The 108114-nt window shown below is 67.5% G+C and overlaps 9 protein-coding genes and 1 long non-coding RNA gene across 23 annotated transcripts in view; 5 read left to right on the forward strand and 5 right to left on the reverse strand.

The window, feature by feature from the left end:
• The first annotated feature begins 2300 nt into the window (after nucleotides 1-2300).
• On the forward strand, nucleotides 2301-5260 carry LOC106029819 (gap junction gamma-1 protein-like). 4 transcript variants are annotated; one of them, XM_066999064.1, is made up of 4 exons: nucleotides 2585-2601; nucleotides 3461-3501; nucleotides 3718-4922; nucleotides 5037-5260. In XM_066999064.1, exons 3-4 carry the CDS (start codon nucleotides 3743-3745, stop codon nucleotides 5042-5044), a joined length of 1188 nt encoding a protein of 395 aa, XP_066855165.1. In that variant the 5' UTR covers nucleotides 2585-2601; nucleotides 3461-3501; nucleotides 3718-3742; the 3' UTR covers nucleotides 5045-5260. The 4 variants fall into 4 exon arrangements, with proteins under 4 accessions (XP_066855166.1, XP_066855164.1, XP_066855165.1 ...); XM_066999065.1 differs by lacking the exons at nucleotides 2585-2601; nucleotides 3461-3501 and adding an exon at nucleotides 2301-2439; XM_066999063.1 differs by lacking the exon at nucleotides 3461-3501 and having other exon boundaries at nucleotides 2479-2601.
• Nucleotides 5261-6896: 1636 nt separating this feature from the next.
• Nucleotides 6897-9101, reverse strand: INHA (inhibin subunit alpha). The gene is made up of 2 exons (XM_048072183.2): nucleotides 8696-9101; nucleotides 6897-8070 (listed from the first exon to the last, which is right to left on the reverse strand). The coding sequence occupies exons 1-2, from the start codon at nucleotides 9042-9044 to the stop codon at nucleotides 7337-7339; spliced, it is 1083 nt and encodes a 360-aa protein (XP_047928140.2). The 5' UTR covers nucleotides 9045-9101; the 3' UTR covers nucleotides 6897-7336.
• A 211-nt stretch (nucleotides 9102-9312) lies between these two features.
• OBSL1 (obscurin like cytoskeletal adaptor 1) lies at nucleotides 9313-24885 on the forward strand. 5 transcript variants are annotated; one of them, XM_066999269.1, is made up of 27 exons: nucleotides 9313-9940; nucleotides 10814-11929; nucleotides 12521-12790; nucleotides 12892-13152; nucleotides 13427-13732; nucleotides 13856-14128; nucleotides 14221-14496; nucleotides 14621-14893; nucleotides 17153-17425; nucleotides 17658-17933; nucleotides 18014-18286; nucleotides 18496-18771; nucleotides 18850-19125; nucleotides 19344-19619; nucleotides 19818-20099; nucleotides 20855-21130; nucleotides 21216-21491; nucleotides 21571-21837; nucleotides 21927-22196; nucleotides 22284-22550; nucleotides 22785-23051; nucleotides 23282-23394; nucleotides 23512-23665; nucleotides 23743-23904; nucleotides 24046-24150; nucleotides 24247-24513; nucleotides 24723-24885. In XM_066999269.1, exons 2-27 carry the CDS (start codon nucleotides 10900-10902, stop codon nucleotides 24728-24730), a joined length of 7053 nt encoding a protein of 2350 aa, XP_066855370.1. In that variant the 5' UTR covers nucleotides 9313-9940; nucleotides 10814-10899; the 3' UTR covers nucleotides 24731-24885. The 5 variants fall into 5 exon arrangements, with proteins under 5 accessions (XP_066855370.1, XP_066855372.1, XP_047928118.2 ...); XM_048072161.2 differs by having other exon boundaries at nucleotides 9314-9940; nucleotides 10862-11929; XM_066999271.1 differs by lacking the exon at nucleotides 17658-17933 and having other exon boundaries at nucleotides 10862-11929.
• Nucleotides 24886-25021: 136 nt separating this feature from the next.
• TMEM198 (transmembrane protein 198) lies at nucleotides 25022-30732 on the reverse strand. 3 transcript variants are annotated; one of them, XM_066999273.1, is made up of 5 exons: nucleotides 30596-30732; nucleotides 27695-27948; nucleotides 26990-27565; nucleotides 26679-26869; nucleotides 25022-26413 (listed from the first exon to the last, which is right to left on the reverse strand). In XM_066999273.1, the coding sequence occupies exons 2-5, from the start codon at nucleotides 27858-27860 to the stop codon at nucleotides 26267-26269; spliced, it is 1080 nt and encodes a 359-aa protein (XP_066855374.1). In that variant the 5' UTR covers nucleotides 27861-27948; nucleotides 30596-30732; the 3' UTR covers nucleotides 25022-26266. The 3 variants fall into 3 exon arrangements, with proteins under 3 accessions (XP_066855374.1, XP_066855373.1, XP_047928137.1); XM_066999272.1 differs by having other exon boundaries at nucleotides 26661-26869; XM_048072180.2 differs by lacking the exon at nucleotides 30596-30732 and adding an exon at nucleotides 28750-30117 and having other exon boundaries at nucleotides 26661-26869.
• Nucleotides 30733-31490: 758 nt separating this feature from the next.
• Nucleotides 31491-39864, forward strand: CHPF (chondroitin polymerizing factor). 2 transcript variants are annotated; one of them, XM_048072174.2, is made up of 4 exons: nucleotides 31491-33123; nucleotides 36273-36837; nucleotides 37102-37284; nucleotides 37624-39864. In XM_048072174.2, exons 1-4 carry the CDS (start codon nucleotides 33065-33067, stop codon nucleotides 38884-38886), a joined length of 2070 nt encoding a protein of 689 aa, XP_047928131.2. In that variant the 5' UTR covers nucleotides 31491-33064; the 3' UTR covers nucleotides 38887-39864. The 2 variants fall into 2 exon arrangements, with proteins under 2 accessions (XP_047928131.2, XP_066855307.1); XM_066999206.1 differs by lacking the exon at nucleotides 31491-33123 and adding an exon at nucleotides 34589-35049.
• A 1060-nt stretch (nucleotides 39865-40924) lies between these two features.
• On the reverse strand, nucleotides 40925-43981 carry LOC106029858 (uncharacterized). 2 transcript variants are annotated; one of them, XM_066999205.1, is made up of 3 exons: nucleotides 43498-43981; nucleotides 42461-43201; nucleotides 40925-42229 (listed from the first exon to the last, which is right to left on the reverse strand). In XM_066999205.1, exons 2-3 carry the CDS (start codon nucleotides 43198-43200, stop codon nucleotides 41458-41460), a joined length of 1512 nt encoding a protein of 503 aa, XP_066855306.1. In that variant the 5' UTR covers nucleotide 43201; nucleotides 43498-43981; the 3' UTR covers nucleotides 40925-41457. The 2 variants fall into 2 exon arrangements, with proteins under 2 accessions (XP_066855306.1, XP_066855305.1); XM_066999204.1 differs by having other exon boundaries at nucleotides 40926-42229; nucleotides 43503-43976.
• Nucleotides 43982-45554: 1573 nt separating this feature from the next.
• ASIC4 (acid sensing ion channel subunit family member 4) lies at nucleotides 45555-66813 on the reverse strand. Of its 2 annotated transcripts, none has more exons than XM_048072175.2 (10): nucleotides 65471-66813; nucleotides 48105-48249; nucleotides 47872-47999; nucleotides 47514-47673; nucleotides 47280-47336; nucleotides 47035-47188; nucleotides 46542-46633; nucleotides 46258-46337; nucleotides 46002-46106; nucleotides 45555-45818 (listed from the first exon to the last, which is right to left on the reverse strand). In XM_048072175.2, exons 1-10 carry the CDS (start codon nucleotides 66044-66046, stop codon nucleotides 45699-45701), a joined length of 1617 nt encoding a protein of 538 aa, XP_047928132.1. In that variant the 5' UTR covers nucleotides 66047-66813; the 3' UTR covers nucleotides 45555-45698. The 2 variants fall into 2 exon arrangements, with proteins under 2 accessions (XP_047928132.1, XP_066855308.1); XM_066999207.1 differs by lacking the exon at nucleotides 65471-66813 and adding an exon at nucleotides 48396-48983.
• A 33139-nt stretch (nucleotides 66814-99952) lies between these two features.
• On the forward strand, nucleotides 99953-104341 carry LOC106029814 (rac GTPase-activating protein 1-like). 2 transcript variants are annotated; one of them, XM_048072334.2, is made up of 16 exons: nucleotides 99953-100201; nucleotides 100295-100497; nucleotides 100575-100699; nucleotides 100852-100930; nucleotides 101048-101101; nucleotides 101562-101639; nucleotides 101890-102013; nucleotides 102265-102425; nucleotides 102571-102732; nucleotides 102836-102931; nucleotides 103009-103210; nucleotides 103288-103393; nucleotides 103491-103623; nucleotides 103703-103817; nucleotides 103905-104022; nucleotides 104104-104341. In XM_048072334.2, the coding sequence occupies exons 1-16, from the start codon at nucleotides 100117-100119 to the stop codon at nucleotides 104153-104155; spliced, it is 1893 nt and encodes a 630-aa protein (XP_047928291.2). In that variant the 5' UTR covers nucleotides 99953-100116; the 3' UTR covers nucleotides 104156-104341. The 2 variants fall into 2 exon arrangements, with proteins under 2 accessions (XP_047928291.2, XP_047928292.2); XM_048072335.2 differs by having other exon boundaries at nucleotides 99954-100201; nucleotides 101893-102013.
• Nucleotides 104342-104916: 575 nt separating this feature from the next.
• The window catches only part of GMPPA (GDP-mannose pyrophosphorylase A), a 5097-nt gene continuing 1899 nt past the window's right edge, over nucleotides 104917-108114 (reverse strand). The window contains exons 6-12 of the mRNA XM_066999427.1: nucleotides 108033-108114; nucleotides 107247-107381; nucleotides 107000-107097; nucleotides 106808-106854; nucleotides 106643-106735; nucleotides 106386-106554; nucleotides 104917-106301 (exon numbers count right to left, since the gene is read on the reverse strand). The exon at nucleotides 108033-108114 is cut by the window's right edge and continues 49 nt beyond it. Of these exons, the coding sequence (XP_066855528.1) occupies nucleotides 106201-106301; nucleotides 106386-106554; nucleotides 106643-106735; nucleotides 106808-106854; nucleotides 107000-107097; nucleotides 107247-107381; nucleotides 108033-108114 (725 nt within the window). The 3' untranslated portion in view covers nucleotides 104917-106200. The remainder of the gene's footprint in view (nucleotides 106302-106385; nucleotides 106555-106642; nucleotides 106736-106807; nucleotides 106855-106999; nucleotides 107098-107246; nucleotides 107382-108032) is intronic.
• On the forward strand, nucleotides 106645-108036 carry LOC136791097 (uncharacterized). The gene is made up of 3 exons (XR_010832359.1): nucleotides 106645-106766; nucleotides 107509-107586; nucleotides 107796-108036. It is a non-coding gene; the product is annotated as an uncharacterized lncRNA (long non-coding RNA).

The raw sequence follows: 108114 nt of genomic DNA on the forward strand, positions 1-108114 counted from the left end.
GTAGCCTTGTTTCTTATCAAGCTGCGTGACTGGAGGGACCTGTTGTTTGCTTCCAGCGGGCCCTCCCTGCCTCAGCTCCAGCCCCTGCGGGACGTGGAGATGTAACAGCAAAAGGCACACGCGCCCCGCTGCTGGCAGGCCCCTTCCCGTGGGGCTGCCCTACAGCTTGTAGGGGAGGGGGACAGCGGCAAGCGTAAGTCCAGGAGCTGGACTTGATTATCCTTGTGGGTCCCTTCCAGCTCGGGATATTCTGTGATTCCGAGCTTGGCGTGAGTGCCGCGGGCTGCTGGCAGTGCCCAGGAACCAGGGAGGAGAGCCTGGCAGGTGAGCACGGTGCCGTCTACCCGCTGCCATGCTTCATAATCAAGCCAGAAGAAAGGGAAGGGGACTTTATTTTGAATGGTCTCAGCCTTCCCTCGGCACCAGCTTGTGGCGTGGAAGCTGTTCATTGCCCTTTGTGCTCCTCTGATGGAGCGTGCCTCCGCCCGTTATCAAAAGGATACTAAAGGGGTTGTGGGGCTGTCCCGTATCAGGACAAACAGTCCGTAATGGAGCCGTCTGCTCCCTGTCCCAGTGCCAGGGCTGTTTAATCTGGGAAGAGCGTGTTTGCCGCTGGGACAGGATGCGTGCTGCAGCCCCGTGCCAAGCAGGCGGAGCTGGCTCACCCTGCGCCAACGCCAGACAGGCGGGCTCCTCTCCCACCTGGAGCAAACACCACGGGCAGCTGCCCCACCAGCGGAAAAAAAGGCTGTCACAGCAGAGCCAAGATGGAGAAACGAGGCTGCTGGCGATGCTGGGCACCCCGAGGCACGGTCTGGTGGTGGCAGAGTCCCAGAGGATGCCTCCGTCTGGCTGAACACCCAGCATGGACTGCCTGCAGGAGCTATTTCCATGAGCTGTGGGGCTTCCCGCAGAAGCAGGCGCTCTCCCCGTGGCCGGAGCTCTCCTTATCCCTGTGCTCACAGCCTCCTCCCCACTCCCCCTCAGCCACTATCGCCCCAATGACCGGCAGTGCTCTGCGCGCCGCGCGCTTGCTCCAACGGCAGGCTTTGCCCCGCGGATGTGGTGGCTCGGGGCTGATCCTGGTTTTGCGGTCGGTGACTGTGCTCCTGCTTCCTCGTGAGCGGGACCCTGCAAGGCTGCTGCTCTCGTACACCCTTCCTGCCCGAGGGGGGCCCGGCCCTGTCAGCCTCAGCTGATGTGGGGAGGGATGCGGGTGGGCAGCACCCTTCACCCACCGCCTTCCTGGTCTGCGTGCTTGTGGCTTTTCCCTCTGCCCTGGGGAGAATGGGCGATGCCGCTGGCTCCGATGCTGTAAGCACACGCTGAGGCTAAAGCCTGGTGACACCACCACAGGGGGAAACGAGAGGGCTCCGAAGCCGATGGCTCTGTGGGGGCAAGCACCGTGATGCCTGCCATGAGGCAGGGGTGGCTGGCGCTGGCCTTGGGGCCCGGCCTCCCCAGCCTGCCTCAGGAGAGCGCTGCCCTGGCCCAGCCAGCGGCTCCCTTCGGCGCGGTGACCTCGCCTCGGGGAGCCTCGTCAGCACGTGCCTGTGGCACCAGCGAGGCCACCCGCCATGGGGGCAGGCCCTGCATGCGGGTCCCTTCTCAACCCGCGGTGTTTCCCCGCGTCCCCAGCTTCTGTTCTCCTCGCTTCTCCCCGTGCCTGGGGCTGCGCTGCCGTGGCTCTTGCTGACTTAGGGCACGGAAGTGACAAGGCCACCGTTACTCAGCGGGCCCAAAATAACCAAAAAGCGTGCTTCGGCAGGGCGAAGCGGCCTTTCACAACCTCACGCGGGCACCGGCTTTTCCCCGGCTCTCCGGGTTGCACAAGGAGCGGGCTGCTCTGCCCTGGATGAGGTGGGCCTGGCTGAGCCGGCGTGGGGATCCCCAGCCTGACAAACACCTCCGGGGACAATTTTAGCAGCGGAGACAAAGCACGTGGCCGGGGTGCCGTGTGTGTGGGGTGCAGCTGGGGGTGCCTCAAAGCCAGGGAGCTGGCTGGGAGGGGGTGGGGGGAGAAAGCACCCCTCGCTCTGAAGAGATGGGGGCCGCCAGGAGCCCCCAGGCACGTTGTGCTCCACAGGAGAGCTCCTGCCTGCTCCCCGTCCCCCCGCTCCTCACGGGGAGGTCCGGCGGGGGAGACCTGGCACCAGACGCGGCAGCACCGTTACTCCGGGGGGCTCGCACGCCCGGAGCGCCGCCTCCCTCCCCTCTCGGACCAGGCTCCTGGGGACCCCCCCCCCCACGTCCCCAGACCCCACGACCCCCCGGGGTGCCCCAGCGGGAGCGGCCCCGACCGCCGTGCGCCCAGGGGGCTGAACCGGCCCCCCGGGGGGGGGTGCTTCGGCGGCTCCCGGGGGCCCCCCCGGCCCTGAGTCACGGCCGGGCGGAGCGCCCCGCCCGCCGGGAAGTTGCGCGGCCGCGGCGGGCCGGGAGGTGAGAACGGGGCGGCGGCGGGGCCGGGGTGGAGGCGGGGGGGGGGGGGGGCCGCGTACCGGCGGCGGGCGGGCGCGGGGCGGGGCGGCCCCGGGCCCCTTTGTTCGGCGGGAGGCGGCAGCGCCGTGCCGCCGCTTTGTGCGCCGCTCGTCCCGGAGCGCCGTGAGTGGGGCGGCGGGGGGCTGATGCGGGGCGGGGGGCTCGGGGGGGTCGGGGGGCTCCGCGCTGCCCCGGGGGGCTCCGCGCTGCCCCGGCCGCGGCTGGGCTCCCCTCGGCCACCGGGGGCCCCCCGCTCCGGCCCTGGGGTCGGGGCGTTGCGGTGCGGGCGCAAAGCATCGTCCTGCCCGTTGGGGGGCTCCGGGGGGCTCCCGGGGGCCTGGTGCTGCGGGGACGTCGAGGGTGGGTGGCCCCAGGGAGCGTGGTGGCCCTGGTGGGCCGGGCCGGGGCGCCCGGTGCCACGCGCGGTGTCCCGCCTGGTGCTCGCGCCGGGCTCTTTGTGCGGAGGGCGCTGAGCCCGGCCACGCAGCCCCCCGGCTCTGGCGGAGGGCTGGGAGCACAACAATAGAGGCACCGGTGGTCTCCTGGGGACACCTGCCCGGAGGGAGAGGGGCTCGCCCGAGGCTGGGGACGCGTCCCTTCTGCTGCTGCCCCCGAGCCCCCCGGCAGCCCCGCCACCTGCCTCCCTTGCACCAGCCCAGCGCGTGCTGCTGGGTGGCGGTGGCGTGGCTCCTCTTGCGCCTTTGGCCAGAAGCTGGGTTGCTTTCCTCCAAATTTCCTCCCCGACCTCCGGTGCCAGTGGCTTCTCTGGGACTTTTTGCAATTCCCCCGCCGCCCCATGCTGCCCTTTGCCGTCGCCCTCCTTCCCCGTGCTCTGCTCCCCCCGCCGTGCCCGCGCCACAGGGTGCAGCGTGGCTCGGGGACCTGCCCGGGAGCAGGTGGCAGGCGGGTGCCGGCGCTGGGGTGGAGGGAGCTGTCCCCTCGCCCGCCCTCCTGGCGCTGCCATGCTCCCTTGTTTACCCAGGCCTTGCTGACTCTTCCCCCAGATGTGTCCTGTAAGGGACGGTAAGTGTCCTGGCTTTTCCCCTACTCCCCTGGCTGGCAGCAGCACGGGGAGGAGGTGCTGGGAGCTGCCGGGTGCTCCCCGCTCAGTGCTGCCCGGATGCTGCTGGTGGGTAGGGGAAGGGATGTCAGCGCTGGGGTGAAGGACGCTGCTTTGGGGGGGCCAGGCGAGGTGCACCGTAGTTTGTTCTGTGCCTTATTGCCTGCCCTTCCCCGCAGGGTTTGAGCCAACTGCCTGGTCAGGATGAGCTGGAGCTTCCTGACGCGGCTCCTGGAGGAGATCAACAACCACTCGACCTTCGTGGGTAAGATCTGGCTCAGCGTCCTCATCGTCTTCCGGATCGTGCTGACGGCCGTGGGGGGCGAGTCCATCTACTACGACGAGCAGAGCAAGTTTGTCTGCAACACGCAGCAGCCCGGCTGCGAGAACGTGTGCTACGACGCCTTCGCCCCGCTCTCCCATGTTCGCTTCTGGATCTTCCAGATCATCATGGTGGCCACCCCCTCGGTGCTCTACCTGGGCTTCGCCATGCACCGCATCGCCCGCATGCCTGAGTCCTCGCGGCGCCGGGCGCCGGTGGCCCCGCGGGGACGCATGCCGGTGGTGCGGCGGGGGGCCGGGCGGGACTACGAGGAGGCGGAGGACGATAACGAAGAGGACCCCATGATCTTCGAGGAGATCGAGGTGGAGAAGGAGAAGAGCACGGAGGGCGGGGAGAAGCACGATGGCCGGCGTCGCATCAAGCAGGACGGGCTGATGCGCGCCTACGTGCTGCACCTGCTGTGCCGCTCGCTGCTGGAGATGGCTTTCCTCTTCGGGCAGTACCTGCTGTACCGCTTCGAGGTGAGCCCGTCCTACGTCTGCAGCCGCAGCCCCTGCCCGCACACCGTCGACTGCTTCGTCTCCCGCCCCACCGAGAAGACCATCTTCCTGCTCATCATGTACGCCGTCAGCGGGCTCTGCCTCTTCCTCAACCTCTGCGAGCTCCTGCACCTCGGCGTGGGGCGCATCCGCGACGCGCTCAGCCAGACCGCCAGCCCCCCGCACCCGCCCGGCGGCAGCCCCACGCCACAGTACGCCAAGAAAGCCCCCAGCGCGCCCCCCACCTACCACTCGCTGAAGAAGGAGACGCTGAAAGCCCCCCTGCCCAACGGCAAGCTGGACTACAGGGAGAACCTGGCCAACTCGGCGGCGGAGCGCTTCGCCCTGGCCGGCGCTCCCCCCGAGCACGAGCTGGAGCGGCTGCGCAAGCACCTGCGCATGGCGCAGGAGCACCTGGAGATGGCTTTCCACCTCCAGCCGCCCCCGCAGCCCCCCAGCCCCTCTCGCAGCAGCAGCCCCGAGGCCAACGGCATCGCCGCCGAGCAGAACCGCCTCAACCTGGCCCATGAGAAGGGCGGCAGCATCTGCGAGAGGACCACGGGTGAGCTGGAGGGGACGGGACGGGACGGGACGGGACGGGACGGATCCAGCTGGGCAGTGCAGGGTGACGGGGCACCCCCAGGCACGGCTGCTAACCCTCCTCTTGTTCCTGCAGGGCTGTGAGCGCGGAGGACGGCGGGATCGGCCGGTCGGATGCGGCTGCCAGCTCGGGACGGTGACGTGCGTCTGTCCCGTGGGGCTGGCCGGGGCATCCCTGTCCCAGTGGGCAGCTATGGGGACTGGGGCTTGGGGAACCTTCCTTCACTGTTCTTAATTTTTTTTAACAAAGGGAATATCTTATTTTTGTACATTTTTATAAACTCAGCAGCGTGCACCCTGGCATTTTTATACTCCCTTAGTGGAACCCACTCTAGGCCTGCACCTCCCCTCCCTGTCTCCCATTTCACCCCCTTTTCCCTCTCCCACGCCCCATTCCCGCAGCATCTCCCACTTGTGCCTCTCCCCTGTGCCCCCCGTGCTCGCCGTCATCTGCTGCTGAGCGCGTGCAGGTCACGGCAGCAGTACTGATACCTGCGGCGTGGGGGCTGCACCCGGGCTCCGGCTGGCCGGGCCATCCCACGGGGCAGGGCACGGAGCTAGAAGCAGAGGTGGCAGCAGGGACCTTTCCTGGTGGGAGGGACACGTCCTGGTGGCACTGCTGCTGGAAGGTGTGGTGGGGACACACAGGTCCCTCTTTGCCTCCTCTTTGCCTTTCCCCTTCCCGGCTGCTCTTTCCAGGGGACGAAGAGGTTTCTGGGTGCAGGGGGTTCCCTCTGTGGGATCCCACGCTGTCCCCGAGGGGCTGTGGCAGCGGGGGCAGAGCCGTGGGACACCCTCACACATGGGTACGTAGAAGTGGCTGGGGCTGTCCTGCCGGGAATGTGTGCGCAGAGGGCAGGGGCCGGCCTTCCCGTCTCCTCCGCTTCCCTGCCAGCGGCTCCGCTCACCGCGGGGCCGGCCGGGCTTTGGACCAAAGCCGATCCCCTCCTGCTATGGGGCTGGGGGCCCTCTGTGGGGCTGGATCCCCGTCCCACGGCGGGGCTGTGCAGCGCCCGAGCCGGGGTCGGCAGGGAGCCGGTTGGGCATTTCTGATCATCTCAGCACGGGTCGCGCAGTGATTTTGTAGCGTTGTTTTGTACTTGGATGATTGTGACTTTTTTTTTTTTTTTTAATATCTATATTCAGTAAAGGCTGGAGACGTTTTGTACTGAACTTCTGCATCCGGTCCTCTGGGAGGAAGGGGTGGGAAAGGGATCCTACGCAGATGGGCTGGGGCGGGCCGGCTGCCGCTGCCGAGGGGAGGGAAGGGGCGCTGGGGCCGTGGTGGGACCCGGCCGTCCCCACTCGGCCTGGGCTGACTCAGTTGCTCCAGCTGTGCGGGGGCGGCTTCGGCTGGGGCAGCCTCTGCTGGCGTGGCGTGCGGGATTGCTCCAGCAGCCCGTTCCTGCACAGCTGGAGCAGGGGTTTCCTCGCACACCCCAGTCTGCCGCAGCTGGGTGGGATCCTGCCCTCTGGCTCCGGCTCTCCCCTGCCCCACGGCTGGATCAGCCGCGGGTTTCCACCAGCCACCCCGTGCCCCATTTTCGGCCAGCACACCCCATTCCCTCCCCGGGACAGGGGGTTGGAGCCCGACCCCTCTCAGCAGACCGTTCCCCGCTGCCGCATGCTGGGTGCGTGCAGCTCGCCTGTCCCCTCCCTCCTCCAGCCTAAAGCCTCCAGGGAGTTTGCGTCCCACTGCATAACCACACGCTGCCTCTGCGGCCGTTTCTTGTGGAAGCTGGCACTTTGAGGCTGCTTTTGTAAAAACAGCTTTATTTCACTCCTCCCGCTAATCTCACAAACAGGTTGTGCCGCTGGCAGCGGGCTGGCTCGCAGCACCACGTGCCGCCAGCCTTGCCACCTGTGTGAGCCCCTGGCACACCCATCCCACCCCAGCCCTGTCCCCGTCCCTGCCCAGCAGGTGGCTGCGCTCTGCTGCAGGAGCGGGGACCTGCTTCTGCAGCCCCGGTCTTTTATTTTGGGGTGGGGGGAGAAATTTGGGGTGAGCCGGCTGCTGGCACAAGGCTGCCTCTGTGGGGCACGTATCGTGCCGGCAGCTCTGCAGGAGGCACTGCTGGCCCTGAGCCCCGTGCCCTGGCTTGCTGCGGGCTGGGCACAGCCCCGGGGCAGGGCTGGCAGCACCAACACACCCAGGACAGCCTGGGGCCACGAAACCCGGCTGGCACAGAGGAGGGTGGCACCGCCGAAACCTCCCCTCCGCGTCCTTCTCATCCCTGCCCCGGGCCGCGCAGCTCCCAAGCAAGCGACTCCTCCACCCCCTGGGATGGGATCATCATCTGGGGCTGGGGCAGGGCTGCGGGGGCCCTGGGGGCCAGGGGGGAGCCCCGCGTGGGTCCGGCCGTGCCGTGCCAGGCGCTAGACGCAGGTGCAGTCCTGGGCCAGGATGTTGGGCACCGTCTCGTACTTGAAGGAGTAGCCGCCGTCGGAGGTGGTGCGGACGCGCAGCGAGCGCATGGTGCCGGGCAGCGCGGCGCAGCAGAGCTGCACGCCCAGCCGGTGGCTCAGCCCGTGGCCCTCGGCGCAGCTCCCGTGGCAGTAGTGGAAAACGAAGCTGCTGGGGTGCACGATCCACTTGTCCCAGCCCAGCTCCTCGAAGGAGATGTTGAGGGACGCCCGGCGGCAGTTGGTGTGGGCGGCCACGTCCTCGGACGGGCGCTGCAGCAGGCTGAGGGCGGCCGGGGACCAGGGCACGGCGGAGCGGCGAGCCCTCTCGCCGCCCTTGGCACGCGTGGTGGCCACCAGGAAGGGCATCTTGTCCCCGTCGGCCAGGCAGGGGCAGCCGGGGCAGCGCACCAGGAGCACGAAGAGCGGCTGCACCAGGTGGGGCAGCGCGGCGGGGGCGAAGTCAAACACCGTCCAGTGCTCGGGCGTCCGGGACACCGTGGCTGCCACCGGCACCCGGCCCTGCGGGGAGAGGGTCAGCACGTCGGGGGCAGAGTGGTTGGGGGCGGCCGAGGGGCCGGTGTAAAACCAGAGCTGGGCGGACGTCACCGTGCGGCTCAGGGCGTGTGCCGAGGGCTGGAAGAGGTAGGTGAAGATCCCTTCTTCCTCCAGCAGCTTGTCCGGCTGTGTGGGCTCGCACGGCACATCTGCGGGGAGAGAAAACGGCTCAGGGTGCTGTGCCTGAAGCGGGGGACGGGGCATGGAGGGACCTGTGGGTGTTGCGGGGGGGCGCCCTGCTGCTGGCACCGTGCAGCTGACACCTAGTGCCACCCAGCAGCCGCTGCGCTGCGCCCGAGCCCTGCGGCATGGCTCTGCCTGGCTCTGCTCAGCCCTGCCTGAGGCCAGCCTGGCACGGCTGTGGCACCCCGCACCGAGCTCCCCATGGCCTAGGGACGGGGGATTCAGTCCCCCGGAGCAGCTGGGGCTGTGCACCAGGCAGTGCTCCACGGGAACGGGGTTGGCTGAGCTGCGCAGGGAGGTCACCGAGCCCCCCTGTGCCATCGGATGCTGTTAATGTGTCCCCTTCCCATAGCATCCTGTCCTACACCCCAGCACCCTGCCCCAACCCCGAGCATCCTGCCCGCTCTGCCAGCGTCCTGCCCCATCCCTGGGCACCTCGCTCCATCCTTCAGCATCTTGCTCCATCCTTCAGCATCATGCCCCATCCCTTAGCATCCTATCCCCCTACATCCTGCCCCATTCCCAAGCACCCCGTGCCCCAGCCCAGCACGCCTCCACCCTCTCCATCCCAGCAGGGGATGCATCTCTCACCTGTGGAAGGGAAGAGGATCACCTGCGACGTGTCCTCCGGCTCCTCGGGCTGCACGTCGGCGCTTTCCAGGACGTCTCTGCGGTGCACCCTCCTCGCCTCCTTCTGGGGCTCCTCCTGCAGGACGGGGGGGCTCAGGTGCTCCAGCACCCGCGCCCGCACCTTGGCCAGGACGAGCTGCCGCTCGGCACCGGCCCCGCTGCAGCTGGCCAGGGCAGCGGGGGGCAGCACGGCGGGCAGCAGGTGCAGGAGGAGCAGCATGGCCGGGGGGCTCGGGGGGCTCTGCCGTGGGGCGCTGCCTGCCAGCCCAGCCCGTCTGCCCGCGGCGCTCCGCCCGGGGCAGGGTGGCATTGAGACGTATCTGACACTGACGCAAACGTCTGCTCGCCCTGAATATTATCTCTGGGCAGCGAGAGCGCTGAGACGTCTGGAATGTGAGGACTGCAAGGACAGTGTGGTCTGGGGGGGGGGGGGGCACGGCGCCCGGGCAGGGGGGCGCAGGGGGGATGCTGCGGTGGGTGCGTGGGGCTGGGGGGCAGGCTGCGGGTGGGAAGGCGCCGCTGGGATGGACGGGGTGCTCTGGGACAGCTCTGCAGCTCGTGGTGCTGGGTGTCCCCGGGCTGGTGGAAATGCAGATTTTATTTTTTTTTGGGGGGCGGGAGGACACAGCAGGAGGCTGAGAGCGCGGTTTGGGCAGGGTGATGGTGTGCAGAGCCCTGTGAGGTCCCAGCATGGGGAGGCGCATGGGGGAGGCAGGCTGGGCACCCTGGTGCTGCAGATGGCTGAGACACCCCGAGGTCGCAGGGTGGGGGGCTGCCATCGCCAGGGCGCGGGGACAGCAGGGACAGCCCCGGCTCTGCACCCACCCGGCTGCAGCCCGCCAGCCGTGCGTCCCGCATCCTGTGTGGCTCTTCCCGTCCCCGCGCCGTGCACCCCACCCAACGTGCTGCCTGCTGCGCCTGGCCGAGCCCGCACCCAGACCGGGGCTGCTGCACCCCAGAGCCTCCGGGCTGCGGCGCCCTGCCGCCGGGTGCTATACATAGGCCAGCCCTGCCCCGCCGAGGCGCTGAATGGAGCAGGCTCGGCCTTATCAACCCGGCGTGTCATCAGAGGGTATTTTTGGGGACAGCAGCTGCAGGCGTTTGTAACGCTCGGTGCCCGCGTGTTGACGCTGGGGAGCGGAGCTGGGGAAGCAGCAGGAGCAGGGTGCCGGTGCGGGAGCCGCGGGGAAGAGGCGTCGGAGCGAGGTGTGTGTGGGGCAGGGCACAGCGGGGTGACTGGCGAAGGGGGTGGCTGGGGGGGGGAGAGGAGCAGCCGAGCCATCGGGGCTGCCTGTGTCTTTCTGGGGGGGCTGCCAGGGGGTGGCCCGTGGGTCTGGGGAAGGTGGCAGGGATGTGTCTGTGTGGGTGCACCGACTGGGGTAGGGTTTGGGGCAGAAGCTGGCCCTCGGGGACGGTCTCTGTCCTACCTTCACCTTTGGCCCAGCCAGGGAATATTTGGGTTTCTCTTTGCTCCTGCTCTCCCCAGGGGAGGCACAAAGGCTTCTGCCCGGCTTGGCCGTGGTGTAGACAGAGGCCAAAGTGCATGCTCACCCCGGGGGGGTACCGAGCACGCTGCCCTGTGCTGGTGGACACGGTTACCTGCAGTGCTGCGGACAGAGGCAGTGCCCTCCGAAAGCAGGACCCGTCCCTCCGGCCATCCCCCTGTCCCGCGGGGGCTTGAGCGATGGATTATGTCCAGTCCTGGCCTTGGCCACCCCCGGTGGGGATCCTGCCCATGGGACCACCTCTTCCCGGGGACCCCCAGCTCCCCTGCCCCGCTGAGCCCAGCGGGAAGCGCCCGGATGCGGCCGGATGCCTCTAGCCCCATGACAGCCCCTTATCAGCACCTGTGCGCTGAGCCAGCCCAGATGCTGCAGGAATGCAGCCCTGCCACCACCCGATACTGCAGGAATGCCCCAGCGGGTGGGGACGGGCCCGGGCCAGGGCCAGGCCTTCCTTGGCCGCCCCCATCCCCAACACCCTGGGGCCCAGCGAGCGGCTGCCTGCGCCCATCTGGGCAGGGCCCCCCCTCTGACCCTGGGCTCGGTGGCTTTGCTCAGGGCACGATGCTCCACACAGGTCCCCCTGCCGCAGCCTGAGCCCCCTCCCTGCTCTCTGTGCCCCCAGGCTGATGCTGCCCGCTGGCCTCCTGCCTTGAGCCAGTGATGGAGGGGCTTGGGGGAGCCCCCAGGTTCCTGGCCTACCCGCGCGCCTTCACGGTGCAAAGTGGCGCCGACGCCGTCCTGAAGTGCCAGATCACGGGCGAGCCCCGTCCGAGCATCCTCTGGGAGAAGGACAAGGCCCCCATCGAGCCCTCGGGCCGCTTCCACGTGGAGGCCGAGGGGAACGTGTACAGCCTGCTGGTGTCCCGGGTCACCCCCCAGGACAGCGGCCTCTACGTCTGCAAGGCCAAGAACAGCGTTGGCGAGACCTACGCCGCGGCCACGCTCAAAGTGGAGGCGGGGGAGTCACGGCAGGAGGAGGAGGAGGAGGAGGAAGGATGCCCGGGCAGCCAGGCACCCATCTTCCTGGTCGGGCCCTCGTCCCTGCGGGTGTGCCGGGGGGAGGACGTGACCTTCTCCTGCCGGGTGTCCGGGCAGCCCTGCCCGCTGCTGGAGTGGGAGAAGGACGGGCACAAGCTCGGTGACCTCTTCGAGAGCAGCCACTTCGCGGTGGGGCAGGCGCCGGAGGACTGGCACTTCCTCAAGCTGTTCGGCGCCCGGCCCCCGGACGCAGGGGTCTATGTGTGCCGGGCACGCAGCGGCTCCCGGGAGGCCCTGGCCGCGGCCGTGCTCCTGGTGGAGCCGCGGGCGATGGATGGGACCCCCGGCAGCTCCCCCTCCAATGGCCCCCAGCTGCTGGCCGAGCGGCAGCCGCGGCGGCACCGGCACGCAGGGGCGGACACCTGGGCACCGGTGCCCAACAGGGTGCCGGGGGCCAAGGCGTTCGCCGTGAGCGCGGGGAAGCACGCCAAGTTTCGCTGCTATGTCACCGGCAAGCCCAAGCCGGAGATCGTCTGGCAGAAGGACGGCAAGCCCCTGGCGCCGAGCCGCCGGCACCTCATCTACGAGGACCGGGAGGGCTACTTCATCCTAAAGGTGCTGTACTGCAAGCCCCAGGACCAGGGGCTGTACGTCTGCACCGCCTCCAACACGGCCGGGCAGACCCTCAGCGCCGTGCAGCTCCAGGTGAAGGGTAGGTGCATGCCCGGGGATGGGCTTGTGGGGTCAGGGTTTTTTTTGCCTGGCAGGCATCTGCGCACACTGGGGCACCCGGGGTGCATGCAGCGCTTTGGGGTCCCTCCCAGATGGGGCTGTGGGATCAAGGCTGTGGGGCCATCCCCACCCCTCACCTCCCTTGTGCCCGGTGCTGCCCTGCTCCCCGCAGCCCCTGCTGCAAGATGCCCCCTCCTGCAGCCCCAACAACTCGCTGCTGAGGTGCTGGTGGTGGCATCCTTTTGTTTCCCCAGTCCATGCTGTGCTTCAGCACAGGGAGGCATTGCTTCCTGAGGCTCTGGGTGCTCCCCATACCAAATTCCTCCTTCCCAGCTGCTGCGACCCAAAATAGCTGGCGGAAGCAGGGGTCTGCCGTCTGCCACCCCCGCGGCCATGCTCCTGACATGGGAGGAATGCGGGGGCCCTGCACACGTGGGTGCTCACGCTCGGCGAGCAGGACCTGGGTGCAGCCTCCCGGGGGTGGGCAGGCTGGCGGTGGCGGTCCCCGGTGCCCAAGGAGGTGGGCAGGAGGGTGCTGTGCACCCTCAGCGCCCGTCTCTCCTGGCGGCAGAGCACCGGGTGAGGTTCCAGGTGCAGCTGGAGGACGTGGAGGTGGCGGAGCGGGAGGACGCGGTGCTGGAGTGCCACGTGCCGCTGGAGACCATCCCCACCGCCTGGTTCCTGGAGGACCGGGAGCTGCAGCCCAGCCACAAGTACGTGATGGAGGACCACGGCGTGGTGCGGCGCCTGACCATCCGCGACGCCCGCACCGACGACGACGGCATCTACCTCTGCCAGATGAAGGACAAGGGGCGCAGCATCGCAGAGGTCTCCGTCCGAGGTGACCTTTTTCAACCACCTCCTCCTCTGTCCCAGCCCTGCTCCTTGCTTTCCGGCCAGCCCAGCCCGCTCCCCAGCGTCCTCACACGTCTCTTCTCCTAGGGGTGATTGTGAAGAGGCTGCCGCGGAAGCTGGACGTGATGGAGGGGGAGAACGCGGCTTTCTGCGTGGAGACGCGGGAGGCCGTGGAGGGGATCTGCTGGAGCCACAACGGGCTGCAGCTGCACGAGTCGCCCCGCATCGTGCTGAAGAGCTTCGGCAGGACGCACCTCCTGGTGCTGGTGCACGTCACCCGCGAGGACGCGGGCGTCATCTCCTTCACCATTGGGGAGTCGCAGACGTCCTCCCAGCTCCGGGTCAAGTGTAAGGGCCAGGCTGCGTGGAGCTGCCCCACACCCTCCGTCCTCCCTGTTCACTGGGGGCTGACACGGGGGAGAGGTGGGCTGGCTGCAATGGCACTTTGGGGACAAGGTGTTGAGCAGGGCTCCCGTCTCGCTGGCAGGCTGCAGAGCTTCATCACAAGCACTGCGCTGCACTGAAGCACATCCCAGTGAAAAAGGCTGCCTGCCCCCCGTTATCCCCCCCCAACCACCCTGCTGGGAGCCTCGCTGCAGCCAACGCAGGCTGTGCGTTGCAGGTGTGAAGCGGGACCCCCCCAGCGCGCCGGTGGCGGCCCAGATGAGCACGGAGCAGAGCAACGCGGCCCTGCTGACGTGGTGCCCCGCGCCCGACGTGCACCACCGCCCGCCCAGCACCTACGTCCTGGAGCGTCGGGAGGCGGCGGGCGGCGAGTGGGTGCAGTGCCTCACCACCGACCTGGCCGGCCGGGTGCAGGTGCTGGGCGACAGCGTGCCCCGCGAGGCCGACTACTGCTTCCGCGTCTGCGCCGTCAACAAGCACGGCCGCAGCGGCCCCGTGGAGTTCCCCGGATCCGTGCATCTCGGTGAGGGTGCAAAGCCCCTTGGGGACCCCTTTGGGGATGCGGGGTGCCCTGCACAGCGCGGGAGCTGCGTGTGGGTGCTGGCTGCTGGCAGGCTGCCGGAACTGAGCTCCCGCTGTGCTGCAGCCCCCGCGGCTCGCCTGGAGAGGGGCTTGCAGGACGCATGGGTGTGGGACGGCGAGGACGCGCGCTTCTCCCTGGAGCTCTCGGCCTCGGTGCAGGGTGCCTGGTTCCTGAACGGTGCGAGGCTGGGGGATGAGGAGGGTGGCCGGTACGGCGTGCAGCACTGCAGGACGGAGCACTCGCTGCTGATCCGGGGAGCGCAGCTGGCCGAGAGCGGTGCCACGGTCACCTTCATGGCTGGCGGTGTGCGAGACTCGGCCACGCTGCATGTGCAAGGTAAGCGGGCGCTCGCCCTGGGGTCCTGCAAGTGAAAGAGCAGCAGGTGGGGAGCTGCCTCTAATGTTTTTATCCTCTGCGCTGGTTCCCAGCCCCGCCGGCCCGCATCGCCCCGGTGCCCGAAGCCCAGCGGCTCCGGGAGCTGCCGGCGGGGCTGCCGGTGCTGCTGGAGTGCGAGGTGTCCCCGGAGGGAGCCCCCGTCCGCTGGCTAAAGGACGGCGAGGCCGTGCCCCTGGACGGTGTTATCGCCATGCAGGCGGAGGGCTGCGTGCGGAGGCTGCTCATCCGCTCGGCCACCCCCGCGGATGCCGGTACCTACACCTGCGACACCGGGGACGACGCCGTGAGCTTCGTGGTGACCGTGACGGGTGAGCTGGGCGCCGCAGGCACGAGCTTGGATGTGACTTCATGTGCCCTTGCCCCTCTCCTTATCCCCGGCGCTGGGAGCTGCCACCACGTGGGTGCCGCACTGAGCCCCCTGTCCCCGGGCAGAGGCGCCGGTGAGGATCGTCAGCTCCAACGAGGGCGCCCCCCACGCCTACACGGCCGGGCAGCGCGTGGAGCTGTGGTGCCAGCTGTCCCGCGCCGAGGCCCCAGTGTGCTGGTACAAGGACGGGGAGGAGGTGGAGGAGGGCGAGAGCCTGGTGCTGGAGCGCGAGGGGCCGCGGTGCCGGCTGGTGCTGCCCTGCGCCCGGCCGCAGGACGCGGGAGAGTTCGTCTGCGACGTGGGCGGCGACTCCATCTTCTACAACATCACCGTGGCAGGTGGGTGTGTGGGGACGCGTCCCGGGGTGGGGCATGGCCAGAACCAAAGGGGAAAGGTGTTGGTGGCACATCAGAGATGCTCTTGGTGCGTGCTCAGCAGCATGCCTGTCAGGCAGGGGTCTCTGTGGCAGTTTTGGTGCGTAAAACTACCGGGGCTGGCTGGCAAACCGGGCAGCTTGCTCGGTCACCCTGCAGCCCTGCGGGCTGGCACCCAGCATCCCTGCACTGGGGTGTTTGCTGCTCGGTAAACAAAACCTCCCTCAAGGGTCTAAAAATAGTGGGTAGGAGCACCGGCACCTGGCGTGGGGTGGCTCGCAGCTGGAGGCTGAGCTGACGGACAGCGTTAATTGCTGACCTAAAAATTAGTGGTTGCTTGGATACTGGTGATCCAGCCGGGTTTGCTGCCTGCACGCGGGGCCGGCACCGCGCAGCGGCTCCCATGGTCACGGGGCGGTTGTTGGCACGGGTGGGTGGCGGCTCAGATGGCAAAAGATAATGAAACCTGAAAAGGAGTGAAAGGCTTCCTGTTGCTGGCCCCAAAACACACAATCCCACAAACACAGGAAGGCCACGGGGGCAGAGGGAAAGCCTGGTGACAGGGCAGTTTGAGCGCAGCGATAAAAGCTCTCCGCAACTGCAGGAGGTGGCCAAGGGGGGGAAGTTAATGGCAGGGGATGCAGGTGCACGGTGTGATGGGTGATAAGAGAGGCTGGGAGAAACAGCGAAACGGTGGCTGCCGGGAGGGGGAAGAAAGAAGGGATTTTAGCGTGATGGAGTCAAAATCACCCACGGAAAGGACAGGCAGTGCCTGGAGTGCTTTGGATGCAGGAGGCATCATCCGTCCTGTGGCAGTTTGGTGCATGGGAAGTTCAGCTCCTGTAACGCCAGGGAGGGGAAGCACCAGCTGCTGGAGCTCGGCCTTTCAGCCCGGCAGCTTGGCATACCACAGGCTCAAGGGTCTTAGGGAGCCCGGCTCGGTCAGCTCAGTGCTGGGTCACTGGGTAACGGGTACCGGTGTCAGCGGGGCGCGAGGGGGTGCCGCAGCCTGGGGCTGTGCCCGCTCTGGCAAGGAGGCAGGTTTAGCTGGGGGCAACGGCGCTGCCGCTGCGGCACGCTTGGATTCCCCCAGGCATCCCAGCTATCCCCCGGGCTGCTGCAGTGCACGAGCCCAGCTGCCCACAGCCCCGACATCCCCAGATGCCTCCGGGTTTTCTGGCGGCTGCCGGGCGCTGGGGGTCCCTGGGGCCATCGGTGGGGCTGGAGCATCGCCCCCTCCTCCTTCGTGTGGTGCTTCCTGCATGCAGAGCCCTCCGGGTGGTGGCTGCGGGTGGATTTGCACCGTGGCTGTGCTTCCTCAGCTTCAGAGGTTTTTGTTTGTGGGGCCCATTTCCACCTCCGCATCTCCGTGCCGGAGCTCTCGGCCCGTCTCACTCTGTCTGACCCTGCCGTGGGCTCGCTGCCCGCTTCCCAAGGGATTAACACCGCCCGCTGCTCTGAAGGGGGTTCTGGGGGCATGGGGAAATAGCGGACCCAAGCAGGAGGTCGGGGGTTTCAGGTTCAGTGTCCCCAGCGACGTGATTGCTTTTAGCAGGCCCCTCTGGGCAGGGAGCCGCGGGGCGTTTGATCGGGGCGCGGGGCGGATGCAGGCTCGGCGTGGTGCAGCTCAGTCCCTGCGAGCTGGCCGGCTGCCACTGCTGCCCTGCGGTGCGCTGCCGAGTGCCGGCACCGAGCCCTGACGGGGCCGAAAACCCCTCGGAGGGTGGCAGAGCAGACACCCAGCATGGGGCCGGGGCAAGGGCAGGTCGCTGCGTCGGGTGCCGGCAGGGTGCTTTAGTGCCAGCCGTACCCCGTGCCACCCGCGGCCGGGCTGAGCACCTGCGGCACAGCCCTGGCCAGCTGCAGCCCGCTGCAATGCGGGACGTGGTGGTGGGAGCACCCGTGGCCACACAGGGGCCGCATCCTGACCTCTTGAGGGCTTCTCAGCAGGGTGTCCCGGGGGGTGAGCAGGAAGGATGGGGACTGGCACCATGCGGGGATTTACAGCCAGGCTTGAAGTTGGGGCACCAGAGGGGCGAGAGCAGAGGGAGCCCCGGGGCAGGGCAGCCCAATCGCTTGTGCCATGCAGGACATGGATCAGATGTTGGCTTCCAGCTTTAAAACCAGTGAGCAGGGGAAGCCGTTGCCCCACGCAGGGCTTTGCATTGCCCCACTGTCAGCTTGGGTCGACCCACCCGCGCTGAGCCCCGTGTCCCCGGGCAGAGGCGCCGGTGAGGATCGTCAGCTCCAACGAGGGGGCCCCCCACGCCTACACGGCCGGGCAGCGCGTGGAGCTGTGGTGCCAGCTGTCCCGCGCCGAGGCCCTGGTGTGCTGGTACAAGGACGGGGAGGAGGTGGAGGCGGGCGAGAGCCTGGTGCTGGAGTGCGAGGGCCCGCGGTGCCGGCTGGTGCTGCCCTGCGTCCGGCTGCAGGACGCGGGAGAGTTCGTCTGCGACGTGGGCGGCGACTCTGTCTTCTACAACATCACCGTGGCAGGTGGGTGTGTGGCACAGCGGCAGCCCCCTGCCCCTTCTCCTGCCCTCGCCTCCCCCTTGCTGCCTGCGCTGGCTCCCTGCTGTCCCACCGCAGGGTGCAGCAGCTGCAGCTCCTCGGCAGGGCCGGCTGCTCCATCTCCTGCCAGGGCAGCCCAGGGGCCCCGCAGCCCACCCTGTGTGTGGGCCAGGCACGGGGGATACAGCCCAATCCCTGGTCCTCTTGGTCCTCCCAGCCCCGCCGGCCCGCATCACCCCGGTGCCCGAAGGCCGGCAGCTCCAGGAGGTGCTGGTGGGGCTGCCGGTGCTGCTGGAGTGCGAGGTGTCCCCGGAGGGAGCCCCCGTCCGCTGGCTGAAGGACGGCGAGGCCGTGGTGCCCTCCGAAACCCTGGCCGTCCAGTCGGAGAGATGCCTGCGGAGGCTGCACGTCCCCGCAGCTGCATTGTCGGACTCAGGGACGTACACCTGCGATGCCGGGGACGATGCCGCCAGCTTCAGGCTGACTGTGATCGGTGAGCTGCCGGGGGTGACATCCTCGCCTGGGGCTCACGCACCGCCTTGTCACCGCGCTGAGCCCCCTGTCCCCGGGCAGAGGCGCCGGTGAGGATCGTCAGCTCCAACGAGGGCGCCCCCCACGCCTACACGGCCGGGCAGCGCGTGGAGCTGTGGTGCCAGCTGTCCCGCGCCGAGGCCCCGGTGTGCTGGTACAAGGACGGGGAGGAGGTGGAGGAGGGCGAGAGCCTGGTGCTGGAGCGCGAGGGGCCGCGGTGCCGGCTGGTGCTGCCCTGCGCCCGGCCGCAGGACGCGGGAGAGTTCGTCTGCGATGCTGGAGACACTTCTGTGTCCTACCACGTCGTGGTGGCAGGTTGGTGGCACAGCTGGGATGCCATAGGGGAAGGGAATCTGGGCTGCGACGTGTGCTCCTGCCCTGCAGCAGCTCTGCCGCCGTGTGCTGGGGGGGAGAGGCTGTGACCCAGCGCCTGCACAGCCCCGGGGACGGGGACACAGGTGAGGGTAAGCAGCGGGAGGAGCGGCGTGGCTCGCAGCTCTCACCCTTCCTCTGTGCCCCGCCAGAGCCGCGAGTCAGGATCCTGCACCCCGCGCAGCGCTCGCTGGAGCTGCCGGTGCTGGCGCCGGGGCGCGTGGAGCTGCGGTGCGAGCTGTCCGTGCCCCACGCCCCCGTGCGCTGGTTCAAGGACGGGCTGGAGGTGGACGAGTCCGACAACCTGCGGCTGCTGGTGGAGGGCGCCCGGCGCTGCCTCCTCATCCCCAGGACCAGCGCGGAGGACACGGGCGAGTACATCTGCGAGAGCAAGGACGAGGCCGTCTCCTTCGACGTCAAGGTGTCAGGTTAGTGGGGAGCCTTTCCCAGCCCGGGTGAGGGTGACTGGCTCCTGCTTGGAGCTGTGGGTGCCGCTGTCCTTGCAGAGCCCCCGGTGATGATCCTGCAGCCACGGAGACCTCCCCCGGTTGTGAAGGTGTCCCCGGGGGACACGGTGACGCTGGCCTGCGAGCTGTCCCGCGCGGACGCGCCCGTGCGCTGGGCCAAGGAGGGCGTCAGGCTGGAGGCTGGGGGCAGCCTGGTGCTGGAGGAGGAGGGCGCCCACCGGCGCCTGCTCATCCCTGCTGCTCGAGCCGAGCACTCTGGAAAATATGCCTGCGATGCTGGCGATGACATGGTGACCTTCACCGTCCAAGTGTCCGGTGAGCGAGGGGCTGGGGCGCTGGGTGCTGGGCGCGTGGACACGGGGCACTGTGCACCCATGGATTTGGGGGGCTGTGGTCAAAGCTGGAGGGGGGGGTCCTCCCCTCAGCACCCGTGCTGTGGGCAGCCCCCCGGCATGGCTCCCCACGGGCCAGACCTCGCACGAGGGGCTCCCGGCCGTGGTTAATGGTAGCTGTGGTGCTGAGCGGTGCCGCAGACCCCCCCGTCAGGATTCTGGAGAGGGACGCGCTGCTGACCCGCCGGCGCTGCCGGGCCATGGAGGACCTGGTGCTGGAGGTGCTCCTCTCACACGCCCACGGGGAGGTGAAGTGGTACAAGGACGGGGAGAAGCTGCAGGACACGGGGCACGTGCGGCTGGAGGAGGACGGGGCGCGCCGCTCGCTCGTCGTCCTGGGTGCCACGGGCGGGGATGCGGGGGAGTACCTCTGCGACACCCGTGACGACAGCATCATCTTCTGCATCACCGTGGAAGGTAAGGGGGAGCTCCCTCGTGGGACGGCACCACCCAAGGGTGCAGTGGATCCTCCCAAGGGTGCACTTGGTGCTGACAGAGGCTGACTGCTCAGGACAGGATGCAGGGAGCCTTCCTCTCCCCCCACCCCACAACGCCACCCTGCAGCCGGAGCCACCGGCTGTGGCTCCCGGTGCCACACCGTGTCTCTCTCTCCAGCTCCAGAACCGCCGGTGACCATCGTGGGGAACACGGGCACCACGCAGCACCGCTGCCTGGTGGCCGGGGAGGACCTGGTGCTGGCCTGCGAGCTGTCCCGGCCCGATGCTGCCGTGCGCTGGCTGCGGGACGGCCGCGAGGTGCAGCCGGGGGAGCGGGTGCAGGCGGTGTCCCGCGGGGCGCTGCGGGAGCTCACCGTGCGGGCGGCACAGCCCGGGGACTCGGGGTGCTACGTCTGCGACGCTGCCAGCGACCGCATGGTGACGAGCGTGGAGGTGGCAGGTGAGAGGGTGGATGTCCCTCGCTCCCCTGGTGCCGCGTCCTCCTCTCCTGCATGTCCTGAGGCTAACCCAGCGTCGGCGAGGGGAGGGGACAGCTCTGTGACCTGCTGGTGGCAGGGGACAGGGTAGCAGCACCAGGGGAGGGGGGGAGTCCTGTCCCCAAGTCCTGCTGCAGTTGTCAGCCAAGAAGGGGCATGTCAGGGCCGTCAGACGCATACCTCCTGCCTCCCCAGGCAGGGGCTGGTTAAATTTATCCTTGGCCGGCTCCCAGGCGCCTCTCCTCCTGCTCTGGCTGCCAAGGGCTGAGCTCAGCCCCAGACTTTATCAGCTGGGGATAGCGGGCCGCGCGGGGTGGGAGAGGGGTGGTGCAGGCAGGTATCCCCGATCCCAGCAAGGCGCTTGGGCTGGGGAGGGGGGTGGAAATTAATGGCCCCAACCCAGCTGCTGGGCTGCTTGTGCGGGGGGGGGGTGCGGGAGCGGGCTCTGTCAGCATTCCTGCCTGGGGCCCCGTCCTCGGGGGGAGCTTAGCTGCCAGATGTGACCAGCCTGCCTCACAGAGACCCCCAGTCAGCCCCGCTGTGACCCACTGCAACCCCCAGTGACTCGGGCATCCCTCAGCTGGTTGCACTGTCACCCCACTGCCCCTGCTCTGCGGCGATGTGCTGTGGCACCGCAGCAGTCCCCCCCATCAGCAGCATCACCCTGTCCCTGCGGTGCTCACCCCTGACCCGTGCCGTGTCCCCCCGCGCACCGCAGCGCAGCCCGTGCGCATCGTGAACAAGGAGGAGGCGCAGAGCCCGCTGGAGGTGCTGGAGGGGGACAGCGTCACGCTGGTGGCCCGGCTGTCCCCGGAGGCGGCGGCGGCGCAGTGGCAGAAGGACGGGCAGACGCTGCGCTCGGGCGGGCGGCTGCTGGTGTGCAGCGAGGGCCCCGCGCGCAGCCTCACCATCAAGCAAGCGGAGCTGGGCGACGCCGGCGTCTTCCTCTGCGATGCCGGCGACGACGAGGTGAACTTCACGCTGCTCGTCAAGGGTAAGCCCGCCGAGACGTCCCCGGGGGGGGCAGGGCTGGTGTCCCTCGTCCCAACACCGGGCTGAGCCCCCGCTCCCCATCACAGAGGCGCCCGTGCTGTTCGTGAACAAGCAGGAGGAGCGGGAGAAGCTGCTGGTGCTGGAGGGTGGCAGCGCCGTGCTCTCTGCCGTCGTGTCCAAGGAGCGAGCCGACGTCACCTGGCTGGGTCCCCAGGGGCACGTGGTGGCCGGCGAGCGCTGCCAGCTGCGGCAGGACGGCCGCGTGCACAGCCTGGTCCTCTGCAACGTGGCCAAGGAGGACGCCGGTGTCTACACCTGCCTGTCCCCCCACGACCAGATGCAGTTCGATGTCAGCATCCGGGGTGAGCGTCGCTGGGGGGGACACGCCGCGGCGCACTGGGAGGGGACCCTCCTGCTGATGCACGGGGCTGGGCTGTGCAGAGCTGCAGGTGAAGTTCCTGCGCGGCCTCTCGGACGTGCGCGCGCGGCAGGGCGAGACGGTGGTGCTGTGGTGTGAGCTGTGCAAGGCCAGGGGCGACGTGGTGTGGCTGAAGGACGGGCGGCCGCTGGCGCCCGGCGCCCGCCGGGAGGTCCGGGTGCAGGGGCGAGAGCGCTCGCTGGTGCTGAGCCGCGTGGGGCCCGAGGACGCCGGCGAGTACTGCTGCGAGTCCAACGACGACCGGACGCTGGCCACGCTGACGGTGCAGGGTGAGCACAAGCCCCCTGCGCTGGGGGCCCCCAAAACTCCAGCCCCCGCCCCGTGCCGGGGGGCACTCGCCCTGACGCCCCCGCTGCAGTGCCCAGGGTGGTGGAGATCATCGCGGAGCTGCACAGCCTGACGGTGCTGGAGGGGGACGACGCCACCTTCAAGTGCATGGTGTCCCCCGAGGACGTGGCCGTGGCGTGGCAGCTGAACGGGCAGCCCGTGGTCCCCGGCGAGCGGCTGCTGGTGGCCAGGAGCGGGCTGTGCCACAGCCTCACCGTCCGGCGGTGCCAGCCGGCCGACGCGGCCACCGTGACGGCCAACGCCGAGGGGCTGCTGAGCACGGCCCGGCTGAGTGTGCAAGGTGAGTGTGAAGGGGACGGGGGGGCGGACCCGCACGGGCAGCCCCGGGGCCGCACGCCGACCCCGTGCCCACGCCTTGGCCCTGCAGAGGCGCAGGTGCTGTTCGTGCAGAAGCTGCGGGACGTGGTGGTGGAGGAGGAGCAGGATGCGTGCCTGGAGGTGGAGGTGAGCCACGAGGCGGCCGAGGTGCAGTGGCTGAAGCAGGGCGTCCTCCTCCAGCCCAGCGGCAAGCACCAGCTGCAGGAGTCGGGGCGCCGGCGCACCCTCACCATCCGCAGCGTCGGCCCCTCCGACCGCGGCACCTACCGCTGCGAGAGCCTGCACGACCGCACGCAGGCCAAGCTCAGCGTGGAGCGTGAGTACCGCCTGGCCCCGCGGGGACGGGGACGGGGACGTGGGCACCGCCTGCTGCAGGGAAGGGCTGTGCTCGGACAGGGAGGTGGGCAGCGGGGCTGGGGATGGGCAGTGGGAAGGCAGCAGTGGGAGCCTGGTAAACTGGGCTGAATTCGGGGCTTGCTCCAGCAAGGACTGGGCAGGTGGAGGCTCTGGGGCATGGGTGAGCACCGCTCATCAACGTGGTCCCTCGCAGCCCGGAAGGTGTCGATCCGGAGGCCGCTGGCAGACGTGGAGACCTTCGAGAAGGAGACGGCCACCTTCCTCCTGGAGCTGTCCCACTCCGGCGTGCCCGGGGTGTGGGCACGGGGCGGCGTGCGGGTGAAGCCCAGCAGCATGTGCCGGATCAGCGCCGCGGGCTGCACGCACAGCCTGACGCTGGAGGGGCTCACGCTGCAGGACTCGGGCACCGTCACCTTCACCACCGACACCCTGCGCTGCAGCGCCCGCCTGCTCGTGCGGGGTACGGCACTGGGGGGACATGGGGACCCAGCACTGCTTGTCCTCCACCCGGGGAGGTGGCAGGGCTGAGCAGGGCCACTCTGGGCACGTGCTGGCACATGGGGAGCTTGCCCATAGCAGTGCATGAAATCCCTGCGATGAGATTCCCCCAGGCACCGCTCCCTGTCCCTGCACCCCCGAGCCGAAGCCTTTCTCCCCTGAAGCTCTCCGCCCCGTGTCCTCTCCCCTCAGAGCCTCCCATCACCATGCTGAAGCTCCCGCGGGATCTGGGGGTCCCGGAGTCGGGGGTCGCCACCTTCGAGTGCGAGCTGTCTCGCCCCACCGCCGAGGTGAAGTGGCTCAAGGTGAGGCCTCACAGCCACCCCACCCGTGCTGACAGCAGCACCCTCATCCCCCGGCCAGGGCTGCGGGCAGGGGACACGCAGCCCCCCCGGCGCCCCCTGACCCCGCTGCCCGCACAGGACGGGAGGGAGCTGCGGCCAGGGCCCCACTGCCGCATCTACTCCGTGGGTCGGCGCCGCCTCCTGCAGCTGGGCCACTGCGAGCTGGCCGACGCCGGGGTTTACACCTGCGATGCAGGCGACTGCCAGGCCTCCGCCACGCTACACGTCCACGGTACGGCCCCTGGACACCCTCCCCCTGCGAAGGTGCTGGCGCCTGCCCGGTCCCAGCACCCTGCCCCTGTCCCGCAGAGCACCAGGTCCGCGTGGTGCAGGAGCTGCAGGACGCCCGCGTGCGAGAAGGTGACAACGCCGTCTTCACGTGCGAGGTGTCCCACGGGGACGTGGCGGGCGAGTGGCTCCGCGACGGGGAGAAGATCAAGGTGTCCAGCACGGTGAAGATACGGCAAGAAGGTGCCGCATGCACCGCGCACCGGGCAGCCTGCGCACCCATTTTGGGGCTGGGAAAGGGAGAGCTCCATTTGGCGTGGATCGTAGGGCCGGGCAGGGTCCCAGCACCCCGCTTACTGGGGTGCCAATCTCCACTTCCCGCAGGGACCCGGCACTTCTTGCTGCTCTGCGCCGTGCGCCCCGAGGACGCGGGACGCATCCGTTTTGCGGCCAGGACAGCCGCCTCCGAGGCCAGCCTGCAGGTGGAAGGTAGCTCGTGCGCGGGGTGGCCGGGCTCTAGCGCCGCGACAGTGACACGGTCGGCCCCTGGGGTCCCGATGCTGATGTCCCTGCCCCACACGCCAGCGCTGCCCATCAGGATCGTGAAGCCGCTGCGGGACAAGACGGTGCTGGCGCGGCACAAGGCGACGCTGGAGTGCACGGTGTCGCACGCCCGGGGCCGCGTGCGCTGGCTGCGCGGGGACACCGAGATCTTCGCCGGGGACAAGTACGAGATCTGCAACCTGGACTGCTACCGCACGCTCATCATCCACCGCGTGGGCCCCGAGGATGAGGACTCGTACACCTGCGACGCCTTCGATGACCGCTCCACCGCGCGGCTCCTCGTGGAGGGTGAGCGGGGAGGGGACCCCACGGGGACGGGGTCACGCTGGGAGCCCCCAGCAGTGACCCCACAGCCTCCCTCGCCCCTGCGCCCATCCCTGGCACCCTGCCCTCACCCACCATCGCTTGGAGGGGCTGATGCCCGGGGTGGTGCCCTGTTGGGACACCCCGAGTGTGCCCACTACCCCCAAGGACGCTGACACGCTCCGTCCCCGCAGGGAGCTAGGCGCCGGGATGCAGCACGGGGGCTGCGTGCAGACGGAAGGACAGACGGCGGTGCTGGGAGACGGGGTCACATTTCCCCCGGGACGCACAGACAGAGGGAGACCATCTCCGTCCTGCCCCTGCCTCATGGCTCTGCATTAAACAGCCTTTTTTTTTTCCCGACGTGGCTTCTTCCTCCCCAGCGCTGGGTCCCAGCCCAGCACGGCAGGGCAGCGGGTCCCCGCGGGGCACAGACCTCGGGGTCCCGCTCCCCCCTGCCCCCCCGGCGCAGCCCCCACCTTGGCACGCCGGCTCCGAAAGGCTCTTTACTGTGCGGCCGTGGCCTCAGCAGCGTTTGGCACATTTACAAAAGAGGCTGGGAAGGGGGACGGCGGCGCGGCGCTGCGGACACGGCGTGGCAGAAACATGCAGTTCCTGGGGCAGCAGCCGGGGATGAGACGGCACCCCGGGGGGGGGGGCACCCCGCTCTGGTCCCAGCGCCGTCCCGCCTGCCCGGCTGCGGGGAAGTCCTGGCTCACTCCGTAATAAATTAATACAAATCACAGCAAGAGAAGTTATGTACAAGGCGGGAGCCTCTGTCTGCAGCAGCGCTCTGGGCGGGGGCTCCTGCCCTGCCCCGCAGAGGTGCTGCCCCCAGGCCCCCCCAGCCGCTATAAAACCCAGTCGCCAGCAACACCGCGGTGGCCTCTGGTGCTGCAGGGGTCCCCGAGGCAGCCCGGCCTCACCCAAAAGCTGGATCCCTCGTCCTGTCTCCCGTCAAAACCTTTGAGGGAGATGTACGCGGTGCCCTGCCAGTGCAGCTCCTGCTGGATGGGTGCCGCCTGCTCCCCGGTGCCTCCACCCCACGGCGGCATCCCCACGGGGAGCGCTGGGCCTGGGCAGCCTCTGCCCCAGCACTGCCCCGGTCCAGCCCAGGAAAAGCGAGGTGGGGCAGGCAGAGCTGCTCTGGGGGCAAGGAGGGTGGCTAGGGCAGGGGGTCCCTCGAGGAGGCAGGATTTTGGGGAGCGCTGCCCGGGGGCTGCTCTTGGGGCTGGGGTGGGATGGGGCACACATGCTCGGGGAGTCACTCGGGGCAAGGGCTCGGAGAGGTGCTCTCTGAGACAGAGACGCGGGGCACAGGCACTTGGGGAGTTGCTGTGGGGGCACGACGGGGAGGGAACAGGCACGGGGAGCTGCTCTGGGGGACGGGGGGCTGGAGTACGGGGAGGGAGGTGTGGGGATGCAGGACGAGCCTGGGCCATGGAGAAAGGCGCAGCAGAGCCGCTCACACCGCGCTCCACGAGTCCGCGGGTGCTCGTGTCCCCAGTCCTTGGGCTCAGTCCCTGCCCAAGGGTGTCCCCAGCACCGCCGGACCCGCGGGCATCCTGGGCTTGCCGAGCCAAGTCCCACGCTGCCCCGAGAAGGGTCTCCATCCGCAGCCTCCACAACGCCGGGGCCGCACACGGCCACCCGAGGCCAAAGGAGCAGCCCCGCGTGTCCCAGGGGGTCTGCGGGAGCAGGCTGGGGTGCTGGTGTCGCTCGAGGTCACCGGGTTGGCTTATACCCGCACAGCGGGGCCGGAGCCCGTGGTGAGGGGCACGGTGGAGCTGCAGTCATAGTCCAGGTCCACCACGGCGTGGGAGCTGGCCATCAGGCTGTTGAGGGACGGGCCCGTCTGCCGCTCCCGGAAACTCTGGATGTAGCTCTGCTTGAGAAAGGGGGGGTCAAAGTCAGGGGGCTCTGCTCCCAGCCCGCTCCATCCCGTGCCACCCCAGCCCACCCTGAGCTCTGCCAGCCCCCAAACCCAGCGCCCCCAGCCAAGCACATGCTCCGGGCCCTCGGGGACGACCGGCGGCTCGGACGCCGCCTGGCACCCGGGCACCTCTCCCCCTGCGCCCCAGCCCGCCCACGCGGAGAAGGAAGGGGCGGCCGAGGCCCGGGGAGATCTCTACCCTGGGCGCAGGACTCACTGGGGAGAGCACGTCCCCATCGAAGCGGCGCACGGGGTTGGGTTTGCGGCGGTAGGCGGGCTCGGGCGGGTGGGCCTTGTGCTGGTGGGGCGGCGGGTGGTGGGGCCGCCGCTTCTTCTTCTTCTCCTTTCGGTCCTCCCGCTGCTTGATGCGCATCAGCTGCACGCGGCGCTGCTGCCGGCTGATGATCACTGCGGGGCGAGGGGGGCGGTCAGCGCTGGGGAGCGCCGCGGCCGCGCCCCAAAACGCCACGTCCACCCCCTCCCCGTCCCCGTTTTTCACCCCCCCCCCCCCCCCCAGCCCCTGCACACCTTCAGTGTGAGAGTAACCCTCGGCCGTGACCTTCCACTGGACCAGGACGCCCAGCGTGGTGAGCAGCGGCCAGACACCCAGGATGACCCAGCTGTACCAGCACACGGGGCGGGCGGGGGCCACCTTGATGCGCTCGTAGATGTACTGCACCAGCAGGAAGAGCTCGATGAAGTAGTCGACGGTGACGGTCATGATGGCGCTGCCGAAGACGGCGGTGGAGAGGGTGGTGAAGAAGCGCTGCCACTGCAGGGTGAGCACGGCGAAGAGCATCCCCACGCCCAGGAGCAGCGCGATGGGGATCCACACCGTGGGCGGGTGGTAGAACTGCTCCATCACCACCAGCGTGGCCACCGCCAGCAGCAGCCCCAGCAGCAGCCCCACCATGAAGAGGCCGACGCTGCGCACCAGCATGGTGACCAGCCCGCACAGCACCCCGATGCCCAGCCCGATGCCCACCGAGGCCTCCACGCTCAGCTGCGTGTCCAGCACCCGCTCCTTGTAGCACAGCATGAAGATGATGATGGAGCCGAACATCAGCCCCGTCAGGAACATGACGGCCTTGAAGCAGCGGTAGCCTGCGGAGAGACCGCTGCCGTCAGTGGGGGCACAGCCAGCCCCGTGCCCCGCCGCCTCCACGGGGGCCACGAGGGCAAATATCGCCTTTCTGCCCCTCGCCCAGCTCTCCGCTCGCCCCACCGGCTCACCGAAGAAGCAGTAGATGATGCCGAAGAGGCAGCACATGGCGCACACCACCGAGGGCACCACCTGGTAGCGACGCTCGATCTCCTGCTGGCAGCTGTGCGCCCACTCCTGGCCCGCCTCGTGCGGCGGCAGCAGCTTGAAGCGCAGCGTCTGCACCGTTGCAGTCATGGCTCTGGGAACTCCTGGGGATGGCGTCAAAACCTCCGCTCCTGCCCCATCGCTTGCGGGCAAAGCTGCGCCCTGGCGCCGGCTCCAGCTGGAGAGAGAGGGTGGGAGAAAGGGGACGTGGGCACCATGGCAAGCGCTCGCCGGCGATGGGCACCCGGCCGCGGAAACCTGCCCCAGCCCATTGCTGCTGGGCTGGGGAGAAAGGGAGCTGGGGAACGGCAGCGGCGACGTGCTGCTGTGCTGGCACCGAGCAGGAGCTGGCCATCGCCCAGGAAGGTGGCTGCAAGGATGCTCCGTCCCCGGGGGGCCGTGCCCGCCCCCGGGGAGCTTCGCGGCTAGGATGCTGCGCCTCGCAATTTGCCTGCAGCTTCAATTTCCTGCCCCTGGCTCCCGCGTGTCCTTCCCCTGCTAGATTAGAGAGACTTTCACTACCTGGTATTTTCTGCCTGTGAAGTAATTATGCTCAGTAATTAAGTCACCCCTCAATCTTCTATTTTTATAGGCCAAACAGATTGAGCTCTTAACGCTTGTACTCTAAGGCATTTTCACCAATCCTCTAATCATATTTCTGGCTATTTTTCATCCCCGCTCCAGCTCCTAGCGTCCTCAGAGAACAGCAGGTCCCCGCACCAGACCCGGCCCTCCCACGCCGACCTGCGGGGGCCGGTGGGGAGCTGCTGCCCCTTCCCCAAGACCCCACGCACCGCTCCCGCGTAGCCCCAGGGCTTCCCCCAGCATGGGCACGACACGGCCACGCTGCCAGGACGCGGAGCAGGGGGACCCTGGGGCCCCTGCGGTGCCTCCACAGACGGAGGGGCCATAATCCCTCGCAAAGACTGATCCAGCTCCAGCCTAAGCCCAATTAAGCCTGCTGTCTGCCCGCTCCCACCTGGAGGCCGCTCCAGCATCTCTTTGTTCCCGTGGCGCGTTTCCAGGCTCGGTTTGTTTGGGATCGGTTTAATGTCACCACTTGTCCCCGCGCCAGCTCCGTCCTTCCGAGTGTCACTTTACAGCAGCCAGCTCGGGACCGGCCACAAAAGCAAACGCCCCACCAAGTTACTGGGGAGGGCCCGGAAAGAGGGCACAGGCTGCAATTATGCCACGTTTTCCCCCCCTGCCCTGGACACGGGCAGCTCATGACAAGGCGAGGACGTCCTCCCACGCAGGGCCTGCAGTGACTTCAGCGCCTCTCTGTCTTTGCGGGGCCAGCACGGGCTCGGGCCCTCCACCAGCAGCCCCAGCTGCCGGTGCTGCCGCCAGCCTCGCGCCCTGCACTGTGCCAGGCTTTAACCCCCCCGATGCTTCACTTTGCACCTCTCCGCGCGCGTTGCCTCCTCCCCAGGGCAGCAGCCGGGTGCATTTTCCTTGCTGCCCTCTCGCCCCATCCTCGCACCGCTGCACCCCACCTGCCGCCAGCCCCTTTATTTGGGGATAAACCACGGGCAGCCCGGGCCGGGCAGGGCAAACCCGCCCGGAGCAGGCCGCGAGGGAGGGCTGAGCACGGCGCCTAATCCCGGGGGGATCAGGGGGGCCGCCTAAGCCCCTCAGTCCGTCCCCGGCGAGGATGCTAAGCAGGATCGGACTTTAACCGCTGAGCCCGGGCGCGACGACCGACGGCAGCGTGCGGGGTGCGAGCAAGCTTCCCCCGCCGGCGGGGCTGAGCAGAAGGAGGGCAGGCGGCCCTGTGCCCCCCGCCCCGCGCGTGGCCGGAGCACGCTGCCCGTGGCGGGGACGGGTGTCCCGGGGGTCCGGGCGCAGGCAGCGTTGCAGGCAGCGTTGCAGCAGCTGCGGGCGCCCATTGGCGCGGGCAGTGTTGCTAGGGGAGCCCAGCGCCTGCTCATTGGCGCCGGCAACGCTCGCCCACCTGCTGCCGCCCTCCCCGCCGCTGCCCCCGGTCCCGGTGCTGCTGCCCCCGCTGCCCCTGGCCCTACGACGCGGTGACCCCGCTGCGCAGCCCCTCGCGCCTCGCTAAGGGCTCGGCGCCCCACGCCTGGCACCGCGCTGCGCCCCTTGCCGTGCCACTCAGGCCACTGCCCCCCGCCCCACTGGGCGCCCACACCGCCACGTCCCGCCCCAAATACCCACGCGCGGGACCCCCACGGGTGGGCACCCCAAAAGCGCCCCCAGCCCATCCCAGCCCGGCACCACCGGCCGGGGGGCTGCCCTCCAGCCCCGGTGCCCCGGGTCCCCACGCGGGGTCACGCGTGGCAGTGCCCACGGGGGGGGGCCCGGCGTGACGGCGGCGCCTCGCACAAAGCCGCTAACGAGCCAAGCCTATTAGCGGCCCGCCACGGGGGGGGGGGGGTTGAGCTCCGCGTCCCCGGCGCTGCCCGCTCCGCGCCCCCGCGGGCCCGTCCCCACGCGGGCCGCCCGCCGCCCCCTCCCCGCTGCCGGCCCCCGGTCCCCGGTCCCCGTCGGGGCCCCCCGGCCCCCCGGCGGGCTGGGCGCGGCGTTGCTCCGCGACGGCCGCAAGGGCTGCCGGGCGGCACGGCCGCTCCGCCCCGCTCTTTGTTCGGCCCGGGGGCCGCCGGCAGCCCCCCGGCCGGGCAGCGCCGCCCCGCTCGGCGGCACCCCGCCGGGGGCAGCCCGGGGACGCCCGGCACGGAGCCCACCCCCCCCCCCCCCCCGGCCCCGCGCCGCCCTCCCGCGGCCCCGCCGCCGCCCGGGGGCCGGCCCCGTGCCGGGGGCTGCCGCCGGGCCCCGCTCCCCGCCGCCGGCCCCGCCCCGCCCCGCACCTGCGCTCCCGGCCCCGCAGCGGCGGCGGCCCCGCGGCGCGCGGCGCTCCCGGCCCCGGGCCCCGGCCCCGCGCATGGTGGCGGCGGTGCTGAGCGGACAGCTCCGCCTGACGTCACGCGGGGCGGGGCTTCGGGGGGGGGGGGGGGGGGCGGGGCTTCGGGGGGGCGGGGCTTCGGAGGAGTGGGCGGGGCTTCAGGGGAGTGGGCGGGGCTTCGGGGGATATGGGCGGGGCTTCGGGGAGGGGGTGGGGCTTCGGGGGTGTGCGGGGCTTCGGGGAGGTGGGCGGGGCTTCTGGGAGGTGGGCGGGGCTTCGGGCTGGTGGGCGGGGCTTCGGGCTGGTGGGCGGTGCTTCGGGGAGGGGAGGGGCTTCGGGGTGGGGAGGGGCTTCGCCCGTGGGGTGTGAGTGGGGACGTGCAGTGGGGTGTGCGGTGGGGATGTGTAATGGGGTGGGCGATGGGGACGTGTAATGGGGTGGGCGATGGGGACGTGTAATGGGGTGGGCGATGGGGATGTGTAATGGGGTGGGCGATGGGGACGTGTAATGGGGTGGGCGATGGGGACGTGCAATGGGGTGTGCGATGGGGACGTGCAGTGGGGTGTGCGGTGGGGACGTGCAATGGGGTGTGCGATGGGGACGTGCAGTGGGGTGTGCAGTGGGGATGTGTAATGGGGTGGGCGATGGGGACGTGCAGTGGGGTGTGCAGTGGGGATGTGTAATGGGGTGGGCAATGGGGACATGCAGTGGGGTGTGCGGTGGGGACGTGCAATGGGGTGTGCGATGGGGACGTGCAATGGGGTGTGCGATGGGGACGTGCAGTGGGGTGTGCGGTGGGGACGTGCAATGGGGTGTGCGATGGGGACGTGCAGTGGGGTGTGTGGTGGGGACGTGCAGTGGGGTGGGCGATGGGGCATGCCGCGGGACACGTGCTGGGGAGTGCGAACCACGCTGTGTGCGCGACGTGCTCTGCGCGATGTGTGCAGGGTGCGCTTGGTGGCTTGGGGTTTTTTAAACTAAACGCGAGGGGATTTAGGTTGGAGGCGATGAGGACATTCTTCACTCAGAGAGGGTGGCGAGGCGCTGAACAGGCTGCCCGGAGAAGCTGTGGGTGCCCCATGCCCGGAGGTGTTCAAGGCCAGGTTACGTGAGTCCCTGGGCAACCTGATCCAGTGGTGGTGTCCCTGCCTATAGCAGGGGGTTGGAACTGGGTGGGCCTTAAGGTCCCTTCCAACCCAACCCAACCCATTCTCTGATTCTATGACTGGTGGGAGGTGGCTGCAAGGGCGGTGGGCCCTAGGCACCGTGCAAAGGGGACAGAGCGGTGCTGAGCACAGGGGGCACAGTGCAGGGGTCAGGTGTGAAAACTGCAGGGGTACAGTACCTCAGGCGTGCAGGGGAAGACACACTGTCGGTGTGCAAGGTAGGTGCGGGGCACACACGGCCCTGCAGCACGAGGCGGCCTGGCCCAGGGCCATGGGGAATTTGGCACACGGGGGGTTTAACAAAGCGGGTTAGTTAGCTGCACATCCGGAGGCTGCTCCCCCCTGCAAGAGCCCGGAGGAGGCAGGCACGGCGGGTAAATGGGAGGGCACGGGGCTCTGCAGGGACGGAACCCCCCTGGGCTTGCATCTCCCGGCTGTGGCTCTGAGACCCCCGGGCACGGCCCCTCCTGGCAGGGAGCAGGCTCTTGGCAGCGACAGCCGTTCCCTGGCAGCCCCCTGCAGCCCCGCGCCAGCCCGAGACAAAGCGCGGAGCTGCAGCTGGCGGGGGCTGCGGAGGGGCTGCCAGAGGAACGGCAAAGCTGCCTGGGGGCTGCTTCCCCCCCGGGAGCTCCTCGGGGCCACGCCTGGGGCCCTCGCCTCGGCCACTGCCCGGTGCGCGGGGAGAGACGGAGCCTGGAGCGGCAGGGAGGGCACGGCCGGAAGGGCTGCGAGGGCAGGGGAGGCTGCCCCAGGACTTGCCAGCAGGCACGAGCCTTGCTTTGCCCGCGGCTTTGTCTCCATTCAGCTTTCCTAACTCAGTCCTGTTTGTAGAAGGCTTCGTGCTCCGGGTCCCTACCTGTGTCTGCCTGCAAGCCCCGATCAGCAGCAGCACTTTCAGAATGAACCCCCCCCGCCCCGTTTTCCCATCACAAGTGTAAAATTATCTGGGTTCGTGTAAGGCAACTGATATTAACTATTTTAATCTGGGAGGGAAATCAAATATATCTATTTCTATTGCGTTCCCTTGTGTATAGAAAACAAAGGCGACTCTGGCTGTTTACGACCACGCTTGCTTTCTGGCCTTTTTCCATGGAAAATCTCTGCTCGTTTCTGCATCTCTTCCCTCTTGGCATCTCCCGGTGCCATCGTGCTGCCGCTGTTTGTATTTTTGATGTGCTCTTTGTTCAGCTGCTCTCCGTGTGACTGCCTCTGCCTCGCGCTAGCTATTCACGAGAGCAAGGCCCGTGAAAAGGAGCTGAACTTGGGCGATGGGGTTGTTCAGCCTGGAGAAGAGGAGGCTCAGGGGCGGCCTTATCGCTCTCTATAGGTAATTTAAAGGAGGCTGTGGCGAGGTGGGGGTTGGTCTGTTCTCCCGTGTGCCTGGTGAGGTGGGACATGAGGTGGTGAGGTGGGACATGAGGTGGTGAGGTGGGACGTTAGGTGGTGAGGCGGGACGTTAGGTGGTGAGGTGGGATGTTAGGTGGTGAGGTGGGACGTGAGGTGGTGAGGTGGGACGTTAGGTGGTGAGGTGGGACATTAGGTGGTGAGGTGGGGCATGAGGTGGTGAGGTGGGACGTTAGGTGGTGAGGTGGGACATGAGGTGGTGAGGTGGGACATTAGGTGGTGAGGTGGGACGTGAGGTGGTGAGGTGGGACATGAGGTGGTGAGGTGGGACGTTAGGTGGTGAGGCGGGACGTTAGGTGGTGAGGTGGGATGTTAGGTGGTGAGGTGGGACGTGAGGTGGTGAGGTGGGACGTTAGGTGGTGAGGTGGGACATTAGGTGGTGAGGTGGGACATTAGGTGGTGAGGTGGGGCATGAGGTGGTGAGGTGGGACGTTAGGTGGTGAGGTGGGACATGAGGTGGTGAGGTGGGACATTAGGTGGTGAGGTGGGACGTGAGGTGGTGAGGTGGGACATGAGGTGGTGAGGTGGGACGTTAGGTGGTGAGGTGGGACATGAGGTGGTGAGGTGGGACGTTAGGTGGTGAGGTGGGATGTGAGGTGGTGAGGTGGGACGTTAGGTGGTGAGGTGGGACGTGAGGTGGTGAGGTGGGGCATGAGGTGGTGAGGTGGGGCATGAGGTGGTGAGGTGGGGCATGAGGTGGTGAGGTGGGACATGAGGTGGTGAGGTGGGACATGAGGTGGTGAGGTGGGACATGAGGTGGTGAGGTGGGACATGAGGTGGTGAGGTGGGACGTTAGGTGGTGAGGTGGGACATGAGGTGGTGAGGTGGGACATGAGGTGGTGAGGTGGGACGTTAGGTGGTGAGGCGGGATGTTAGGTGGTGAGGTGGGACGTTAGGTGGTGAGGTGGGACATGAGGTGGTGAGGTGGGATGTTAGGTGGTGAGGTGGGACATGAGGTGGTGAGGTGGGATGTTAGGTGGTGAGGTGGGACATTAGGAAGAACTTCTTTACCCAAAGGGTTGTTAGGCACTGGGATGGGCTGCCCAGGGAAGTGGTTGAGTCGCCATCCCTGGAGGTCTTTAGGAGGCGTTTCGATGTGGAGCTTAGTGACAGGGCTTAGTGGGGGACCTGTTAGTGTTCGCTCGGAGGCTGGGCTGGGGGATGTTGGAGGTCCCTTCCGGCCGAGGTGACTGTGACCGTGTGACTGTGTCACCGCCACCCTGCCACCCCGCGGCGCGGCCGCGGCCCCCCCCAGGCCCGCCCCCCCCAGGCCGTGCCCCGCGGCAGCGCGGTCTCCTAGCAACCCCCCGTCCCCTCTCCCCCCCCCCTCCGCTCCGTGACGCGCTCCCCGCGGGCGCCTGCCATTGGCGGCGGGCGGCGGTGACGCGCGGGGCGGGGCGCGGGGGTGACACGTCGGACGGCGGCGCCGCCAGCGGGGCCGCGGGAGCCGCCCCCGCCCCTCCGCTCCCGTCCCGGCGCGGCGCGGCCCCGGCCCCGGCCCCGCCATGCGGCTGTCGCTGCTGCTGTCGGTGCTGCGCCCCGCCGGCCCGGTGGCCATCGGCGTGTCGCTGGGCTTCACGCTCAGCCTGCTCAGCGTCACCTGGGTGGAGGAGCCCTGCGGGACGCCGCCGCGCACCGACGCCCGCCCCCGCACCGACGCCGCCGCCGCCGCCGCCGCCGGTTCCCCCGTCGGCCCCGCGGGCGGCCCGCACGACGGCGGGCGGCACAACGGCAACGCGGCCCGCAGGCCCAACGCCGTGCCCGCCGGGCTGGGAGCCGAGAGCTGGGAGCCGCGCGTCGTGCCCTACCGCCCGCCCAGCCCCGGCAGGGCCGCCAAGAAGGCCGTCAGGTGCGGGGCGGCGCCGGGGGGCGGCGGGGGGTGCGCAGCGGGGGAGCTGCCCCCTGCCGGGGCTCTGCTGCCCCTCCGTCACCTCCCCGGGGGCTGCTGGGGGGCTGCCTCATGGGACCTCAGCTCCGGCGGCGCCCCCGTAACCTTTCCCCGTGGCCCCCTTTCCCTGTGTCCCCCTTTCCCCGTGACCCTTCCCTGTGACCCTTCCCCGTGACCCTTCCCCATGACCCTTCCCCGTGACCCTTCTCCATCACCCTTCTCCATGACCCTTCCCCGTAGCTCCTTCCCCATAACCTTTCCTTGTGGCCCCTTCCCCATAACCCGTCCCCTTGGCCTTTTCCCCATAACCTTTCCCCGTGACCCTTCCCCATGACCCGTCCCCTTGGCCCTTTCCCCATAGCCTTTGCCCGTGACCCTTCCCCGTGTGCCCCTCCCCATGACCCTTCCCCGTGTCCCCTTCCCCGTGTCCCCTTCCGTGTGACCCTTCCCCCTAACCCTTCCCCATAACCTTTCTCCATGACCTCTGCCCTGTCTCCCTCCCCATGATGCTTCCCCATGGCCCCTTCCCCATAGCCTTTCCCTGTGTCCCCTTCCCTGTGACCCTTCCCCATGACCTCTCCTCGTGTCCCCTTCCCCGTGACCCTTCCCTGTGTCCTCCTCCCCATAACCCTTCCCCATAACCCTTCCCCATAACCCTTCCCCATAACCCTTCCCCATAACCCTTCCCCATAACCCTTCCCCGTGACCGTCCCCCGCTGCCTCCACCTGCCCGCCACCCCTGGGGAACCTCGTCCCCACGGTGCAAAGGTTGCGGGGCTGGGCGCAGCACGCTCTGCACGACGCCCAGCCCTAGCAGGGCCGCGTCCTTGCGGTGGCGTGTCCCCAGCCCTCACCCCGCCGATGGCACGGAGCGGGCGGTGAAAGGGCCTCCTTGTCCCCGCCAGGGGGTGGGCGGACTGGGGGGGGGGGGGGGAGCCGTGGGGCTGAATGGGGCCAGTGTGTGAGCGGAGGCAGCGTGGGAGCCGGGGGGGGGGGGTTGCTTCCTGCCTCGGGGCCGGCTGGAAGAATTAAACCTGGAAGTCATTGTGAGCGCGGCAGCTGGGGGCGGCTGCGCCCTCCCCGTGCCAGCAGCTGGGCTCCAGCCCCGCTCCCACGTCGCAGCCGCCTGCCCGGCGCTGCAGGGTGCCGGCGCCGTCGGCTCAGGGGTGCTGTCCCTCCCGCAGGACCCGGTACATCAGCACGGAGCTGGGGATGCGGCAGCGGCTCTTCGTGGGCGTGCTGACCTCCAAGAGCACGCTGAGCACGCTGGCGGTGGCCGTGAACCGCACGCTGGCCCACCGCCTGGAGCGCCTGGTGTACTTCACGGGCACGCGGGGCCGCAAGGTGCCCCACGGCATGACGGTGGTGACCCACAGCGACGAGCGGCCCATCTGGAACATGTACCAGACCGTCAGGTACCTGCTGGACCACCACGTCAACGACTTCGACTGGTTCTTCCTGGTGCAGGACGACACCTACACGGAGGCGCACCGCATCAACCGCCTGGTCGCACACCTCAGCATCGACACCCTCCTCTACCTGGGCCGCCCCGAGGAGTTCATCGGCGGGGACACCGACGGGCGCTACTGCTACGGGGGCTTCGGGTACCTGCTGTCCCGCAGCCTCCTCCTGCGCCTGCAGCCCCACCTGGAGTCCTGCCGCAACGACATCCTCAGCTCCCGGCCCGACGAGTGGCTGGGGCGCTGCATCATCGACCACACGGCTGTCAGCTGCACCGAGGAGCACGAGGTAGGTCCTGCAGCGGAGCTGGGCTCCGGGAGCCCGATCCCTGCCTCCTCAGCCTGGCACGGGCTGCTGCTCTCCCTTTCCTTGCTGTCACGGAGCAGAGCCCCCTGGCAGCGTCTCGCCGGTGCTGCCCGCTCCCCATGGGCTCCCGGGGCCGTGGGACCAGCCCTGGTGTGCTGCTTTCCTTGGAGCTTGCCGTGCTTGTATGTGGTGGGGTGGGGCTGTGGGTCTGGATCGGCCGTAACCTCTCCCCCCTCGCTGACGCAGGGCCTGCTTTACCAATACTTTGAGCTGGGGAAGAACGTGGACCCTGAGCAGGAGACCGACCTCCGTTTCCAGAGCGCGTTCACCGTCCACCCTGTGCTGGATCCTGTCCAGATGTACCGGCTGCACAAGTACTTTGCCCAGGTGGAGCTGGAGAGGACGTACCTGGAAATTGAGCAGCTCCAGGTGAGACATGGCTTGGCTGGGAGGATCTGGGCTCCTCTTGGCATCGCTTTCTGGCATCACCCATCTTTCTGGTCTAATGTGAGGGCTTTCTGACCTGCAGGCACTCTGGGGTGCGATCACCTCAGCTTTTGTGACTGCAGCGGTGTCAGGAGAGCAGCTTTGGGTCCGGATGGGTCCTGCGGCTGGGGCGATTCAGGGTGCTAGAGCTGGCAGGGTGCTGAGGTCTGCCAGCAAAGGCAGCGCGGGGTGGGACAAGATGCAGATCCTGCTGCTGAAGGTGGCGTGCTGTGCGCTCACTCTATGCATGCTTTGCTCTAACTCCTCCGCGTCTCCTTGCAGCTGGAAATCCAGAACGCCAGCAGCCTGTCCGCAGACGGGGACCACGGCGCCACGTGGCCCGTTGGCATCCCTCCCCCGTTCCAGCCCAAAACCCGCTTCGAGGTTCTGCGCTGGGACTACTTCACGGAGGATCAGGTCTACGCCTGCGTGGACGGCTCCCCCAAGTGCGAGCTGCAGGGCGCGGACCTGGCCGACGTGGCCGACGTGGTGGCCACGGCCATGGAGGAGCTGAACCGCAAGTACCAGCCGGTGCTGCACGTCCGCAAGCAGCAGCTGGTGAACGGGTACCGGCGCTTCGACCCCACGCGCGGCATGGAGTACACGCTGGACCTGCAGGTGGAGGTGGTCACGCAGAAGGGGCACAGCCGCTCCGTCACCAAGCGCGTGCACCTGGTGCGGCCCCTCAGCGAGGTGGAGATCATCCCCATGCCCTACGTGACGGAGGCCAGCCGCATCAACGTCATCCTGCCGCTCACGGCCCACGACCGCGACCACGCCGCGCGCTTCCTGGAGGTTTACGCCGCCGCCGCTTTTGAGAGCAGCGAGAACGCCGTGCTCACCTTCCTCTTCATCTACGACCCCTTCGAGGCCCAGCAGGTGACCCAGAACGACATCTTTGCCCCCGTGAAGGCGCAGATCACTGAGTACGAGCGCAAGTACGCCGAGGTGAAGATCCCCTGGATCAGCGTGAAGACGGACGCCCCCTCCCAGATCAAGGTCATGGACATCATCTCCAAGAAGCACCCCGTGGACACGCTGTTCTTCGTGGCGGGCGTGGGCACGGAGGTCACCATCGACTTCCTGAACCGCTGCCGGATGAACACCATCAACAACTGGCAGGTCTTCTTCCCCATCCACTTCCAGGGCTACAACCCCGCCATCGCCTACCACAACCAGGTGCCGCCCCCCGCGCTGGACCTGCTGCGGGACGCGGGGCGCTTCGACCGCGACGTCTTCCACGAGGCCTGCTTCTACAACGCCGACTACATGGCGGCGCGCACCCGCATGGCCAGCGACGTGCAGGAGAACGAAGACATCCTGGAAACCCTGGACATCTACGACATGTTCATCAAGTACTCCAACCTGCACGTCTTCCGGGCCGTGGAGCCTGCCCTGCTGCAGCGCTACCGGCACCAGGCCTGCAACCCGCGGCTCAGCGAGGAGATCTACCACCGCTGCGTGCAGAGCAGCCTGGAGGGCGTCGGGTCCCGCTCCCAGCTTGCCATGGTGCTCTTCGAGCAGGAGCAGGGGAACAGCACCTGAGCCCGGGGCGCGGAGGGGCTGGCCCTGCCCAGCCTGCCTGCCCGCCCCGCCTGACCTGCTGCCCAAAATCTGTCTTCCTCCTTCCACTGCGGCTGTGGAGATCGGCCTCGGTGCTGCCCGGGCAGGGCTGGGGTCTGCCAGCATGGGGTGAGCCGAGCTGAGCTCTGGGACCCCCGCGTCCTCACCCCAAGCGGTGCCGGCCGCTGCCTCGCTCGCCGCCGGCCCGGCGGGGAGGAGCGGAGCCGTGCTGCCCCTTGCTTTGTCCTGTGAACTGCTCCACCTCCGGCTGCTGGAGGACACTGAGACCCCACCGCGGGGCTGTGGCTGCTGTGGGGGACCAGCCGGGGCTGGGGCAGATCCCACACACGTCTCCCCTTTCCCCCCCCAACAATGCAGGGCTGTTCCTGGTGCTCATTCGGCTCTCCTGGCACCCTACAGCAGAAGGGACTGGAGCGTCGGCCCTGTGCTGCGGGGAGGGCTGCCTCCCTGTGCCCTTGCAGCCCTGAACAGTGGGACTGACCCCCCCCCAAAAAAAGCAATAACGAGGTTGGTTTTAGCGTATGCCACTTGACAGGGAACGGCTGCCTGAGCGCCCCTGGCTGCTGGGGCGGGGGGGGGAGCTGCGGCCCCCCGGGGGCGCAGGGAGTGCTCCTGCCGTGTTTGTGTACCATGAGCTGCTCCCCATGGGAACCCTGACCCGGGCCGCCTCGGCCTTCGCAGTATCCATAGGACAACGGAGGTCGCAGCCCTCCGACAGGAGCCGTCCCTGCCCTCGGGGACGTGCCCGCAGGCCGTGCTGCCCCCCTGCCGCCCCCCGGGCCCCCACTGTGCTCCCCGGGCCGAGGGGCTCCAGGGGCGGTTCGGCTGCGCATCTCCTAAGGAGAAAGCGACTGAGGAGCTGCTCTGTGCTCCTGGTTTGTATTTAATAGCGGGGAGAGGGGGTGGGGGGTGTTTACACTAATAAAATGGAGAGATGAACACCTGCCTCCGGCTGGTTCTTCCCTGGGGCGCTGCTGCTGCGTGTGAGAGGGGCTCGGGCACACCGTGCGGGGTGAGGGGTTATGTATTTCGTTCCGAGGCTGCGTGCAGCACCTCAGCTGGGATGAGACAGCTCTGGCTTTGCTTTTGCGTGAGGCCAAGCAACCCCTCAGAAACACCCCCGTGAGCAGCAGGAGCCCGGCACCCCCCGCGCTGCCCTGCTGTCACCAGCTGCTGGCAGTGCCTGGGGGGCAGCGCTGGGGGCACGGGGCTGGCGTTGGACCCAGGGGTATGGAGCTCGGGCTGTGCTGTGGCGTCCCTGCTGCCCTAAATTCCCACAGGGCTGGCTTTCAGGCCTTCACTGAGACAGCGTTAAAAAGGATTTTGATGGCTCCCATGTGCTGTGTTCCCACAGGAGGGCTGTGCGAGCAGCGCAGGACCAGGAGCCCACCTTGTGGCAGCGGCCAGGCGTGCGCGGCACGGAGATGTGCAGTGGGTGCACAGCGGGGTCCAGCCCTGCTCTGCCCTCCCAGGACCAGCTCCAAGGGAGCTCCCGGGCCAGAAACCCCATCTGAGAGCCATGGTGAATCAACACTGCTTGGCCTGCCCTCTCCACCCCTTTTTGCTCCCCAGTCTGCTTCCCAACATCGCATGGGGTGGGCAGTGGGGCTGCTCGTGGTCCCCGGCGTGGGCACGCTCGCTGCAGCAAGCACACTTCATGGGGCAGCTGCTTTCAGCACTTGGTCACGAAATTCCCATATCAAAGAGAAATCCCCCAGAAAATTAACTAAAAGTGCTTACTTTTAGTTAACAAGTGCTCAGCAAAACCCCCGGAAATCCCCAGGGCTGTATGGCAGTCCTTGCCCGAAGAAAGATATCTCAGCTATGCACGTGTCCCTGCTCCTTCCTTGTAACCAGGCGTAGGAACGCATGTGTTTAAATGCACGGGTGTTACAGTTCGGATGCTAACCATTAGCTCGCCCCAAATATTTCTATTTCTGATCTTCCCCGAGCACATCCTTAATTCCCTTTAAATGCGAATCTGGGACAGAAGGGAGCGAGGCGGGTGCAGGTGCGTTACAGATACATTTATTCTCCCGAGAGCAGACCCAGGAGCCTCGTTTGATCACGCGTTGGAAGAGTATCCGATGCTAATGTAAAGCAAACTAGCGTCAAACGAAGTTGGCTGCGAAAAGAAATTGTGGACTGTCGTCTCGTCATGGCAAGGCGGTCTAGATAGAGCCGCTCTCGTCTCCTTGCTGCTTACCCAGACTGAGTTAGAGCTGTTTGCGTACTTAAAGCTTTGCGCTACCCAAACCAGCGAACCACCCCCTGCTCGAGCGAAAGCAAGAACAAATTACGCTTCTTGTGGCGCTTCTGGAAGAGTTTATTGGCAGCCTGGCCCGTGGATGGGGGCCCTGGGGCCACGGCACCAGGTTTGGGGCCGGCCCCGGGAGCAGGACAGGGGCAGGTGAAAGCAGCTCGCCCTGGGCTCCGTGCCGTCAGAGGGCCCCCGGGGCGCATCCCATCGCCTCGCTGGCAGCCGTCCAGGGGCGGCCACGCGTGAGGCTCGGCCTTTCCTTCCGCCCGGCCTCACTCCTGCTCCTCCAAGATGAGGTTTATTTTTTGGCAGAACTCGTCGATGACGCCGAACTCCCTCTCCAGCACGCAGGCCGCCGCGCGGATACTCCCCGCCAGCTCTGCCCGCGCGCCGCGGGACAGGTGAGCCGAGTCCTTGGTGACAAAAAAGATGTCCAGGGCCAAGGAGAGGCCGAGGAGGAGCTGCGTGGCCGTCCCGGCGAGGCTCACGGCGCGGCTGGCCCCAGCCAGCGCCGCGCTGGCCTTGGCCACGCTGCTGCCGTTGAGGACGCTGCGCCCCAGCCCTGTCACCACCCTGAACACCCCCAGGATGACGTCCAGGCTCTCGTCCTTCCCCAGCACCTCCAGCAGCCTCCGCGCCCTCTCCACGTGCTCCCGGCTGCCCGTGAACACCTCCGCCTGCGCCCCGAACTCCTCCAGCAGCGCCTCCACCCCCTCCTTCCTCGCCAGGCACCCGAGGCTGTCGCTGACGGTGGCGGTGGCACCGACGAGGCTCCCGACCAGCGAGACGCCGAAGCCCACGGCCGACAGCAGCAGCGCGGTGCCCAGCGCCGCGGGGGCCAGCAGCAGCCCCGCCATGGCCGTGGCCCCCCCCGCCGCCCCCAGCGCCCCGCCGGTGACGTTGGCCACCGCCGCCGCCCGGTGGCACCGCTCCGTGGCCTCCGCCGCTCGCCGCATGTCCTGCAGGCAGCTCCGCATGGCGTCCCGGGCGGGCAGCAGGGACAGCCGCACCGTGTCCCCGATGGTGCTGCGGCTGGGTGCTGGGCTGGGGCGAGACAGCGGGGCCGTCAGCCTGGGGGCAGCTTCAGCCGGGCCCACCCAGCGCGTAAAGGTGCCCGCGCAGCAAAACCCGCGGGATATAGGGACCTGGCCCCTGGCTGGGGTGGGATGTGGGGCTGGGGGAGCCCAGGAAGCGTTTCCCGCCCCGCCGCCCCCCGTGTCCCCCGCCACCACGTCTCCCCGCTGCTGGCAGTGCCCACCCCGGGGCCACGCTCACCTCTCGGGGGTCCCGCAGGAGAGCCCCCCGTGGGGCAGGGCGTTCTCGCAGACGGAGTTCCTGGCCGTCTCCCCGCAGCAGGCGTAGCGTCCGCCCCGGTAGGGCTGCCGGTGCCTCAGCACGATCTCGAACTCGTACTCGATGCTGTTGGCGTTGAGCAGCGCCTTCCGCAGGGACTCGAAGAGGGGCACGCGGCGGTCGGTCCATATCGCCGCGCCGCCGCCTCCGGCCCGAAAGCTGGCTGTGGCGTAGGTGATGTCGTGCAAGCCCAGGAAGTGCGATGCCTCGTGGATGAGCGTCCCGGGCTGCGAGTCCTTCTCCAGCTCGCCGGGGGCCTGCCAGAAGAGGGGGCACAGGTAGATGGTGCGGTCCCAGGCGTTCTTCTTGACGTAGGCGTAGGACCTGGCCCTGCGGGGGTTTTTGCGGAAAGCCGCCTGCTGGAGCTGCGAGACGAGGCTGCGCAGCAGCTTCTTGGTGAGCATGGCGTAGCGCTCCACCCAGCCCTCGCCCCCCTGGCCCTCCCCGGCCAGCACCACCACGTCCTTCAGGTTCTTCATCAGCACCCGGTCCTTCCTCAGCGCGTCCTCCAGCACCTCCAGCGCTGCGCGCTGGGCTCGCCGCGCGATCCCGCTCTCCTCCTCGCTCAGCTCCTCCGACACGTCCTCGCTGCAGGGCAGGGCGCAGCACGAGCTGCCCGTCACCGCCTTGGTGTGGATGAGGGTGGCCTTCTGGGGGGACATCCTGCAGGGGCGGCTGGGTCAGGACATGGCGGCAGGGGACCCAAAGACCCCAAGCGGACCTCTGCCGCTGCTGGCACAGCACCACAGGGCCACCTCCGGCCTCCCCCTGTCCCCTCCCTGTGCCGCAGGATTGCCCAGGGGGACAGAGCAGGGCCAGGAGGAGGCAGGAGAGCCCTGCTCCCCACAGCACCGTGGATTTTCCCCACTTCGCCCCCGCCTCCAGCCCAGACCCCACCCTCCACCTCCCACCTCTGGGCTCCACCAGCACCTCAAGGACCCCACCGTGGTGTCCCCGACCTCACCTGCGCCGTGCCCCCAGCTGGGGGACGGGTGACGGAGGAGCAGACGGCTGGCGGCCCCGTGGGAGCGCAGTGCCGGGGAAAGCAAGCAGCGGCCTCTCATCGATAGGGGCCGTGCCTGGCCCTGATAACACGCCCGGGAGCCCAGGGGCTGCCAGCACCGCTGCTGGGGGCACCCCAATGCCCAGCACCTCCTGGCAGAGCCCTGGCCACGGGCAGGGCTGCGGGCTGCAGCCCCGGCATGGGGAGCACCCACCGCAGCCCCTCTGCCCCCCCTGGCTCCCGGTGAGCTTTTGGCAGCCCCTGGGGTGGGCAGAGCCCGACCTCCCCCCCGGCACCGCCTGCACGGGGCTGATAGAGCCCGGCCGGGTGCTGCCGGGGCGCCCGCCCTGCCGCGGCACACCCGTTGTGCTCCGGCCCACGGAGACGACGTGCGGGCTTCTGGTGCCGGTGCGCAGCCAGCAGGCACAGCTCTTTTGGGGAATGCATGAGGATCCCCACACCTCCGCGCGCCCCCACCCCAGCCACGCAGGCAGCTCTGGACCTACTTGTGCCTCTTTATTAGGGAGCTTTTGTACATCTATAAAACAGTGACGCGCATCACCCACGGTCACCTCCCGCCGCCGTGCCCGTGCCCGCCCTGCCCGGGGCTCGCTCCCGATGGCAGGGAGGGGGCCGCATCCTGCACCCGGCACCCAGGCACCCTCCTGCCCGCGTGGGGCTGGGTGGGGGGCCTGGCACGGCCCTGGCTGACGCCTGGCATCGCTGCAGGGACGCTTCTGCTTGCAGCCGGGTGATGGTGCAGGAGCACGGGGTGGGCGTGGGGCGGCTGTTCCCTGGGGCTGGGGTCCCACGCCACGTGTGTTGCCACCGCCTGGGGACCAGGACGCCCTCCAGGGCACACCGCTGCGGTGGAGGGGCTCCTCCTGCATCTATGGCTTTGGCCACGGCACGGCTGTGCCCTCTCGGGTTTTGGGGCACTAGGGATGGGACCCAGCCTGGCCACGCCCCCATCTCCCCCCGATGTCACCAATTCCTGCCGCGGGTCCCCCTCTTTGCCGTGTGTGCGTGTCAAGGGGGGCTTTGCCAGCTGCCCCCCCCCTCCTGAGATATTTTGGGGCTGTTTGCCCTGCGCTGGTGTCTGCTACAGTGGAGGGGGAGGAGGAGATGTCCTACAGGAAGGGGTCACCGGGGAGGGGTCCTGATGGGGTCCTGCCACCCCCCCGGGCTGTGCTGGGCACGGAGCACCCTCCTGACTGTGTCCGGGCTGGAGGAGGCACAGCGGGTGCTCAGCACCCGGGGGGGAGGAAATGGCAGGGGTGGGTACGTGCACGGTGCAAAAGAGCTGCGACAGCCAGGGGAGCGAGGACGGGTGCCCCCGCGCCGCCCGGGCCGTGCCGGGTGGCTGTGCCTGAGGACAGTCTGCTTTGGGCGATGCACGGGTGCGGAGAGGCTGGAGGGGGCTGGGGGGCACTGGGAGGAGAGGGTTTGGGGCAGGAGAGCGGGGAGAGGGGTCTGCGGGGCTGGGGGGGCTAACACTGGAGTGTGTGGGGGGGGTCACAGTGCAGGGGTCTGGCTGGGGGCGGCTACGGGGTGGGGGGGGCTGCAGCCCTGGGGGAGGCCGCGTGGGGCTGGGGAAGGAGGGGAGATGTTGGTGGGGGTGTCACAGTGGTGGTGGTGCCAGGGGCCGGAGGGGCGGCAGGGTGGTGCCATGCAGGTGTGACTGCAGGTGGGAGCCCCTGACCCTGCGACATTCCCTGGGAGGGGACCGGTGGTCCGGGCACGGCCCTTCCCTGGGGGGACGGGGCAGGGCAGAGACCCCCCCCAGGAGGGGTCAGCAGGGAAGGGCCTGGAGGGGCTCGCGGGAAACCCAGCTCCCCCCTCGCATGCTCTGCATCGCGGGGGCCCCTCTGCTCCCTGGCATGCAGCTGGGGGCCCGGGGCTGCTCTTGCTGCTGGATGGGGGCGGCCCCCCCATACCGTGTGCTTGAGACAGGGCTGACCCCGCACGCCGGGGGCAAGCGGAGGGGCTGGACGGAGGGGCTGGGGGGCCGCGGCGGTGCCGGTGCCCAGGTGGCTCCGGTGGCACGGCCGGGGGCGAGCGGCGCGGCGGTTCCCGGTGCCGCGGTCCCTCTCCGTGAGGACAGCGGGGAGGGGACGGCAGGGGGTGGGGGCTGGCCGCCCCCTGTCCCCAGCTGGCCTAGCAGGCGAAGTCCTCGAAGACGCCCTGGTGCGGGTAGTGGTGGCGGTGGTGGTGGTTGGGCAGGATGCCCGCGTTGTAGGCGCCCTCCACGTGCCGGCCCAGCGTCTCGCAGGGGCTCTGCGGGGACGGCAGCGTCAGGGGGGCGCCCTCCCGCCCCCCGTCCCTTCTCCCCATCCGTCCCAGAGCTCGGCAGCCTGAGGCCACCAAGCCCCCTGGCTCTAGGGAGCAACGTCCCGTCCCCACGGGGCTGGGGTGACCCTGCCCAGGTCCCTGCCCTCGCAGCCCACCCCGGCAGGGTACCTGGTCCTTGAGCTCCTCCAGCCCCAGCGTGGCGATGCTGCCCGAGGGCTTCTTCAGGGGCGGCTTGGAGCGGCGCAGGAGGCGGCTCACCCTGTCACGGATCACCTGGGGGCGGAGGGGGGGTCAGCCCCAGAGCCACGCGCAGCCGGCACCCCGGGGGAGCACCCCGCTCTGCACGGACCCGCGCACGGCTCCCCCTCCCCGGGGAGCCCGGCCCCTGCTCGGCACCTTGCCATGCCCCCGGGGCTCAGCGCACCTCGTAGATGTAGTCCAGGATCTCCAGGATGGTGAGGATGCTGGCGCCGATGAACAGGCCCATCTGTCCCCCGATGTCCCCTGGGGAGGAGGGGGGAGAGAGGGTCACCGGCAGCTGCTGCACAGCCCGCTTGGGCTGGGGAGGGAGGGCAGTGCCAGGGCAGCAGGGCAGAGGGGGACGGCGTGGGGATAGGGTCTGGGGCTGCAGGACGGGGGGGAGCAGGGGTGCGCAGGGGAAGGGACGGGCAGCTGTGCGGGGGTCCCACGGGAAGGCTGGGGAGTCACCGAGAAGCCCGGCAAGGTCGTAGGCTTTCTTCTGCTCAATGGCCTCGTAGTTGAGCGCCTCGAAGAAGATGTCCAGCACCAGGAAGTTCTCCCTGTGGGGACACCGTGGGGCCGGTCACCACCCACGTTGTCCCCAGCCTCCCCCAGCCTCCCACCCACCCCGTCCCAGGGTGCTCCCAGGGCCCTTGTGAGTTACATAGGCTGGGTTCGCAGGGCCCTGGGTGTGGAGGGGACACAGAAGGGACACGTCCTGGGCCGGGTGGGACTGCGGGGTGGGGACATGCAGGCTGGGAAGACACCAAGGAGATGGTGTTCCCCCCCTAACCACAACCCCCCGGGGGAGAGGATGCTGCAGGGACCGTGCGTGCCAGGACCTGCACCACAAACTGCCAGGAGCAGGGTGGGGGTCCCCCGGATTTCCAGTGTCCCCCACCCCCGCACGCCTCCGGGAGCCCCCCCAGCCCCCTGCCCAGCCCCAGCCCCGGCGGCTCACCGAATGTAGGTCTCGTTCTTGTTGTACTTGCGGGCCAGGTAGCGCGCCGAGCCCTTGTTGGGGATGCGCACCATGGAGATCTCCTTGCCGTAGCGGGTCAGGTTGCACGGCGTGGGGCAGCTGCAGCGCTCCTGGCTGTCCTCCACCGCCGCGTCTGGGGGCACGCACCGCTGGGCACGGCTGCGCCCCCCCACCCCAAAAGTCCCCCCCGAGCCACCCAACCTCCCTCCCGGCCCCGCACCTACCCAGCGTGTGGTCAGCACACTCGATGTACACGTTGGGAGAGCAGATGGACTCGTTGCCTGCGGGGAAGCTGCAGGTCAGGGGGTGGGAGTCTGAGCCACCCCATCCCGGGCTCGCTCCCCTATATCCCTATCCCCCGTAGGGCACGGGGGGCAGATTGGGCAGGGGCTGGGCGATGGGGTGGGGGTGAGCCTTGGGTGCAGGCTGCAAGGTGCAGGGGTAGGTAGGACCCTCACCTGGCATGTGGACCATGCGGCAGTGGCAGCTCCGCACCACGGCCTCCTTCTCGCACTGCAGGCGGCAGGCGGCGATGCTGTAGGTGTCGTAGCCGGGCAGCGTCTGCTCCCCCTGCACGCTGGCCCGGCAGTTCCCCCACGGCTGCGGCAGGTAGGTGAGCTGCCGGGGCGAGAGGGCGTCGCTGCAGGGACGCACGGGGCTGGGTGCCCGGCTGCATCCCCAGGGCTGTGGGACATGGTGCGCTGCCCGGCAGAGGTTGGGGCTGCACGGGGCGAAGCGGCATCCCCAGGAATGGCACTGCCCCGCTGCCCCCCCCCCGCTTGGCCCCATACGGCCAGCCCCCCGAGCTGGCCTTACCCGCTGCTCCTGGCAGGACACGAAGGTCTGGAAGCCAGGCGAAACGCCGAAGCCCAGCTGATGGATGTAGGGCGGCTCGTCCTGGCTGTGGATCTGGACTCGGATGCCAGCTTCGAATGATGTCTCGTCTGCGGGGCACGGAAGGGGAGCGTGGGCAGCCGGTCCCAGGGGACAGCCCTCAGCCCCTGCACCCCGGCACCCCCCGCCCTGCCCCTGCCCACAGCCCCACTCACTGGTCTCCCTCCAGATGGGCAGGTATTCCTCCTGCTGGATGTCCAGCATGATCTCCAGCCCGTTGCCCATGCCGCCCTGGCGGGTGACCCGCGGGTTCCTCCGGTCCCCGTTGAAGGTGTAGCATTTGCCGTAGCGTGTATAGACCTGGGGATGGAGAGAGGGAGGGTGAGGGATGGGGAAGAGCTCAGGCAGGGCGCTCTGCAAGCAGGATAAGGTCCAGGCCCCCCTTTAAAGTCCCGCAGGGCCCCTGGGGCGCAGGCCGGTGCCGGGCACCCGAGGCGGGGACTCACGGGGACGAAGTGCTGGGGGCCGCAGCGCTCGCCCTGGAAGCGGCACTCCACCAGCATGTCCTCGATCTGGTGGCCCAGGCGGTGGAAGAAGCTCTGCATGGTGCGCTCGGAGCGGCGGGGCGGCAGGAAGCGTGAGTAGTTGGCCAGGCGCGTGAGCCAGCGGCGCTGCTCGTCCCCCAGCACGGCCAGCAGCTCGGGCACCAGCGAGCGGTCCTCCCGCGAGAGCCCCAGCCACTGCCCCACCGAGTAGAGGTCGGGCTTGGTGAGCTGCAGGAAGCGCGCCCGGTTGGGGTTGCAGAGGGTGACGGCCGGGAAGCGGAGCTGGGGCGCCCGGGCCAGGCGTGCCCGCGTGTGCACGGGGCGCGAGAGCAGGTGGCGCAGGCGGTCGGTGGCCCCGGTGGCCAGCAGCCCGGCGGAGGCCAGGAAGGCCAGGCTCCAGAGGAGGCGGCGCAGGCGGGACTGGGGCCGGGTGCCCATGTAGTGCAGCCCGGGGATGCGGGTGGCGCGCAGGAAGCCGCCCTGCGCCGGTGCCAGGGCTTCTCCGGCGGGGCAGCAGGAGAGGGGCAGCGGCATCGCTGCGCTGGGGGGGGGGGGGGCTCCTGCCCGCTCCCCGCTCCCCGTCTACCCTCCCGGGAGGCTTTTTTTGCTCCGCACCTTCCCGGAGCTGAACGTGGCAGGCGCCTTCCCGAGCTGTGACGGGCGAGGGGAGGGAGAGGAGGGGGCTGGTGCAAACGCACGCCTTCCCCCAACCTCGATTCGGGAGTGGAAAATTCCTCCCCGAGCCGGGCCGGGGGTGGTGGTGGTGGTGGGGGGGGGGGCGTCGTGCTACCCCAGGCAGGGGGTCCCCGCAGCCCCAGCACGGGGATGCCCTGACCCAGCAGTGCCATGTGAGCCCCTCGCCCAGGGGTGCTGCACCCTGGAGCATCCCTGCCCGTTGCTGCGGGGCCACGCAGCCCCCCCCAGAGCCCTGCCTGCCCCCCCAAAACCTCCCACCCAACGCGGTGCAAAGCGGCTGCGGGGCTGGGGGCCAGGCCCGGAGGGGGGGGGGGGGGGTCACCTCCTGCGTACCCCGCTCCCCGGTGCCGTACCCCAAAACCCCGCAGCGTGGGGGCCCCCACCCCGTCCCCGCGGGGCTGCTGCTGCGTGGGAGCCCTGCGGGCGCTTTGAAGTGCCGGCTGCGGCTCTGATCACAGCGGTGGCAGGGGGGGGGACGGCGACGACGGCGACGACGGCGACATCTGCGCACCCCCGGCGGCTCCTCAAAGGCTCGGGGCCGGCGGCGGGGCCCCGGCTGCCCGTCAGGGGGGCTTCAAAGCGCCGGGAGGGGAGCGGGGGGGGGGGCCCGGAGGGCCGGGATCCAGCAGGGGGCAGCAGGGCCCCGCTTTTGGGCAGCTCCGTCCGGCCCCGGCTGCGCCCGAGCCCCCCCGCCGGGCTCCCGGTGCCCGGTCCCCCCCCGGGGTGGGGGTGGGGGGTGCGCAGCCGGAGCTCGCCGGGGTGCGGGAGGGCTGCGGGGGGGCTGCTGGAGCCGCTGGCCGGGGTTTTATTGCGGCTCGGAGAGCCCGAGCCCGCCGGCCCGATAGCATCAGCGCCTGGCGCGCCGGGGCAGCTTCGATATCAGTTTTCTGCGAAGGGAGGAGGAGCCCCCCCGGGCGCAGGACGCGGCAGGTCTCTGCTCGCTGCCAGCTCCTGGCGGCTCGCACACCGCCGGGCAGCGCCGCGGTCACCGTGCGGAGGGGCGAGGGATGGGGACAGGGCGCAGCGGAGAGGGCACCTGGGGACACGGCCCGGGGCTGGCAGAGAGGGAGAGGTGCTGGGGTGGCGGGGGGGGCCCCGTGCCCGTCCCCGTCCCCATCTCCATCCCCACGGCGCAGGGGCGCGCGGGGAGGGCAGGGGTGCCCGCGGCGCCCAGCTGAGCTACTCGCTTGTCGGCTGCCGGGGTGCCGAGGACAGCTGTGAAATCTCGCCGCCGAGAGCACAGCGCAGTCCTGAAGGGCTTCAGCTTTCCGGCACGACAAACCCAATTAGGTAACAGGGAGCGCGGGAGGAAAAGGAGGAGGAGGAGGAGGGAGGGCAGGGGAGAGGCTGCCTGCTCTGGAAGATGTTTTTTTTTCCCCGCAGCTGACCCAGAAAAGTGCCTCGCGGGGTGGAATGGAGCGCACGTGTCCTGCCGGGCACGGCGGCTGGGGGCACGGCCCCCTGGGCACCCTGCTCCTCTCGCGGGGCACCCAAGGGTGCCGTGGGCCTTGGGGCTGGGAGGCAGGGCTCCCGCACCGCCTCCAGGCCTCCCCGCTCAGCTGCCACACACCGGCATCCCCGCGCAGGGGAGACCCCATTAGGGAGGTAATTTCTCGACACGATTCCTCATTTCCCTGCTCTGTGCCGTGGAGACACTTTGACCTTGACAGAAATAGCTGCCGGCGCCGCGGCAGGCAGATCCCAGCTGGGGATCGCTGCTGCCAGGGGGCTGAAGGATCCCCTTCCCTGCCCCATACGGCCCTGGGACCCCGCTGCCCCCACCCCATGGGGCCCCCCCTTCTGCCCCCTGTGTATGGGCACCCCATGGGTGCCAGTTCCCAGCATCCTGACCACAGCCCACCCACCAGCACCGGGGCTTCCCATGGCAGGGGGCACCAGGGCCGGCCCCGCACATGCCCGAGCCCCCCCACGCCCGCCGCTACAAGCCCATTGTGCCTGCCTCCGGCTGATCCCGGCTCACGCAGGTATTTCCGCGGCTTACACGGCTCCCCACGGTATTTAGCCTCTGGAAGACGACGTTAAACGTTGCAAGCAGCGACAAATCCTGATTGCTCTGCAGAGACAAGAGGCCGCGCTAAGCTGCCAGCCGCGTGTTTGCATGCAAAGGAGACGAGCTGCAGCACCACGCGTGGGGCTCCTGCACGCCTGGGACACGCGCTCCTGTCCCACGTCCCCGCTGCGACACGCAGCCGGCAGGGCACGGGCACGCCACGCAGGAGCGGGCGCCCCCCCCGGCGACAAATGTCACTGGGCATGATGGGGACAGGGGTGGGGAGAGCCCTGTACGATGCCCATCCAGGGGGACCCGGGGGTGTCCTTGGGTACAGCAACCCAGCAGCAGCTGGGGCACGGGCTGCAGCCCCCCACATTGCAAACGATGCTCCCTGAGTGAGCACACGGAGCTGGAGGCACGGGGTGCTGCTTGTCCTGGGGTGATACGGGCAGGGCTGGGTGATGCCGTGCCCACAGACACTGCCCCCGCTCTGCTGTCGCCCCCCCGCTGCAACCAGCCCTGGCCAGGCCCTGCTGGAGCCCCCCCCCCCCCAGTCCCCGGCCATGTCCCCGGCGTCCCGCTCCCCCCGTGCGGTGCTGACAGCCCCCGCCTGGGTGCCCACGGAGGGAAGCCGCAGCGCTGACGCCAGCATTGCAACTGCCCGGGATATGAGATCCGCTTGGATTCAGCAATTTCAACTCATTTCAAGCCCGATTCTGCAGCAATTTTCTGAGCCAGTGGGATGTTTTCGCCTCTGCAAACGTCCCTCTCACGCACGGTCGCACCATTTCCCTTCCCCGCTCCCCGGAGGGGTGAGGACTGGAGCCGGTTTGGCTTCATCCCAGCTCCAGCACCGGTGCCACCGCCCCCCCAAACCCGCAGCCCCCCTGCACCGCGTCCTTGCCCCGCGCAGGGCTGCTGCTGGCAGCGGGGACGGCTCCTGCAGGACACAGCCCTGCACCGGGGCTGCCACCCCCACGGGGTCCCCAGGACACCTTTGTCCCCAGGCAGGGCCCTCCAGCACTGAGCTGGGCTCCGCTATGGGATGTTCCGCATGCCCCCCAGCATCCCAACCCACCTCCCATACCCCCGACCCACGGGCACGCCCCGGGGGGGGCTGCACCCCTCCTGCCACCTCCTCGCACAGATGTGCCGGGCCAGCCCGTGCCAGCTGAGCCCCGCGGACGTGTCCCCGGAGCCAGCAGGGAGACGTGGGAGCCCCGGTGGTGCCAAGCGGGCTCGCGGCTGGAATACCAAGTGCTCAGCTGTGCTGCAGGCTGTGCTGCCAGCGGGGCAGAGCTGGGGCACCCGGACCTGCGTGGACCCACGGGGCCAGCACACGGCCGCCCCTGCCAGCTCGGCGAGCTCAGTGCTGCGCTTTCCCCTCCTGGGGGGAGTCCGGCCCAGGACCTCGCTGATCTCCTGCTTTCCAACCTCAGTTTATTCGCGGCCGGTTTGTACCATTTGTTCTCGCGCCAGCATTGTCCCCCAGCTGAAACAGCTCTCTTCCCTCCGTTGTGTTTACTCCCTTGATGTATTTATAAACAGCAATCCCATCCTCTCGCAGCGTTCCTCCTGCCAGCCCGCGCGTGCCAATCGCTCCCATTTCCTCTCCTAATTCAGGCTCTGCTCGCCGGCACAGCCCGCCTGCCCCGCGCAGCAGCTGCTCCAGCGCCGTGCCGCGCTCAGCCCCGGCTGCCCAGGGCACCTTTCCACCGCACAGCAGCCATGGGGCAGCGTCCCACCCGGGGCTGGACGGCTGCTGGCAGCAGCCTGCAAGCCCCCTGGGGTGCTGAGCATGTGGCTGGGTGCTGGCCGCCGGGGGGTTCTGCCCCACGGTGGGGGCAGCTGCGGGGGCAGAGCCGGAGGCACTGAGGGGCTGGGAGGGGTGCACCGACGGCAGGTGAGAGTGAGATTTTGCTGCTCGTACAGCCCCGGCACGGGTTTGGCCTGCGCCCAGCGGCGCTCCGCGCACCCCTCCCGCGCTCCCCAGCCCGTTTTGCATCCTCAGACACCCCCGCACGCAGCCCCCGGGCACACAGCACACATCGAGCCGCGGAAAATCGCCGTGACGGGCTGCAGCCCAGCCTCGCTGCTGCACACCAAACAAAAACACGCGCACACAGAGCAGTAACTGGGGTTTGGGTACTGGGCTCCCAGCGGCGCCCGGAGGGAACATCGAGGATGCCCCGTGGGGCACCGGGGTCCGCGGGGCCAGACCTGGGCAAGCCTCGCTCTCTGGCTGCTGTCACCCCGCACGCCCCACGACGGTGCTCCCCCCCCCCCGCCACTGGATGCTGGTGGCTTTTGGCTGAGAGGCAGCACCAGATCCTAAATACCACCAGCCCCTTTGCGTGCAGCCCCATGGGGACCACGGGGCCACCACGGGGCAGCAGGGACGCTGGGCTGGGGACGCAGGGGGGAGGCACCGCGGCCCCCACTGCTCTGCCTGCCCCGCTGTGCAGGCAGCGCCGTCCCCGGGGAACGCTCCTCTTTGAAAGCAGCCGTGCAGGCAGCCCCGCGCCCGTCCCCAAAGGGTTAACAAGCAATTTCCTTTGCTGACAGCTCCGAGACCGTTCACTATCGACTGCGGGAGAATAAGAGGGGAGAAGCAGCGAGATAAAAAGGCAGCAGAGCTGGCACCGCCTGCTTAATCCCAGCGTTTAATCTGCTGGGGCAGCGCAGGCAGCCTTATCTCGCCGTCCTTCTGCTGCTCCATCTCATTACGGCTCCCACGGCTGCGCGGCCGCACCGCCAGCGAACGCAGGAGCCGAGCTGGGGCGGCCAGCCCGGGGCAGCAGCTCCTGCCAGCACACCTCGCCGCCCCCCCCGGCCGCAGCATCCGCGCCGGCTGGCACCGCCGCGCTGCTGGCACGGCACCCGCGGCTGGCACCGTCCCCCCGCCCGGCCAAAGCGGGGTGAGGGCACGGGGGATGCGCTGCCGGCGTCACGCGTGTCTTTGTCCCTGCACACGCGCTCTGGTGGCAGAGAGGCTCCGAGCAGCGGTGGCCGCGGGGTGCCCCCGGGACCCCGCAGGTGCCGGCACAGGCCCGGTCCCTCCAGCCTTATTGTTATTTATCTGTAAATCCGCAGCGCCGACTCTGTGTGGGTGAGGCCGGGTTGTCACAGGGGTTATCCTGCTGCCTGCGGATGGGTTTACGCTGATAAGATTTATTGTCACCCCGGCTGAGAGGCTGCCAGCGTCTCGCTGCCTGCTCCCCCAGCGGAGCGACGGCAAGGCTGTGCCGCCACCCGGGGATGCTGTCAGAGCCACCGGTGGCACCGAGCCCCAGCCCAAACCTCTCCCTGCGCCGGTCCTCCTGAGCGCCCCGCCGTGCAGAGGGATGCTGCGGGGTGCGTGCTGCTCCCCGAGCCGGACCAGGCACATCGGGGCCTGCGCGGGGCTGGAAGTGCTGTGCTGGCACCCGGGCAGTGGTGCGTGCCTCTCCGCCAGGGTCCCGGGTGAGCCGTGCCCCGGCGCTGGCAGCCCATCTGTGCTGCCCGAGATCTGCTGACGGTGCTGGCAGCTCAGCTCCTGTCACAGCTCGACGGCTTCACGGCTTCCAGCCTGCTGGGGCGGTGATGGGAGCCCCCACCCTGCAGCTGGCCTCGGCACTGCGCGGGAGCCGGGGCCTCGTGCACGGGCAGGAATACCCCAGAAAGGGGAACGCGGCCCCAGGGCACCCTGCCCAAGCCCTGCCGCCTGCCCCCCCGCCACGTCCCCAGCCCTGATTTCCCTGGGGCCGGCAGGGATTGACCTGAGCCACCTGGTGCAGCCACACCGGGGCTAAATCCACGAGCAGAGGGAAGGAAGCCACCTGGCAGCACCCCCCCCGCTCCCAAAGTCTCTGCGCGAGCCCTGCGCAGCCCTCACCACCCCAGCCCCTGCCCCTCTCCCTTCTTGCCCCCTCTGCCCGCTGGCCAGCGGCTCCCCGGGGCTTCGCTCTCTGCGCCGGCACAGATCTGAGAGCAGCGTGTCAGAGCCGCAGGCAGCAAGGCGCAAACAAACAGCCCGGGTCCCCTCCGTGCCCTCGTCCCCAGGGTCAGCGCGGGGGCCAGGGGCACGGCGCAACGCGCCGCGCGTCGGGACAGGAGTGAAGTGGGGTGATCACAGCCCAGCGGGAAAGGGCTCGTTAATAGCTGAGCCCTTTTAGTAGAGATTAGGGAGCAGCACGGCTTTGATCTTTGATTGCCAATTTGCATCTTGAAGGCGCTGGGACCTCATCCAGCCTCAGCGCAACCCTTTGTGGTTATCTCGTGGCTAATGGATTTGTTCTTAATGCTGGAGCGTGCAGGCTAAAGGCTGATTAAACCCTCTCCACGGCACTAAATCAATGGAACAAACATGATAGGGGCTGGCTTTCCCCAGCCCGCGCGCTCCTGGGTGCGGGGGCCGATGGATGGAGCCGCCTGGCTGGGTGCTGGGGGGGACACCCCTCCTGGGGCTGCAGGGTGCCCCCAAGGAGCCCAGGTGGCAATCAGGGCCCACATGGAGAAGCTGCCCGGGGAGGGGACCTGGGTGCAGGCTCCAGCACGGGAAGAGATGCTCCAGGTGGTGCCCACGCCTGGGGAAGCTCAGCCCCGCCGTGCTGGAGGCTGCGTGGGGCTGCGCAGGGTCCCCGGCACGGTGCACACATGTACGCCGGTGCTGCAGGGTGGGATAGGAGCTGCAGGGAAGCTGGGACCAGTGCCTTGCTGGGTACCAGCACAGGGGAAAAGCCCCCAGGATGCTGCCCAGAGCAGCCCCGTCCTGTCCCCGTGCCGTGCCCCCGCGAGGCTCAGCACCACAGAGCAGAGGCTGCTCCGGAGCAGGCGGGCTGCGGCACGGAGCCCGCGGGATCACACGCCGTGATTCCCATCTGCAAACTTTGCTATTGAATAATCTCCCCTCCGCCAATATTTGCCAAGCTTGGGAGATAACGTGGCTAGAGAAGTCGTCGGTGCCAGCATTTCAATCCGCCCGGGCTGGCGGCAGTGTCCCCGCGCTGCCTGCCCTGCGCAGCCCTTTGTGCCCTGCTCGGTGCCGCCTGTGCCGCCTGTGCAGAGGTCCTGCAGCAGGTGAAGCATGGCATGGTGCTGAGATCCAGCTCCTGGAGGAGAAGCCCGGAGTGCTATCAGCCTGGGGAGTAAATTAAGGTCATGTCAGGTGATAAGGAAAGAGGATGTCGGAGCAGCAGCAGCGCCGGGGGGGTCAGAGCAGAAAAACTCCCTCTGCAAGGCAGCTCCACCACGATAAGATCAGGCAGGCACTTGGGGATGGAGCGGCTGTCACTGCTGCACATTCCGGGGCTCCAGGGATGGCACCACGCACACTGCCGGGATGGGATGGGATGGGATGGGATGGGATGGGATGGGGATGGGATGGGATGGGATGGGATGGGATGGGATGGGATGGGGATGGGCAGGTGGCCGTGGAGAGGCAGGGCAGGGAGAGCTGCCCAAGCAGCCCTGGTTTATCCGGCCCTGTCCTCGCACAGCAGCACCGTGCCGGCAGGGCAGGAACAGCCTGCGAACCTCTGCCTGCAATTAGCACATATATGTGCAGACACTCTCTGATGAGCAGGACCTCGGAGCCGGGCTGCTCGACAGTGCCCGCACCGCTCCTGCCTCCTGCTCCCCCTGCTATCCACCTCCCTGGGGCCGGGCAGAGCAGGGCTGGCCGGCACGGCGCAGCGCAGGGCACGGCGGGGTGACAGAGCCAGCTGGGGACAGAGGGGCCAGGCGCAGAGCACATGCCACCGGTGTAACCCCTTTTCTCTGCACGAGCAGCCACAGCGGTGGCCGAGCAGCCAGGACATAATTAATGCTTGCATCCATCTCGGATTTGCATAGTGCCCTCGGTCCCCAGGGGGGCGGCTGCTCCCTGCCCTGCCAGGGGCAGCCGCAGATGCCGTGCCAGCCCTGCCTCCTGCGCAGAGGTGGCCTGGGGACAGCCCCGCTCGGGGGCCACCTTGGCCTCTCCAGCCGCTGAGCGCCACAGACAGATGGAGACGCTTCCCTGCTCCTGTCGGGGCACTGGCTCTGCGCAGCCCCCTCCCTCCTCTGGCCGGGAAGAAATAGCACAGACCGCAGCTCCGGAGCGAGGGCAGGGTTTGGGGGCAGGCGGCCGAGCTGCTCCCATCAAACCCCCTCCTGGCAGCCGGGACGCGTGGCCGTGCCCACCCCTGTGCGCCCAGGACGGGCCAGCTTTCTGCACGCCCCACTGCTCTGCGGGGGCACCCAGCTCCTGCCTGCCCCTGCCTGCTCTGCTGGCCCTGGTGGGCATCCCCAGCCCGTCCCAGCAGCTCAATCAGAGCCGTGCGGCCCTCCAGCGCGATGGGCACCAGGAATTAAACCGCTAATGAGCTGCTGGCTGGAGGGCTGGCAGCTAGCGATTAATCAGGGACTCTGGCTGATGAGGCTGGTGCCAGCTCTCCCTCCCACCCTGGGGCCCCGGCCCCGCACACCCCACGGGCTCGCAGCCGGCGGCGTCTCTGAGCTCCCCGACGCGGACAGGGCACCCGCAGCTCTCCCGGCCTCTGCCTTTCCTGCCCTCGCTTTTCACCTCTGCCTGCATTCCCGGCTCTGCAATCAAGAAGGTAACCTTTTGTTCTGCTGGAAGAAAACCTGTTGACTCCATCAAAGCTCAGCCGGTGCTTAATGGCCGTTCAGCACCTAGCGAGCATCTGCTCCCAGGGAGGGAACGGAGAGCTCGGGGCGCCCAGGACCCTCCCCACCCGTGTGTGCTGCCCGTGGGGGACCGGCCATGCAGGCACAGAGCCCAGATGTGCCCCAGCTTGGCCCCGTGGCCCCGCTCCTCTTCTCCCTGCTGCAAGCCGGCAGCACACAGAGGGGGCAGGCGATGCCCTGCCCGCAGCCGCGCTGGCGCAGCACACCGAGGGCACGGATCAGTGCACAGAGGGAAGGTTTTGCAGCGTAAGCAAGGGACAGCCTCGGACATCAGCCCGCAGCAATGTGCAGGGAGCTGCAAGAAAGCGGCTCAAGCACCAGCCTGACTGCTCTCCTGCTGTGAAGCCCTGCCTGGCTTCCCTCCCCTTGCGGGGTTAGGAGGGCAGCGAGGGATGTTTCAGCACCTCCTGCCCTCGCTGCACACTGCCAAGCTCGCCGCTCGCTGCCCGTGCAGCCCCGGGGCCGTGCAGCACAGCGTGCCCTGGGGAAGAGCTCGCCCCCTTCTCCCCAGCTGCACTTGCAGCGAGGAAGAAAAGGGCAGCGATCAGCAAGGAGCAGGTTAGAGAGCTGCGTGTTCTCCCCTGTTGCGCAATTAATCATGAGAAGTTTTTCCTCCTTTCGTGCATGAAACGAAATTTGGCAGGGCGCTCTGACCACAGGGACGTGCTGCTCGCTCGCCAGCAAGAACCCGGCCACATCTGGCCAAGAAATAACCTCGGCACATCCCCCTGCGCGCAGGCGGGGAGATGCTGGCAGGGAAACCCAGCGAGCAGGGCTTTGTCTGCAGCCACCGCGCAGAGAGCATCCTCAGCCCCACGCCGTGCCCGCCTGCGCCCCTGTGGACAGCGAGCACGGGGCAGGGAGGGGACACGGTGCCCTGGGGGCGATGCCCAGCCGGAGCCCCACGGTCCCAGCGTGCGCCCCCCTTCTCCACTGCCCCCCTCCTGGCCGTGCCGCAGCCTCAGCCGGCTCTTTGCAGGCGCCGAGCGAGCCCAAGCCTCCCCAGCAGCGCCTCAGCTATTTGTTATTGGAAAAAGGGGGAAATACGGTTTTCGACAATTATTGTTTTTTCCACCTGACTGGCTGCAAACTTGTTAATTTTTTTCTTTAATGTGTGAACACTGTCGACGGCAGCTGCATGTGAAATGACTCGACGTCCTATCTGCGGGCCCCTGGCTGGCATTCAGCCCTCGCACCGCAAACATTGCCTTCTATAAATAAAGGCCTATATCTCATCAATGGCAGAACAGCGGAGCTTTATATAGTCGTCTTACATAAAACCGTCTCTCTTTATGGGCTTCAAACCATTTGCGTCACTTAGCGCAGCTCTGTAAACCTCCTGTTCCAGCGCAGGGAGACCCGGCCCCGCGCCCCGGGCTGCCCACGGGGTGCCCGGGAACCCCTCTCTTTGGGACCGCCACCCCAGGCAGGGCCAGGTGGCAGCTGCGTCCCCCCCCACGTCACCGCCTTGGCACGCGGCTCCCCGCAGCCCGCCCGGCCTTGGCACCGCGCGCTGGCACGGCAGCCGGCACCGCCAGGCAGCACGGGGACGGGCAGCTGCGTGCCAGCGCTGCGCCCTCGCCCTCCTCACCCTGGCGGTCCCGTCCCGGCTGTGGGGACCCGTGTGGGGCACGGCTGGGGGGGGTGCTGGGAGGTGCCCCCCTGTGCTCTGTCACCTGGGAGTTCGGGAGCGGAGGGCGCGGGTATTGGGACAGGGTGCTGGGCTGGAGGGATCTGCTGCCTCCCTGCAGCTCTGTGCTGATGAGTGGGGACACGAGCCCCGCTGGTGGCTTTGTCACCCCCGCTGTGGCTGTGGGATGCTGGGGGCTCCCGCGTCCCCGGGGTGCCCGGCTCCACGTGGCAGAGGTTTCCTCTTGGGCTCACCACAAGCACCTGCAGCCCCCATGGCCCCAGGGGGGCTGGGGACGGCTGCTGGGGGCTGCAGCGATGCCCACACCCAGGGGAGCCCCCAGTTCCCAGCCCGTAGCACAGGGCCAAGGGGCAGAGCTGCAGAGGCTGCCATGTCCCTGGGAACACACGGGGGATTTGCTCCTCCTGCTCGCGGTGCTGGGGGGGGGGCCACGTGCCGCACGAGTGCATGCACACCGGGGTCAGCGGCAGCCCTCTGTCTGCCTCCCTGCCCCCCCGGCTGGCTCTGCCCCCATGCCTGCCCCGCTGTCCCCACAGCAGCTGTGCCACTGGGATCCCTTGCCTTGTTTCAGTGAGCCCTGGGTGCGCCAGAGCAGGACGGACACGGGGAGCCAACAGCATCACGGCGCTGGGGGCCCACGGTGTGTGCTCTGCCCTGCGGCCGCCCCCAGCGCCTCCTGGCCACGGGGCTCCTGCCACGGGTGACGGTGGCGCTGGGGACAGGGTCCCAGCACTGCCCTGCCAGCCACACGGTGTCCGAGCCCAGTGCTGGCACCCCAGCCAGCCCTGCCCCGTGCCCTGAGTCCCCCCCAGCCAGCCTCCTGCACCCCGTGAGCCCCCCCAGCCCCGCAGGCAGTCACCTTGCCCCTAGCCAGCCCCACGGCACCGTGCCCCCCAGCCCCATGGCCCCGCAGCCCCTGCACCAAGCCCCCAGGGGTGCCCTGGCCCCAGGGGACAGCGGTGTCCCCCGATCTGCCCGGCCCCGCACGTGGGGCCGGCCGCGCGGCACGTCCCGCGTCCCCAGGGAGCCACACCAGGCGCGGGCGTCGTGGCCGCTGGCTCCCCCCCGTATCGGAGACAGGCTTATTAAGTGTGTGATATTAAATTACCCAGATAAGAGTGTAAGAGCTTTTAAAGTCAATTCATTAAATATAATTATGAAGAGAGCTTTTTTATGCTCGCGGTGATCCGATCTCAATCAGGGAGACGGTGGGAAAGCCGCCGGCTCCTCCAGCATCTCCGCTCCCCCGCCGCGCCGCCCCCGCGCCCCTGCTCCCCCGCCCGTGGGCTCCCGCAGCCCTCGCAGCCCACCCGCTGCCCCGGGGACCCGGTCCCCACGTTGCCACCGGGGCTGGTGCCACCCCGCGTGGACGGGCATCAGAACGGGATTTTCCCCACCCTGGCTCCGCTTCCCGGCAGGATCCCACCCTCTCCCCGTCCCCTGCGTCCTTAGGGAGGTAAGGATGCATCCAGGCAGCCCAGGCAGATGGGGTATGAGTTTCTCTGTGCTCCCACATAAATTAAAGGTGCCTTACAACATATTCATGTCTACCAGCTACGCGGGGGCTGTCCCGACCCGCGGCCGGACCTAGCACACACAGCTCTGTTGTCCCCATGCCAGCCCCTGGCACCGGGCGCCTCTTTGGCACCAGGGCTCTCGCCTTGAGCGCTGTCAGCTGCAGCTGCACGCCGGGCCAGGCTGCCCTCCCTGGGGAAAGCCCCGGGAATCGGGCCCCAAAGACACCTCCCACCTCCCAGTCCATCCCAAAAGCAGGCCAAGCCACCGCGACACCCGGCATCTCCTTGCCACGGAGCCCCGACACCCACTGCGGTGAGGGGCTGTGTGGTGACACCCGTGGGACCAGCCAGCCCCTCGCTGTGCTGCCGTGGCACCCCGTAACCCCGATCACCCCACATCCACCAGCCCCGTGGCTGCACCCCAAGGTCCGGGCGCCTCGGGGGTGTGCCCCGGGCTGGGGTCCCCCGCACGAGGCTCCGGCGGGGGCTGGGGGGAGCAGCTCCCCACTGCTGGGAGCTGCTGGACTGACATTTATTTTTAGACGTGAATTGTATAAATTAGCATTTCTCAGCGGATTAAGCAGCAGGAATTGTGTAAAATTAAATGGCAACGAATTGCATTAAAGTCCCCCGGTTTCTGGCACAAGCAGCGCCTCAAGCCGTGCCCGGGCGGCTCATGTGTAACCGCGCCACAGCCACTGCCGCCGCTGCGGACGGGAGCACGAGGAGCCAGAGCCCATCTGTGCCACCAGAGACACGGACCCGGGGACGTGCCAGCACGGCACGGCACGGCACGGTGACAAATCCTGCCCGGTCCCGAGCTCTGCTCGGGGGCTGCAGCGAGCAGGAGGCTCTTGCAGGGCCAGCGCAGAAGGGAAACGCGTGCCCCCAGCCCCCTGCTCCCCGTGGTGAACAGACCACGAAGAGGCAAAATGGGGCGGCCGAGCGCCGCGTTGGGTGAGCGGCAGCACCAGGTGGGGCAGGGGCAGGCGGAGAGGAACGAGCCCAGCTTTTCCCAGGTGTAAAAACAGGCCGAAAATGCGACATTTATTAAACATGGCTCTGACGGAAAGGTCAGAGAGAGTCCCCGCGTCGGGAGCGGCGCTGATTGCAGGGGGGAAGGAGGCAGCTGGGGGAGTGCCCTCCCCGCCGGGGGGCCGCAGGGCTCGGCCCCACGCAGCGCTTTGTGGCCCCCCACCGCCAGCAGCACGCAGCCGGCGCTGCCCACCCGGTGTAGGGTTTTCTTCTGGGGGTCAGCACAGGGCGCAGAGAGCCCCGCACAGCCCACGTCCCAGGGGGGCCCTGCCGGGAGAGCCGGGGCCGGTGCCAGCTCCGAGGCCGCTGCCAGCTCTGGGCAACCTCTGCGCTCCCCCCAGCTCCAGCCCTCGCAGGAGCAGCCTCGGCAGCAGCGGCTCCCAAACAAAAGGCTTTTGATGGGGGAACGTGGTTTTGAGAGAGGCTCCAGCGCAACCACCAGCAGAGCCAGCGAGGAGGTGGGGTGACGATGCTGTCCGGGGGGGGGGGACCACCTCCCGCAGCCCCTCCTGCAGCCCCCTGCCTGCCTGCCTGGCCTGGCCACCACCTGCCCTGCCCTGCCAAAAAGCCGCCTCCCCACTGTCCCCACTGCCGCCGTGCACCCAGGGGTGGCCAGCATCGCCCCGGGGCTGGGTGCCAGCGGGCTACCGGGCGGCCGCGGGCCACCTGCCGCAGCTGAGCCCCGGCCCCGCGGGGACGCCTCCCGCTTAATGGCGCGGAAAGCAAGCTATTGATTCCCTGCACCATCTCCGCACGCCTCGCACCCTCGCTGCTGCAGCTGCGCCCGCCCGGCCGGGCTCGGCCCCCGGCGCCCTGCCCCAGGCAGCGGGCAGCGTGCCCGTGGGCACGGGGCCATGCACCCCAGGGGATGGGGCTGCCCCCCGGTAAGGGATGCAGAGGGGTAGGAAAGGGCTCTGCCCGGGGTTCCCGGCAGCCTGCGCACGGGGCACATTTGTCAGCAGGCTGCAGGGGAGCCTCGCTGCGGCTCGGTGCTGTCCCTGCCGCCTGGGGAGATTTACAGCCCAGCCGGGCTTTATTACACGGAAGATGCTTACGCTGGGGATTTTTCTCCCCATAGTTTCTTAATTTGCTATCCCATAAAGAATGAGGATTTGTGACGTTAAATAGGGGAAGATCATTTACCACTCGCGGCGCTTACTTAAAGGACCCGCGCGAGCTATTTATCCTGTGCTCACCGGCTGCGAGCTCCACGCTCCGGCTCGGCAGCGCTGCTGGCCCCGGCGGGCAGGCTGCCCACGGCCACCCACGGGCCGTCACGCTTGCGGCCTCCGGGTGAAGCCCACCGTGCGCACAGAGCAGAGGATCGACGCCAGCACCCCTGTAAGCACAGCTCCGGGGAGCTGCAAGGGAAAACCTCCCTTCCTTGCCTTCCCCGGGGACACCACCTCTGCTCCCGGCGCTGCAAGCCCTGCGAGCCCTCCATCCCTGCTGGGACCCTCGCAGAGGCACCCGCTGCGGTGGGCTTACAGGAGCCTTGCGAGCAGAAAGGCGCGCGGGGCACCCAGGGCCAGGAGCTCGGTGTGGCGGCAGGGTGCGGCGCAGCACCGGGTGCTCCTGCACCGGGGCTACAGCTGGCAGGCACGGCGCTCCCAAGCCCACACGTGGCGGCTGGGACTCACCCGTGCCCGCCAAGCTGCTCGCACCGTGTTTGAGTCATCCCCAGGAGGAGGCACAGGGGACAGATTGGGCTCGGGGAACGGGAGCAGCAGGCTCCAGATGCAAATGGTGCGCTGCCTCGGCAGGTCCCGCCGCTGCCTGGCACGGCTTTGGGACGTGCTGTGCGGCACAGAGAGGCTGCCGAATCCCTCCCCTCTGCTCCTGCCTTCCCCTCCCCTTCCCAAGCCCGTGCCTTGCACCTTATTCTGCCCCAAAATCGCCCTTTTGCTCCAGGTGCATCAGGAAAAGTGGCCAGCGAGAGGCGGCGGGGACAGCCCTGCCTGCTGAGCGCTCCGGGTGCCTCAAGCTCTGGGCTCCCCGTCCGGACACCCCCTGCCTGAAGCCTGCTCCAGCACACGGGGACGGCACACCGGACAGTCCCGGTGACTGTCCCCATGCATGTCCATGCTCTGGCAAGCTTGTACCCAGCCCAAATCCCACTGCCGTGCCATGCTGCTACCCGGCACGATGCTGGGCTCACCACCTTCCCACCGGCCCGCGTGGCTGAGCCCCACATGCCACGTGCGGGATTGCCCAGCACCGGGGCTCCCTGCGCTCTCCCCGCCGGATCGCACTTCCCCCCGGCACCCAAACTCGGGCAGCTCGGATACAGCAGGCACAGAGCCCAGCAAAACCCCAGGAGGAGGGGGGTCCCCCCTGCTGCCCCCCGCTCCTCCCCACCCCACCGCAGGCAAGCGCTCCCCACGGCACCCCAGCACAGGGCAGCCCCCCTGCAGCACACCCCCCCCCCCGAAACAGCACCCTGCACGAGAGCAGGCTTTGTAGCAACGGGCACGAAGTGAAGCAGGACGTGCTGCATCAGCCATTTCCAGCCCCACGGAGCCTTCTCTCCCCTCAGCAGACTGCGCAGCCCCCCATATCGCATCCCCCTCCCCGGCACGCAGCGGGCTCCGGCTGGCAGCGCTGCTCCGGGGAGCGCGGCGAGCAAGCAGAGCAGCAGCCCCTGGCAGCCGGAGGAGAGAGGCGGCTCATTTCCAGAGTCATTACGGGCTGAAAGGGGTCCCATCAGGTATTCCGCCCGTTCAGCACATTTATTTCCCCAAACCACAGCGGGGATTTGTGATTCCAGGCTCAACGTTAGCCAGAGCTGCACAGTCGCGGTGCCCGGCTGGGAGCTCGTTGCCTGGGTGGGCACGGTGCTGCCGGGGGGCTGGGGACCCCCAGCTGTGGGGGGTGGCCCCCAGGGCACCTGGACATGGCCGTGCCCCAGAGCAGACCCTCTGGGGGCGCTGGGCACGTGCATTTGCACACACACACAAGTGTGCAATGCTGACAGCCTCCCTCATTCACACACATCCCAGTGCCCACCCCCGAAGGCAGGAGGGCTCTCCTACGTGCAAAGGGGTCCCGGCCCCCCCATTCCGCTCTCGCTGTGCAAAACGCCCTGCAACGGAGCAGCTCGGCCCGCGGTGAAGAGAGGCTGGAGCAGGGCTCCGTGCCACTGCTTTTCCCCTTCCCGCTGCTCGCCCACCCCAGGGACTGCTGCGCCCCGCTCCCCCATCCGCCCCCGCTCCTGCCCACGACCCCCTCCTGCAGCCCCGGAGCTGCCGGCAGCACGGTCCTGCAGCAGAGAGCTCCCACGGAGGATCCTCTCTCTCTCTCCGTGTGAAACTTGGAGAGAAACTCGAACACAGAGAGATGCAAAACTTCAGCAGCCGGAGCGAGCCGGGGAGCCCCGCTGCGGCGAGGCACGGCGGGGTCAGAGCCCCCCGCGCCGGCGGGGTCCCCGGGGGAGCCGGGCCGGCTGCGCACTCACCACAGTGAAATCCCGGGAGGAGCAGTTCTCGCCGCTGAAGTTGCAGCTCTTGAGCATGTCGTCGAGCTGGTGGCCGGTGCGGTTGACGATGTCGGCCATGTCGGGGTCGGGGTAGAGCAGGTCCGTGGCCTTGTGGCCGTCGCGGTCCTTGGGGGGCAGCCCGGTCATGTTGGCCAGGTGGAAGATGTCGGCGTCGGTGAGCGCTGAGTGGCGGTAGCGGTTGATGTTGCAGATGGTGATGGCGGGGAAGACCATCTCGCGGATGGCCTCCTCGTCCAAGGCCATGACGTGGGGGTGCTCCAGGTAGAGCAGCGCCGACTTGGCCGCCTGGTAGAGGAAGAAGGCGAGCGAGGCCAGGAAGGCGAGCGCCCAGAGGGTCTGGCGCACGCCCAGCCGCCCCGAGCGGCAGATGTGCCCCAGGCCGTGCAGCGTGCTGGCGCTGGCGAAGGCGGCCAGGTCCCGGGAACGGGGCCGCGCGGGCTCCTCGATCAGGCTCTCCTTGTCCCCTTCTTCTTTCTCCTTCTGCTTCTCATCCTCCTCGGCAAATTTGATTTTACACACGATCTCAATCGGCATCTGCCCCGCGCGGCCGGCGTGCCCAGCCAGCGGGCTGCCTCCCGGCACGGGCACCGGCCGAGAGCCCGGCCAGGCGCTGGGAGGGGGCTCGGGTCCCCCCCAAGCCCCAGCACGGCGCCGGGAGGGCCGAGCCGTCTCGGGAGGGAAGCGCAGCCCCTCTCAGCAGCTCCGAGCCGCCGCTTCCCTCTTGTCTCACTAGTCGATCGTCTCCTTGTGCCTTCGCTTATCAGCACAAATACAGCTGTCAAAAACCCCTCTCTCTCCTCTCCCTCGCTCTGTGTCTCTGCCTCTCTCCTTCGCTCCTCTCTGGTTAAGACCCCGGCAGATACAGGCAGCATTTAGGCATCATGTGCTAATAAAATCCAGGGAATACTTAATAATTCAAGACATGTCAACATTATTTCATCGTCAAATAAAGAGCGAGCGCCAGAGAAAGAGGCAGTGTGAAGGGCCCGGCGCCTCTGGGGCAGGGGGAGCCGCTCTGCGCCCTCTCTCCAGCCCCGGCTCCCAAGTGCTGCCGGAGCCACTTGTTTGAATGGCTCGGGACCTGCCGGAGCCGTGCCGAGCCGCGCCGTGCCGAGCCGCGCCGAGCCGAGCGGAACCGAGCCGCGCCGAGCGGTGCCGAGCTGAGCCGTGCCGCGCCAAGCCAAGCCGTGCGATGCCGAGCCGTGCCGTGCCGTGCGATGCCGTGGCCGCGCCGCGCCGTGCCCGCGCCGTGCCGTGCCGTGCCGTGCCGTGCCGTGCCGTGCCGAGGCGGGCGGGGCACGGTGCCTGCCCCCCGCCGCCGCAGCCGCCGCCGCCGCCGCCGCGCTGTGCGCCTCGCCCCGGCCCGTGCGCCCCGGGGCAGCGCGGCTCGGCTCGGCTCGGCACGGCGCGGCTCGGCTCGGCGCGGCTCGGGGCGGCTCGGCGGGGGCGGGCAGCCTGCGGGCAGCTCGCCCGGCGGCCCCCTCCTGCTCGCCCGCCCGCGGACTCCTCCTGCCTCGGCGGCTCCCTGGCCGTTAACCGCCTCCCTGCCACGGCCCGCTGCGCCCCAACGCGGCAGGCGCCGAGCCCCGGGACGGGGAGCCGCCGGGCTTCCCCGCAGCACCCCCGGCACCCCCGGCCTCCTCCTGCCCCGTCCTGCCCGCAGCTGGAGGGGCTCTGCCTGTGCTTCTCGGTGGGCTGGGGGCCGGGGTGAGGTTGGGGGGCACCGGCACCAGGGTCCGGCCGCTCCCCCGCACGGCACCGTGGTGTCCCTGCCTCAGTTTCCCCACCGCTTCCCTGTCTCCACCAGGCAGCCCCCCCAGGAGATGCGGCTCTTGCCGGGGAGGTGGGGTTCTTGCTCTTGCCCGATGGGGAAGGCCGGGGTCCGGGAGCACAGGCAGTGAGACCCCCCCCAGCAGCTCGGCAGCGGCCTCGCCTCTCCCCGGGGACTGCGCCGCAGGTCAGCGTGACCTTCACTGCGCTGCCGGTGCCAACGGCAAAGCTTTCCCCAGTCGTCCGGCGAGCGCACACGCATCTTCAATCTTCCCATCGATCCGTGCATGGCACACATGTTCCTGCCTCCAGTGCGGGTCAATACAGCATGATAGGCTGCCTCCGGCGGGGAGCACGCACGGCCCCGGCCGCCTGCTTCCCCCTGCCCATGGGATGCGGCGTGCACGTGCCAACCCCGTGCCCCCGGCCCACCGAAGCGTGGCAGGGAGCACCGCCACCACAAGCGGCCCCAGCCACGCAGTGACAAGCCCCAGGCTGCTTCCGCAGGGCTGGGGGGAGGCTTGGTCCTGCAAGGATCACAGGCAGCAAGGGCCTGATCCTGCGGGGAGGAGGTGCTGTGGTGCGGCACTGGGGTCGGGTCTTTGATCTGCTGAGTCTGGCGTGGAGACCCCTGCCTGTGTCTCCCAGGGCCACGGTGGAAGGGGTGTGAGGACACCGAGGGTCTGCTGGGCAGGTCCATGCCATCAGCCAGCCCCTGCTGTGTCCGTGGTGTAGGGGCAGGATCCGTGCCCCAGATCCTGAGGGCAAACCACACTGTGTGACTACAGGACATCTGCATGGCCCCCTCCATCGTGCTCAAAGAGACGTGTCCCCTCCTCCCTCCTCTCCTCTCTCTCCTACCCTGCTGTGCCCTGCTCCTGCCTGGCCACCAGGCCCACTGGACCCTGGGAACGGGCTGAAGCGTGGCCGGGCTGGGACTGGGATCGAGCTATGTCCAAATTTGCAGCACCCAGGACACAAGCCCCATCCCCTGGCTGTGGGCAGCGCTCTGCAGGGCACGGCAATGAGCAGGACCATGGGCTGTGCACCATGGATGGAGCTGGCAAGGAGGCTGAGAGCTGGTGGAGATGCCTGCTGCCCAAATGGGGCCAAACACAGGCAGCTGACGCTGGGGTGGGAGGGCCAGGGAGAGGGGTGGCAGCAAGGCTCAGGGGCTGCTTTTCCTTGGGACCAGACAAGGCAGCGAGAAAAGCACCAGCTGGGAACAGCCCTCGCTGCGACTTGGCAGCGTGTCTCGCGTCTCGCCGTTCTGCACCGGAGCCTCCCACCTGCGGCCGAGCGCGGCACGCGTGCACGGAGGGCGAGAGGCGGCGGGGGGGGACGCTGCAGCGCTGCCACCGTGCAAGTGAGCAGGCAGCGGGGGAGAGACGGTCGAGGGCTCGCTGGCAGGTTGGGGAATTGGGATCCCCCTGGCTTGCCCCCACCCCCAGGCTTGGGTGGTTGAGCGGCGAGGTCCTGGCGTGCCGTGCTTGGATGGCGGGGGGGGGAGCTGCGAGGGCTGGAGAAAACAGGGCTGGAAGCTGAAATGATGTTGACAAATCGGAGAAATGGCCTGAAAACAATCAGATCCGATTCGAAAGGACAAGCGCAAAGATCTGGGCTGGGTCGGGGAGTAGAAAAGAGCCCCGGCAGTGGGCAGCGGTGGTGTTGGCTTCTCCGAATTTAACACCCAGGGTGGCTCCAGCCGGGTGCGCATCGCGTGCAGGGGGCTGAACCCCCAGGCAGGAGGCACCGTGCAGGTGCGGGTGTCTGTGCACGCAGAAGCCAGGTTCCCAGATGCCCAGCCGTTTGGAGAAGCAGCCAGGAGCTAGGGAAGAAGAGAAGAAGCCTTGCTTTTTGGGGGGGATGTGCCCCAGTCACAGGGGATGAGTGGCTGCCCTGCGGCTGCGCCGAGCGCTGTGGAAAGGAGGACGGTGCCGAGGGCTGCGTGAGGAGGGGCAGCAATCGCGAGGCAGCTGAAGCTCTTGCTGCTGGCGAGGCCTCGGCGGGCGCCCTGTGCCTGGTCCAGGACCAGACGTCAAGAAAAATCCAGACTAATTGGAAAGAGTGCAGAGGATGGCAATAACGGATAGCAGTGACAGAGACCGGCTGGAGGCACTGGGGGTTTGGGCGAGAGCAGAGGCTGCAACCTCAGACAAAATAAATGCTGTGAGCACAGAAGAAGGGGGGGTTTCTGGAGTTTCGCGGCCCCTCTACGCTGTAAGAGGCAGAAGGGGTTAGGTGGAGTCCCCACACGGGGGAAGCTGCCCCCCAGCTGGAGGGGTGTTTACGTGGGACTGATCCTGCCCTGGTGCCCTGCAGCACGCTCGCGATGATTCATCCCCTCCGAGACACAGCCACTGCCCTCGTCTATTCTCAGGCCAATCTGGAAGAGGATTTGTTTGTGGTTTTCTTGCCTTGCCACCGAGACGAGAGATCGATTATTTGCTGTGCGCCCTCCCCTGGAGGGGCCACGCACACAAAGACCCCAGTGAGGGTCCCCCTGTCCCCTCCCCAGCCACCAGCACCAGCTCTGGGCACAGGAGGCGGCAGGACGGGGGGACAGGGCGACCTGTCGGAGGGACGAGCCCCAGGAGCAGCCCCCATCACCTCCCCTCATCCCAGCTGGCCTGGGCCCCGACCTGCCTGCTCGGTGTCGGTGTCACCACCCCAAGCCCACAGAGCTGGGCTGTGCAGAGGCACCCGGCCGCCGCACCTCCCTCACCAGCTCCACGTGCTCCGGAGCAACGGATCTGGGGCAATCATTAATTTTGATCTAATCGGAGGAAACGTGGCTGCGGAGCCCAGCTGGCCGCAGCGCTCGTCTCTGCCTCGGAAGCTCCCAGACCCCTGCGAAGGTGGCGGCTTTGACGAGCCGGGCGGCGTGCCCCTGCGCCCGCCTCGCGGGTCGTGCGCGTGCCTCGGCTTCGGGGAGACGCGGGATGACGAGGTGTCCGCTCCCGTTACGGCAGAGCGGGGCTGGTGCGGGGAGCGTGCCAGGCACGGCTGCTGGCTGCACCACGGGAGCCAGCCGAGGGGCGGGCACGGGGGCATCCTGCTCGCAACAGGGGGCACCCGGGGGGGCACCCAGGGGGGCAGTGGTGCTGGCAGGGCTGGGGAGGGTGGCTGGGGAGCTGTGCGGCACCACGGGCAGGAGCACAGTGCTGGTCACAAGCAGCATTAGCAGCCACGCATGCTAGGATGGGGAGGGCAGCAGCTCTTCCTCCTGCTCCCGTCCCTTGGGAGGTGGCCGGGCTGTGCCAGACCCCCCAGGTGTGTGGGGCCCCGGTCCCCGGTTGGCACCACGGCCACAGGTGAGATCTGCCAGGGCCAGCAGGCGCACCTGCGATGCAACACCCCCATTAAAGCACGGACCCCGCTCACATAAAACACCCGATTAAATGCAGTACCTTATTAAATGCTTTACCCCAACGAAGTGCAATACCTTAATTAATGCAACACCCCAATTAAGGACAACACTCCCATTCAATTTATTCCTTCATTAAGCGCAAAACCTCAATTACGAAGTCCCTATTGTGAGCTATGTGCACGAGCTCTCACAAGGTGCCCTGGACACCTTTTGCTGTTGCCTGAAAAATATCGCTGGGTTCCTGTGGCTTTGGGGCTGTTCCTGCGGGAATTTAGGGGGTGGCTTTCAGTAGGGTCCGGGTGTCAGACTCCCATCATGGCTGGGAGGAAGATGTCATCTCATCGCAGCCGGGTCAGATCCTATGGGCTCTGAATGGGATAACAGATCAAATCCCAGCCCTGTTCTTGGGAGAGAAGGCTCTGTGCTGGGCCAGACTGATCCCCCAGTAACTGATCCCACAGAGCAGCTGGGACCTTGCTGGCTGCCCTGACTCCCGCCACGGGGCGGGCTGGCGACCGGCTGGTGGCTGCGTGGCAGCAGGAACCTGGCCCCATGCATGGGGTGAGCGCAGGGTCCCTCCTGTCCCAGTGCTCTTGGGAAGGGGAGGGCGTCTGGGGAAGCATCGCTGCAGCCTGCAGAGAGGCTCGCTTGCTTTTATAGCCTTTCATTGCTGCAGCTGGCTGCTCCTCCGTGGTCTCTGCCATCTTGAGGAGGGCGGCCGGGCACGTGGCCACGCTGCGCCAAGCGGCTCCGTGGCGATGTGCGTGCCTGCTCCGGGGTGCCACTGGTTTGTAGTGCCCGTGAAAGCACCAGCACAGGGGCAAACCAGGCCCTGCACCCCGCTGGGGCAGCCCCCAGCACCATCCCCGTGCAGCCCCCTGCCCGCAGCTTGGGCCCCCCCCCTGCCACTTGTCACCTGCCTGGTGGTTTATAAAACTTTAAAGCTAATGGTGTAATAAACGCCAATAATGATATTGCAGCTGCACCGGGGCACCCTGGGATGAATACATTACGGGAGCTGCAGCGGTTGCGCGGGGAGGGCAGCACCGGGGCCGGGAGATGCTCCAGCCACGCTGCTCTGCCACGCAGCACAGCGCTGCCATCCTTCCCCCAGCAGGATGTCCCCTCGCTTGGCTCCCTCGCGGGTGACAAGCGAACAAAGGCAACCAGCGGGCAGCCCACTTGGCCCAAAGCCGTGCCCGATGGTGAGCCAGGGCAGGAGGCCCCCGGGGCAAAAGGAGCTGGGGGGAGCGTGAGCCCCTAACGCAGCCTGCTGGGGCTCTGACCCACGGGCAGGGGGTGCTCTGCTGGGGGACAAGCGCAATCCCAGCACTGGGAGGCACCCACAGCGCTGGGTGCTCCCCAGCAGGGCAAGTACCCGCAGGATGGGTCTCCTCGGACTGACCTCCTGCCCTGGGGACGTGAGGAGCTGGGAGGGAGCGTGCCCAGCCAGCAGAGCGTGAGGATCGGCTCTTCATGCTCCGCGAGACATTGCTCAGCTGCTCCCTCTCACTCGGCTGCACCCGCGGGCCCCGTCCTGTCCCCTGCAGCCACCAGGACCGTGCCATTGCCGTTGGGATGGTGCACGGGGCAGTGCCTGCCTGCTCCTCCTGCCCTCGGACCCGGGGTGCTGACCCCAAGCCCTCCTGCCCGGACCGCTCCTCCTGCCTCATCAGCAGGGCTCAGCCCGGGCGGCTCCTGCCTCCCGTTTACCTTCCCTAAAACAACAGAGCTGTAAACTGCCAGCAGAGCTGCCTCAGCACGGCATTAAGGCTGAGGTTTTAAATGCACCCAAGTCAGGAAATTCAAAGTTATGGGTCCCCGAGCAGCCGTAGCTCAGCCACATGGTGCCCATTACGGCCCCGCGCGCGCACAGCCGCCGCGCCACGGGCAAGGGGCAGAGTTAGCGTTACCATGGGAACCATCGCTCCCGATTTCCTGACATCTGTGTGATTAAAACCTCAACCTTCATGCCACGTCCCCACCAACGGCGAGAGCACCCCGTCTGCCCTCTGGGCTGCTGGGCAAAGCGGCCGGGAGCAGAGTGCCCTTATCTCTCCTCGCCCAGAGCAACGCCCGCAGGAGCAGCGCCCTGGGGGTGCACAGCCCTCTCCCTGTCCCTCTGTCCCACCCCCACGGCAGGGACCCAGGGCTGGGGCCACGTGCTGTGGGGAAGCTGTAGGGCTGCACGTCCCCACGGAGGCTGCCGGTGCCTGGGCAGGGTGTGCAGGGGGGGAGCGGGAATTCGGAGGAGCCCCCAGCACGTCCCGGGGCTGCGCACGCTGCCGGCACGGCGCCCAGCTGGGCACCGAGCACGCGGCATCAATCAGCCCCAGCATGGGCTGCGAGTGCTGCCGGCACGGATCCTGCCTGCTGCTGAGCACGTGGCACGCAGCAAACACCGCGCGTGCCAGGCTGGGTGCTGCGGAGACGGGCACCCTTGGGGACCCTGTGCTGCAAAACCTGGGCACCGAGCGCCGAGCACAGCGCAGACACCTTGCTGGGCTTTGTCCTGGTCATGCTGTGGGTGCAGAAAGCGTCTGGGTGCCCAGCATCCTGGAAGGGGAACCACAAATGTGCACTGGGATATCACAAATATATAGCTTCAGGCACCGAGCACCAGCTCCCGGCAAGCGCACGGCTGATGCTGAGCACTGAGGGCGCTGTCCGTGCCACGGGCACTGAGGACTGAGCTGTGAGTGCAGGGTGCACCAGAAATGGTGTGCAGCAAGCTTTGTAAATAGCAAAACATCAGGAAGCTGGGAAAAACCTCACTGTGGGCAGCAGTCACAAAGCACGCAGCGAGAGGAGCGTGCACCACAGGTCCTGAGGGCCGAGGGCACAGCAAGCAGCCAGCACGCCCCGGGGAGCGAGCGGGGAGTGCACGGTCAGCGGGATCACACCGAGAGCTCCACAGGCTGGGCCCCTGCAAACATCAGTGGTGGCCTTGGCACTGAGAGCCGGACACGGCGCCAGCAGCCTGCTGCGAGCACTGATCACACCACGGGGAGCAAAACACCAGGCACCGAGCACGGCGCAGACAGCAGGCCAGTGCGAGCGCCGGCTGCGCTGCAAATGCCAAATATAACAGGCGCTGGGCACACCTGGAATACAAAACCCTGCCTGCGGAGATCACCGAGCGCTCGGCAAATAGGAAACCACAGCTGACACCGAGCGCTGAAGGCGCTGAAGCATCAGACACCGCGGGTCCCGCTCTCTGAGCACACTGCATGCGCCGAGCACTTTAGACACAGGGTGAGCGCTGTGCAAATAACAAACATGCCACAGGTATTAAGTGCTGAGCACTCTGCAATTACCAAGCAAACCCTGGGCATCAAGCACTGCGCACACCATGAGCGCAAACACGCTGCAGGCACCAATTTGACAAATACACGCCTGATAACAAGTGTGCTGCTGGTGCTGAGTGCCGAGCGCGCTGAAAATAGCCGTACGGGTGTGGGTACCGAGTGCCATGGGCTACTGCAAACACCAAACGTGGCGTGGGCTCTGGGGATGCTGCATACATCACACCCAGCTCAGGCACTGTGTGTGTGTGTGCTCCAAAGCCCCAGCGCGGCACGGGCACCGTGAATACCGAACAAACCCTCGCTGCTCGCTATGTGCTGTGCTGTGAACAGGACCCACAGCAGGGCACCGACCTCCGAGTGTGTCGCAGACACCAAAGAGGCACAGAGCCCCCACGCTGACCACCCAGAGCTGTGCACGCTGCAATACCAGCCCTCTTCTGACACCCGCCTCGATGCCCGCTGCAGGCACCGCGTGCTCTGCAAACCTCAAACCCCGGGCGCTGGGCACGCTGCGCGCAGCAAACACACCACAGGTGTCCAGCAGTGACCCGACCCACAGCCGGGGCTCGGGGGGCAGCCCCATGGCTCCCCCACCCATGGGTGCTCGGGGCCCTGCCCGTCTCTGTGGGAGCAAGAGCCGTGCAGCAGGGCTGCTGCTGCGGCGCGTGCCGGTGTGCTCAGGGCCTGTTATTTCATTTTCACTTGTCCCATCCCATTAGCACAGCTGTCTGCCACCAGAGAAGGGAAAATTGATGCTAAACGGGATATCAATTTATCATGGAGTGTGTCACCCGCCGCACGGCTCTGCGAGCCGAGCAGCAGAGACGCGCTGCAGCAGCCAAGCAGCACCTGTAATTAACAGCTCGTCAGCCTCCCCCGCGCACGCAGCCTGGGCACCCTCCGGCGGGTGCAGCGCGGGGAATCCCGGCTGCGGTGACACCCCCGGGGGCAGCGTCACCCTTGGGTGCCACCTGTGCCCACCGCGCTGCCAGGGACGGAGGTGTCGGGCACGCTGGGGTTGCCCGTGATGCCCGCAGGGATGGCTTTGTCCCCGTCCCAGCGCCGCGTCCCCTCGCCCTGACCCCCTGCGGGTGACATGTCCCCGCCAGCGCCCGCCGTAACTCACGGGGTGTCGGTGCCCGGTGAGTAACGAGCTGGGAGCCCGGCTCCCGGGTGTGAGTTATGGCCTCTGCCTGCGTGCAGTGAGACATCAATCCTGCCGGGCGGCTCGGATAAAAACGTAGCATCGGGACGGGCCATCAGTCCTGGGCGGCGGGGTGGCACGCTGGCACCGGCACGGAGCGGGCAGGGCTGGGGGCACCGCTGGGGACAGCCCTGCGTGTCGGCCACCTCCCAGCCCCGACGTGCCCTGAGAGCAGCAGGACCAAAGGCCAGCTCTGCTCAGCCAGGAGCCCGCAGAGCCGAGGCTGTTTGCTGCTTTGATGTTAAACACCCAGAGATGAAATGTGTGCCCCGGGGCTGGGTCCCTCGCAGCCAGCCGGCCGGCCAGCCTCTGGCTGCGGAGCCGTGCCAACGCTGGGGCCGATAATTGGATGCATGTTTCTTCCAATGAGTTTGTATCATTTTTATGTAAATTTGACATTTTCCTGATGTTCTGTAATGTGCACAAAGCAAGTGCCGCTCCTGCCGTCGGCAAAGCCTATTTCCTTCCTGTCTGAAGTGCTGTGTTGATTTAAGGGCCTGCTAATACGCGCAGCCGGGCCCCCCCGTGCACATGCACGCGGGCGCACGTGTCTCTCCAGCGCCGATCCGTCTCCATCAGGCTGTTGGGCAGCCCCGCCGCCCGCTGCCCTGACCGACAGCCCGTTGGGGTTGGCAATAGGATTGCTGGGCCCCCCGGGTGGCGGGGCACCTTCTCCATCCCCGTACCTCCTGCCGGCCTCGCCAGGACAAGCCCAGGGATTCCTTCCAGGTCTCTGTGCTCCTCTGCACAAGGTTTATGGGCAGGAGCAGGGGGTGCTCATCCTTGTGCCCCCCCTGTGTGGGTCCTGCAGCCCTCCAAATCACTCCCAGCCCCATCCTGAGAGCCCTGCACTAGGGGATGCCCTGGTACCCTGCCCTTGCCAGTGCCTGCCCAGTGCGCTCAGCACCGGGCAGCTCCGCACGCCCCTCGGGGAGGCACCAGCACCAAACCAGTGCCTGCAAGCCCGCTCCTGGGGCCCTGTCCCCCATCCGGCCTGGGGCATGATGCTTCAGACATGAGACATATCTATCGTGGGCTAAAAAGACAGGACCAGGGCCTGGAAAATGAGAGGCGGGTGCTGCCCTGCGATTCAGCTCATCCTCGCAGAGGTGCCCCCGCCACCCCGCACAGGGGGGGCTGGCGAGCCGGCGGCTCTTTCATCTCCTGGATAAAGGCAGGAGGAGATCAGAGCCCTGCGGCCAGAGCGAGAGAAAACGAGACGGGACCAAGGGGCACCTTCCTGGCAGCGCAAGGAATTGCTGCTAATTAACCGCGTGCCCAGGGCTGCGGGGATTGTGCGGCGGAGAGCTTTGAACTCGGCCGCTCCGGGAGCTGCCGGGGTGCAGCCCGCTGCAGCGGGACGTCCTGGCGGCCTCCGCGTGTCCTGGCCCGGCACCGCCTGCCACGCCGCGCCACCACGCAGATCCCAGCCGCGGGGACACTTCCCGGGGCCGGCGTGTCCCCCTCCCGCGTCCTTCTGCTTCTCGCGCCGTGGAATTTTCCCGGGCTCCATCTCCGGCGCAGGCGAGCGGGTTTCAAAGGCAGCGCTGCTATTTAAAGCCCTTATTGTTCGCGTCCTTGACACCGGCAGCTACATCCTGCCGTCGCCTGATGCGAGCGCATCCTGGCCCGGCCAGCCAGAGGAAGGCAGCTAATGAAGAGCGAGCGCAAAGCCGCCTCTTCTTTGTCCTGATCACAAAGCGGCTTCCCAAGCAGCCCCACCGCCCCGCTCCGGGCGGTTATTTATAGCTGCCTTCCCCGGGGCACGCCGGGACTTTCCTCCAGACAGCGGCGCCCCTGGCATCCCGCTGGCAGGGATGGAGGCTGGCCGGGCTGCAGCCAGACGGGCGCTTTGCTCTGGGTGAGGCAGGGAGAGGGACGGCATCTCCCCGGGGCTGCCTGGCACGGGGCTGGTTTCTCCCAGCCTGGGGAGCTTCTCCATCTGGGCGGCCTCGCCGCCTCCCTCCTCTTCCTCCCCGCTGCGTGGGCATGCATCTGGTGCCGAATCTCCCATGGTGAAGGGCTGTAGGACTGCGGGATGAGGCAGAAGTCTGGGTCACCTCCCCGCAGCCACCAGGCTGGCCACCACGGTAGTGCCTGGTGCACTGAGCAGCGAGCAGGTAGCGGGACACCAGCACCCAGAGGGGATCACGCTCAGCCCGTCTCTGACAGCCACTGGGGCGGGGTGGCAGTGTCCCTGCACCCTTCTGTCCCCAAAGCTGCAAGGGCAGTGGTGCCCATTCCTCCACTGCGTGCCCTGCGCTCGCGCCCGCTGTGACCGCAGGTCTCTCCTCCGCTTCCTCGGGAGCACCCCTTGGTGTGCGGGGCCATGGTTTTGTGAAATATGGCCCCTATAAATCCCGCCGGGTGTGAGCTGTAATTCTCAATATATTTTCAAATATAGTTCAATTATTTTTCCCATATATCACAGGGAAATTGCATTGGCGAGTGGCGGTGCTAAGCAGGGAGCGCGTGGCGGGGCGGCGTTAATAGGATTGTGCATGGTATTATGCATGAGGTCGTTCAGGACACAGTGGGGAACCTCGCGTGCTCCGGAGAGACGGGAAGGAATAAATCAGGCTATTAGCCCAGCACCTTGGTCAGGTTTGCAGGGGATTAATCTTCACAGCATGCGGGGATCCACAGGGGAGCACAGCTGGGACTCCAGCACCTGAGAGCGCTGGGGTCACCAAAGCGGGTCCCCAAAGTGTCCCGAGTGCCATGGCGTGGCACCGCAGGGACCCAGCATTTTGGGACCTCCCCTGGAGAAGCCTCATCCTTGGCGTGGGCTGGTGGAGGGGCTGAGGACCAGCGCTGTCCCCAGCCCAGGGCCTGGATCCCGCCGTGTGCGGGGTGCCGTGGCTGTGCTGGGCAGGCAGGCGCTGCGGGGTGCCCTCCTTGTGGTTCACCACGCGGCGAGCGCTCGGCCAGCAGCACCCAGGGAGCAGCCGCAGCCTTCAGGACGGGTGCGTGTAATCAGCCGGGACAGGCACATTTCTCTGTGTTCGCCATGAATATTTATGCAATTTGTGCAGAGCTGCTGCGCCTGGTGCAGGGATGGAGCCCAGCATGCAGGGAGCAGGAGGACCCGGTAACGTCTCTCCGTGATATCGCTAATTTTGAAGCACCTGGAATTGCTCCAGGACCCACCAGCACGCGCCCACGTGTGCTTGCAGCCCGCTCTGGGCACGGGAAGGGGAGGAGGGACAGCTCTGGGACAGCACTGCCCAGAGACGTGGGACAGCACGGCTTGGAGGACAAGTGCTGGAGGAGAAGCTCTGAGCAGAGCTGAAGTGAGTGGTTTGGGAAGCGGACACCAGGCTTGCAGCAGGGAGGCTGGTGAAGACGGGCAGATAAATCCTAGCAGATTGGGATGTAGGCTGAGCCCACGGGGTGCCTGTGGGCTGCAGACCCCTCTGGGATGGTGGGCGTAAGGTCCTGGGGCTGCTTTGCAGAGCCTGGGCAGACGTTTGCTCACATTGCTTCGGTCCCAGCAGACTCGGAGCAATAAATAGGCTTCCTGGTGCTTGGCAGGGCGTGATGTGGCCACGATTTGGTGACAAACCACTGCACGTCCCATTGAACAGCAGGCGTCCCTGATCCACGTCTGCCTGCCCACCCTTCCCCTCCCAGCTCCCAGCCCCATGCCCACCCCAGGCTGGGGCAGACGGGGCAGGACATTTACCCCAGGGTACATGGGCTGGTTCCCGAGCTGCAGGGGTGCTGCTCTGCACCCCTGCCGCTGGCACCGCTGTCCCCCCACCCCGGCTGTGTCACAGGGGTGTCCCAGGGCCGGGGCGGAGGTGACGGACCCGCTGGTGGGGACGTGGGTGCTCCCAGCAGCAGCGGGGCTGGAGCAAGCAGCGAGTGCAGGTGAGGTTTACAGTAACGGGAAAAACAAATTATTAATCATGAGAGCAGCCCCAGCCGGGCTGTCAGGGCCGCATGGGCTCATGAATATTCAGCATCGGGCTGAGCACTAAATCTCATTTAAATGTCAGGGACCATTAGGCAGACAGGGAGGGGGCTGGGACGGCAGCTCCCCACTGGTGCTGAGCCCCGCGCCAGCCGGCTGGACTGTCCTGCTGGGGCACGGCCGCCTGGGGACCTGGGGCCACCCCAGGGCGCGGCTGGGCAGGGGCTGCGCTGGCATTTGGGGTGCCCCGAGCCCAGCACCCGGGTGCCCTTGGGGTGTCTGAGTCCCCAAAGGGCACCTCCGAGCACCCAAAACCTCTTCTGATTGCTGATGACCACCAAAAACTCGCACTGAGTGCCCAGGAGATCCTGACGCCACCAGCCGTGCCTCCGTCACCGTGGGGACCTGCCTCGTGTGGTGGCAGCGGGGGGGCCTGGTGCTGGCACTCACGCGCTCTCCAGCTCAGCAGGGGCCTGGCAATTACACGGATACGTTTAAGCTCTTAATCCTACTGAAGATTATTCCAAGGTCGGGGTGCGAGGCAGGTCCCCCCGCGCTGCTGGGCTGCGACGCGTCCCTGCTGCCATCTGCCGGGACAGGGTGGCCGAGGGGACATGGGCACCGTGGTGCGCAGTGGCTGTCCCCGCGCCTGGGCCACCAGCACCCCTCTGCTCATGGCACTGCCGCAGCCACGAGCCTCCTGGCAGCTCCTGAAGGGTCTCGTGGTGTGGGAGGCCAGGTAAGGGGCCAGCCCGGCCCCACCAGCTGCCCGCAGGTTGCCCCACGTCGCTCCATGGGGAGCACGAGGGTGGCCTGAGCCCTCCTGCGAGGGAGGCAGAGAGGGACAAGGTGACTTTGAAGAGGACACCGTCTCTAGCAGAGGGGGCATCTGGGACTTGTCGTGGATGTGGCTGGGGGTCCAGGCCTGCTGTGTGCACATCCTGGAGGATGCTGAAGCTCGAGATGGCAGTCGAGTGTCTCAGCCTGGTCTGAGGGACCTGCTGGCCACGGGTTCACCTGACCAAGGAGATGGGTCACAAGCCGTAAAAACGTCGTCATCCCCAGGTGATGGTCAAACAGCGGTGAGTGGCTTGAAGACGTGCCAAGCAGCCCGGGGCAGGTCTGAAGCAGGCTGGCGAGGAGGAGCACTAACCGCTGTGGGGCATCCCACAGGCTGTGCTGCTGTCTCCTCTGAGCACCTTCCCATGAGAGCAGGCCCGAGGCAGCAGCGGGGCTGCTGATGCTCACCCAAAGGAGCCGACATGCCCAGGAGATGGAGGAGGCACCAGTCTGGCCGGGGCACCCAGGATTCCCCCTCCCTGCCCTTGTCAGAAGCTGGCACCCGCTGCCGGCACGGCCGTGGTCCTGCCCACTGCCAACAGCTTAAGGAGCCCCGCGGGACCCAACATTTCCTCCCGGGGAAGGTGTGGAAGTGCCGCAATCCATCACGGTCCTGCCTCCCTCGGCACGGCCGGGGCTCTGTGGGGCGGGAGCACCGGGGGGATTGGTGTCCCCTGGGGCTGATCAATGGAGGTTGAGAGGGCACCACGGCCGGCGTGCTTACACAGACACTGCACCCTTGGGTGCTACCTGCAGCCACGCTGCACCCTCCCTGTTCACACCCGTGAGCCAGCCCTGCTTGCCCTTCCTCGCCCCCCGGAGCCCCTGCACCCCGCACGCCCCCCCTGCTGTGAGATCCACTGGGGGCAAGCACTAGATTTGGCTGGGTCTGCTGCTTTCCCCGCAGGACACGCGTCCCCTTGTCCCCACGCTGCCCGGCCACCACACAAGGGAGCTGTCCCACACAGAGGCACACCACCGACACCCCTTCGCACCCCGCCGCGAGCCCCGCGGCGCTGCCTGCGCCCCAAACCGCTGCATCTCCTCCTGCGACTGGTTGGGAAGGTAAAAAAAAAAATATTAATGATTATTACGAAGAGCTAAAGCGGAATTGCAAATGTTATTTCTCCTGTAGATGGATGATAGCGGGGTGGATGATAGATAGCTGGATGGATGGATCGCTCTCCCTCCAAGCTGTAACCCCCTTCCAATCGCTCCCTCCGGAGCGCTGCTGTCACCTTGTCTCTGCTCAGAAGGGCTTTTACTGGCTCACTGGGGGATGCACGAGAACAGGTTATTAATACACGGAGAGGGGGATGGAATCCATTTGACTTGAAAATAGCTGAGAAACTGAGCTGCACTTTTAAAATCTGCTTTTAATCAGAGGGAAAAGAAGAGAAGTTTGAACAATTAGGGAGTAATGAAGAGCTTCGGAAAAAAAAAAAAAAAGCTCTCTGAAGATTAGCTAAGATTTTTACAGCACTTTGAGAATTTAAAGAGCTATGCCGGCATCAAGCAAAATGATACAAATATTCCCTGTGAAAAGCGCACGCGGTGGTGCTGGCACCGAGCGCCGGAGCCTGGATGTCCACGTGGAGAGGAGAGAGAACCCCGGCCGGCACCGCCAGAGTGAAGGGGAGCCTAGCTGGGGGAGAGGTGGTGGGGAGCCCGCGGGAGGCTTGCGACAGGGAGAACACACAGCCACCACCACGGGCAGGAGGCCGGGCTGGCGGGTTTGGGCGTAGGGTGGAGTAGGCAGGTGCTGCTGATGGCACGTCCCTGGAGAAGGGCACGTGGAAAAGCATCCCTGCCGCTCGGGTGTGCCCATGGGAACGGCAGCCCCGAAGCTGGCGCCTCCATCCCTGAGCTCGCCGGCACAGCCCCATCCTGCTGCCTGCCTCCAAAAAATCCCCGGCACGGCACGGCACGGCACGGCACGGCACGGCACGGCACGGCACGGCTCAGCCTGCGCCCGGTGCAATGACGGGGCACGGGGAAGCCCCGGGCTGGCGCGGCCGCCCGCAGCGTGCCGGTGGCTGCGCCCCACGGGTGGGTGCCAGGGGCCCGTCACGGGAGCGGAGCGCGGGGGCTGCACAGCCGCTCGCAGCAGCAGCTGGGTAATTTTCATGCTAAGTGAAAAGTAAAGTGCACAGACTCTTTATTAGAGTGAGCACGGTGCGGGGAACAATGAAGGCAGTGATGATCGTTAACTTTCTAATCGGAGGAGAAAAGTCCTCAATGCAATTTTTATGGTAATAACATCGACACTAAAGATAATTGCTCCCCGCGTCGCGCTTAGCGCCGGGAAACTGTTTGGGAAAAAAACATTAATTTGCAGGAACTGAGCCAAAGTTTCCTTAAGGCAGCTGTTCCTGGTGCCACCCTGCCCCCAGCCCGCGCCGGCCATGCCCGCCGGCCGACCCCGTGCCCACGCCTGGGCTGGGTCTGCGCTGCGCTGCCGTCGGGAGGTGCTGGGAGCTCAGCACCCAACACTGCGGTGGTGGAAGAGGGCCAGGAACCATTTGGGTGACGTGCCGGCGCTGCGGCAAGGGGGACGGTTGGGGCTGCCCCACGCGCCGGCACCGCTGCGGGCGGAGAGGGATGGGAGCTCGCGCTCCCCGGGGAATAATAAGCGCAGGAGGAATTACAGCCAGGTGACATTTTAACGAGCTGGCGTCCTGCGTGGCATTAATATTCCAGGGGCTGCAATTCCCTGGCGGGCGTTTGAGAGATGAAAAAAAAAAAAAAAAATCCCCGAGCCCAGTAAAATCAAATAAATAAATCTCTGCCTGAGCGCGGCATCTCCCCCGCCCCCTGCGCGGGCGCACGGTGTGATTTCCCCTGTGATCCCGTGCCGCCGAGCAAGCAATCGGCTCGGCTCCGAGCGCGGCGGCAGGATGATTTATCCCAGCTCCGGGCACCCCGGCCGGGGCGAGAGCGGGGGCTCGGGGATGATGCATTGGGCAGGAGCAGAGGTGGCGGCAGGGGGGAGACGGGGGAGCGCGGCGCGCGCACAGGCCACCGCTCAATCCTAAATTAATTTTAATATTTGACAAATCAAATCTACTTAGGTGAGCCATGGGCCATGCGAGGGAGATTTATGAGGGTTTGGGGCTGTCGGCTGCTCGTGCAGCCCGTGTTCTCCACTGCCCGGCGTGGCTCCGGCATCGCGGCCTCGCTGCTCCCCCCTCCCCAGCCATGTCCAAGCGGCTGGTCGGTGTGACAGCCACAAGAAAAATGCCCCGGCCTCTACATCGTGGCTCGTTGGGCTGGCAGGGGTGATGACACTTCGCCTGACCTTGCTCTGCCAGGGGAGCCCCTCGTCCCCTGCAGCATGAGCTTGACAGTGCCGGGGTCCCCCCTCCCCATGTCCCTTCCATGGGGTGGTGGTGGGGAAGCTGCCCTGGAGGTAGCACCAGGTGCCCAGGTTGTCCCCACGGCCGAGGCAGCGAGGAGCAGCATCTTCACTGCGCACACAGCTCTCTGGGGGCTGCCGGAGCCATTCCCTGTGGTGCCGGGACAACCACAAATCCGCAGGCTGACAAGTCGTGCTGGGAGATGGAGGTGCTCCCTCTTCGGGGTGCGCAGAGCCATTCCCCTGCAGGGTCATTTCGGTAACGGCTCTGCCAGCCAGCACCGAGATTCATGGGCCCCGGGAGGTGACAGGAAACCTGATAGGTTTTAAGACAGCAACATGCCCTGAATCTGCAAGGTGGCTGAGCAGGCGGAGCAGGGAATCCAAAGCGTTTACAGCCTCAGGGGATGCGGCGACCGCAGCGCTGGGCCACCAGGGATGGAGGAACCACCAGCATCCCTGACGTGCCTTTGGGATGCCCTCCCGTGTGCTGTGCATCTCTGTGGGACCAGCGGGACGGGCTCTGGGATGCCAAGTGCCCCCACACCGAGCCTGCCCCTGCGGCAAGGCTCCGAAGTGGGGGCAGCCCTGGGCTGCAGGGGCACCCCCAGGGTGCCAGAGAGGGGTCTTCAAGCCATGGGCCTTCAAAGCCCATCAGCGGGCTGACACTCATGCCTACGCCCAGCTCTTCTCACGGTGTAAAACAGGGATCTCAAAGGTCTCAAGGGATTTTAAGAGATGTGTACAGGTTGTCTGGGCCAGTGGGGGCTGGCTGTGAGAGGTGACGGACGTAAGGAGAGGACAGTTGGCAGCCCTTGCACCTTGTCCGCCCTGCCCCTGGTGCTTGGCTGGACCCAGCTGGGCACTGGTGCCAGCCCTGCTGTCCCACGGGCACGCAGCCCACGGCAGCACCCTGTCACCGAGAGCCCCACTCAGTTCCTAGCAGCTCTCTGCAGCCCAGCTCCAACCCCCCCGGGTGCATTTCTCTATCCCCATGCGCAGCAGTCACCCCGTGCCAGCAGTGATAAATGGCACGCGGAGAGGTGGGGAGGCCGGGTGGTGGGTGCTGTGCTCCAGCTCCAGCTTCCAGCAGGAGCGTATGCCGTAGTAAAACATCTACATTTGGATGAGGAGATTTCCAGGGATCTGAGAACGCTGTGCTGATAATTAAACATCTGCTCTGCATTTGTCTGCCTTCCTGCCGCTGCCGCGCTCCAGCTCCGGCTGTGGGCACGCAGCCTCGCTCCCCCTGCCCGTCCCCAGGTGCTGTCCCCTGCTCACCTCCCCCCACTTGGCCCCCCCGTGGCTTGGCCACGGGTGCTGGAGGAGGGCAGCGGGGCAGCTCCAGGCACCCTTTGCTGGTGCACGTGGGGTCAGATGCTGTGCTGTGACAGCGGCAGAGTGCCCTGCGCAGCCTTGCAGGGCCATGGCAAGAGGCTGGATGGGGCCAGCACGCTGCCCAGCCTCAGCCCCCAGGGCTTGTCCTCACCCTGCTCATCGTGCCTGGAGGCGGGTGCCCACCGGGGCATCCCCCAGCACCTCAGCCTTGGCAGGGCTGCAAAGCCAAGAGCCTGCCCTGTGGCTCCTACGAGCCCTGGGCAGCTTCTCCGGGCCTCTCCGTGCATGGCTAGCCAGCGCTCATCCATGCGCGGTCCCTTGGGCTGAGCAAGCAGCTGCCACGGCCAACCTGCAGCCAGGAGAGCATCAAAACAGCCTCCAAATTGATCCCGGAGACTCTTCTGCAAGCCCCAGTCACGTCCTGCTAGGAGCGAGCGTCCGCTCTAGTTACTGTCTCCTAGGAGAGCACCGAGGACTTCAGCCTGTCACAGGAGGAGCGGACCCAAGCATGACATCTCCATGGAGCCCAGGGGACGGCAGGCAGGGACACGGTGCCACCGAGCAGATGGCACCCGGCCTGGATCGATGGGAGCCGTGCCGGTGCCTGGGGGAGCCGTCCCGGCCCCGTGGGGCTCCAATAAGCCACGGGGGTGGCACAAGATGGGGATGGGGACCGGCCACCCGCCCTCCTGCAGCCCCCCTGCCTGCAGCCCGGCGGGGTGGGAGCCCCGAGGTGCCCCGTGGCAGCAGGGCAGCCCGGTGCCTTGTCCCCCTCCTGCTCCCTGCCCTGGCGTCGGGGTGTTTGTCACACCTGTCACCGTGACAAGGGAGAGATTAGACCGTCCGCTCCCGCCCGGAGCCGCTGATTCATATTCATGAGACTTCAAAGCATCTCGCCCAGCTCTCCCTGCACCAAACCTAATCCTCCGCCGCAGCACCCTGCCAGCAGCCCCGGCTGCCAGCGGGGCCTGGTGGGTCGGGAGCGCTGCTGCTGGCAGCCACGCAGCCCTGCTGCCCCCGGAGGGGCGTGCTGCGTCCCCGTGCTGTGCCATGGGGGGTGGGAGGTGGGATGTGTGTCCTTCCGTGTGCCCAGCCAGCCATCCAAAGGATGGGGCCGTGCCTACACCACCCGCCCAGACTTGCATCCCCACAGGGATCTGTGATGCCACAGACAGCCCTTTTGGGGGGCACACAGTCCCCCCAGACCCTCGCCATGACCAAAAGCAAGCAGGTTTCAGGCAGGAGCTGTGCAGGGCATGCAAAACACGGGCAGCCTGCCTGCTCCTGCCAGGGACGGATCCCCAGAGCAGGGAGCATGCCAGAGATGCGGGCAGCACCGGAGCTAAAACCCAGCCCTGTGCATCCCTGCAGAGGATCCCTGTGTGTCAGGGGCACCCATGGGTGCAGGGTGCCCCAGGTGGTGCCGGTGCAGGCACAGGACCCGGGGCCGTGCTGGCCGGGAGCACGGGTCCTGGCGGAGGGCGGGCGGCGGGGCCCCCACGGAGCCGTCTCCTCCAGATGGCGAAGGCCATTAGAGCCGCTCTCGCGCGCACGGAGCCATAAAGTTTATGGGCCTCATCATTTAGCTGTAATGGAAATAGTTAAATCTGTCTCTGTTTAAGCAAACTGTGCCCTCGCGGGAGCGCTTGGTGCCACGCAGCCTGGGGCCGTGCGCGGGAGGGAGGCTGCGGGCTCCAGCCAGGGGGTGCCTCCGCTGCCAACAAGGGAGGGTGCCCCTCTCCTTCCTCCTGCCGCTTATCTTCCTCCTGCCCCTTGCCTTCCTCCTGCCCCTCGCCTTCCTCCTGCCCCTCTCCTTCCTCCTGCCGCTTATCTTCCTCCTGCCCCTTGCCTTCCTCCTGCCCCTCGCCTTCCTCCTGCCCCACGGCGGGCACCCGCAGCTGCACAGGGACAAGAGAGGGACCCATCCCGGAGCCTGCCTGAGCGCACAGCACGGGGCAGAAGAGGATGCGATGCCTCGAAAGCCCCCTTTCACCCCCTGCCAGGCACCCCGGCAGCACAGCATGGGGTGGGGGCAGTGATCCAGGCCTCCCCCAGCTCCCACCCCAGCCCCGTGGGGTCAGCTCCCTGCGGTGCCTCGCAGCATCCCCGAGCCCAGACCTGGGGACGAGGGGCTGGATGCCCACCTCACCTTTCCCAGCTCCTGGGGAGGCCATTTTCAACATTTGCAGAGGGTCAGGGAGTTCCTCCCCGTCATCACAGGGGGGTGCTGACCCCATGCAGCCCCCCCAGGCCCCACGTCTCACCCCCCGTCCCAGTGGCCTCCCCACCCACCGTGCTCCGCTGCGGTGTCGGTGGGAGCTACCCCCTCCCCAGCAAGCAAAGCGTGATTAATTACAGAGTAAGTCATTAATATTCACAGCTAATTAAAGATCCTTATCATGAATAATGAAGCTCAGGCTCCAAATTATGGGACACGGATGGGGGGGGGAATGTGGGGAGAGGGGGCTGCAGGGGCGGAAAGCTGTGGGGCAGGGGCACAAGGGGTGCAGAGGTAACCTCGTTGGGGGGGTTGGGGAGCAGTGGGGGGCCGGGGGTGTAGGGGGGCACCTGGATCTGGCCATGCCCTGCCAGGGGATGTAGGAGCTGGGCGGTGGGTATGGGGCACGATGGGATCCGGGCAGGGGCTGGGCTGGGTCCGCGTGGCCCCTGCAGAGCATCCAGAGGGGAGGGCAGCGGCACTTTGCCTGAGCTCCTGTTATACAAATGAAAGGTTTTTAGTGGGAAAGACTCTGGGAGAGTAATACATCTCCCATATTGATCGCAGGCCAGGGACCAAGGCACGGCTTAAACAGTAATTGATTTCTAGCCGCCGAGATGTGTTGGGGAGCATTGATTTAACAGCACTGCAGACACACTGCTACTAATCTGATTAAAGTATTTAGCAGAAATGTTATTCTTTAAAAAAAAAACACAGGGAGGTGATGGCGCTGCCTGGGGCAGGGGGGCCGGAGCCGGGGCGGTGGAGCCGGGGCACAGGGTCCTGGTGCATGCCAGCGCCCCACCGGGGGCGGCCCTGCGCCCGTGCCCCCCGTCGGTGGCAGTGCCTGTGGCACACATCTGTAGCCAGCTGTGCTCCCAGCCGCCTCCGTGGGAGCTGTCAAGGACGCGCGCAGACGGAGCAGGCAACACGTGTGCGAGCGCTCAGCCGGCTGCCACAGAGCCTGGAGGTGCCAGGCAGGGCCACCGGCTGCCCTGGGACAGCGCGGATCCCTCGAGGAGCTGGGCACGAGGAGGGGACCCCCCGCACGGGGACCACGGCGTTACTCCTGGCCACCCAGCGTCCTCGTGCATGGCCTCGGGCGGTCAGTGTGTTGTGGGAGCTCTTGCAAACCGTGCCCATCCCATCCTCTTGCTAGGTGCAGGGTGGGGATGGGTGCTGCCCAGGTGGAAACAGGGCTCTGCAACACCGATCCCAGCTCCGATGAGAGGCACCGGCTGAGCGGGTGGAGGGGCTGCTCTCCCCCCCGTGCCATTCCCATCACACACATCAGCCCAGTTAATTAACACACGATATCAAACAAATAAATTATTCCTGCTTCCTATTGATTCTAATTTACTGGCCCCTGGAGAGCCCGGGCTCGTTTATCCCACCTGTCACCCCTGCTTAGCAGCTGCGCTAACATCTGCCCCGCTCCCCTCACCTCTCCCGCTCCTCCGCCTCGGGGCAGGGCCCGGCACGGCCGTGGGGCTGCCCCATGTCACTGCCCCTCTTGGGGACCCATCCTGCAGAGTGTGGCCTCCCAGGCTGGGACCCAGCCCCGGGGCATCCCTGCCTCCCTCGCAGGACGGCAGCCGGATTTCCCCTCCGTCCTGGGGAGATCCATCACTGCCCGCGCACCGGCCTCTGATGTCTGATGTCTGCCTCTTCTGTGCCAACCTGATCAAAGCCAGGGCTCCTCCCAGCTCCCTCCCCGTATTGATGCTGGATCGATGCATCGATCCTGCCCGGCTGCTGACTGCACAGCTCTTTGCTCCCAGCCGGGCTCGGCTGGGGGATCCCGCAAGGCACAGGACCCCGGCACACTGAGCACAGCGGGGCTCGGCTCCCGGGCGCGATGGGGACAGCTGCCAGCCCCCAGTGTCCAGGACTGCCTCCTGCCCAGGTCTGGGCACTGCCCAGCCATGGGTCGCGGTCCTGCAGGGCTCCCCTGCCCAGCGCTGCCTGCACGGGGCTGCCCTTTGGCTGGCAGCACCCGGGCTTGCAGGCAGCGGGGCAGGGCGCAGGGTGCGTGTGCCTGTCCGTGGGATGCTCTGGGCAGCAGGTTGCAAGCAGGGATGGATGCGCCCAGCCCAGCTCGGGATTGCTCCCAGACATGCCGTGACAGGAGGAGCTGGAGGCTGGCCAGGGACACAGGACAGGGTCACCAGCCCAGCGTGCGTGCCTGCCTGCTGCTCTGCGCTCTGGTGCTCTCCAGCGCTGGCTCTCCTCTGGTTGGAAGCTTAAATCCAGCCAGGCCAGCAGCCAGCGGCAGGCTGCTTGCTGGCCTCGGGTGAGCCTGCCCAGAGCATCTAAAGCTGGGACAGGCACAGCCAGCACCTGGCTGGGGGACCCCGCAGCCACTCCCCGGCCCCATTTTGGGAAGGCACACGCAGAGCTCTGGAGATACCCAGCAGAGCCTGGGGACCCTGCCGAAGCCCCGGTGCATCCGTCCCTCCCCAGATCCTTGGTTACTCCCCAGCTCCTCTCCTCCTGCAGAAACCTGGGCAGCCCCAGCCCCGTGACCGTGCTGAGGTGAGGTAGAGCCGAGGCGTGGCTGTGCCGAGCCCTGCTGCCGGGCGGCTCGGCTCTGGTCGGAGCGATGGGTGCCTCACCCAGCCCACGGGATTCATCCCGGCAGCTGCCAGGGCTGCAGGGAACCGGGCATCTCACCTGGAGCCAGCCCATCTCCCCGGCCAAGCCACGTGTGCTCTCACTCTGCTCCCCAAATCCTGCTCCCTGCAGTTGGGAGGCACCTACACCTCCTGGAGCTGCCAGCCTCCCCCTGCAGATGCTGCAGGGCGCTCACCATGGGGTGCTCATCGCGGGGTGCTCATTGCAGGGTGCTCATCACGGGGTGCCCATCATGAGGTGCTCATTGCAGGGTGCCCATCATGGGGTGCCCATAATGGGGTGCCTGTGATGGGGTGCCTGTGATGGGGTGCCCGTGGTGGGGTGCCCGTGGTGGGGTGCCCGTGGCGGGGTGCCGTCCTGGCACGGTCCCGCTGGCAGCACAAGCGGGTGCGCGTGGGAGGAGCGGCTGGCAGCGCGGCAGCCGGGAGATAAGCTCCCCTCTCATCCTCATTGTGTGTGACGGGAGGGAGATTTATGGCTCCAAGCTGCGATTTGTGCGCGGCTCAAGCACACGGTATTGATCACTCCTGGTTGCTCCCGCTGCTCCCTCGCCTCGCAGCCCCTCCTGCCTCAGCCCTGCCTGTTAACTCTTCCTGACCTGGGGGCTGGGGACGGGCTCCCCTCTGCTCCGCTGCAGCCAGGGCACCCAGGCACAGCCCGACTCTCCCTCCCCAAGCTCCCTCGCAGCCACGCTGTGTAGCTGTCTGATGAGAAAGTCCCGTGGAAATGGGGAGCCAGGGCCCTTCTCCCAGGAGAAGAGCAGGGCTCAGGGAGGTGAAGGCAGGGGCGGTTTGGTGGCGCTGGCAGCGGGGACGTCCCTTGGCAAGGGGCGAGGCTGGAGGAGCAGGGCTGGTGCCAAAAGGGTTGGGTTGCCAAAGGGTTGAGGATGGTGGGCAGCGATAAGGGGACAGCTCACAGGGGGTGGGTCGTGGTGCCAGGGAGCGGTGCTGAGCACACGGGGATGGCAGGCGGTGACAAAGGGATGGCAGCCGGGGACGGGGCGCCATGGCCATCAGTGGCTAAGGGCGCACGGACAGCAGGGAGCACGGAGCAGCCCCCGGGGGGCAGGTGCTGAGGGGATGGGGCTGGGGGCAGCCGGGGGGGCTGGGGAGGGGTGGGGACGGGGACTGCGGGTGCCTCTGCAGCAGCAGCAGGAAACGATGTGTGAAATGAAGAGTTCCTGCCCAGTGCCCAGAGGGAGCGAGCAGCATACTGAGCAGGGGCTGGGGAGGGGGGAGCCGCAGCGGGGTGCACCGTGAGGGGGTCCCCAGCACCGCATGGGGACCCTGAGTGGAGGGGGGGTGCTCCACGACACGAGGCCGTGCCGCTCCTGGAAGGGAGGCAGGACGGGGGCTCCTGGCAGTGGGCGGCTGCTGTGGGGACCCCCAGGATGAAGGTTTGGGGGGGCACAGCCCTGCTATACGAAGCCCTCTCCCCCCCCTCTCCGTGATGCCCCAGCCCCGACCGCCCGCACCCCCTCCCCGCTCGCTGGTTTCCTGCTGCTCCGCGGAGATAATTAAATCCGCTATTTCGGCAGGTTCCGCATCCCCTGCCAGGCGGATCCGCAATCAGCGCCGAGTGCCCGGGGCTCCCCCCCACCTGCTTCGCCCCCCCCAACCTCCTCACCCCCCCTACCAGCCCCCACGCCGGGCTCCTTGTCCCGCCTCCCTCCTGCCTCACCCCCTGGCCCTCTCCTTGCCTGGCAGCACCCTCGGGGACACCCATGGGTGCTCACGGGAGGACAACAGGCTCCTCTCCGGCGCCGGTCACATCCCCCCAGCTCCGGGTGCCCTGGGGGTCGCAGCCCCCCGCTGGCTCCTCTGCAGGGCTTGGCACCGGGGCCGGAGGGATCAGCCCCTGCTCCCCATCCATCCCCGCGTCCAAATTTATCGTCTCCCCGCGGCACCGGGGGAAGCTTTAAATAATTCACCGGTGTGAGCTCCAGTACAGAGGCGGCCGCAGGGTGCACGGAGCCAGGCGGTGCCTGGGCGGCAGAGATAGCAGTGCCGTCCCCGCCAGCACCCTGCCTCGCGCCGACCCCCGTGCTGCCCCGAGCCTGCTGGCACCTCCGCCTGGGAAGGAGAAGGGTCAGCATTCACAGAGGAAAGGCCCTGAGAGCATCATCCCGACATGGCCCAGCCGAAGCGGGAGGTGAGCAGGGTGCCCGGGGACCCCACGCCCAGCCCCGTGCCGTGCTTTCACCCTCACCTGCTGCTTTCCCCCCCTGGCCTCCTGCACAAGATTGATTCCTGGGGAGGCCCGCTGGTAAGCTGGCAGCTCTGGCTGTAAAGTCAGATCAATAATTTAAGGGGGTGAAACTATTAATAGAACATTATAATACCCATGGTTGTCTGAGGCAGGAAGGTTGGAGTGAAGGTCGGGGTGCCCAGGTGGCAGGAGACGTGACACCTGGCCCGGGGGCACCCTGTGCTGGGGATGGAGAAGCCAGGACAGGCAGCACCTAGGGACCAGCCCGGTCACAGCGATGACCCCATACAAACCCCACAGCACCCTGCGGCTGGGCAAAGGGGTCTCCAGGGGGAGCGGGCTGGAGGAAACACCGCTGCACCAGCGCCTTTGGGCTCCTCCTTTTCCCCTGGTGTTGGGTGCTGCAAGCTGCCCTGCAGAGCTGCCCGTGCCCACCTGCATGCCCAGAGCTGGCGCACAGATCCTCACCGACCCGATGCCCCAAAGCCCTCCTGCACCCCTCCAGCGGTCCCTGCAGCCCTCACCATCCTCCACACCCTGCTCCTGCCCTGGCTGGATCTCAGCTCCGTGTAAAACCAGGCTCCCCCGCGTGCCGTGGGGCTCGCAGGAGCCATCGTGCTGTCACAGCGAGAGCTGCTGCAGCCCAGCTCATTTCAGGAGGATTAGTCCTGGTCCCACGCTGCCCAGCACTGGGAGGGCCCCCCCAGGACACAGGGAAGGTTAATTTCAGGGAGATTAACCCTGCGCCGCAGCGGGACGGGAAACAGAGGTAACGCTGCTCATCCGAATGGAAGGAACAACAGCCCCATGAGGGGAATGGATAAAAATAGGCTGCCGTTTACCTGCCAGCCCCGAGCAGGGCGGGCAGGGCGGCCGAGCCATGCCCGCAGAGGGACGCAGGCAGGCTGTCCTGCCTGGGCTGTGGGGGATGCCGTGTGCCCTGCCCAGGGCTCTTTGGTGGCTGCCCCAGCTCCCTGTCTGCCCCTGGGCAGAGCTGAGCATCCTCCTGCCACGGCACTGGCATCCTCCCTGGGCATCCCTCCCACCACCGATCACTGCTGGCCTCGCTGCTCGCCCTCGCCACCCAAAAGCCGGATGGCGGCCACGGGTGGGAAGGGTTAACGGCGCTGAAAGTGGAGCCTCCCCGTCCTCCCCTTCCGCGGTGTTTTACAGGCCGGAGCTATTAACAGGAAATGTTCCTATCAGCACCATTGATCCCCTTGTTTACAGCCCCGTAATCCTCACTCCGTTGACTCAGGAGCCGGGAGGAGAAAGGGAGGAGGTGGCTGGCTCTGGGCATCGCCTCTGCCCTGCCTGCGCAGCAGGACGTGTGCCCGAGCCCTGCAGCACCCGTCTGGGTGCCGGTGTCCCCGGTGGGGAGGCAGAGCAGGGTGGACGACGGTGGCACCGTGGCATGAAACCAGCAATGTCCCCGCGGTGGCCTCCTGGCTCCCTCCAGCTGATGACACCTGGCCGTGGGCCCCGCGCGGCAGCGGCGCTTTGTTCTCATTAGTGTGATGAGCGGAGCCGTCACGGTAAATTAGGGACCCCCCCCCCACGCAGCGCTGCAGCTGCCGTGCCAGCAGCGGCTGCCAGCCCGGGGAGCGCAGCACGGTGGCGGTGGGCACCCCAGTGGAGGAAGCACAGGATGGAGAGAGGTCGCGTCCCGTCCCTGCTGGGGTCTGACCCAGGTGGAGCCATCCCAGGGCTGTGCTCCCCGACCCAGCCTCTCCCCGCAGCTCCCAGCCCTGCCCGAGCATCCCCAGCCCGGCTCTGCACAGCCGCACCAAGCCACACATCAGGGCTGTGCCTGCAAAACCTGCCCCCTGCCTGCTGTCCCCGTCCCCAAATCCAGGTCACCACCGCCTGGGGTGCCCCGTGCCCATCCCTCCCTGTCCCCAAAACTCGCCACCACTCACGGTCTGGAAGTCGCTGCTGGCGCACTCCTCGCCCCCAAAGGTGCAGCACACCAGCATCTCGCCCAGCTCCAGCTGGTGGCCCACGCGCCCGTAAAACTCCTCCAGGTCGAAGGGGCGGCTCTTCTCCTCCTCGCTCAGGTCCAGCTTCCCCTGCAGGGCCGCCAGCGTGCTCCGCTCCGTGCCTTCGGGGGCCAGGGGCCGGCCGGCCCCGTCCAGGAGCCCCAGCAGCTCCCCGGCCCAGTACAGGTCGTGGCCGGAGAGCCGCGAGAAGCGGGCAGGGTTGAGGTTGCAGAAGGTGACGGCGGGGAAGGTCTTGTTGCGCGTCGTCTCCTCCTCCAGCTGGGTGCTGTGGGGGTACTGGAAGTACAAGCCCACGCACTTGGTGTAGACGTGGACGAGGAGGCCGAGCGAGCCCAGGAAGGCCAGCAGCCAGAGCAGGTTGCGGGCGGTGTAGCGCCGGTGCCGCAGGACGTGCTGGATGCCATGCAGCGTGCAGCGGCGGGCGAACTCCTCCAGGCTGCACGGCCGCTGCCGCGGGGCTGCCGCTTCAGCCGCCGGCTCGGCGAGGTGGGCACGGCACACGGGGCGCCCAGCAGGACAGCCCTCCAGGTGGAGGGGTGCCGAGGGCCGGGCGGGCACCCAGGGGCGCGGGGGGAGCCCGCGGGGTTCCTCCGGCCACATGCTGTGCGGGTGGGCGCGAGGTAAGAGAGGAGGTTTGAGCGCTGGGCGGGCGGCGTGGTGCTGCACCCTGCCCGAGCGGGGAGAGCAGGAAGCTCGCTAAGTGCTGAGCCCACAGACGTACTTAGCCATCCGGAGCCAGAGACTAAAGCATCCCTGGAAACCTCGGGGCACTCTCAGCCCGCATCCCCCAGGGGACCAGGCAATTAGCTGCAGTCCTGCTCGCTTCCTCCATCTCCGTGCACTTAGTGCAGGCTCCCCGGGGGGCAGAAGTGGGCAAATGTCTCGAGTCTCCCTGCCAGGACGTGGAGAAGGTGCCCAGGCGGGGCTGCACCGGGGTTGGGAGAGGTGTGTGGGCGTGCATGGGGGCAGCGTCACCGTGGGGAGGTGGCCGTGGGCACGTGGGGTCCCCAGGAGCCCCAGCTCTGCAGGAGCACAGTGCCATGACATTGGGCTGACACCGAGGAGCTGCGGTGCGTGGTATCACCCACGGCACATCTCCTGCACCTTTGGGCTCAACCACGATGTCCCCAAAGCCTGCAGTGGGGAGCACGGCGCAGGGCACTGGGGAGGCTGCGGGGGTGGCATCACCGCTGTGTCACTGCGGTGTGGTGGCTACCGCGAGGCCAGGAGCTCTGGCACGGTGCAGAGGCCACATCCCTCAGCCCGGAGGCGTGCAGGCAGAGGTAATATCTTTGATTAGGCCAGTGATACAACTGCTGAAACACAGCTGCTTGCGAGCACAGAGAGAAGCGCCTTCATGCCCAAAAGCTTATCTCCCTTTCTGAGCCGTGCTTTTCTGAACCATCTCAGCTGGTCTAATAAAAGCTATTGCCTTTCGCTATCAGGCTCGCCACGCGTGCATCCACCTGGCCAGATCCAGCAGCACGGCTTTGCTGGCAGTGGGAGCGCAGGGCTGAGCTGTGCCTGTGGGGCAGGGGGGATGGAAAGCTGTCACGGGGCTGCTCCCCACACCGGGTGCAGGAGGCTGCAGGAAGGGACGATGGGGAAAGGAGAGGTTGAGGAGGGCATCAGGATGGGCATCAGGAGGAGGTGATGCCCAGGCCCAAGGGGGCTGGAGGGAAGCACAGGGTCTGGGCTCTCTCCCGTGGCTGCTCAGCCCTGGCCTGGCACCCAGCCGCGTCCCGGAGCAGAGCACAAAGCTCTGCGAGCGCTGGGGTTCACGGGCCTGCGACGCTGGTCCTGCCCAGCTGCGTTCCTGTGGCCTGTGCTCCCCAGCACAGCTCTAAATCCATTAGCTTTGCATAATTAGATTTTTCTCAATTACCAGATTATGATAATTAACAGCTCATTTGTAGGAGGCAGTGCCTAATCCCGGCATCACGCCTGGCTCGGCGCCAGCTTGGCTCGCGAGGCTGTGGGCACCGGGGGCAGGCAGCCTGCGGGATGCTCCAGCACCCTGCACGGCCAGGACCCCCCCAAAAACTCCCCGCCAGCATGGACCAGCCAGCCCGCAACTCCCCTGCGCTGCCGGCCAGCACATCCTGGACGGAGGGGTCAGAGCTGGGGGGACAGTCCCCCAAAACGGGGCTGTGACAGCCCGTGCAGGGCCAGCATCCATCAGCAAGGGCGTCAGCGGGGACTCAGAAGCGGCTCAGCACCCACGTGGCTCCGGAGATGCAGAAAACATCCTGCAGCATCTCCTGCAGCCGGCCGCCAAGGGAAACCACAGGAGAGGTTAGCTCCGTGGGCTGGGCTGGAGTGGCCGCAGTCATTAGGGGGGGTTGCTAATGAACTTTCCTAGTCAATAACGCTGCTGAGGAAGGACAGGAGAGCAGGGGAGGGGGAGGCAGCAGGCAGTAAGGTACCAATCTTCATCACGGGGAGGCAGGGCGGTCCAGGCAATTACTGCCCATCAACAGAGCTTCATCCCTAGTGAAATAATAGAACAAATATTAAGAGAAAAATGCTTCTGAGGACCTCGAGGGCAGGGGAATGGGGAGCAATAAAGATGTGCTCGGAGATCACAAAGAATAAATCTGCCCAGTCCAACTTGATTGCCTTTTTTGGGTAAAATTGCTAAATGAATTGATGGAGGGGAGACAAGAGGTGTGATATATCTGGCTTTTATTAAAGCGTTTGATGTAGTATCTCACGGAATTAGTTCCAGTTGGCGGGGACAGCCGTCCCTCGCCCTTGGGAGGCAGGGGGACGGGGCAGCCCTGGCGCACACGGGGGTCGCGGTAGCATTGCTCCGCTGCACGTGCCGCAGCTCCTGCTCTGCCACCTGGGGACCCAGCCCCGACGGCCCCAGAGCAGGGGGCTGGTGGCCAGCACCACCGCAGCCCACTGGGGACCACCGCTTCCACGTGCCCAGTGCCACCCTGCGGCTCCGGGGCCGTGCCCCTGGAGCATCAGCAGCTTCCCCCGGTGCCCCTTGTTTTTGGGGCTGCAGAGGAAGCTGTGCAACGAGGCGCATCCGCAGCAGTGCCAGGAGCAGCGTCTCCCCATCCTGCTGTCTCCTCTCCCCCCGCAGCCTGGCTTCTCCCCGCACCAGCCTCCTTCCACCTCCTCCTGCCGGTGCTAATCCCCTAATCTGCGCACAGCAACGATTTCCTGCGTGGCACGGTGGCTGCTTCTCACAGGCCCAGACAGCTGCAATCTGCATTCCTCCTCTTCCAAATCCCGGCTCCCTTATCAGCAGCAGGTATCAGGTGAGCCAGGCACCACCTACCTCCGATAAACCCATGTTTCATTTCGTCCTATTTCCATTTTATCTCCGAGCCTGCAATTATCGCTCATCTCACCGCACGCCGGGCTGCCTTGCGCGTGCAGGAGCGGGGCGGGCGCCTGCCTGGCGGGCAGCCCTGGAGCACAGCACCCTGCCGGAGGCACCAGGATGGCCAGGGGCAGCGGGGGATGCCCCGGGGTGAAGCCTGGCCTCCACTCGCTGCCACCCGGTCCCCAGCTGCCTTCCCTCTAACCTCGCGCAGCGGCGGCGATGGGCTCTCTCCCTGCGAGCCAGATGTGTTGCACGGAGCATAAACACCCGCGACAGTTGTTGTGCTTCTCGGCGTGAAGGCATCAGATGTCTGCGTTAAAACAAAGCTCTCCACTTAATTACTCAGGCTGATAATTCAGCGCGTGGAGGCGGCTCTGGCTGAGAGCAGAGGGCTGGATCACAGCTGGGACTGGAGAGCCTTGGAGAGCACATTAATCCCGGCTCTCACAGCCCTGATTAACGGTGCTGGAAACCTGCCCACCCCGCTCGTTCCTGGAGGAAGGGTCCGTCCGTAGCACCCACCAGAGGGGCCTCTGTGCCCCCTTGGGCTGGCATCTGCTGGGCCAAGGCATCTCAGCACCTTCAGGGTGAGGTGGCCCAGGGTGTGGGGGACTTTGGCTGCCTGGGCGCACCCGTCCGTGGCACCTGGAGGCGTGGATTGGGGTCACCCTGGGCAGGGAGCTGGACCAGGCAGAGCACCCATGGGTGCAGGCTCTGTGGTCCGAGCTTCCATCTCCTGGTGCCTGCGTTTCTGGCTCCCCAGCACCGTCCCCGCGGGACCCCAAGGGTTAAGCTGTCATGTATTCAGGGCCACGCGCTGGCCAGGAATTACACTTTTATCGGCACGCGGTGCTGCCGCCGCTTGAATTGGGACTGGGAACTCTATTTCCGAGCTCACCCAAATTATTCTCGAAGAGATAAAGCGCGGTGCAGAGCAGCGCCGGCGCTTCATTAACATTCCCCAGCCCATTCAGCTTTAAACGAAGATTGCCTGCCTCGGAAAATGATAAAATTGAACATGTGAAGCAGGGCATTATGTTCCATCAGCCGATATTATTTCCCACGCAGGGGCCGAGCGGAGACACAAACAGCTATTTATGCAGCGCCTGGCCGAGCCGGGAAGCAGGCAGGCGGGTGCAGGGGGTGGGGGGGTGCCCCCTGTCTGTCCATGGGCGTGTGAAGGGCTCCCCGCAGTGTCCCTTGTGCCCGGGGTTGGACGTCCCCAGGGGCACAGCCCTGCCCTGTGCGTTGAGCCAGGGCACGCAGGTGGGGAAGGGGCTGGGCGGTGCGTGGGGTCCCAGCAACCCAGTGTGCGAGGATGGAGGCTTCCCAGCTCCCTGCCCCGTGTGGTGGCCGCAGCAAAGCCCCCCAGGGGAACAAATATCCCCGTGTCCCCTGCTAGGGCCGAGTGAGAAGGGTGCTGGGGTGCATGGGTGGGTGCTGGGGTGCACGGGATGGGTGCCACCCGGGGCTGGGCGCGGGGAGGCAGGTGTCAGGGAGGCAGGTGTCGGGGAGGCAGGCAGCAGAGGGCTGAGCAGGAAGGCTCCTGGGGCTGCAATTGGATTTTGCTTGGCCGTGCCAAGCCTATCGATCCAGCGGTAATTAAAGTCGCTCCAAAACCTGACTCATATTCAACCTTGGGAGGAAGGAGCTTCTCGGAGAAACAGCCTCTGCTCCCCGTGCGCCTCCCCAGCACAGGGTGGCCATCCCGGGGGCTGCCCTGGGACAGCTCTGTCCCACTGGGTCCCAGGGCAGCAGCACCCCGTCCAGCGATGTCCTGGCTGGTGTCCCCAGCACTGCACAGCCCCAAAGTGACCCTGACGAGCGTCAGCCCTTGGAGAGGGGGGTCTGCTTTAAGCCCTGCTCACCACCTGGATTTTACAGCCTAGGATTATCTCAAGCTAGTGCCTCTTTGAGCCTCTGGGACGCATCCCTGGGATGTGGGGGTGCTCCCTGCCCTGTCCCCGCTGTCCCTCAGTTTTCAATTCCTGGGTCCCAGGATGCTGGGGGGTGCACATCGGGGGATCTGAGAGCGTGTGTGTGTGCATGTGTGCGTGCGTGTGCAGGGCTCCCTGCACGCCCAGCCCTGCCGCCAGCCCCGCTGCTATTCCCGGTATTTGCAGCAGGTTGGGACAGGCGCTGAGGAGAGGCGGCTGCCATTCAGCGGGGCCCCACGAACCCACCCGGAGCCCCGCGAGAGCTCAGGGCCGGGGGGCACCTGGGGGCTGTGCCAGGGAGGGCGTGCGGGACCCCCTTGGCAGGGGTCCTGGGGGGCACAGCTTCCCTTCAGGGCCTGGAAGGGCAGCAGCTGGGCTTTGCAGCAGGGAGGTGGCTCCATCTGCAGGACACGGCCCTGGCCAGGAGCCCCGCAGTTTGGGGGCTCCAGGTCCCCCTGGCCAGCACAGCCGGAGGTGGCGGCAGGCCCAGCCGCAGCCTGACGTCCCCTGGGCTTTTCTGCTCCTGGGGGAGCCCAGACACCCCCCCGCCCAGGCAGCGGGGAGGGAGCACGGTGCTGGGAATGCTCATCGGGTGCTGGGCGCCGGGGTGACCCCATCGTCCCCACCAGCCACTTAGCATGCGTGGGGACAGCGGGCTGGGGACGCGCCATGTGCCAGCACGCACCGGCGCGACGAGGCAGCCAAGGACGCCCGCTCCTCCGCTCCCACCAAGGGCATCGCCTCCGCTCCCCCCGCAGCACCCACACCGCCAGCAGCACCCACCCTGGCAAACGGGGGGCTGCCCCCCTCACTGCCCCCCCGGGGCACCCCACGCCTCTTTTCTCCACCACCCCCCGTCTCGCCCAGCGCCCGGCACCCCCGGCCCGCACCCGGCGCGCCCCCCCTGCTCCCCGCTGCCGGGGGGCCCGGGGCACCCGCGGCTCCGCTGCTCCGGGAGCCGTCGGGGCGGGGGGAGGCGGAGCCGGGCCGGGCTCCACCCCGACCCCCGGCCCACATAGGCCGGCCGGGAGGGGCCCCGAGCCCCCTGCAGCCCGCGCCATCCCGGGGGCGCACGGCGGAGCGCGGCGGCCGCAGCCTGGAGCCTGCGGGGCTGGGGACCCCCCCGGTGCGCCCCGTCCCTTCCCGTACCGTCCTTCGGTGCGGGGATGCTGCGGCAGCGCTGCGGGCGGCTGCTGGCCCAGCTGGAGCGGGCGCTGCAGCTGCTGGAGCTGGGCGGCAGCCTGGAGGAAGGTGGGAGCGTGCAGCCCCTGGGTGTGGGTACCCCATAGCGCGTGGGGTGGGGGGCCTGGGGACGGTCACCGTGCCGCTCGGTGTTGCCCCCAGACTACATCCGCATCGCGCGGTGCTTCGAGGCGACGCGCCAGAAATGCTGCCGGCTGGAGCAGGACGGGCGGCGAGCCCGCGAGCAGCTGGCCCGCGCCGAGGCCGAGCGGGCGGCGCTGGAGGTGAAGCTCAAGCACGCCCGCAACCAGGTGGAGGTGGAGATGAAGAAGCGGCACCGAGCGGAGGCTGAGCTGGAGAAGCAGGTCAGCGGGGCCAGCAGCCCCTGAAATAGGGTACTGGGGGGGTGCCGGCCTCACCGCTGCCCCGTTTCGGCTCGCAGGAGCGCAAACTCCAGCTGGTCTTCGAGTCGCTGATGCAGGAGCCATGGGGAAACGGGGAGCAGCGCTCCATCCTCAGCGCCCTGGCTGGCCGGCGCCTTGGGGCGGCCCTGGCACCGGGCAGGAGGTGAGCAAAGCTGGTGGCCCTGTGTCCCCTGCCCCTCTCCTCTGTTGGGGCTGGGTGGGCTTGGGGCACGCTCAGGCTCTGCGGAGGTGCCCCAGGTGCTGGCTGGGGTCTGGGGGTGCCCCAGCTGCGCTGAGCCCCAGCTCTTCCCACAGGTCATCCATGGTGGACGACTCGTGCCAGTCTCTCCTGTCCCACTCGGACATCAGCTACGACCGCACCGAGGACGATGTGGTAAGGAGCGACCCCGCTCCCTGTCCCGTTTGGGCTGGGGATGGCAGAGCACAAATACCGGGGTGCTGCTCGCCCCACACAGCCCGGCCGGCCCCCAGCACCTCCTCTGCCTTCCAGGACGTCGACATGACGGTGGTGCGGGCCCTGAAGCGCAAAGCCCAGGAGAGGCAGGTAGGAGGGGGACGCTGGGGCACGCAGGCACCCGGACCCCTCCCTCCCCGCGCAGGAGGCTGCCAGGAGGCTGGCAGGGGGGTTAATTTATTGGCGCTGGGCTGGGAGCGTCATCTCTCAGCAAACCGCCCGTGATCAATAGAAACTCCATTACCCTGTGCCGCGGCCCAGCTGGGCTCCTCAATAATTCATCCCCACGTGCGGGCATCCTGCACGCAGCTCCGCTCGCACCTCTGCATTGCAGGCCTGGCCTGCCCCTGCCCCAGCACAGGGGGGCTGGGTCCCCACGGTACCTGGTGCGGGGCAGGTGGTGCAAGGGCGCAGGATGCGACCGGCACCTTCTGTGGGGCTGGGAGCACTCGTTTTGGGCTCTTGGTGTGTGGATGTTAGGGGCCTTGAGGGCCAGAGTCAGGCAGGGGTCCCTGCCCACCCTTCACCCCATCCATCTCTCTGTCCCCAGCGTGTGTCCCTGGCCCCGCAGATCGGCCCCGTGGTGGTGGCAAAGCGACACCGCTCCTCTGTGGCACCCCCGAGCACCGTGAGTAGCGACCCCAGCGCCCTGGGCAGGGCTGGGGGGGCGGTGGGGGTGCAGGGCCCCGGTGCCAGCAGGACACGAGGTGCATCCTTTGGTCCTGCAGGGCTGTGAGGGCTTGGGGTGCACCTCGGTCCCCTCAGCCCCTGTCCCCCTCTCCTGGGTGACAGCACCCCTGGCCATGCGGGACCGCGGAGCCCATGGGGAGCGTCGTGGGGCTGCAGCCGGGCACATCCTCACTGCCCCCCTAAATCAGCAGGTGAGCGTCCCCCCTGCGCCCCCTCCTGCTGAGGTCCCGGAGCCCACCAGCAGCCTCCCGCCCGCCACGCTGGTGCCACCCCGCCGCTCTCGCCAGGGACACCGTGTCTCCACGCGTGCAGGTCGTGGACAGGGGGGCATGGGCAGGTGGTGAGATGTTCGGGGGGTGTGGGACCAGCCTGGGGGTGCTGCCATCATGGGGGAGGGAGGAGATCTGCTGGGGGATGCTTGCTCCCACCATGGTGGGACTGGGGTCCTGTGGATGTGCTGGGAGGCTGCAGGGGCTCCCCGGGATGGGGGAAGCCTCCCAGTGTCCCCTGCCTATGGGGTCCCCCACCTATGGGGTCCCCTCCACTGCCTCCTCTCTCTGTAGAGCTGACCACGGTGTGGGGTGCCAGTGAGGATTTGGGTAGCCGTGCCCCAGGGCAGGACAGCCACACCGAGGGCGGCTCTGTGGGGCAGCCAGCGCCTGTCCCCTTTGCCTCCCCTCCACCGAGCCTCCTGCAACCCCAGCACCAGTTCACCTCCAAAACGGTGCGTGCCCGGCTCCTCCCCACCTCTGACCCCGGGGAGAAGGGAGCCTCTGGGGGGAGCTGGGATGGATGGAGGCGGCAGAGGCTGGCTTGGGGGGCATGGAGGAGGGATGCAGGGGGGCGCTGACCCGGTTTTGCCCCACCAGGTCATCCGCCCCGAGCCGTGCGGTGCCTGCGGCTCCCGCCTCCGTTTCGGGAAGGCCGCCCTCAAGTGCCGCCGGTGCCAGGTGCTGCTGCACGCCAAGTGCCGCCCGCGCTGCCCCGGGCCCTGCGCGCCCCGACCTCACCAGCACGCCTGGCCCCGCGAGGTGAGGGTGACATGGGGTCTCAACGGGCCGGGGCATGATGTGGGGCTGGGGAGCGGGGTCGCATAGCTCTGGCGCTGCTCTCCCCTCTCCTCGTCCTCCCCAGGGCGTCCTGGCCGACTTCGCGCCCCCGACGCCTCCCCTGGTGCCCGCGCTGGTGGTGCAGTGTGTGACCGAGGTGGAGACGCGCGGCTTGGCCGAGGTAGGGGACAGGGTGGTAACAATGTGGGGGCGGTGAGGCCGTGCTCCCCACGGGGCTGAGCCCCTCCACGCCCCCAGGCAGGGCTGTACCGGGTGCCGGGCGCCGAGCCGCTGGTGCGGGAGTGGAAGCAGAGGCTGCTGCGTGCCGGCAGCGTGCCGCCCGCCCTGGGCAGCGTGGCCGACATCCACGTGGTGTGCGGGGTGCTCAAGGACTTCCTGCGGGGCCTCAAGGAGCCGCTGGTCACCTTCGGCCTGCACCCGGCCTTCCTGCGGGCCGCTGGTGAGCGGGGGGACGAGCAGGGGCTCGGGGTGGGGTTTGGGGCCGATCCTCCTCTAACACCCCCGGTGCCGCCGCAGACATCCCCGATGAGACCGCCTGCGGCACGGCCCTGCGGCACGTGGTCGGCAAGCTGCCCCCGGCCAACAGGGACACGCTGGCCTTCCTCATGCTGCACCTGCTCAGGTGAGGGGCTCTGGGGGCTCTGCGCCCACCTCCCTGCGCCCTATGGCGATGGGATCGCTGGGCCCGGCAGCACGCTCCCCCTGTCCGCCCCTCGCAGGGTGTCGCGCAGCCCTGACTGCAAGATGGACATCCTCAACCTGTCCCGCGTCTTCGGCCCCACGCTGGTGGGGCACAGCTCAGCCAACCCCACGCCGCTCGCCATCATGGAGGACACGCCGCGCCAGAGCAAGGTGAGGGGGGGGGGACCCCCGGGTGCCAGCGGTGCCCCGGGTGCCGCCGGCAGCCCCGGCTCTATCCCTCCGTGCCCAGGTGGTGGCTCGGCTCCTCGCGCTGCCGCCCGACTTCTGGAGAGGCTTCGTGGGGACGGAGCAGGAGAACCTGGTGCCGACGCCTGCCAGCGCCCCGGACCCAGGGGGTGAACGCGGTGAGCCCACGGGACCCCCCCACCCCTGTGCCCACAGCGGGGCTGGGGTGTGACACCGTAACCCCAAATCTGCCTTCTGCCCCACAGAGCCCCTCTGCCGCCCCGTTGCCTCCCCGGAGCCCCACGCGGGGCAGCTGAGCCCCCCTGGGACCTGCTGCCTCCCCAGCGCCCTGCGGAGCTGCGTGGGCACGGCCCCACGGCCCCCGTGAGTGCTGCTGGAAGGGGCGGGGGGAACCAAGGGGGGGGAAAAGACTTGTGCCCCTGACTCATCTCCTCTCCCCCCCAGGCAGGGGGCAGCCCCCGGGAAGGTGGGGCGGTTCTTCCCCTCCCCGGTGTAGCTGTGCTCCCCGGGGACGGAGCTGGCAGCGAGGAGGAGGACGAGGAGGAGGAGGGAAGCCTGTGGCAGTGAGCAGCGTGGGCCTGTGGTGCTGAGCTTGGTACGGTGGCCCAGCACTGTGCTCACGGGCTGGTTGGTGTTAAATGTTTGTATGAAGTGCTTGTATTAAACGTTTGCAGCAAAACCAGCCTGGCTGTGACTGGCGGCCATCCCTCCCTGTGCCAGGAGGGCGCTGGGGCTCACCGGCAGGATTGGGCCTGGGTGTGCTCAGGGAGAAGAGCCGTGCTTCCTTCAGGCACGGGTGAGCAGCCCTCCCCTGCGTCCCTGCACTGGGTGGGCAGGGGGCGGACAGGCAGGGTCCTGCTGCAGCCCCCCCCCCCTCCCCACCCCGCAGGGCGAGGGGCCCCTGTCAGCCCAGATGTTGGCCTCAAGTAATCAGAGCTGCTGGGGCAGGACGACCCTAAGCGCTTCCAGACTTCCTGGCACCTCCGCTGAGGCCCCGTTAACTCCTTCCTCCCCTCCGGCACAGAGCTGGAGCACAGCGGAGGTGTGCGGGGGGGGGAGCTGGATGGGGCGAGGGCTTGTCTGCCCCGCAGCAGGGCTGAAACCTGCCCCCGAAGCGGTACTAAAACCCAGGGCAGCTGTGGGATCTGGAGGAGAGAGAATTCAAGCACAGTCCTGACAGCGAGCAAGTCTTCCGGCCCAGTTTCCCTCCGCGCAGGGGTTGCTCACCAGAGGGCACGGAAATTAGCACATCCAAGGCAGAGGCAAAACTGAAGGAGTTTTAATGTGCTTAAAGTCAGGGAACAGCTAATCCCCGCCCAGGACCACAGCAGAGCTGGCACGGGAACGCGCAGGGCTGGGAGCGAGGATTTGCTGCAAATCCGTCGAGCTGGGCTGGTACGGGATGGATGGAGAATCCCTAATGCGGTGCCTGGTGGGAAGCACCAGGCGTGATGGGCCCTTGGCAGGCTGGGGCTTCGGCACGGGGGGAAGGCAGGGAGATAAGGGGCCGCGGGGCAGCGCTGTCACTGCCCCGTGCCAGGATCAGCACGGTGCCGCCTTCAACAAAACCAGGCTTTTCCAACCCCCAGAGCAAGCAAGGCGGTAGGTCTCTGCGGGAGCGAGATGATCGTTCCAGTGCCCTGTGGCCACAGCTGGTGAGGAGGGCAGGCACGCAGGGAGCCCCCCCTCCATCCCGGTGGGCCCCCAGGAGGGCAGGGGGCTGCTGCCATCGCTCAGCACTGCTCCTGCACAGGTCTCGGCCTGCCGGGAGCACGCTGCGCTGGGCTGCCTGCTCTCCTGGCTGCTCTCCTGGCTCACGCTGAGCCTTGGGGGGGTGGAGGTGTTACTGGGTGACTCCACAGCTCCCCCCAGGAGCAGCGGTGGTGGGAAAGCGCTCGTCTCTCCCAGCCAACCCTCTTGCCCAGTGGCCTCAGGACAGCCCGGTGCTGCCGTCTTTGCCCCGTGGGAGGCAGGAGCCCAGCTCAGGCTGTTGCAATCACGCTGTTGACAGCAGGAGTCTCGCAACAGGCTCGTGCTGGGTGGGGTGCTGAGGCAGAACAGGCACGGTCAAAGCTCCCTTGCCTCTTAGATAGGTCAAGACTCCTACTTAGGCGTTGGACTCGATGATCCTTAGGGGTCCCTTCCAACTCGGGATATTCTATGATCCTAAAACCTTCCCAAGAATTGGAGATGCCAGCTGGGGGACAGCCTGGCATGGGGTACCAAGCCCTGGTGGGTAGTGCCCTTTGGTACAGAAGCACCCGAAGCTCAAGACCTGAGACACTGCAGGCAGCAGGAGCTCCCTGGGCAGGCTCGCAGCAGCTGGCCTGGAGCCTGAGCCACGTGCTGTCCCCAAGTTTCACCCAAATCCCTGGGCTCCAAGAGAAGCAGCAAGCGAGGCTGATGCTCACCAGCTTTAATGTCTGTCTGGAGCAGGAATCAGGCACTTGCAGGGCTCCTCACCTGCCCCCCGTGGGTGCTGGGAACCCCCAGGAGGTGGCAGAGGCGACAGAGGCCGCCCCAGCCCAGCAAGCAGCGAACTCAGAGGATAATCTGGTTCTTGTAGCTGCGGCTCAGCTCCTTGTGAGGAAGGACGATGGAGTTAAGAATAACAACCTCAGCAGGGATGGTGACACTGCAGCCTGCGGGGAGAGCACGAGGGGGGCAGTAATAGGGGAGCGGACCCTGCCCCATCCCTTAGAACCCAGGCTGCCGCTGGGACTCACCCAGGATTGTGATGGAAGGGGTGAGGCGGCCGTCCCTGAAGAGGGTCTCGCTGTCGATCTTGGCATAGGGATCGTTGGGGTTGGGGTCGCTGGGCGTTCCTTCAACCCGGGCCCAGCGCCCGATGGTGCTGTCCCAGCCCACGATGGTGTTGAGGACGCAGGTGTGGTCCTGGAGTGCGGGAGGGAGCAGTGATGGATGAGAGGAGCGGCAAGGTGCTGGGGGAGGACACCCCCTCCCTAGGGTAAGCCCTACTTACGTGCAGCGAGGCCCCGTGGAGGACGATGGACTCGCGCACACGCACGCCGGCTCCCACTGTCACCCCCTCCCCGATGGAGACGTTGGGGCCCAGCTGCAGGGGCAGAGGGACACGATGAGGTCAGGTAACGGCGCCCCCAGCCCCGCAGGGTCCCCCCGCACTCACCACTGCCGTGCTGTCGATGGAGGCCGTGGGGTGGATGTACACGTTCCCTGCAACACAAGGCTGGGTGTCAGGGAGGCAGCTCCCGGAGTACTGGGCTCTGTGAGCGGGGCAGGAGCTGCCCCGTGGGTCCCCTTCCTCCTCTGGCTGCATGGGGCAGCTCCTAGGGCCGTTGGGGGGATGTCAGAGGGATACCTCGGATGATGGGGCCTCCAGGTTTGTTCTGGGCCAGCCTCTCCGGGTGGGTTTGGCTGTACTGGTTGAGGTAGAGGCGGCTGGCGTAGATAGCAGAGCTGGGGGACGAAAAGCAAGGCTGTTATTGTGTCTGTAGTGCCCTCAGGGCAGAGGAGGGTCCAAATTCAACGCCTGCCACCCCCACCCACGGGGCCGTGTCTGAGCACCCTCCTCTCCCTCTCGGTGCTCCTGCTGCCCCAGCCCGTACCCAGCCGATTTGATCTGGCTCCAGAAGCCATCGGTTTTGTAGACGTAGAGCTTGCCGCTCCCAGCCAGCGCTGTGAAGACGTCCTGCTCCAGCCGGATCACTTCTGCACGCTGCCAGCCGTTGGAGTTCTCCTCTCTGCAAGCGAGAGGACCGTTAGCCACCCACCCCGGCCAGGGACCCCCGCAGACTCTCCAAAGCTAGGGGCTCCTTGATCATGGGGCTCTTCCTAGACTCCTTCCTAGCCGTGCACTTCTCCCCGAAGGCAGGGACGGAGTCGCTCTTCCAGCTGAAACAAGCTCTGGGCCAGAAGTGGATGGTGCAAGAGCTGCACCTGGCCCAGGTAGGAGTAAGTGTTCTGGACCCTGCCCTCACTGCACGGCCAGGTTTTTGCAGGGTGCTGGCACAGAGCTGAAGGGGAAGCAGAACGCTTCCCCCTGAACAGCCTCGGCCCCTTGTCCAGAGCTGCATGAGGATGGGGTGGGAGGAGAGGGAGGGAGAGGGGGAGTCTCAAGCTGGCCAGGAGGAGACACACAGAGGACAGCCTCGCAGGGCTGGAGCAGGAGGAAAGCACGCGTTACCGCCAGGCAGGACCCAGCACAGAGAGCAGCCAGCGCAGACACAGAGGGACGGACTTACCCAAGGTAAGGACAGCTGGTGCAGGACCAGGAAACAAGTGAGTGATGGCAGAGGAGGAGAGAAGATAGAGAAAGAATGGAGGATGAGCGTGCCGCTGCAGCCCCGGGGAGCAGTGGGGTGGGAGGGACGCAGGGCGGGGGGGGCTCTCACAGCACTAGCTCCTGCTGGTTCCGCTGGAAGACCTCGCCGATGTGCTGGAAGATGGCGGGCGTGAACAGGTAGATGCCGCAGT

Source organism: Anser cygnoides, chromosome 6, assembly GCF_040182565.1.
Source record: "Anser cygnoides isolate HZ-2024a breed goose chromosome 6, Taihu_goose_T2T_genome, whole genome shotgun sequence".
Lineage (NCBI taxonomy): Eukaryota > Metazoa > Chordata > Aves > Anseriformes > Anatidae > Anser > Anser cygnoides.

Bases quoted from the DNA above. Each gene is read 5' to 3' on its own strand.
- LOC106029858 (XM_066999205.1), bottom strand. From the start codon at position 43,200: ATGTCCCCCCAGAAGGCCACCCTCATCCACACCAAGGCGGTGACGGGC. The intron at 42,230-42,460 runs GTGAGCGTGGCC...GTCTCGCCCCAG, and splicing joins TCCTGCGGGACCCCCGAGAG to CCCAGCACCCAGCCGCAGCA.
- CHPF (XM_066999206.1), top strand. From the start codon at position 34,706: ATGCGGCTGTCGCTGCTGCTGTCGGTGCTGCGCCCCGCCGGCCCGGTG. The intron at 35,050-36,272 runs GTGCGGGGCGGC...TCCCTCCCGCAG, and splicing joins GCCGCCAAGAAGGCCGTCAG to GACCCGGTACATCAGCACGG. The intron at 37,285-37,623 runs GTGAGACATGGC...GTCTCCTTGCAG, and splicing joins TGGAAATTGAGCAGCTCCAG to CTGGAAATCCAGAACGCCAG.
- TMEM198 (XM_066999272.1), bottom strand. From the start codon at position 27,860: ATGACTGCAACGGTGCAGACGCTGCGCTTCAAGCTGCTGCCGCCGCAC. The intron at 27,566-27,694 runs GTGAGCCGGTGG...GTCTCTCCGCAG, and splicing joins CATCATCTACTGCTTCTTCG to GCTACCGCTGCTTCAAGGCC. The intron at 26,414-26,660 runs GTAGAGATCTCC...TTTCTCAAGCAG, and splicing joins CAGTGAGTCCTGCGCCCAGG to AGCTACATCCAGAGTTTCCG.
- INHA (XM_048072183.2), bottom strand. From the start codon at position 9,044: ATGCCACCCTGCCCCGGGCGGAGCGCCGCGGGCAGACGGGCTGGGCTG. The intron at 8,071-8,695 runs GTGAGAGATGCA...CTCTCCCCGCAG, and splicing joins GATCCTCTTCCCTTCCACAG to ATGTGCCGTGCGAGCCCACA.
- LOC106029819 (XM_066999065.1), top strand. From the start codon at position 3,743: ATGAGCTGGAGCTTCCTGACGCGGCTCCTGGAGGAGATCAACAACCAC.
- ASIC4 (XM_048072175.2), bottom strand. From the start codon at position 66,046: ATGCCGATTGAGATCGTGTGTAAAATCAAATTTGCCGAGGAGGATGAG. The intron at 48,250-65,470 runs GTGAGTGCGCAG...CTCCATCCCCAG, and splicing joins CCTCCCGGGATTTCACTGTG to GTCTATACACGCTACGGCAA. The intron at 46,107-46,257 runs GTGCGCTGAGCC...CTCCGCCCCCAG, and splicing joins TCCTGGACTACATCTACGAG to GTGATCCGTGACAGGGTGAG.
- LOC106029814 (XM_048072334.2), top strand. From the start codon at position 100,117: ATGCTGCGGCAGCGCTGCGGGCGGCTGCTGGCCCAGCTGGAGCGGGCG. The intron at 101,102-101,561 runs GTAGGAGGGGGA...CTCTGTCCCCAG, and splicing joins GCAAAGCCCAGGAGAGGCAG to CGTGTGTCCCTGGCCCCGCA. The intron at 102,426-102,570 runs GTGCGTGCCCGG...TTGCCCCACCAG, and splicing joins ACCAGTTCACCTCCAAAACG to GTCATCCGCCCCGAGCCGTG.
- OBSL1 (XM_066999269.1), top strand. From the start codon at position 10,900: ATGGAGGGGCTTGGGGGAGCCCCCAGGTTCCTGGCCTACCCGCGCGCC. The intron at 13,153-13,426 runs GTAAGGGCCAGG...TGTGCGTTGCAG, and splicing joins CTCCCAGCTCCGGGTCAAGT to GTGTGAAGCGGGACCCCCCC. The intron at 21,131-21,215 runs GTAAGCCCGCCG...TCCCCATCACAG, and splicing joins CTTCACGCTGCTCGTCAAGG to AGGCGCCCGTGCTGTTCGTG.